This window comes from Varanus komodoensis, unplaced genomic scaffold (assembly GCF_004798865.1).
Source record: "Varanus komodoensis strain SLA01 unplaced genomic scaffold, ASM479886v1 scaffold7_1, whole genome shotgun sequence".
In the NCBI taxonomy this organism is placed as follows: domain Eukaryota; kingdom Metazoa; phylum Chordata; class Lepidosauria; order Squamata; family Varanidae; genus Varanus; species Varanus komodoensis.
In genome coordinates, this window is record NW_025336479.1 from 4,429,828 (window position 1) to 4,559,591 (window position 129,764).

At 45.5% G+C, this 129,764-nt stretch overlaps 1 long non-coding RNA gene across 3 annotated transcripts; it reads left to right on the forward strand.

Annotated features, from left to right (window-relative positions):
- The first annotated feature begins 59,794 nt into the window (after nucleotides 1–59,794).
- On the forward strand, nucleotides 59,795–121,350 carry LOC123035453. Of its 3 annotated transcripts, XR_006416951.1 has the most exons (5): nucleotides 59,795–59,982; nucleotides 82,796–83,125; nucleotides 85,219–85,304; nucleotides 103,204–103,361; nucleotides 119,718–121,350. It is a non-coding gene; the product is annotated as an uncharacterized LOC123035453 (long non-coding RNA). The 3 variants fall into 3 exon arrangements; XR_006416949.1 differs by having other exon boundaries at nucleotides 82,796–85,304; XR_006416950.1 differs by lacking the exon at nucleotides 119,718–121,350 and adding an exon at nucleotides 104,974–106,856 and having other exon boundaries at nucleotides 82,796–85,304.
- The last annotated feature ends 8,414 nt before the right edge of the window (nucleotides 121,351–129,764 follow it).

Here is a 129,764-nt window from a genome sequence, read left to right on the forward strand (position 1 = left end):
TTGGATTTATTTATTTCTTATTATGTTTTGATCCTGTTTTTTTTCCTACCAGCCAGGAACCCAAGGCAGTTGACATGAACCTCATCCTTTTTATGTTCTCCTGACAACAACCATGTGTGGTAGGCCAGGCAGAGAGTTCGTGGCTGGCCAAAAGCCATCCATGGGGCTTCATGGTCAAGTAGGGACTAAAACTCCAATCTCCCAAATCCCAGTCCAACACTCAAACCACTAGACCATGCTGCCTCTCTCATGTATACTTACTCATCTAAAAGGTATGCCATGGTAGGGATAGTTGATTTGGTATATCCTAAAGTTAATGCAAGACATAAGAATTTGCAGATAATTTGATTCAGTGCTAAGTACTTTTTCGTTCTCAGAGAATAAGCATAATCCAGCTTTAAGAAGTGGCGCAAAATGGAATCATTGCATGATTCAGTGGGATAGAGCAGGGCAAAACAAAGCTCCAGTACTGGCACTTAAAAATAACATGATGCTAGTCCTCATGAAAATGTGCCAAAATTGCCGCTGATTGTTCAGAAATCCGAGGTGCTTTGATGGAGATTCAAGCACCAAAGTTCTCATGAAAAAAGATACCCAATGTGGAAAAGCCTGCTTGCTTCCTTGCTTCCTTTCTTTCCTACAGGTGGTTTAGATAAAGCTTCGCAATAAGCAGGAACTGAAACAACTTTTTACAGCATAGGTCCAGTCCCTGTCCTACTGCTCTTACAAAGCCTTAACCTTACTCATTCCTCCTTTGTAGTACCTAAAGAAATACCAGAACAAGTTTAGAATCCTATGCAATTTTACCTGGAAGTAAGTCCTATGACATACAGTGGGATTTCTTTCCAAGAAAAACAGCCATGTTTCTAGAAAGAAACACCACAAAGGCTGCATGAATATTACACCACAAAGGGTGCAGAACTGCCCGATTATCACTTGCTTTTTTTCAGCTGGATCTTGGTTTGCTAATTAAGTGGCTGCATGCCTGGTTTTACAATGTTTGGCTTTCTTGACTGTAGGGTTGGTCTCTACTTAAGTGCCAAATATTACAGATCAGTGCCTGTAGCTTTGAAAGCTGAGCTTTATCAAACAAACATTAAAACATCAGAAGCAAACATTTCAGTGACTAAAAGCCTCACATAACACCAGAGAGAACGTAAGTCCCAAATGCACTTTGAGGGGAGGGGTGGGGTGTATGTGGGACAACAGAGGAGGGACAGGTCCGAGAGAAGAAATTATATGGAGATACAATTTGTCCACATTAAAAATGCAATATGAGCACAAGGGTCTCAAAAGACATAATTCACCAACACCAGGGTTTAAGAGAGGCAGCTTAAAGCAAGTGTAGCGTTTACTAGCAAATCCTCGCAGACAGACCTCTACTGCACTAAAGGGAAGGTGCCTTCCCTCTGCCATGTAACTTTCACCCAGTCTTGTAGGTAAACGGAGGGCCAGAATGACATTCGGCAAGGCAAATAAGAACCTTGCTCAAAATAACAGGCAGCTCGATTCATGCAAGCTGCCTGAATAGAAAGCAATCTAATGCTGCAATTTCAGAGAAACCATATAGAGTCACTCACATACATCATGATTAATGACTGGATACCACAGTGTGAAAACCATTTAGAAATGGCATTTTTGTCACTGACAGTGCTACATGCATAGTAAAGGTCATACATGATAAGAGTATTGTCCATATTTCTTTCGCAAACATGCTTAACCTTGTAGAGCACAATTCCCTACAAGATCAGTGATCCATCTCCAGAATCAGAGCGGCTCACGTAAGAATCTCAGGGAGCCAGTTTTACATAGGCGTGTGCCTTCCACTCAGAAAGCATCTCTGCTGTCAGGCAGCGGGGCCCAGCTTTGACCGTTAGGTTATAACTCCCTAAAGGGGAGCCCACACTTGTATACATGCAAGGAACTTGAGGGCTACTGTACTAGGCAAACAGAGAAATTGTTTGCATCTTTACTCTGAACTAAGCCCTACCTTGTTCAACGGAGCTTACTCCCAATAAGAGCTTACAGACTTACAGTATGGGTTTTGATTTTTGCTTAGTCTGTGAGCGTTCAAATGCAAGTAACTTGCAGGAGAATGCAATGCTTTGTATATAGCAATTTTGGAAGGGGTGATTTGTAGTGGGAAAGCAGGGTGTGTGGTATGGAGGGCAGTGCCAGATTGTTTCATGCTTTCCCAACCTACCACTTTGTTTACATTATATTCAAATTAGGATAATGAGTTGAGGAACTGGAATATGGCAAGTTCCTGGAAATTCTTATATGCACCAAATGCACAATATGAAGGGAACAATGACCAGCAACACACAATGCAATAATCATCCATGCATTTGGTGGCTTTCAGATTGATATAAGACAGAGTTGGGCCTTTTCTTAAATGATTCTTTGTGGATGTGTAATCAAATTCTCTGGTCATCACAGCCATACTATATGCCTTCTAGTATTAGAGGCTGGAGAACACAAATGAGAAGACACCATGGTACTCCTGGGCTTCCATAAGGCACGAGCTTGGTTCCAGTGAATGCTGGTTCAGCGCATGTTTTATACTGGAATAGGTGTGTGCGGGGGGAGGTGTCAGATTGCTTGGTGAAAAGACCTAGTTTGTCAGGCTTTTGTGAATGTGAAAGTGCAATAAACTTGTTTCATGGGAAGTGCACAGACTCCAAGGAATAGCCACTGAAAACAATCTTTTACCATGTCATCCTGCCCAAGTGCAGGGGAAGCCAAGCTGGAGATTCCCAGTTATTTCCTTGTGTTGCCCATGACCTGGAGTCATGCCAACAGGCACCCCCCTCTTTAATCCCGTGTTGAGCCTGGAGCAAGATGAGGAGGAGGAAGCAGAGGATGGGCTGGATGTTTCTCTGGAAATCTTGAGGTTACAAATGTGACTTTGGTTTGTCGTTTCCTGCTGGTCACACCCTGTTTGTGTTTGTTGGAATGAAAGGACTGTGCTGGCCTGGTTTGACTTTGTGTTCATCTTTCTTTGCTGATGGAAGGTCTTTCTTCTCATCCCAAATTTCAACCAGAACAGCCTTCAAAGACGCTCCAAATATTTTTTGCAACCACAAGTGGTGTACTAGGCTGTTTGTCTTGAAATCCTGGCTTTGCTGCCCAGTTTCTCAGCCAGATGTAGCCATGTTTGCAGCCCCAGGCTCTGTAAAGCAATCCCGAACTGGACTGCTCTTTGGAAAAGTCTTCTAGTAGGGCTGCTGAGAAGGGGGCAAAAGAGAGAATTTGCACAATATTTGGATATGTTAATACCTCCATATAGATGAAAATTTAGATAATTACTATCTAGTGGCCCTGCTCTTTCATCTTCCTCTCTTCTTATGCTTCTCTGTCTTTAAACAGGCTCAGAAGAGGACCAGCCTTGAAACAGAGGATACCTTCAAACAAAGCACTCTCCTCTGACAACCAGTTTTGCATTACCAGTCTTTTAGGTGTCAAAAAGATACAAAGAGTCAATTTCCCCTTTCATTTATTAATTTCCATGAAACAGGAAAATAACCTAAATTAGTGTTATGTCAAGTTAAAGACTGTTCCAGTACAAAATTTACCTGTGTGATAACCCTTCTGAAAAGAAGCAACTCTAAGACATGGTCAAAGCATAGGTTTAAAAGAAGCATTATTTGTATCAAACCAGCAGCAATTCGCTGAATTAGTCAATCCCTTATTATAGAGATTTGCAATAGAAATGAAACTGAAGCTTTTGCTGAATAAGGTATGGCCTAAGATCCATAAACACCACAGGCAGAAATCAAAGTGGCAATCCACTGATTAGGCATTTCTGGTGGTTCCCAGAGCTATTTCTCTACACAATAGCCCACTGTGGCTGACTTTAGTGGTTTGCCATTTTGCATGACACCTGTAGCCCTCCCACCCACCCCACTTGCCATGGCTTACCAAATAGTTTGATAAAGTAAGCAATCCTCAGGCAACCCGAAAACAAGCTATGGGTTCTTTACTGGTCCCCTGGTAAACTATGAGAGTGCCACCCTTTGTATCGTCAGAATGGCATCCAGAGTATGCCACAAGCCCTATGAGGAAATTACCCTATGGAGGCCTAGCATTCCATGCCGTCAGCCACACAGTGAGGGAAACACTGGTTTCCTGAGTCCTCACTCAACACGAACACAGGAAGCAATTGCCTCCCTGCACCTGCCAGAAAAGCTGCCATTAAAAAACAAAAGCCACAAATCCTACCAATGCGTTTATTCTGCCTGGTGCCATAAAGGAGTAATCTAACCCAGTATTCCACCTTCGGCAGTAGGTGGTAACAGCCAGCAAAAAGTACAGCAGTCCGTTTGAAGCTAGGGAACACTGAGGAGGAGCAAGTATTCTCTGACCATATCTTGCCAATCAATACCCAAGGACCGAATTATCTCAGAGAGGATAGGGATTTAGCTCTGGGACACATGAGAGGACACAGGTGCCCTGTGATTGAACTATAGCCTGGGGTCTCTTGTCCCCGTAACCCAAAAGGTAACCTTTCTGCTCCACCAGCATTCAGAGAGAAGCAGGCACAGCCAATGTCTGTGTGCGCATGGACACACATTTCATATCTATAGTTATGAGTCACCCACAGTCTCATCTCTCTGGGAGTTCAACCCTGGAACAGAGTGTCTGAATAGGCAGACAGACCTCAAGGAGTACAATGGGACTCGGCTCGTCTTCCGTTTTGCACGCCTAGTTGCAACGACAAGCTAAGTAAAATCGAGTGAAAGTAACACCCTAAGAGGTACAAATCGATCAGGATCTCACCGTGAAAGTGAGTGTGGATATTTCCAGGTGAGCATTCTCAGCTTGCCAGAGTAGCTTTTAGGTATTTGAGTGCATAAAATGGCAAAAGCTTCTTAACATGAATGCAAGTCAGAAAAGTACATCTCCAGAACACCTTGCAAAGTGTTCTGGGACAAATCCCACCTCTCCTCTCAGACTCTCTCCAAGACGGCTGTGATTCTGCTAATAAGAACAAATGCTTCTTGGCTGGGGAGGGGGCAGGGGAGATTTCTGCAGAAAGCAGAGTGCCATTCGAAAAGTGACACCGGTGGAGGAAGCATGGAGCACAATCCAGAGGCAGCTCCACCTGGCACCTCAGCAAAATAACATGCACACATCTGAGCTGCACACGCAGTTGCCACCATATAGGCAGACCATTAGCTGCTTGCACCTCAGATATACAGATGATACCACTCTAATGGCAGAAAGTGAAGAGGAACTAAAGAGCCTCTTGATGCGAGTGGAGGAGGAGAGAGCAAAAGTTGGCTTGAAGCTCAGCATTAAGAAAACTAAGATCATGGCATCCGGTCCTCTCACTTCCTGGCAAATAAATGGGAAAGAAATGGAGGTAGTGACAGATTTTATTTTCCTGGGCTCCAAGAACACCGCAGATGGGGACTGCAGCCAAGAAATTAAAGGCACTTGCTCCTTGGGAGGAAAGCTATGGCAAATCTAGACAGCATACTAAAAAGCAGAGACATCACCCTGCCAACAAAAGTGCGTATAGTCAAGGCTATGGTTTTCCCAGTTGCAATGTATGGCTGTGAAAGCTGGACCATAATGAAGGCTGAGTGCCAAAGGATTGAGGCCTTTGAATTGTGGTGCTGGAGGAGACTCCTGCGAGTCCCTTGGACCGCAAGGCAATCAAACCAGTCAGTCCTAGAGGAGATCAACCCTGACTGCTCTTTAGAAGGCCAGATACTGAAGATGAAACTCAAATACTTTGGCCACCTAATGAGAAGGAAGGACTCCCTGGAGAAGAGTCCAATGCTGGGAACAATAAATGGCAAAAGAAGAAGGGGACGGCAGAGGATGAGGTGGCTGGATGGAGTCACTGAAGCAGTTGGTGTGAGCTTGGGTGGACTCTGGGGGATGGTGGAGGACAGGAAGGTCTGGAGGAGTGTTGTCCATGAGGTCGTGATGGGTCGGACACGACTTCGCGACTAACAACAACAACCATGCAAGCAGAGTCTTCCTTCTTGAGAGCAGCAGCTTGTCTCTTGCGCCCCAAACAGTTCAGTTGGCTTCTCACATACCTTTGAATTGCAAATGTTGTAGATGTGCATGAGTTAGTTTGGTTTAATCCAGCCATGGCAATAAACCAAATGGAACTGTTTTTTCTACAGGCTGGAGTTACTTCAGTGCCCTAGTTTTATGAAAATATACCAACATTTGTCAATTGTTCATCCTAGCAGATGTTACAGATGGATTCATGCTCTCAAGAGCACTGGCACAAAAGGCCCATCGGCCATGCTGGCCTGAGTTATTTCACAGTATGATGCTCACCTGGGCTTCTTCGAGCGAGCGAGCCGGATCAGTCTTTTGACTCTGATAGGGAGAAGGTGCATCTGCACCTGAGGGCAGACTATTTCACACAGCTGGTTGCATACCAGAACTGAACAGGAATCCTTGGACAGAGCCTGCCTCTTTCACTTTGTATCAGTGTGAAACCTGGTCCCCCCCCCCCCCCGCCGCTGCTTTTAATCCAAGCAAACGGATACTCTGTCATGGGTCTAAGGGCAACAAGCAGATGAGTGTACCAAAAAAGTCCCTTGAACTATGACATTTCTCAAGAAGACCAGTGTCATGTTAAGCCTGGTTTCTAAAGCCCTTCAGACTCCCTCGTTCCCGCAGTTTTGCCCTCCCCGTGTCCACACATAGAACATTAGACGAGTGCAAAGCTATGCGACTATATACAGTGGCACACCTTTGTATCCACACATACATCACCTGAACTCATCCCTGGGTGTCAAAAGCACCAAGGTATTTGCAGCCCTGCAGCAACTGCAGCCTTTGTGTGCTCCCATGCGTTATCATTCCTAAGATGCACCCCATTATTACCCAAGAAGAACTAGCTGCTGAAAGTGGTGTCAGCCATCTTTTGTGGTTTGGGAACCTGGAATGCTGAATAAATCATTACGCTTGCTAATTACCAGGGAACATCAAACAAGACAAGCATTTTACTCCTCATCACTGAATTTTGTTATGCTAATTAGAGCTGTGTAAGATGTTGCTATTAAACCTGGAGAGAGTGAAACTCACCCCTCCCACCGCCACCAGCACATTTGCATCAATATCCACAAAGCTGTTTGAAAACCTCATGATTAGTACTTCAATGAGGTTCTGGTTATTGAGGAGCTGCTTGCTTCCCTCTCCCACAACCCTTTTAGTGGGTGGGTAGCGTTTTGTTATGTTCTTAAAATCCTGCTGTGAGCTAAACTATAAATAAATGCAACATGCTGGAGCATGCCACATTTCCCAACCAGAAAAAAATGCCATGGAAGAACGTAAAGATACAAAAGAGGACTTGGCAGTCACTCTCTGCGCTTTCTTGCTGCTCTACATGAGTTTTTGAAGCATGTGCGCACTAGTTTTTTTTCTCTTTATATGAAGCAGCCACTCCAATTGACCATGCTCCCCCGCACCCCATAATGCAGCACAAGGTGCTGCAGAATCTGGGGACCATTTTTAATTTGCCTCCTCCTTATATTCCACATAACTGAGCCCTCTTCACTTGATTTCCATTCTAACTTATGTTTTGCTTATGGCCAGTGGCTGCCTGCCCACAACTCTTAACTGGCCTCCTTTTGGCCTAGTATAGATTCAGTTTGGACCATATTAATGCATACATTAATTGGTTACAGGTGGCCACTTCGTGTTCCTAATTAAAAGATCTCTGTGATCTATATAATTTAATGTACCTTCTAACTGTATCCACTCTCTTATTACAGTACCCATTTTCTGAGCTTCTGTTAGGTTTTTTAAGATGGCTTTTATACAGAAATGTACACTATTGGTTATAAAACACCATCTGTCCACCTCCAGTTTTGCTTTTCTATTGTTCTAATTGTTAAGGATTTAATACACAGTTCTGAAAAGGTCAAAAGGGATTTTTCCCACTATTCCAAAAGGGGATGAATTTGACTGAGGAATGATTTTCCTTTTTGTTGTTGTTGTTGAAAGATGTCTACTTATTTATTCGCTATTTGGGCACCAAGGTTCCAAAATAAGAACTTGAATAAAACTTATGAAAAGCTGAGCCTTACAAACTAACGCTGGCTTGACAAAGCAACCCTGAACAAAAACTGGATTTGCCCAAGTTGCGGAGAAGTAACAGGATGATTGCACAGGGGGACAAAAGAGCTGCTTTCCAGGTGAGCCACGAAACTTAAGCTGACCCAGACCTGCACTGCGGTGAGTTCAACCCTTCCTGAAGGAGCGGGATTTCATAGCCTGAGAGTTCTGTGAGGCCTGGCAAACGGAGGCTGTGCTCAGGATGTATCCTCTGAGCCAGAAGACAAGGGCACGGAGCCACTGGCTTGTCCTTCCTTCAGGAAGTAGTCTGTTTCTCGACTCTTAATCCTCTGAGGGCTGAGATCAGCATGTTACGAGGAAAGGGGCCAGACAACTGGAATAAGCTCATCTCTGCTCTTAAGTGGGCGATGCATTTTGCACATGTTCTGTGCCTGGTGTGGAAGGTTCTGGCCTTGGTGCCCAGGCAAGTCCCGGGAGGGAAGACAAAAACAAACAGCCTCCCTGCAAGAGCCTCGTGATAAAGAGGAGTGGCCAGATGGAAAAGAAGGGTCAGCAACAGGTCTGCCAGATGGGGACCTGAGGAGCTAGCACAAGGAGCGTGTTTTATCTAACAGAGGGCTTTGAAATAGGGTGTGTGGCGTCAATCCTTGGCAAAGAGAAGTCGGTTGCTGCTCATGGGAACTGAATCAAAGCAGGACTGTTTTACAGCCCCCTTGCAGAACCTGAGTGCTAAACGTGCCGGAGCCTTTAGAGGAGGCCATGCACCTGGAAACACGGGGCACAGGCCTCGCCTGCCTCCTCTGGTTTTGCCCTCATGTATACAGAGGAATCTGAGTTTGGATGTGAAATGAGACTTCATCATTTTGCCCACTGAACAGCAATTTTGCTCTGCAATCTGTGGAGATTATTTGTTTGAGGCCCAATGCATAAGGTTTATGGGGAGCCAGGACCACAAGCCAGGAGAAGCTTGCTCACTCTCACATCCATGCCCTGCTCCTCCCTTTCTGATACAGAGAGGTGTGAATTAAGCTGTTCAGGCTGGTATGGGAAAAGACACTCCTTCAGGAAGGCACGATTTAAAACATGTAGTGCTGCATGTCAGACCAGCAGGACATAATTTGTAAAAGGAGGATGACCAGGAAGGAGATGCTTTCTTTGCTATGGCTGGATCAAGCGCAGTCCTGGGGCAAATCATGGGGGAAACCTGTGAAGCAAGGTCAGAAGCCAGGCAGTATCAGAAGCAGAGGATTACCAGCCAAGAAAAAAAAGGAAGCTCAACAGCAGGATCCAAGGCATAGCCAAGCAATCCCTGCCAAGCACAATCTGAGGAACAGGGTCTTCTGTTCCCTGAAGCCCATCAACAGCATGAGAGATCAATCCAGAGGAGAAGCAAGCTTAGGAAGCTTCAGCTGCAGAGTCGTAAGACCTGAAATGAAGGTGTTGATTCACCACCCAGCTGATCTCAACTTATATAGTCCATTCTTCTAGCTCACACTCAGGTAGAGCTGCATGCTGTTAGTCCTGGCTTTTGCATCTCCTTATTTCCAAGGAGACCCTTACTCTCAGGTAGAATTTTGTTCTCAGGGATGCTGGTCGCTGCAGGTCTTGAGGCATGTGCTTTGTCTCCAGGGAGAAGTTCATGCCTGCACCTTCTGGCACCAGTGGACTCTAGGGCTTGGAAGATGCTCCACAGGTGAGGTCCAGCCCTCAGACACCCCAACTGGGTTCCGTGTGTTCAGCACTGCTGAAAGTCCCCCATCTGTCCGAGATAGAGGCAGGGCATCCCACAGGGTCCCTTTGTCTGTGTAAAGTCAGGCTCTTCATCCGCAGAGTCATCTTAACCCAAGGGTGGGTCAGGCGTGACACCGTCCTTCTTCTCTAACTTCCCCATTGCACCCTTCCAGCAGGCCTGTTCCTCCCCAGCCAGGTTTACTCCTGCTCCCTGAGGTAGGTGGCTGGCTGGGAAATGGGCTAGAGCTCTTGGGGACAAGGCGTGTGCAGCAGTACAGAATGGGTGGTGCTGCACGGGCATTTTCTATGGATTCTGGGTAGCAGAGTGTGAGCTGGCCATTGCTTTGGCCTGCATTTCACGAGGGGGGGGGGGCTGCCACTGACAGCAAACTGTCACATAAATAATACATACTAGGCTATATAGAACTCCCAAGGTTATTCTATTGACTGGGCTGCGAGTTATCAGTTCCTAACAGCGCATTTGTCACTTGCTGCTGCAGATGGAAATCTCCGTTCCTACTGGGGCTTGTTTACACCATCAAGGATCGCAGGGTTCTTTTAAAGAAGTTGATATCCGCGAATCAACCGTCTCACAGGGCAAGGCGGCTGCTGCGGATTCCAAGGCAAAAGGCCCAGGAGAGCCTCTCATTCAGACGGGGCGGGAGCGGGGGGCGGGGGTCATGAAACCGAGGGAGCGCTCACAGCGCGATGCCCGCCGCAAGCAGCGCAAACCTTGCGGTGCTCGTGCACGCGCTGAAATACCGGAACGGCTGTTCCTCTTACAATCCCAAGGAAGGGAGGGGGGAGGGGGGAGGGCTGCCCGCGAGGAGGCTGCAGGAGAGGCAGATGCTGCGCACGATCGCGCCATCGTCTTGCCGATGCGGGGCACTAGCCCGGACCTCCGCCGTGACCGCGCGTCACGCTTCCTTCGGCCCCTGCCGGCCTCGGGGTCTCAAGGGCACGAGCCGATTCAGCGAAGTGCATTTTTTCGCACGAGCCAAGCCGGGACTCGAACCCGTGCTTTCTGGGGTGGCCGAGCCAGGCTGCAGCTCTCTGTCTTTTTACCACTGGAAGGCTCCCTGGTTTCTCTGCAGCCTTTGCTCTTCGAATACCTCCCTGCCTCATTTCCATTTTTATGTCACACAAATAAGCCGCTCTCCCCTCTGCCTCCCCAAAGGCAGCGGTCGGGTCCCGCTCTCTCTGCCTTGATATCAATCCGTATAAGTGGGAGAGACAATGGCAAGGGGACCACCTCCCCAGCCTCCGGGGTGTACGGAGTCACCCCAGCCCCCCTCGCCACAGATTAAATGCACACGCGGAAATCCACAGCAGCAAAGCTAAACCGAACTCTAAGGAGGATGAAGAAAATGAAGACACTATGAAATGCAGTAGATGTCAACGTCTACTTATTTTTTAATTTCATCTCTTACAAGCCTTTTGGAAGCTAACATGATTAAGTTCTTCACACAATTTATTAGCATCGTGTTGGAAATCCAGCACTATATTATGCTGTCTGAGTAATCCAATTAGCAAAATGTATTTATTTAACCAGAATATTAGCTACACACAATCCCAAATGAAGGCAAGCCCATGATCCCTGGGTTCCTCTTGCGACTCAGTGCATATTTCCTGGCTGTAGAGAGGTTTATTCACACAAAAGGAACATTAGCATACCCATTCTGAACCAATAAAGGTGATACCGAGATTGTTCTTAAACACACAGCTTCCCAAGTAAGGAAGGCTGTTGCTCCCAGACAAGATTCGTGCCCCCAATCTCTCTCTCTCTCTCTCTGTTGTGTGCATGTGTGTGTGCGTATATATGCTTTCCCCATTCCCTTTTTTTTCATACATCTGTTTTTATGGACTGTGTAAACCACCCAGAGAGCTTTGCCTGTGGGGTGGTATAGAAAAAAGCAAGCAAGCAATCCTGACAAGATTTTTATCTTTATATTGCAAGTTCAGTTTTTCTACCTATTTTGAAATCCCTACACCTAAACGTGTTATTTGAACAATCTTGCAGCTTTTCCAAAAGGCAGTTCACAAATTTTACTCCAATCCAACTCAAGATCTCAATGACCGGATGGGGTTCATTCATTCTTTATACAACTGCATGCTTTTCCATATACACTAATGTTTTTCTTCTTCTTGAGACCTATCTGGTAAGACCAACCTGGTAAAGGGTAGTTAGAAATCATAGCCATGGTCACATTCAGAATGAAGAACATGGTCTCAAAAGAAGACTTGCCTAGCTCTCATTCAAAAACATTTTTAAAGGTTCTAGCCCTCATGGTTCAAGAAGAAAATAAGTGTGCATTATATACACAGACTCAGTCAAAGAAGGTATGAAAGGCTTGAAGAGCATTGAGAGGTGGATCATCTTTGCACACTAGTGATTTTTCCACAGGCGCCACAGATTGCCAGAAGCAAAACTTTGCTGAAAATATCACTGACACAATACATATAGTTAGCTTTTTTATATAATGAGGCAGCTTGAGCAAAAGATCTTTCCATCCTGTCCCCCCGCCCCAGCTTTTTTCCCTAGACACAATCATATGGATTGTTAAATCCTGTCTTTAACACAATATTAACAGGAAGAGAGAAAGAGAACACCCTGGGAGGTATACACATGAATGTCATGATGAGTCAGACAGGCTAGCCAAACTAAGACATCTCTCCCCAATATCCCCCCTCCCAGACTAATAGCTGACAATGTATGCCTTCCACATTAATGATACATGTACAAGGCAAAAAGAGGCTGCTGGCCCGTTTCGCTGACATTCCGCTCGTCTATGTACCCACCAATATCCCCTAAGGCAACTCTGCTGGTAATAGGTTCTTCTAACTGTCTCCCACATCAAATTTGACACCAAGAGCGTTTTTTCTCCATTCCCACTGCTCAGCTTACAGCTCTGTCATTGTCATTGATTCGGACTATTTTTGTTTAAAAGAATTGGTGGGGAAGGGCGCTGCCTGCTTCTGCTTTGTTAGCAAAGAACTGCTACGAGTGGTGGTGGGGGGGTCTTTTCCTTTGCCCCCCTGCACCACGAGGGGCCAAGCCATGCAAGAGGGCAGCATGCGTGGCTGACCCCCTTCATCCTGAATGTTGGCCCTTGGCAGCAGCTGCCTCCCCTCTGGGGCCTAAAATGGCTCCTAAAGACAGGATGAAGCCCAAATTCCAGCAGGCTGTGAGGAAAGGGAGGAGAGAAGAGGCAGTGCTATTCCACCAGCCATACTAACAGTGGCTTTGTTTCTTCCTTGTCTCTACCCACCCCTTTTACTTTACTCGTGTCTTTTCAGATTGTGAACAAGTGGGCAGGTAGCATGTCATTTAACAAGCCGCTCCAGCAGGCTTTTTGATGGAGAAGCAGGATAAGCATACTTCAAATAAAAATAAATGTACCAAAAGAGGGAACATTTTACAAGAAGGCTCTTGTGCCTGTCAAAGCTGTCATTGGTCATTCCCTACGTAAAAGCTCGGGAGTGTGTTCTGCAGTTTGGACTGCTGAAGGCACGCTGGTCAGGAGAAGGGTACTAGGAAGTACTGCTCTGTTGGCCAGATAGGGGCAAGCAGCAGCCTCCCCTGGATGCAACCAACTTGGCTAATCCAGAAGCTTCACACTGCTGGTCAGTCCCAGAATCGGATGCCCCTTCTCTTCTGTGCCTGGAAATGGCTACGTATACCCACGGGCCATGGCACCTCACTAGATGAGGCCTCGCCTTGGCCACAGCTAAGGATGAACAGATTGTGTTAAGTCTGTTCTGTCATGTTGTCTTTTATCATCAGGGCTTTTTTGCATTGTTGTCCACTTGTTGATGAAATTTGACTTCTTGGTATTTCATTTGTTTGCAAATTCACATTTGCATTTAAAGTGCACATGTGCAGAAATCTGTACCTCCACCCCGACCACAAGTTTGTTTTTTAAAGAAGGTCCATGTATGGAAGCCACATGTCTTAGAAAAAGTTCATCCGCTTCAGAATTTGCAGGTTAAAGTTCAAGAAATCGGAGCTCATCTGATGCTTTATTTTCATTAGATTTATCTGACATCCCTAGGCTAAGCACACATGAAGTTTCTGGATGAAGGCTGTGCCACGGACATACTATTTAGCTTCTGCTAATGCACAAACTTCACTTCCCCTCTGCCCCCAGCAAGCATCTGCAGAGCAAAATGTATCAGGATCAAGAGACACCCCTGCCCAACCCTCTTCCAAAGTTTGGAAAATAAAGCATCTGTATTGCTGAGTGTTCAAGTTGTCTTTCTGGACAACTCTGGAAGGTCCCACCAAAGCCAGCCATGCCTTACTAAATTCCCAGTCACAGAGGCCCCGTGGTGCATGTCCATTGCCAGAGATACCTAACTTGCACTGAGCAGGAGGCTGAGCCTGATGGCCTTCTTGGCTCCTTCTAGCTCTACTATTCTCTGATTCATTGCTGCACCCCTAGCAATGTGCCGCAATGGTGGTGGGTAGAGCTGCTGATCTCGTATCCTGAGCTGCGTGTGAACTGGCTTTGCAGCAGAGGAGCCCACCTGAAAACACCAACATGCACAACTCAGCAATGGCTGCTGGGGCTGGAAGGCAGGCTAGATGTAACAGGGATGCCATTGTGCTGCATCCTGTGAACAGGTGAACTTGCTGCGAATAGGTTCATGGATGCAGGTATTTCTCGGGCTACTTGAAAATGCTCTGCAAGGGCCTTGGCTGCCAGCTATTAGCTACAGATGTATTGTAACTTGCTTAGAAGATCAAAATTCGCATTATTTTTCCCTAGGAAGCTATAAGAACATACTGTTTGCTTAAGTGCAGCAGTTTGCAAACTTTCTGGGCCAATGGCCATAGCTGGAATGTTGATAGTGTGTCATGGACACTTACAAAATGCTGCCATGGGGGCTTGCCCATTCACTAAAACAAAATTAAATAAAATTCCCAGAAGACCTTAGGTGAGAGAAGAACCTTAACTTGCCTAATAACCTAAATTATAAGGCAGTGGAGAGGTCAAAGCTCCAAAACATAAAACCACTCTTTGGAACACTAATAAAGATGGTAGCTTTGCTTAGCAGCAGATCAGATAAAATAGTATTTTTTAAAAAAAATCTTAAGAAATAAAATACAAATCAGAAGATGCAGGATGCCCAGTAATACCAAGAGAATCGTCTTTGGGCACAACCCTGGAAACCTCAACTTTTGAGGGAATGCTCCTTTAGCAACCAATATTGTTTGGCTGCTTGCCTGTTCCCATGCACTTAGTGTGCTGATTTGTAGGTAAATATCCCTAAAATCCTGCACATGCAGACTGGCTATGCCAGTGGATTGGGGCATCAGTGACAGGCCAGGGAAGAGAGACTTGGAAGGAGGGCAGCAGGACAGGGAGACAGGTATGGGAGTACTGCTGAATTCCTGGTCTCATCCTCAAACACTTTCTGGTCCCTGGACATTTAGCAGGCATCAACTCCAATCCCACCTATAATGTGCAGTAAGTACTGCTGCTCCGTGTGCACCTTCAATATGCACCCAGTGAATTCAGTGGAGTTGGGATGAACATGTCGTTTCTGATGCAGACCCAGAGGACACTGCCCTGGCTGCATAGGCAGTTGTCTGCCTCTCTGAGACTCTTTCTCTGCCTCCCTGTACAGTTTTTCTTTTTTCCCTCTTGCCACAAGGACTAGAAATCTGATCAGTTCTCACAAAGATAGGCCACCACCTTATATACCTCACCGTGAGATCATACCAATTCCTATTTCTTCGGAAGAAGAATACCAAAAGCAGAATACATATGGGGCACAAGTTTTCACAACCAGGGCCGTCTTAACGCATGGGCCTGATGGGCTCTTGCCCATGGGCCCCATACTCATCTGTGTATGTTAACCCTTGGAAAATGGGAAAACTTCCAAAATTAACAGTAGTTGTAGTTGTCGTACGGGCCCCAGTACACTGCTTTGCCCGGGGCCCATCATGCTGTTAAGACGGCCCTGTTCACATTCATACACAAATACATCTAAATCCTGTGGTTAATAATGTACAACCCCCCTCCCCACATTTGCCCAAATCTGGTAACTCACAGCTAACAACTACCCCTGCACCCTTTCCTCTGTTTGTTTCCTGTTTGCTATATACAACTCTGAAAAAGCAGAACTGCACACCGATTTTGTTTATCTGAGTAGTAGTTTCGCTTCCCTCCCAGGAGTCCGGGGAGGCCTACTCGTCAGCCCCCAATTCTTACAACAACCCTCCAGGATAGGAGCGGCTGCAAGAGAGGCCTTTTCCCGATGAGCCTCGCCCCTGAGCGGGACTCGGACTCCGGCGGAGCTCGACCTTCCGGAGCGGCGCCCAGAGCGGCGGGCCCGCACATCTTCGGCCTGGCCCTCCGGGCGGGCGCGCTTCCTGGGACAGCCTGCAGTGCCCCCTAGCCACCTGCCGCCGTGACTCGGCCTGGCGCCACCGCAACGAGCAGGAGTCCGCAGCCGAGGCAGCCACGGAGAGAGGGCGAGCTGCCACGGGCAGGGGTGCCTCGGTCCAGCCGCAGGAGCAGCCGCTTTCCCTCCCGCTCTGGTCCTGCTACCCTGGAAGGTGGGCGAGGGCTGCTCAGGAGCTCTCGGCCACTTCCTGCTTTGGCCCCAAATGTTGTCAAGGAAGTAGCGTTTAAATAGCGGTGCTTTTAACGAAATTGCGGCGCCAAAGCTCACGAGTGCCTGAAAGAGTTAAATCATCCCCCTTCCTCTAAAGTCTTAATGACTCTGATTAATTTCTTGCTCCCTTTCAAGGAGCCGCTGAATTAGCAATATGCTTGCACACCTCACTCTCGCTCGCTCGCCTCTTTCCTGCGCTCTCTTTTGATATTTGCAGGTCAGTGCTGGGCTCACATTATGTTTTCCACTCCGAGCTGCTTTTCCCAGCAGCCGCGCGAAGCTCCGAAGAGTCCAGCTTCCCTTCTTTGTGGAAGCAGGGAAAGGGCTCTCGACCGCATCTAGAAACAGAAAGCCATCTTGCTATTGTCTTCTACTCTGGCTCCTATTTGCAGCTCAGGGACTTTTTTATTTCCCTTTTTATTATGATTAGGCAAGGTCCCCCCCCCCCACCCGCCACCTTCTCCTTCTTTCCTCTCTAGAACTGCGAGAGAGTGCACAAGCAAGAGCTGATTTATGGTTATTAAAACCAGACAGTCTCTGGCAGCGGGCAAGAAAAGAACAATGCAAACCGCGCTTCCCTGCTGATGTTTATGGGGAGTGTGCTTCCTTTGGTACCAGTCATTGGTCCCTTTGGTCTCCCCTCCTCCCCACCACGATAGAAGCGAAGGAAGGGGGATGCTGCGTGCGTGCGTGCGTGCGAGAAAGAGTCTGTCTGTATGTGAACACTCATACCTAGAGGGAGTTCATTTTCCTCGCTGCTGGTACAATCTGCATATGCAGCACAGCGTGGCGGAAAGCAAAAGGGACCCAGTAAAAGCATAGCTGGGGAGCTTCAGTTTTCTCCCCCCCCCCCCCCCGCCCTCTTAGGGCTAATGGATGGCACAGGGACCGCATTCCAACTTGGACGAAGCAAGGGCTCGCTCTCCCTCTCTCCCCCCCACCCCTCTCTCAGTTCAGCGGTCCGCCCGTCACTCTGTTCTGTGTGCACTCACTGTCTTCCTCTCTGCCACTATGCCTGCCCCTTTGTATTCCTGGGCTCCCAGTATCACTCAAACAATGAATCTTGCCGTTCCTTTCAATCCCCTTCCATGTTGCTTACTTATCACCTTGGGCAATATAATGGGATAGAATGTTTCGGCAGCAGCTTTACCCCATCCATCAGCCAGGCACCGCAGCCCTGGATGAAAAGGTGACTGAAGGCATTACGGCGCTACAACGGCGCCCAGTGAAAGAGCTTCTTTCTGGGTCTCTGTGTAACGATGGGAATGTTTTTAAAAACACACCCACGAACACCATCTACAGACATCCTTGTGTGATTTTTCATTCCGCACTGTGTGCGTGCGTGCATGTATGTATAAAATCACACCTCAGCACACACAAGACTGATACGATGATTCTAGTAGCTTGTTACGATTCAGAGCCAAAGTGAATATCCACAGCAAACATTCATCGCCAAAATAATGAAAGAAAAGATTGAATGAGGACAACAAAAAGGCAGAAATGATATGCACAGATATGAACTGTAATGTGTGAATGCAGTTAGTGCTGTGCTGGGTCATGTGAACTGCAAGTTAAGGGCCAGCAGCAACTTTCAGGACTCCAGGTTTTCAAGGCTTGCAAATGTCTTGACTCCAGTTAGGTTGACTTTATTTCTACACATGATGTGTGTAGATGCAAATAGGCTGGGTTGTTGCAACCCAGAAACAAGTGGCTGACCTCACATGCCTAGCAGGGATTTTGTGTGGCAGAGAAAAGAAATGCATTTCCTGAAGAGGGAAATTTGGAATCAAGAAGCAGCTGGAGGAGGGGATGGTCTGCTCTAAATTGCTCTTCCAGATTTCTCAGTTAGCAAACTGATCTTTGGAACTCTGCAGGGTGGAAGGAGCTGCTTAGAGAGAATCTGTTTGGGACAAAGAAAGAATAGGTAGGGAAAGGGTTAATCACTTCCCTCCATTTCCTTTTCACACAAAACCTTAGTTGGAATTGCCATGCTTCATTCACTCGCTTTTTATGGGTCATCCACATAAGACAATCATCTAATCATTGCCATACTGTATTTTATCTTTGGTTCCTCCATCTGTTCTCATACTGAGAAAGCTTTGCTTTTTGAGAATGGCAGAGGAATCAGGCAATCACAATAGTGTAGTTGCCTTTAATGTACCTCCTGCCCCCCCTAAAAAGCTCAGTGGTTCTGACAGTGCAAGAGATTCCACTGAAATGCATTTATTTTATTTCTATCCTGCACCTTTAGCCAGACTGGCTCTCACAAATTCCACTTGCAGCTTTCAACAGACTACATATAGCATTAGGAGGTGCTCATCTCCTTTCCCAATCTGCATTTCTTTTTAAGATGATACTGGGCTCTGTTCCAGGGTTTTCTTGTAATGTTTCCTTCAGGATTTATCTTCACATGGACCAATGAAGCACCAAAGAAAGTGACTCTCTCATCTGGTCCTTCTTCAGTGTTGTCTTACCCCCATAACCTAGAATTGGTGTATTTAAAATATTTCTAACTGCCTTTCCAGTAAACATTTCCAAAGTACTCTGTAACAGTAGTGAACACATCTTCATGTTTGTTTAAGCCAAGGCGCAGAAAGCAGAAAATGCGAGACTCGGAAAAACCTTTGGTTATGGAGAAGAAGCAGAGCAGATCCATACCAGAGAACAATTAATAAGGATTACTTACTGAAGAGCTGCTCTTATTAACCACCCCATCATATTCATTAACTGACGTGGGTTAAAGTGTGGTAAGAGAGTGGATTTTTATTGCCCTTTCAATGAATATTTATAGTCAGGGCAAGGATTCTAAGCCAAATGTAGTGATCATATTATTAGTATTATTACTAATAGCATTTTATACTACCAATTAACAACAAATTCTCTGGGTGCTGCACAGAAAAAATAAAAGTGTAAAATATAAAAATATGGCATGGACATGAAATTAAAACGGCTTAAAACATTTGTTGCTTGGCTCCACTGACAGTGCTGTTATCTTGTGTTAAAAAGAACATCCCAGGACTAAGGTGTTTTAAGGCCAGCCGTCTCCCATATGACGCTGCCTGAATGTTGAGACCAGTGTCCTGCTTGGAGTTATCTTTCAGGGTAGAGCAGGTGAGCCCAAAAGTTAGAATTCCCTCCATGTTAAGATCCACTAGATTCCTACTTCACTGTTTTCCAATGGCTACAAAAGACCAATTTCTTTCAGCAAGCTTTTGACCTCTCCTAGGGCTGTTATTGGTAGCAACTGGTTAAGGATGCTGGGGGGGGGGGGTTGCCCTGCTTTACATATTTGACTTCACCACTTTTGCATTTGGCCTCACTGATTGCATTCAGCGTGGCCACAAATGGAATAGGACCCCTAAGAACTTCTGCACCAAATTTGGTTCTGGAGCTGAAAGAGGATCTGGATCCCTTTATTAAAGTTAGAGAAGGGCTGCTCTTTTTTGTATCACACCAGTTGATCCATAGTATTCATTAGTCACCTGAATATCCAGTTCCTTCTGTCATTATACACAGCTGGAAGACAGTCAGGTAGCCATTTGTATGGCTAAAAATGGAAATCAGCCAGCCAACACTAACGTGGGCTCCAAACATGGTAAGTACATGTATTTCACTCAGCGATATTCAAGAGGAATCCTATAAGGAAGAGCCTGCGATAGCATAAAGCGAAGTAAAAGCTGCTCTGCATTTGGACTAGAGAACATCTTTGAATAGATCACTGTCCACTGGTAGCCCTTCAACTAGAGATCTGTCCTTTTTAATGCAAGACACCTGGCCACCCTAAATAAAATGCAGTTCGCAGACTTACACTGCAAATTGACCTTTACCCCATTACAGAGCAAATAGACCTTTTGTCCATACAACTGTAAATATGACACTGGACCATTAGGATGCCAGCTAAATGTGCTCAGTGATAAACTGCATGGGCTTATAAAACTTGCCCCGAAGAAGAGTGTTTAAAACTCTCAAACCCTTTTCCTGCTTGGATCAGAACCACACAGGATAAGGATTGTTTCCCCAGCCCAGAATCTCTCCTCCCCAGCCTTCCTCAAAACACACTTTCTTCTGTTCACATATTAACAAGTTGAAAGGTTATGGCACATAGCTCTTGTAGTGGCATCCTCATTATCCAGTCGATTCCATCACTGGGCACATCTGGGAAGGGAAAAAGAGAGAGCAGAACACTTTCTCTTTCCCATCTACTTGTACCACAGTGCTCTTGGGGTTAGGCAGTAATCTGAGAAGTGAGCTAGGAGCTCTAGAGAATCTAGAGAATGAGGTAATCCTGGAGGATCAGGCTGTGGGACCAGCCAAAGCCAAAGAGCAACCCATAAGACAGGCAGCATTAGGGGGAAAGACAGAAGTTGGAACAGAAGAAGAACCTCAGACACGGGAACATACCAGACCCCATTGTATAGGTCATGGGTCCTCAAACTATGGCCCACTGGAAGGATCCAGCCCGCCATGGCCATCCATCCAGCCTGCGCCGCTGTTCGCTGCCCATGTGCGCGCTTGCTGTGCGGGTGGGGAGGTGGTGGCTCGCTCGCTCGCTCGGAGATGGTCTCTGAGCGAGCAAGCCGCTGCCTGCCTCCCGTATGCGCACGCTCGCCGCTGCCTCGCTGCATGGGCGGGGAGGTGGTGGCTCGCTCGCTCGCTCGAAGATGGTTTTGGACTTGCTGGGAGATCTGTGAGCGAACGAGCGAGCCACTGCTGCATGTGCCCGATGCCCCTTCGCGTGTGCCCGATGGCACCTCACCAGCCCATGACGGTCACCACAGCCTTTCAACTGGCCCCCTATTCAAAAAGTTTGAGGACCCCTGGTGGAGGTTTTAAAGATGAGTTGCTTGCCAGAAAAAAAGCTGGTGCCACAAACATGGTTGAATGCACAGGAATTCAAACTCAGACTTTGAAGAGCTAAGCACTAAATGTCCTATGGATTGTGGTACCATACCATAACAGGGACTTAAAGACAGGGATTGCTGGAGGGCATTTATTGATGTTTAAAGTAAATGTGCATAAGCTTACACAACTGAGTAAATGATAACGTCTACTCATGCATGAGGACCTCAGGTGTTTTTCCATTTCAGTTCCTTTTCACAAGCCCCAAGCAGTGGATTGCCATGGAAAATCCACGTTCAGTTCTATAAACTGTTCACTTCTCTTTAAAGCAGGGTAATATCAGTGCTACAACTTGCAGCACAAGCACATTCATTGGAATGGGACACCGAATCTCAAGATCTCAGCTTCCATTAGATAAAAAGAGCCCTTGAGGCAAGGCAGCAGAGACTGGAAACATATCTCCTTTGGGCAAGGGTGCCAACCAGTGTCAACCATAGCAATTTCCCATCCCTTGTGATTACTAGAACTGTGAACCGGGCAAATAAATGTTATTGTTTGCTTAATTTTTGTAAGGAAACAGAATTCAGGTTTTTCTGGCATAGACTTTTGATTTTTTCAAATGCACTTTACAGACAGAGCTGATGAAAAGTTCCAGGTATTTCCCCCACCCTCCAGCATGCACACAGGTACTTTTGCTTGGATACTGTAGCCTACCATCTGCTTCAATAGTCTTTATTGTGCTTGATTTGTGTTTATTGACAGTCGTGCAAATTTGTGCTTGTCCCAGAACTGCAGCGCCTTTGGCAACACTCGCTCACCACTGTGTTCATAGTGAAAGTGTTGTTATAGCCATTTGATATATAATTGTAGAGATGGGACCCATTTCTTGCAAAACGCAGCGTTCCCAGTTAGAAAGCTCAGACTCAGAATGTGAGCAAGATGGAGAAGGAACGGGGTTGGAGTATGGTCTATAAATGTCAAGGTCAATGAGTGAGATTTGTCACATGGCTGCTGAGAACCAAACAGCCTCAGGTTTGGGAGGAAATACTGTAGAACAGGGAGGGGCTGAGGAGGAGGAGGAGGAGGCTGAATTTATTCACCCAGCAAGCCTGAGTCAAGCCAAATGAGCAGCCCAGTTAAGTAATATATTGAGGCTGGAGTTCACCCTTTTGGGGAAGAAAGGGAGGTGGAGATCTTAATGTTGGAATCACCCCTTCACAGGGGCAAAAGCTACTTCCACAAACTAGAGGGAATGGTACTTTGATTGATCTTCCTTGAGAACAATGTTCTTATGAAGCAGCCTTGATCACAGCCACCTTCCCCTCCTCAAATAGGGACTGTATCTCAAAAACTTTCTGCTTAGATCTGCTTAAGAGGGAAAAGTGGAGAGACATGGTCATGACATCAACAGACAGTTGATATTACAGCAGCCAGACTGAAGATCACTGTGCCACAGTGTGAACCTGAACCCATACTGAGGAGTGGGGTAGAAGAGTAGGGAATGTTCTCTAGGTTAAAAAGCAAACTGGGGCAAAGCCTTTCCCTTTCCATAGTGGACTACAGAAATTGCCCACAGAAGTATTTGCCATCATGTGATAGTATAATGACTTCTGCTATCCTACAGTCTAATGCACCAACACCTTTTTTTTGGGTGGGGGGGGGTGTTTCTCCAACCCCACCTTTCTGTTGCACAGAGCCCTTGGGTCCTGATGGGTTGCTCCAGGCTTGCTAAGGTATGGATTGAGCTGTTGAAAGACTGGGCAGATGAGAATGCAGCCGTGGGAGGTACTGTGGGTCCTTGCATTATTTAGAGATGGAGAGATTGCTGTCACTTCAGATCACCGGAGACTGTGTTCCCGCACATGGAGTAGCATAAGTGGTATATTGTGATGGATAGGGCAGACCTCTCTCTCCTGCTCGATACAGCATTAGAGTGATAGGCACCTTCTCCTCATCTGTCTTGCCACCCCATACTTGTATGGAGGCTCGGCACATCTCTGCCTGGGGTGACAACCACGGGTCCCACTGCTGAGCCAGTTGCCTAAGCCCACATTGACATATCCAGTCGTAGTACACATGAGATGAAGCAAAAGCTTCCTCCAGAGCAGTGTTTGGAGCAGGGTGGAAGTAAATTTACTTGTTTAGGCAAACAGAACTGAGCCTGGCTTGGCTATCTCATTTCCTTCCTGTCAATCCCCATTTTGAAACCATCATACATTCCTTCCCCCCTCCCACTTCAGGCACTTCAGTAGAACTTTCCTTCTTGAAAATGTTTGAATATTTCAAATAATAACTTTGAATATTTCAAATAATAATAATTGTTTGAATATTTCAAATAATGGTTATATTGTTTACAATGCTTATCTTATTCAACTCATCCCAGGAAAATCCCATTTAGGAGTCTCTCCCAAACCACTTGCATCTCCTCATTCCATTGACTTTTTATAGCAGATCCTGAGTCAAACTTGTAGGACAAAGCTCAGCCTAATAATATCTTCCATACCTTTTCTGCCCTCATTTAAACGACTGATCTGTACATATTAGTCTCTGTGTGGATGGCAACCTTGTCTGTAGCACTTTCTCCCCTCTGCACCAAAGGCTACCAAACCTATTCCTCCAGTTGCATGTGAAATGACTAAACCTCAGTCACCCTGAGAGCTAGAAACTTGATTTTCTCAAAGGAATACTGATGCTTGTAGGAAACCAATTTTGCAGAATATAAATAGTTTTGGGCAGATTTTATCTGCCTGGTACAGCTTAGTTTAGTGGTCGAGGGAAGAATCAATAGCAAAATTATATGTGGATACAAGTTAAGATCAAAACCAGGTAAGACTGAAGCACTGAATTAAAGCATAGCATTTACAGTAGCTTTTACACTAAAACACCACAAGCAAACACTTCCAACTCCAAAACAAGCATAGCCCATTTGTCCGAAAGCTCCTCTGCCTGTTGGCTGAGCTACCAGCATGCCATTGACAGCTTTGCTGGTTTAGCAGTGACCGGGACCAAAGAGGCAGGGGCTGTCTCTGTGTGGTGGATGTGAAGGCAAAAGCAGGCCCGGAGGAGATCATGGAGAAAGTGAAGAAGAGGCAGAGCTCTCACGATGAGCCCAGTGGATGTTGAAAAAAAGTTGCTTTCCAGTTTGATTTTAAAAAATCCAAAATGCAGAAAGCTGCTTAAAAGACACAGGGCACCAATGAAGATCAAATGACCCATGCACACATTGTATTAATTCGATCTCTTTTCTGAGCTCAGCAGTCATGCGGAATTGGGGTCCAGCCCTGCAGCTGGGACAGGGCAGCGGCAGCAGTTTAACAACACCAAGGTGTTTAGGGTCACAAGCGGCAACCACTGCATCTCACAACTATCTGTTCTGCCTGTGATGGAAACCCGCAAGCAGTTCTCTGGGTTTGCACTTCTGGGACAATTAATTGATCCAGATATTCAGGAGCAGTAACAGCATTGGACAATGTGGATAATGGGTTGGAGGAGGCACTTTTATAGGGTGGCCATGCATCCCCTTTTACAGAGGTTTGTCCTCCGAAGGGCTGCCGGAGGACTGCCCTCTATTTTGCGTGCATCCCTATTTGACACATGCCTGACCAAGACAAAGAGCTAGCAAAAGGGTGACATTGACCAGGAAATGTCCCCGGACACTAAGGGAAGCACGCAGGTCGTCTGGTCATAGTGCTCCGTGCACTGGCAAATTGTACTGTATTTCTGTTTAAGTTATACATTTTACATTTGCATCTTTCCATATAAATTAGCACATGCAAATTATATGCTGATGCATGCCTGCCTTTTCTACTGACAATTTACAAGTGCCCAGCCTATCTGGGATGGGAGGCTTTCAGACACCTAAGAAGAGACCGTGCTGCCATTCAGTGCCTAGACCAGCCTCCGGTTGGGGAATTATGGGAATTATAGTCCAAACCCTCTGGAGGACACTAGGAGGGGGAAGGCTGATCTAGGCACTCAACTCAACATCATCTCTTATGTCCATATCAAACCCAAACACGCGAAGTTAATGCATTTTGAAATAAGGACGAGGGTTCTTACAACTCACATTTCCCTAAGTATCTTCGAAAATGATGATTCTTTGCTTTAAAAAACTCCCATTAGGCCAAGCCCTTTATCTCAATTCCAAAACAGGAAACCTTGCAGGCTAAATCATGATGGAAAATTATACAGTATGACAGGACAAAGAGGTTCCTGAGCCCCCGTGTCATCATAAAACACACAAGCGAGCCTGTCTCTTTGATGTCGCGCTCGATGAAATCCCTACCTGCTCTTGACTCCTTCAAAGACTGCCTTCTGGCAAGGACTTATCTGATAGTTTATTCGTTGCTGAAAGACAGAAGGAAAAATAAAATAAAATGTTGAATTAACACAGAAATTGACAGTTTACCCCAAAACAAACAACAGGATTTTTCTGCATTTGGATGACAGTAGCCCCTGAAGAAGGGCGCAAATCCAGCACAACATAAAGTATCTGTTGTATGGCATTCTGGCATCTTCCCCTTGCCCAGTCCTATTTTGGCCAAAATGTAGCCTGAGAGGTACCCTCAAATACCAGACAGTTTATTTGCAACACACAAGAGTTCAGGCAATTTTGCTGAATTAGATAAATAGTGCAGTGCCTTGTAGATTATTAAATAATCTGCTAAATCTTTCCCACCAACTCGGTTCCGCTAACACACTTATGCAAGACTAGGTTTGGTCAAAAGAGATAACTTGTCTTGGGAAAACCACTGCAATTAAGTGCCTAGCTAGCTAGGATTTGTAATTCATCTCTACAAACACTGCTTTCCATTTTTTTAGTAACAGCAACAACAATAGCCAGAGATGCAAAAGTATCTTTATTTTCTAAGATACTTGTAAAAGTGACCACACATCTGAATTTTGAAGCAAGTACCACTGCTTTCCTTGGAAGTTGCTTTTTGGGAAGTGTGTTTAGAATTATAGCATTTGGCCATGAATCAAATTCTCATGCATTTATAAAGTCTTGTTGGAAACATTTTGTGGAAAACTAGGAGATTGACAGGTATGCTGACAAACAGATCTAAACGATTAAACTGAACAGCAAGTATGAGAAATGGGCTTTTAGGGCGATACAGCCAGACCAAGGAGTATTCAGAGAGAGAAGAATTGAACTATAAAGCGGGGGGAAAACACATGACTATCCTGATCTGGTGAACATCTGAGGCTGTTGAACTCCAACTCCCATCAGCCCCAGCCAGCATAGCCAACAATATGGGAGCTGAATTCCAACAATATGGAAGGGTATTTGTTCCCCCTTCATCTCTGATATAGGGTATTAATAGATTGGTATGGAACATCAACAAAGGTTTAGAAACAAACCAAACAAGAATATCTTTGGAAGAGAATGTAATGGGCCAGGCACCTTATGACACATGTGAGACGAGTGTTTAGGATGTTTTGGTGAAGACTATCAGAAATAACCAAACAATATACAATAAAAATACCTTTACTGACAGTGTTGGGACTGTACACAGAGGGACATGTAGGCCTGTTACATGAATATCTAGTCACATACGTACATATGTATCTAATAACACAATATTGATAGCTGTAAGAGCTGTAATCGCTACACATTGGAAAGGTCAAGTGAAACCATCCAATGCAACTTGGTAGAGTAAAATGTGGAACCAAGTTATAATAGGCAAGTTAACAAATCTGTGCTCAGGGACAAGGAATAGCAAATGGGTTTTAAAATGATTTGGAATTGCCCTTGAGATACAGTGATAAGGACACATAGTCATGCATGGTAAAGTATTGTTGGCCTACTATATTGTAAAGGATACAGGTATAATTGCTGATTCATGCTTAAATATATATTGTTCACTTAAATGTAATGTTCTGTTGGATGGGCAGTAATCAACACTGGTCTTCGGCTACTGGAAATGACCACTAGCACAACAGGTAACTGGTACTTGATGCTGGAAACTAGCACAAATTAGCCATTCCATAATGCCTGAGCTGGGCTCAGTCTAGGACCCCACTGCTGGGCAAATTCATTGCCAAGTCAGCAGTCAGGCAAATACTCAATTTTATCAGTCCCGCAAAATGGCAGTTCAAAGCAGACATCATTCACAAGAATTGAAGCTGCAAGTGGGTCTTTGCTCACACAAAGGGGGTGGCCATGAGATCACCCCCTTCACAGCCAAACACTCAAGACAGTTTTTAAGTTTATGGACCTGTCTTCGCTGAGGTTCCTCTCAATTTTCATTCTTTTTCAAAAGCTGAGATGCTCAGGATGGTGAAAGTGTGATCCACACATGCTACAGAAGCGCGGAGGCTTGATGGCTAGCTGTCAAAACTCCAGATACTTTTAAAATAATTCTTTTGATAGGATTTCCCACGGTTTTTTCACAGGGCTATATACAGGCATATGCATCCCTTTAAAAATGGGGTGGCTCACACTTCTCCACCTTCTTCAGCATCTAGAATCGCATGTAATGGTGAAGAAGTGAGAGGACCCTCAGAGGAGCCAGGTTTCTCTCCCAGATTTTTTGAGAATGTGGCTGCAAAGCCAGTTGCCACCTCCTTTTTTAAAGCAAGGACAAATCCCAGCTTGGGTTGTCTTGACAGCTTGCCTTTTGAAAGGTGTCAAGACCAGCTGCTCTCAGCTACGAAATCTTCCTGACAGAAGGCTTCATGCAAGTGTGCAGCCCACAGGCACAAAGCCCACAAAGAGGCACGGAAAATCGGGCTCTTCGCAGCTTCTCTGGGGCAAGCCCATGAGCAGCGTCAGCTGCGTGTTGAAAGGAGAGGCCCCCCGTATGTCGCTCACACAAGACGGGCCATTTTGGCCCGGTGTAAGTGCTGAAGTCTGACTAAAAAGAAAATTAAAGAAGGCCCAAAAGTTTGTGCACATTCGGGGTACAAAAAAGACGAACCAGTGACAGCCCCTCCAACATGCCACTTGTTGGACCGCTTCTTGCAATTCCGCCCCCCCATGCCAAAAAAAAAAGAAGAAAAAAAAGTGAAAGGCGGCATGCACGTCGCGGCAGGTGAAGGGCTTGCAATTCCAGCAGGGGTAGGGCTGGGATGAAAAATCATTCCTGCCATGGCGTCCCCTGGCCTGCGTTTGCCTTCACAAGACAAAGACCCTGAGATGAGCACAAGAGAGCTGAGGGGGGAGGAACAACCCACAGGAAGCCAGTTTGTATGTTGGGCGCACTGTGGGTGGGTTGTGCACCAGCTAGTCTGCTGTAGCTTAGGATGGGTTGTTGTGCCCCGGAAACATACCCACTGGGTTCTTGCCCCACTCCTGCTCAAAAGCCAGATGTTAGCACTCTAGGGAGGTGCAGGGTTTGAGGGTCAAATGGCAGTGCTCAGGTTGCAGGCCATGTGGCAGGCAGGGCACAGAAATGAATGCCATTGAACTGGCTGTAACATCTCATCTTTTCTGTATAGGTGTTACTCCCAACGCAAGGCTGTAGGTTTTCTGCAGAAAGCCTTCTGAAGTTCAGTACTATTGTTCTGTCTAATCTCCACCCAAAGGAAGTCCATGTGCAGCACGATTTGGAGAATGGCAGTCACTTCTTTCCCTGGCACCTTCAAGGGGATCAGGAAAAGGACAGGCACCAGTCAACACAGTGCATGCATTAGGTGCCTCTCTCCATCTCTTCTACGGTCATGACATTCGAAGTCCCCCAACTCCCACTTGCTCTGTATCTGCCAAAGACTCGGTTCTTCCAGAGCAGTGGGGTGGCTGGGTCACACAGCCCTAGCTTTGCAGAAAATCCACAAGAGAGTGGCTTTCTTATATGTGGATGCTGCCTAATTGGAAGGGAAATAGCCCTTAGACTCTACTTGCTCGCCTACATGAAGTAATGCGTAAGAATCATTATCTGGCACAGACAAGCGGCCTAATCCCTAATCACCACCGCGTTGCCTGGTTCCTTCCAGAGTGAAAAGCACCCCACTGGCCTGCACAGGATGTTGCCCTCTGTGAGATACTGAAATTACACCTAGTTCCTTTATCAAGGGTAAGGGCTAGTTTGAATGTACAGCTTGGTTCTTTTTTAATGGAATCACCTACTTCTCTCACTCACTTTACCTTTAATTACATAATAAAATATCTTGCATTAGGAGGCTGTGATAACTGATTTGGTGGCTGCTTATGAATGGCCAAAGAAGGGGGCAGAAAAACAGTACAAGAGGAGGCGGAATCATAGAAAAGTAGAGTTGGAAGGGGCCATGAAGGCCATCGAGTCCAACCCCCCGGTTTTGCAGGATTCCGAGGAGGAGGAGGAGGAGGAGGAAAGGACAAAGAAGGGCATCAATTTGCATGGGCTAGTTTACATGCATTAGATACAACCTTAAAATGTGGTATTATCGACAATGCTTGTTCTTAAATAAATAAGTAAACAAAAGCTGTTTAATGATGGCTATTATTTAGCAGATGTAATTAGAAATACAGGACATCGTGTCTTATTAGGGAAGGCTGTGACCAGGTGGCCCCTTTGGCTGCCTGCATGGTCAGACTGCCGTTCAGGCACTCGCTTGGATGGGCAACAGTTCTTAGGGGTCTTTGCCTTACACTGGAAGGAGGCTGGGTGCGTGGAGGGCAGGGAGCCACCCCACCCGAGAGTCTGCGAGGAAGGGGTGAGTGGGAATCGCAGGGCTGTGTGTGGCGGACAGTGACTGGCGGGCTTGAGGAGCATTAGCTCCCTGCTCTGAAGAGGCCCTGCAGCCCCTGCGGTGCTTTGACTGCAGAGCCAGCTTGCCCTGGGAGTGTCTCCCTGCTCATCACCGCTGCTCTCAGCCTAGGCCCAAACTGGAGGCAACGCAGGGGCCTTTCCCGGCCGCTCTCGGCAGTCTCTGCTGTGAGAAAGGGCGCTGCTCCTGCGCAGCCCAGACCCACTGCAAACAGCGGCAGAAGAGAACCACTGTGCAGGCTGCACCGAGCAAAGGGGAAATCGCACACAGCTGGGCTGCCAACCAGAAGCCCTTCCAAGAAGCAGAGTAAAGTGAACGGCATCTCTTGAGGGATGCAGACTTCCACTGCTCCCTTCACTGCGGATGCAGGATATTTCCACTGTCTCCCTCCCCTTTACGCCTTATGGCCACTTTGCCCAGATGCGTTGGCTGCATCTCTCAGAACCCTCCAGCTAGGATGCTGGAAGCTGTAGCCCAGCACACCTGGAGGGCACCAGGTCGGGGAAGGCTGCCATAGGGTGTTAGGAATAGGAAAGGCTGACCGTATCTGGGTCACTTGGGCAATCAAACATGGTAAGAGAAAATGGCAAAAGATGTACACCATCTGCAGAGTATGATCTGAAGCAAGACCAGAGAATATATTTGTTTAATGTTTTAAAGTTCCTGTCAAATATTGTCAGGCTGATGCTGGGGGTGGTGAGGAGGCGTGTGCAGCCGTCATGGTCAGACACCTGCTGGGAACCCCGTCAACCCCTGGTGCTTCCCAGCCTTGCTGGTGCTCCTCTTTGCTGTGGCTCCTGGTTTACTGGCTCTTTCTCTGAAAGCCAGTCAGGAGAGAGACAGCACACACGGGAGAAGGAGCTTGTTCCTTATTTTGCTCTCTGGGCGGTGGTGTCAATGGGGCCTAGAAGGAGAAGCAGGGAAAGAGTGGTGGCAGACGCGGGGACGGAGAAGGGAGACGGGCCCACTGGACAAGGGACGGCACTTGGAACATCTTGTCCAAGAACCCCCTGCCACCTAGAAGCAGCCTGGAAATCGGTATATCTGAGAGCAACTCAGGGGGGAGCTGCAGGAGGAGACTGGTGAGGAGGAGGGTCATATTCTTGGCAAGCAATTAAACAAGTATGTAACAATATACACATGTCAGGTAGGTCTGAACTATCACCAACACCTGCAGAGTTCCAGTTTTCTAAGGAACTACTTTGGCACCACATGGCATAGCTACCACTGTGCCATAAAATCACGCACACCACTACCTATCCAAGTGGCTCTGGGACAACCGGCCCCAGAACTTGCATTGCTCAACCAGCCTACAATGCATGACAGAATCAAGCCTAATGCTTTCAAATATTAATGCGATCTTGCCATTGGACCAAGAAGTCAAGAACCACATCTCCTTTCTGCCACTCAGGTAAGTAGGAATACTCTGGCAAGGAAATAGTCTTTTTGCACCAGATGGCTCCCTAGGACTAGGTAAATCCAGCTCTCTTAGGCTTAAACACAAAGAGGCTTAAAAGTAATTAGCAGCTCCATTAAAAAAAAAAAATTACAAAGCAGTTGCTGTGATAAAAAGGAGTGTGAGAAAGGAGACTGATTAGGAGTTTTTCAGTGCTTTTAGGCCAAAGAGATGAATTATAGCTTACAAAAGAGGTGATTTTTATTCCACAGAGAGGTTAAAGGTATTTACAAGCTGCTGCTTTGATGCTGCTTTGTTTTAAAGGCGTTTGTGGAGCTATTTGTGAGATGACAGTTTCGGCAGCATCACTTTGAATTCAGCATTCTCCAGAATGAAAATTAGAAGAAGATTGGTTTTCTCACCAGAATAATCAACAAGAAGCCAGGTGGTTTATGGTTGCCTGGTGACCATGAAAAGAGCAGCTTTCCTCATTCAGGATCTATTTCTAGCTGGCATGTCACACTGCCATGTTAAAGCTAAATGGAGCAGGAAAGGTGACTTGAATGGGCTCAGCCCTACAAGAGGAGGTACTCAGGAAAGCTGAATATAGGTACCTCTAAGCACAAAGGGAGCTTCTGTGCAGATAATGGGATTGTGATCTCCCGTTAAGTGAAGTGTTTGCTTAAGAGGTGCTCAGCCTAGGGTGCAGTCACTCCACATGCTGCCAGGGGTTTGGTGCGAGCCATTTCACACGCACATTCCTGTAAACGCCATGCCAGTTGGGAGAAATTGCAGTGCAGTCAAATGCGTTTGGATATCTGTGGCTCCAGCTGGCAGATTCGACAGAGGACCTGCTTTTTCCAGGTCATGTGGATCCCATGGACTTGCCAAATGGGTTTTTCTTGCAGGGCACTAGCACTAATTATTTAATATGCATTAGTGCTACCTCACATTAACTAATGCACATTGCTGCACTTGTGCTAATATGCACTTGCAGTGATGTAGATTAGCATAATTAGAATGAATTTCTGGTCCCCCCCCTCCCCGGCGAGTCTGTCAGTGAGCAGACAACTGGACGAAAGATGCCTGATAGTCCAAGAAACACAGACAGAAGCAAGTTTCATGGAGTTTGGTGGATTCATTTCCTAGTATGTATCTTCCATAGGTTATCAACTGGATGGCTGGCTCACACTGCCAATTCTGCCTCTGCAGAATCGTTCTGAGAGTGCATGCGTCTGTCTGTCTCAGATGCTTGCTCAGGATTCTGTGAATGGAGCATCACAGGAACTGAGGGTATTGGTGCACTCAGTCAATTGTACAAAGCAGAGACATCGGAAGTGACTCCCTTCTCTCACATAGGATTCCCATATGCTAACAAACTGTGCACACCTGCTTCAAGCCGTCTATTCTCTCTGGGCTCAAAGAGCATTCCTAAGGTCACGTATGCCCCGGTGCAAGGCGACTGCATGGATGCCCCAGACTGGCAGGCACTTTCTCTTCTTGCCCTAGATGTTCCCCCAAACACAGTCCTGGATGGTGACAAGCAGATGCATCAGAGAATAAGTCTCCTGTGCCTTTAATAGATGTGTAGCAGAGGTACAGGCAACAGCAGAGATGGGGCAAATTTGTTGGGTTTGCATTTTAAGGCAAACCAACTTAATTTGTACTCCCTGAACAAATAAGTGAAGTGGAATGCCATTCGCCTTTGGGTTTTGCCCTGCATGTTGTGCTGTAGTTCTCAGATCAAAGATGACGTACAAAAATGCTTTTATTAGGGAAAAGAGTATACAAAAGGCATATATTAAGGGAAACTTGCAAAAATGCATATATCAGAGAAAACGGCATATGAAAACATGCATGAACTTGTGCAAGTACTTTAAAAAAGTGTGAACTCTTGCAGAAACAGAACAGAATGAACTTGTGCTTGGAAAAAAATGATTGTAGTGAAAGTGAAACATATTTGTCCACTATAGGTGGCAGCTTTTCAAGCAAAGCTGAGAAAAACAGCCTCTAATAAAACCTCCTGTGTCAACTACAGGTACCTTACTTGTCCTTGCATCTGACTATCTTACCCTACCCAAACCTGGCAGTTTCTCCAGTTCTTCATGCCTGCTGTGCTTGAAGACCTATTCTGAGGGCACAAAGCAGATGCTGGCGGTGCAATGGAAGTGCAATCATGACTGCAGGGTGAAGTGGTCATCTCATTTCTCGGTTGTGCAGGCTCAGCAATTTTCTTCCCCCGGTGCGTACTGCGCAAAGAGTTCTTCACCACTTCTGGTGCACTGAGAAGCCCCCTGGCTGTGTGTGCAATGAAGCAAGAAGGATTGGGCAAGTGCAAGGCATGCTGAAGGAAGGGAGACAGGGTCATTTTGCAGTTCTGTGAGCAAGCAGTGAGCAGGGTGTTGTCCAGGAAGACACAAGGAGCGGTTGTAACTCACTGGCACAGCTCCTGCTTTGCTGTAGGCCCCCAAGTCTGCCCAGACCTCTGTAGGCAGGGCTTGAAAGACTCCTGCCTGAAACCCAGGAGAGGCCAAGCTGCCAGTCAATGTCTGCTACACTGGGCTAGCTGGATCCAAGATCTGCTTGGCAGTCTCCTGTGCTCCCGTGAGCAAGTCCTGCCCTGCTCTGGTGGCTTCAGCTTCTGTGCATTCAGACGAAAAAGAATGCAGAAAGGCTGTGCAGTCCCCACTTCTGAAGCATCCAGCCCTGTCTTGTAAGAACACTGATCTTGCCCTGCCCTTCTCTCTGGTTAAAAAATAAACAAACCTGGAAATGCTTCCCTTTGCTCAACCCCTTTCTGTTTGTGCCTGCTGGCATGTATGCAGCCTGGCTTAGCTTCATGCCTGGATCACGTCTTCCAGTCCATTATCCCAGGAGTCTTCCAAGCTTACAGGACCAATGCCTTGTGCAATCAAGGACTTCTGCAGGTTGGAGCCACTCAACGGAGTTCCCCAGGGTGGGACACTGACCCCCAATTTCCCACAGCCAAGGGCTTGGCTGGCAGCGGGGGCCTGCCGCTGCCTCCTTCTCCACATTATTATTGTAGCAAACCACCTTGGAATTAATTTTTGATGAATGGCAGCATATCAATGTTTTAAATAAATAAAATAAGTTTGTTTCCCCTTGATGCCCTGAAGCAACTTCAGAGTCAAGTCGGGACTGGGATTCTTGCATCTCTCATCATAAGACCTTCAGGTGCGATTAAGAACAGCAACAACAACAAAACCCCAGCTCAATTTGCAATAGGTGTATTCCGCTCATGAGCCAGAGGTAATTTGCAGATGTTAACTGAGAGGAAAATGGTAAATTGCTTATGGATATTTCCCAAAGAAAGAAGGGAAGTTCATCAAACACAATTTTGCTATGAAATTTGTCTTTAGCTCTAGGGAGCTAGATAAGATTCTGAGTTATTAGATATTAGCCCGGAGCATTGTGATAACATTGGGTATTATTTATCATTAAAGCCAGCCTGGAAAAAAGAGCCATTTTCTTGTGGGGGGCAACAATGTGTATTCGAAAGGAGCAGGGTGGGAGGGGGAAACCACACAGAGCTGCAAACCCCCAAGCTTTCAATGCAGCTTCTTAATTCCTTCCTTGAGCTTAGCATGAACTTAAGAGACTTAATGCTTAAGAGCAACAGACTGTATGAAAACAGAACCCCTTGTGTTTGATAAAAGACCCAGGAATTTAAAGGCATTTGAAACAATGAATGCCCCAAAAAGCCGTAAATGAGGGTTGATTCCATGCACAGTTTAGAACACCCAAGTGCCTTTTGATTTCAAGTGGGCTTGTCTAGCTGGAACCTGCTGTGCAAATGCCACAGGCAAGACCCAGGTGCTTGATTTAAAGGCATAGGTTTTGCAAGTGGGGATGGGGGGTGGGGTGCAGCAGAATGTCTCTGCTATGGAAACTCCAGGTGATGTAACCTAAGGCTAGTTATACTAAAGGGGTCAATTCTCATAATGTTATAATTTGGGGTGCAATCCTATAGTTTCAGCATTTCCCAGCCAAAAGGGCTGCTTGGAGGGAATGCTGGAAATTGTAGGGCTTTTTTCTGGCTAGACAAGATATGGAGTTAAATGCATGAATGCATTTCCCACCTAAATGGCAGTGACATGCGGTACATGGAGAGAGTTTGAAAGTGAGAGTTACAAACATCAGAGTCTCAACCAACCCATACTTATGAACAAACTGCCATAAAGCCTATTAATTTTTTAAAAAAATAAAGCAGGAAATCATCATCACCCTGCAGAGAGGGGGCATAAAAGTGGAGAGAGGGAGGCCTCCAAAGCAAGCCTTCCTGCCCACCCATCTGGAGAGGGAAATCTCTCTGGCATTTCTTTGTTGCAAAGAGGAGAAGTTGGTGAGTTTGGGTGGTAGGGGTAGAATTTGGGCTGGGGGGGGTTTCCAGTTTTATGGGGGTCATGTGCCCCTAACCTCTGTGAATGTGGAGGTCAATTATACATGATCCAACTGACATACAAATTTGATTTAAATATGAATTTCCATTTTCTCATGAACAGAACTTGTTCGCAATCTGGGGACTGCCTGTACATTTCGTTGTAGGGGAATGACTACAAGCAGATGACTATACGCAGGCTGACCTGCTCAGTCAGGTGTTAACACCTGGACAACTTCAGCGTCCCTCTTTCCCTTCCTGTGGTTTTCTGCCTTTAAATCAGACCTGAACAACTCTTCAGAAAGAGAATACTTCCAAGGAGAGGAGTGTTCTCCAGCAGTCCTTCAAATAAAGCAACTTCCTCTGCAAAGCGGGACCTCTGGCCACCCTAGCACCAGTTGCAATGAATGCTGTAGTCGTGACAGATGTATGTACTCTCCATACCCACTGAACCATTAGAAATAAGACCTTCTAGACCAGTGATGGCGAACCTTTTAGAGACCGAGTGCCCAAATGGCAACCCAAAACCCACTTATTTATTCAAGTGCCAACACTACAATAAAACCTGAAAACTGCGGTTTTGGTGTAGAAAAAACAACTCACAGCCAGTCCAACCAAAAAAAAATCTATCTATCTATCTATCCATCCATCCATCCATCCATCCATCCATCCATCCATCCTTGGCAGTGGACTGACTGGCCATGTGAAAGCGAAAGCTCGGACGAGTTGCAGCTCATGAGTCACGGCTCCTGACGTCATCACCTGGTGCCACTACTCCTTTCTGAGCATGCACATGGCTCCTATGTGTGCTGTTATCCGATGCTGGGGCGATGCTGGGGTGACTTGGTTCACATGCCAACCGAGAGGGCTCTGTGTGCCCGCTGCGGCACACGTGCCATAGGTTCGCCACCACTGTTCTAGACCTTTCATCTAAAAGAAAGAAGAGGAGCAGGATTGCCTATGGCAGCATTCTCCAAATTTCTGCCCTCCATGCTGGGCAAGGATTACAGAATTTGTACTCCAATATATCCAGAGGGCACTAGATTTAGGAAGGCTGGCCTATCGAATGGCCAGGAAGGACTAAAAACCACCAGCAAGGGACAGTGCATGGTGATATGGGTACACCATGGGAACATTGGCAATTACTGCTAGCTGGGCGTGAAGCCACTGATTGCGCTACATACATAAGCTTGTTGTACACTAGAACTGAGGCAGAAGAGTTGCATTGGTTTGTGTTCGTGCAGATGTAGAGAGCAGTCCTACGGTCCCTGGGAAGGCATCCTGGAGTCCATGGTTTCCTCCCTCCAAGGCTGGAGACGGCACCCTGATCTCAGAAGAGGGAGCTGGAGATCCACGCCCCTCTCCGGGGCATAGGAATCTCTTATCTTCTCAGGTTCAGAGGCTTCTGAGCAGCAAGGGTGCCATCAATGGGATCGTGCTTTTACCTGTGTCCCTGAGCAGGGACTGCAGCTAACCATATAGGCCCTCTACCCTTATGTCTCTGCTCTTGAGCAGTGCTTTCACTGCTCCGTATTTTTCTTTAAGTCACTTTTAAATATTGTGACCATTAAGCTAAAGTCTAGAGGAATACAAGCAAGAGAAAACAGTCAGGAACTTAGACACTGAGAAATACAAAGGCTGAAATGTAGCAAAGTGATTTATCCCATCACATTTAGCAAGCAGTTCACAGCACAATGGTAAACCGCTGCTTGGTAATTGAGAAGGACACATCCTCTTCCTTACATTGAGTCTGCCTGTGAGCGATGATGATGGCAAGTTAATTAATTATCTCCGGCATCGGTTTACTTGAACATTTTCTTTTTCTCCAGCAGCCTTTTGAAAGGAGCCCAATAGAAGGCTTGATTAGGGGGATAATGAAGGAAATTTCCAATAGATTATATCATTTCTCATCTATTTGCAGCCATTGTTAACATGGATTGCTCTCTCAGTGCCTGGATTCACGTCAGGGAAATTTCATAAGCATGTAAATCTACCTTAAATGGGATATTTAGGGATAAATTCAAATAATTGCATGTTTATCATATTTCTGTCAATGTGATGGGGGAGGGGGAGAGGAGAGGATCTGCTGGCTCAGTTTCAATAAGAGGTTTTATTCTGTCTGCCCGGTTTCCTTTTGCGCCACATTGTATGTAAAGGAGCTATCTTGGAGAAAAAGTAAATATCACTTACAAAGAACAGACAGCCTAGAAATGTTGCAAGTACGGAAGGAAAGAACTTTCGATGCTCGCCGAACACTCCAGCAGGCTCCTCACGTGTTCCTCACTGGGAAGAGCATCCTGTATCAATCGCCTCCTCAAAGTGAGTCCATGGAGATCAATGAGTGCTTCTGCTGTTCGGAGCCTCCATGATGCAGTGCAACATTACCCCTTGTATTAGGGTCCAAGTGGGTCTGCAAAGGGGAGCTGCAAACTCAGGGCCACCTCTTTTCCTTTCTTAAAAAGATGGTTTCCCCCAAGCCGATTCCCAGTTAGAGCCACAGAGGGGAATGTACAGGCACAAGTCTTGCAGCAAGTATATGCACAGAAACACATCTTCACAAATAATATGCAGAACTCACACGTGTTTCTGCAAGCTGGGGATGCTTATTTAACTGTGTGAATCTGGCTTGTTGTATAAATATGCAGCTTACTAAGCCAAAATAGAGATCAGAAAAAATAAGCTGTTGGTTTTTAAACTTAAAAGTCCAGCATCAAAATGTTACCCCCAGGCAGCATCCATTGTTTTTTTCTGTCTTCACTTTCTGTTATTTTTCTCTATTATTTTTTTCCTCAGATTTTCAGTTTTTGGCTTTCTATATATACAGATACACAAGCAAAAGGCGGTGCTCCGGGATAGCAGAACTGTGAAAATACATGAGCTTTCCATTCCAGTTCATCCTGCCATTGGAAAATAATAACACACTTTCCTGCAGAAATGCTTGCAAACAATGGAAGAGGCCCTCGAGGACGATAAAATCATGTAAAGCACCCACAGACACCATGAGTTACCTCCAGCCCGCAATAAATGCCTTGTGTACAAAAGCGTTTCCTCTGCAAGTCCTCCTATGGTGTTCCCACATATATTCTTCCTTATCTGAGGCCCTCCTCTGGTTCTCCTATGATCCAGGTTGGTAGGGGGTGGGCAAACAGAAGCATGATCTGTGGGATGCCCCACTGCACCATGGGGTGGGCCTGTGTGTAACGCCTCTGCCATTTTATTGCTGTTTTCCAGCACCACCCTAGAACCTGAGCCTGTGGAAAGCCGACGTTGGTGGGATCCTTACCTGGGAAGGGAGCAACTACCAGCTGAAGCGTCACTGCACGCGACAGCTGTATTCTGCTTGCCTTTTCTAGCGCTGAGGCAGCAGTCCTTGGCATGTTTAGACAGGAAACAACACCCTGCATTCCCTCGCTAGCTATGCTGTGACCCGTAGGGTTCTTTCCCTACCCAAGTGTGCACAGGATCATACCAACAAGTTTGGGACGATGACACTAGAAATGTTTACTGACAGTGAAATGCCTGACTCAGTGGCAGGTCACATGGTCCTCACTCCAAACAGACGGTTCTCAGACCAGTTGTATCACAGTTTTTTAATGTGTTGCTGTGTCCCCCTGTCTGCCTGTCTGTCTGTCCGTCTGGGACCAGGAGGAGTGGTTATGGTGGGCTGGTGGGCTGTAGGGATCAGCGGAGGTGGCCTTTGGGCTTCTGTGAAACAGCAGCCACTCAGAAAAGATTGCTTGGCAGGTCTCCCACCTTCACCAGCCTGCCCCCCTTCTTTCTCTCTCCATCTGACTTGCAAATGCAACACTGCTTCCTCCCTTCTCTCCCCTGTCCTTTGAACCAATAAAGGCTGCAGTGTCCTTCAGATTGTCCTCTTTGTCCCCCTGCCTGGAGGAACAACTAACTGACATTAGAAGCAGATCAGTTCTCTTCAATGGCCTTACCCACAAGGAAATCACACTGACTTCATTGGCATTAGCTTATGGGAAGGTCAATCAGGAGACCGGGCCTTGCTTGCTTTCAGGTGGAGGGAAGCAAGGGATGTTATCTGATCCCAATGACTTACCCCTTGGGGCTGGTCAGGTATGTGCAGAACCCCTTTTTTCTTCTTGCCCTTCTCCTTGCCCTCTTCCATGAATTTTTGTGAGGGCAGATGGAGCAATCGATTGTTCCCTTTTAAAAATATCACTGCTCCTTTGCATAGCTAATAGAGCTAAACAAACAACAACAGTGAAGAAAAGAGTCATTTCCCTGTGCACCTCTCCTGTCCAACTACTACAACTTCTCCAAAATTGTATCTGTGAGCGATTAACACAAAACCGGGTGGGAGAGCTAATACCCTGGATGACAGAAGATTCAAGGTGATCTTGATAGGTTGGAGCACTGGGCTGAAAACAACAGAATAAATGCCAACTTCTGCACTTGGACAAGATAAAAGTCATCTTGGTGAGAAGGATCCTGGAACTGTAGATCACAAGCTGAATAAGAGTCAATTGTGATGCTGCTGTAAAAAGGCAAATGCTATTTTAGGTTGCATGAATAGAAGTGTCATTTCCAAATCCCATGAAGTGCTAGTTCCTATTTCCTCAGCAATGGTTAGGCCTCATCTGGATTACTCTATCCAGTTGTGGGCACTGATACAGACAAACTGGAAAGGGTTCGAAGGAGGGCAACAAGGATGATCCAGGGTCTGGAATCAAAGTTCTATGAAGAGAGATTGAAAAACCTGGGCATGTTTAGCCTGAGAAAAGAGGACATACCTGGCTGGCCTGCCCAAAGCTCCCGGCCCATCCTCCAGGTAGTCCAGCCTCTCGGGTGAGCACGGGAATTTCAATCTGGTGAGCATCTGTCATTGCTACCTGGTCAGCAGGCATATTAAAGGGGACTCCACCATGCGCTCTGGGTCAATTACTATTTAGCTGTGATCGAACTTATTCTCAGGAAAAAAAGAGAGTTTGGCACCATTCATTCTTGTCGAGCTTAACTGGGCAAAGGGCGTGAGGTCCAGACTCCTCCTTTCCTTCAATGTGAGAGCACTCTACAATGCTTGAAAGGCCGTTCATAAAGAGGAAGGCCGGGATCTCCTCTCACTCATCCCAGAGGATCTTGAATAATGGACTCAAGTTACAGGAAGTCATGTTCTGGCTGAACATCAGGAAGAGCTTCCTGACTGTTAGAGCAGTAGAGCAATTGCCTAGCGAGGTTGTGGGCTCTCCTTCATTCAGGATGCAACTGGACAGCCCTCTGGGAGGTATGGTTTAACTGGGAGACCTGCAATAAGCAGGGGGTTGGACCTGATGCTCCCCTGCCCAGCCCCTTCTACTCTTCTATGCTTCTATGATTAAATCACCTTCTCAACCCTGGGCTGTATTCCTGGGCATGCACCCCGACTATGATGAATACATTTGGCACAAATATCAGGACTGTGATCCTTTAGGAATGGAAGGGGGTGTAGCGTTCTCTGCCCTTGTGGCATGTAGAAGGGAAACACTTGGGCTATCAAAAGTATTCTGCTGTGCCCCAGGTTTCAATTTAATAGTAAAACTTATTAAAATAAGAGATGAGGGACAATGCAATTAGATAGCACCCAAAAATAGAATAGTTTAATCCTCAGTATCTTATACTAATCAGACTTCAAAAGAGTGTCCAGCCATGTGGGCAAGAGACACAGGTTACTCAAGCTGACCAAAAGGGCAACAAGACTCACCGAGAAAAAGCCCTGTTAGATCCCCAGAGCCTCTGGGAGAGGAGGCAGGCTGGATGAGGGTCTCTCAGACACCTGGGACATAGCAATTCAACACAAAGCCAGAGAGAGGTTGGCCACTGCTGCTTTTCAACAACCCAGGAAAAATGGAGCTGTGAACTGGGAGAGAGATTACCTCTCAGTTACTGGAAGACTGAAAACCATTAAGGGGATTCTTAGCTTGTGCATATGTGGGGAATCATATGCTAACAATATTCAAAAATAAGAAATGTTCACCTGATCTTCGAAGAGAGAGACCTCCTGGATTAAAGCTTTCTGCACTTGTCCTCTCCAGGAAAGCTCATCTGGCACTAATCCTGCTGTACTTTTGCATAAGACAAAGGCCTTTTCTTTTGTTTACCTGGGCATTTCAATAAGCTTTATGAATGTTTTTGGATCAATGGTCATCTCTCCCTTGCTGCCCTTATGCTGGGAACTGTTTCCCTGAACACTTGAGTGATACCACTTCTCTTACTTCCCCAAATCCCTCCTTAAAATGTACTTTTTCGTGATTTTGGCACAATCCCTAGATCCCATGATCTGCTGTAATCAGCCTGCTACTGAGCAAAAGCGCATGGCATTAAAACAATTGCCTTTGCCTTCCCAGGTTAGCCCTGCCTCCATGTCTTCTCCTGAGTCACCATTGTCAAATTTTAGATTGTAAACTCCTTGGGGCAAGGACCTGTCCTCTCTCTCTCTCTGTAAAGTGCCATGCACACTGGCACTATATAAATAATTTTATATATAAAATAATTATATATATTTTATATATATAATTATATAAATAATTTTATATATAAAATAATTATATATATTTTATATATAAAATTATATAAATAATTTTATATAGTGCATTTTAATTTTAAAATGGCATCTAGTTGGTGAATTTCATGCTTTCATCTTATTTATGGCTGCTGTTTTTACGCTTTAATCTTTGTGCTGTTGCTTTATGTTTTAAATTGTAATTTTATTGTCAGTTCTTTGCTACCCTAGACATTTCGTATTGGAAGTTTTGAAATCATACAAAGAATTAAATAATCATATAAATGAACACATACATAAATATTCATCTGTACAAATAAACTCTTTATGGTAAATCACATCTCTGTCACAGTTTGAGATGATAAAAAATTGTGCTATGGGTCGCTGAACATACAGTTTGGATGCAAGTAGGCTTAGCTGATATGAGAATAAAGATCTATATTCAACATACCTTGCTCAAAAAACGTGTTAGAATGTAACATGAGCCACAGAAGCAGTTCAGAATGTGGAATACCTGAATCCCACTTAGGGCCAGCCGGGTGTCGGAGGCCCTCAGGTGAGATGCCCTCCACGCCCCTCCCTCCCTACGGCCATTGCCACCTACTGCTATTGCTCATCGCTTGCTTGCTTGCTTGACAGGCGGAGAGCCGATCGGCAAGTGGGCCATGGCATCGCCTGCACCTCTTTCTCAGCACCGCCAGATGGGCCGGATCAAGAGCTCAGGATGAAAGCTGGTTGTTGTTGTGAAAAGGAGCAGCCGCTCCAAGGGGCTCTTGTCCATCAGTCCCTGCTGGTGTGTGTGGGCCTTGTCTGTGGTGCCTGATCGCAATTAGTGTTGATGCCAGCCCTGTTTGCGGTTTTCTGAGTGTAATGGGGGCTGCCATGGAATGATGACCTGGGACTCAAAAGGAAGAGGTGACTGGCTATGAAGGTAAGCGTCTGCCACTGAAGAAGAGTAGAGAGAGCCCTGTTCGGTTGTGATTTGGCAGCACCATTTCTTAGCAAAGGTCCCAGAAAGGCTGAGCGGAGAAGAGGCACTTGACTGGCCTGAATAACAGGGCTGGTACGGAGGAGGGCTGCATTTTCCTTGTTCTTCTGGAGTATTGGAACCAGTTGAAGCTTTGAGCCTGGCACCACTGCAGTAACAAGGAACTGGATCCATGAGCAGAGGAATCAGAGGATGACAGAGATACACCATCAGAAAAGGGGAAGTGGAAAGTCTCTGATGGGGTTAAATGTCCCAGCCTAAAGTGAAGCAATTTCTTCTGCTCTCCTGCCATTTTCTCTCAGAGGCTTATCATCTCCAGCTGGGACGATATAAAGCCCCATTTAATCGAGATCCATTTAACACTGAATCATGCTAACAAGATTACTTAGCCAGGGCTAATTCTGTATTTGCTGAAGAGCCGTATCCAGGGAGAGTAATCTGTATGCAGTGGTGGCAGGTCTACAGACAGCGTGGTCCGTGGAGCCAGGTCACAGAGCATCCGCCTGCTTCCCATCTCCCTTTCAGAGTCATTATGGATTATTGCAGAGGGACATCCATTATTACCCCACAGAACCGTTGAAAGAGGAATTATATGAGGGTTTCCCCACCTAGAGCCACCCTGCAATGGAAGTTCCCAGCAGCTCACAAACACAGCATTCCAATGCAGTATCAAAATAGCAGCTACTAAAACAAAAACACAATTAAAACACACCATTTTGATCTCTGAGTGGCAGGCTAATGGCTATGTCACATTTTACAATATGAATAAAATGGTCTTTCCAACTGACCCTGAAAAGACCATGTACCCAGTCAAGGTGGGGCTAGATGAGCATCTCTGGGGAGTCTCCCATGACTGGGCTGCCACCACCAAAAAGGCCACTTCCTTGGTGGCAGCTGTGTCATCTCATTTGGTAGAGGCCCTTAGAGCAAGGCATCTGAAGAAGGTTTGGTAAGTTCATATGGGAGAAAGTTGCCTTTCAGGCAACCTGATTCCAAGCATTTAGAGCATTAAAGATTAAGCATGCATTTAAAATTGGGCCTGGGAGCAAAAATGTTGTTTTACATTCCTCACATTCAGGCATGCAAAATAAAGTCTTCTTCAGTTATGTTACTTATTTTTGGAAGTCTGGTCGACTTTTATTTTAGCAGGGCTCTTATATCTTCTAAGAACAGTAGGTTAAGCTTTCCCCATTTTCTCTCCACCTGCTGTATTTCTGCCTGTGAATCAGCATTAAAAAGGACCAGGGGGGAGTGGGGGTGGGGGAGCAGGACTGTGTTTCTAAGTTAAATGGCCCGGTATTGCTTGTCTATTCACCTTCTATCCTGCGATCAAATAGGGTTGGGAAGGGAGGTTCTCTGAATTAATTGATACATACATAAATGATAAGCGCATGGGCAAGATTTTAAAAAGATAAATGGGAGTCTTTTATAAACATTGCACTTAGAACTCTATCAGCCAATATACAGATCCAGAAAGCAGCCTTCCAGGAACTATACCATGCCAGGATAAAAAATGCTTCTGTATAGTAGTCATTGTCATAGTAGTAACATGCCCACACACCCACACATGCCCTCCTTACCCAATATGGTTTGGTTCTCAGCTGTTGTCTGAGTACTCTAGCTTGGTCACATTGACAGTCCAGGCTTCCCTGCCAACTCCTTCTCCTTCTCCTCTTTCTCAGAATCACAACTAGTTAGCTGGGAGTGCTGCATTTTGAAAGAGCTGGTCCTCAGCTCCACATGTTGTCATTTTATGCTTCCGGTGCAAGTTCTGACTTGGCTTGATCTAGGACCCACATTTTTCCGTTGATCCAGAGCATTCATAAAACCAGCACCACACTTGCTGTCAGCTATCTTCACCCTTCAACTTTCACATCCATATATCATTAACTGGTAGACTTACCCTCCATGAATTTGCCCGGTCCTCATTTGAGTAACTGGTCATCACATCCCGTGTCAGTAAATTTCTTAAATTCATTATTGGTTCAATGAAGAAGTACATTCCTTTGTCTGTTCTGAATCTACTGCCAGACATTTTATTGGATGACCCTGTTCAAGAGTTTCTACTTTTTAATTACAATTTTAAATGCCAAAAGGTGCATGAAGTTAATGAAACAACAGGCATACTTACATAACAAATGGAAATGCAATATTGATTAATCCAAGGAAATAAAATTGCAGTCCATTTACACACATCGATAAACAGAGAAACAAATAATTTGTTAGTCTTCCAATTAAGCATAGTATTTCATAGACTGATAAGAGAAAGGACAGAAAAGGGCTTCATCACATTGCAAAGCAAAGTTGAAGCCTGGGCATTACAGATTTGGGAGGCGAGTGACTTTCCCAACTAGTGGAGCCCTTCTTGGGAAGAGTTTCCTCCCCAGAGGAAAGAGCTACTGGAACTGCAGGCTAACCCATACCTGCATAGGCTTAGCTATCTTTTTCTAAAGCCCAGCTTTAGAAAAAAATACAGCAAAAAGGAAAGTGCTTTGGACTTTGGACCAAAGCCCAGGAGACACAGAACTTAACACAAACTTGCAAATATTCTAAGAATATGTTTAGTAACGGCATACTCTGGCATTTGGTATAATGAGAAATGTCCTTTTTAAAGCAGTGCATTCAGATAGTCAAACATATAAAGAAAGTTGGGTGGGTGGGCAGGCGGGATGAGAAGGGATAACAAAGGGAAGAACTCAAATGAAATGAACATGTTGATTCTAGCAGCCGGGCACATGTTAGCTACTTGCACAGAACCTTGGGTTTCAGAGCAAAGATGTTCTGAGAGACAGCATCTTTGACCTCTTGGTTAGATGCTACTAAGAAGACTCGGACTAAAAACAAGGTCTCACCTATTTAAGGGATCTAAGGTGAGGAAAAGCAGCCTGGCTGCAGAGTTGGACTGTTGCACAAAGGATCGATAAGCCCCATTTCTGATGTAGGAAGAATCAGTCAGTTTTATTACTCTGAAAAAGTGACAAATTTCTACAGGGGGCATTCAGAGACAGAGATGGAAATACAGGTTTATTCAGGCTTCTCAAGAAGCTCCTAAATTATGGATATTCTATGGGGTGCAGCACAAACGGTTGCAACATTAGGTTTGCCATAACTATTGAATGGCAGCAGAACTCTTCAATATTTTGCTTTTTAAGACTCCTAAGGAATTAGCCAGTTACTGAACCCTTTGCTATTGCCTATTAAGTTACCTTGGAAGTCAGCCTGGCTCCATTAACCCTCTCCTGTCCAAAGCTTCCAAACTTACAACTCTAGAAGCTTTAGAAAGGAATTACAATAGTGGTCATTTAAATTTTGATGCTGGGGCTGCCTTCCTGTTATGTCATAGTTTCTCACCTGATTTGCACCTCATCAGAGAGCTCACCCTACAATCTTATGTTGGCAAGGCAAAAAGCAACATGGCTAACACTTCCCAGCCTCCACTGTGAAGGGAGAGGATGTCACTCTTTTGGCGCAGGATGATGGCTAATGTGAATACAGCATTAAATGGAAAATCTAGGTTTTCAAATAAATTGGAAAGGACATAAAATTAGTTTCTGTTGGAGCAGGGAGGAAGTGAATCGCTGTTCACTTTCCGTAGTGTACTCTCATAAACTGTGACGGGGCACACCAGCCAAACGCATGAGTAAGCTGCTCCCAAATACTTCTTGTAGACTTGAGTGACAGCAAAACCATATTTAGTAACAGACAGATTAAAATGAGAACTGCAGAAGCATGAAGCCTTGTTATCTGCAAGTCTTTCCACAGCTGAGCCTCAAGACACACACTGATTGGTAATTCAGATCATGAGGTTAGTCCCTGTGGAGCCTCCATATGTTCCTCCCCCTGGAGGAGCTATGAATGTCAATGCACCCCTTAGGGTGCAATGTGTGAACATTCTCCGGGGGATGAAATGAGAACTGACATTAATCTGCCACAGGTGGTCTTTGCAACTTTTAAGCATTGCCCAGTTGCAAAAGAAAACTGCCTCCCTCCTCCATCTCACCTTGAGATTATACATATTAAAGATTTACTGAGTGGAACTGGGAGGACTAATGGTAGGTGACCCACATGCACAAAACAACTGGGGAAAGTCACAGGACAGCGTTTCTGATGGGAGACTTTCCTTTGGCTGTGACCCCTTGTGAATATCTGCCTGCACAGCTCCCCTTGACATATGTCCAGGTCATGTGCCAAAGCCTGCTCAGCTGACTGCTGTGCTGTGAGGACACGTAGCAAGCAACTGCTGAGACAAAGGTGCATATTTGTGACTGTGGAAAAAAAGGGGACGTCCCCATCATGACCTACAGTGCCAGCGTGGGCCTACATGGGGGAAGAGCAGGAGTGGAGAAGGGAGAATTGCTACCCACGGGAGGCGTCTTCCCATGGCACCCCTGCCCGTCAAAACTGCCTCCTGCCTTCCTGCAGCCAAGTGGCACCCCAGTGCTGACAGCAGAGGAACAGGGCTGGAGCTGGTGGGGCTGGGGCTGGGGCTCTTCCGGATGGGCAGCACAGGGCTTTGCGCTCTTCCACGGGTGAAGGGTGGTGGCAGTGCCAGCTGCAGGTTGTGGGGGCTTTGGCAAGGCACCCGTGGAGGCCCCTGCTCCCAGGGAATCCACCTCCCCATCAGCATGGTCACCAGCTGCATTGACACCTCAGTCTCTGCCTCGCCCTCGCTGACACACCCTAGGGATGCCCCCATGGGGCTACTGAAATGCGCCATGCGTGAGGCTGCCTTGGAAGATGGTCCAGAAACTGCAGCTGGTGCAGAATACGGCTCTTCCGCGGTGCTGGTGGATATGAAGTGATTCAATCCCGTTCGATCTGAGAGCCATTGTGGTGTAGTGGTTAAGAGTGCAGGAATATGGCTCCGGCGATCCGGGTTCTAGTCCCTGCTTGGCCGTGGAGCCAAATGGGTGATTTTGGGCCAGTCACAGACTCCCAGCCCTCACCGGGTTGTTGTTGTGAGGATAAAGATTGAGAACAAGAGGCGGAGAATGACGTAAGCTGCTTTGAGTTCATTATAAGAGAAAGGCAGGATATAAATCGGATCAATGGATAAATAAGCAGACACTGGCTTGTTCCCAGGGTTCTCCTGCAGCTCTTGCCCACATTCCCTGGGCCAGAGCAAGAGGCAGGTGACCAGGCAAGCTGCAATGCTGACGAGGAGGGGCTGCTCTCGGGGGCTTGAGTTGTGGCCCCTTGCTGGGATGCTGGCTCTTGGAGGGTGCCCAGCATGCTTCCTCTGGGCACCCCTGGTGACTCTGAGTAAGTTTCACCACGTGCACCTTGCCCCTCTGCTCAGATATCCACTGAGCCTGCCACCCCGTGCAGACTCACTCACCGCAGAGTAAGCCCCACTGAACTCAATGAGCTTACCTCCGAGAAGACCCGCATCAGTTTGCGCAGGGGATGGAGTGGGGGAGAACTGGCCTGAGTGCCTTATGACTTGGGGCATGTCAAGGTCCAGCACGTCTCCCCTGCATGGGGATATCTTAATATCTTTGGTGGCAACGGGGATGGGTTCCCACACACCCCTCCACAAATTATTCTTGGGTAATTACTTGTGACTATTTATTCATTGGGATGATTTAGAGTCCATCCTGCCCTTCAGCAAAGCTTCCAAAAGGAGAAACAAGATAAAATACAAAAATTGAAATCAAATACAACAATGCTGCCCTCCCACACCCCCTAATTTGTCTTGGTTATCAGACTGGAAAAGATCCCCAATTGCCCTCCTCCCAACCACCCCGCTCCTGCCAAGGAGGGATGAAAAGCACGTCATTTATTTCCTTAAGTGAGAGCTTTTGGTGACATACAGGGACCCTTGCATACAAGACAATTACTGATAAAAAAATGTCTGTCTGTGGCTGCAGCATATCGGTAAGTGGATTTAAGCCCACGTAAAAGATGTAAAAGTGCCTGCAATGGGCCCCGTCCCATCTCCTGGGAAGCTCTCCATTGTGCATCTCCGTATGTGTGCTTTGACGCACACATAATGCCAAGAAGAACAAAATGGTATGTCAGCAAAGAAAGGTTTCCCCCCACCCCGCATTCCCCCTATAACAAGGCAGCTTGATTTTATTTATTGTTATTGACAATTTCAACAACTATTTCTCAATCATAAAAGCAAAAAGTAGAGGCTGAGCCAGTCAGGCCATCATTCATATTTTGCTTTTATTGGTGCTAGAAAGCCTGGGAGATATGAGAGCTCGTTTGCAGAGACACCCTAGTGGCAACATCGCATTATTCAAATGGCTGAAATAAGCCTTGTGCATGCAGTTCGTGCAAACTTCCTCCATCCTATCCCATCTGCAAACAATGAATCACCCCAATGGCTCCATTAGATATAATGCAGGTGCCCCTGTATACACATCTCACCTTGCTGTGCTGTTGCCAGAACAAAATCTCAAAAATAAAGAGCCACTCAGAAGCGCCGGGTTTGTTGAATGAGGACAGCGAAGAAGCGTGGTGTTCCGAGATCACCCTGGTGCTCAGCCCCCACCCCCCCATGTCCTAGGACCAACAGAATGAACCAGGAGTGGGTCGGCTTCAGGTCTGCTGGATCGACTTTTAAATGTTTTTCCTAGAAGGTCAGCGTTCAGCAGCCGGAGCCAGAGGCAAAGTCTCAGTGCATGAGGATGCATGCATCCTTAGACTCAGGAATGGCTCCGCGTTCTCGGGGGGCCCTTGGCATGATACCCGCCCTGGCCCCCACCCTCAGGGAGCTGGCCTCACCACCACTGTCACCAGCTGCTTTTTCTCATGGAGTCATAGAAAAGCACAGTTGGAAGGGGCCAGAAGGCCACTGGGTCCAACGCCCTGGTTTTGCAGGACACTGAGTTCCCCTCTTCTTTCTCATTGCTGCTCCCACTTTCTTGCTTGGTGGGCAGGGATACAATGAGTAGATAGGCAGTGGCAGCCACTGCTCCTCCTTCTCAGTCCCTCTCTGGAAGAGGCAGGGGAACAAGGAGGAACGAAAGTCCAGGGGCTTCCTGGCAGTGGGCCCTCCAGTGCTGTGGGGGCATCGGCAACTGAGGAACAATCTTATCACTGGATCAGCCCAGGGCCCCAGGGTTTTCATTACTTGCCGCTCCTCTCCCCAGTCACAAGGAGAGCACTGCCAAGCAGCACAGCAGCTGGGGCAGAGCATGGGCTCTTCCACGGGGAGGCAGGCCGCGCTGCATGCCCACGGGGACAGCCAGGTCCAGGAGGCGGTGCTGCGGCCATTCTGCCTCTGCAGCGGCACCCCGGGGCTCTCCTCCCCCACCCACAGAGCTCACAGCCCTTGGACATGACAGTCCAGACCTTTGCCCCGCCTTCCCCCACGCTTTCTTCATTGGACCAGGCACATTTAGGGAGGGGGTTTGTTGCGGCTACTGAAAGAGGACAGAAGACTTTAGTGCAGCCATTGGCCTAATGGAGCCAGGGCTCCCGGGGATGCAATGCTGACATCATACACAGACACCACACATGCCACACACACACTTTCCACATAGGCTGCCTCCTTACTCCCTCTGAGCTTAGTTACAATTTGGGGGGGGCGGTCCCAGAACAATACAGTGTTCTCTGGTTGTCATGTTAAGTACTGGGGAGGGGGATGCAGGCAATTCTCCTTACAAAAGACCTACTCCAACTATGAAAACTTCCAGCACTGGTTTGCTGAGGTGCACCCCACAGCTGCCTGCATTTGCGGCTTCTTCTTGGTGTGCATCCATCTCTGGGTGTGCCAGTCCCGCCTGCCTCAGTTTAGATCTTGCCATGTTGAATCAGCAAGTTCTGAAAGATAGTTCTGTTCACGTCCAGCTGAATGCAAGTGGAACTCGCTGCATACTTGCAAAGCGTGCCTTACCAGGGTTCCCGATCACACAGGGAATTTTCTGCCTGCTGGAGGTCCCTTCCAGACTATGCTGATTTCACATGGAAAGCTTTAAACTGAGGTGAGTGTGGCTGGCATACCCGGAGATGCAGTGAGTGGGACCAGTGCACACGCTCCCAACTCTCTGCACAGGGTAAGCCCTCACACATTTGTCTGACATTGTGGCATTTGCTTAAATGCTATGCTAGACAGTGGCGTTGAAGCTGGGCATGGAATGCACTCAAAACTCTGGCTCTGCAATACTAACAGTGTCTTGGCCCACATTTAGGGTGAGCTTACAGTGCAGGCACCTGAATGTCTAATAAACTGAGCAAGGATGATTGTTTCTACAACAGCAATGTGGGGAATCAGGTATCCAAGTGCGCAAGCCATCCTGCCCACCCCCAGCTGTGCTATGATATTAGAAAGCATATGCAATGAGGTTACACCTTCTGTTCACACTCTGTCAGTAATCCTGTGCAGGCAAGTTTTGCTGTTAACCTTCGTATTGGAAAAGCCTGTTAGATGGCTTGCTGGCTGCGCTTCACAGTTAAGTATTATCTGCAAAGATGCAGGCTGTTGATGTGTGGGTATCTAAAGCAGAAGCTTCAGAAACTCAAAAGAAATGCCTAGATTCTGCACGGCAGGCCAAGAAATGTAGGTGTGGGGGAGATGGGTTCTTCCAAACCTTGGGCTGTCAGATTATATGTAGTTAATTCCAGTTGAGAAAATCGAAATCACATTGGATGCTCTGCAGGGGTTGAGAAAATCATGAAGTTTTAACTTAATTATAAATTTAGTTATCTCCCCACCCTACCCCATTCAGACAAATGCAGATGAAATGAAGCTTTAAAATAGAAAGAATGAAGAAAGAAATCCTTATGAATGACAATATCCAGTATTCATTAGAGGTCTTGGAGAGAAATGGAGAAACCCAACTCATTACTGGGTTCTTCACCTTTACCCTTGACAATGGTTATTTACATAATAACCTGACCTGTAGGTTACCATTCATTAACAAACACATGTGAAAACATGGAGGCAGCTGGCTACCACTCATAAATATAGATTGTTAACCTTGGCTTAGAAGACTTAAACTCACTTATGAAAAAGAGAAGCCCTGTTTTGCATAGCTATTATGTCATAACCTCCATATGGAACACAATAAAGCAGCCCTAAAGGGAAGGGTTCAGATGTGTTCCCTCTCCCACTGGCAGTGCCACTTAAAAATGCTAAGTTCTGCAAGAGATGAAATGAGCTTCCAGGAACTGCAAAAGTCCTGCTGTTCACATTGGGGTATTACTATTTATCACACCAAAATTTGCTCTCGCAACAGAGCTCTACTAAAGTCTAGCAACGTTCCCTGGTTTTCTTTGGAACGTGGTCACGGCATACTTGTCTACACAGGTTCCCACTGGATGCTCTATCAAAGGGGCATTCTTTTCAAGAGACAGAAATTAGCTCACCAGGTTTTACCACATGAAGTTATGTGCTTATTGTACTCTTCCAGTGGTTTTTAAAACTGGTACAATCCTGACATTGGCTTTGGGTGTTGCTACAAAGTGAATTTTGAGGGCCGCGGCTCAGTGGCTGAGCACTTGCTTAGCATTGTAAGGGTCCCTGTTTCAGTCCTGCCTGGAACTCTGTTGGGCCACTGCCAGCCTGTGTCAGAAACACCAGGCTCAATGAACCACCGTTCTGACTAGTATGCAGCAGCCACCTGCATGCAGCCGAGCCACCTGTCCTCAGCCACTAACCTTACCGAACTCTGACTGATTGAACTCCAATCGCACAATCGTGAACTGTGCGATTTGGTCTGTGGGCATCCAGAAGACAATACAGGATCTGTAACACTGTGAAGAAGCCATGAGTTGCCAGAGCACAGGGAGGGCAAAGTAGGAACAGCAGAGTTAAGCGAATGAAGAAGAAAGAAAATGCTCCTTGTTCAGCTACTGCCCAGAGAGCAACAGGAGCTGAAAAAGATCAAAGCTGCATGAACACGTTCGCAATGAATGAAACATTGCTGAAGTGAGGCCCTTTTTGACACTCCCAAAATGAGTCCCCAACGTTGTCGGCGAGCATGAAAAATGCATGCTTTTAAGAGCACAGATGAGGAAAATGGGGTTGGTTGTGGTTCCCTGATGCACGTACACACAGTTTGAAGCAGTCCTAAGAGGCACTTTCAGTATAGCAGTTTGTGACTCCAATAGCGATATCGTTGTCTGCTGAGTGCTAATCTTAATGATGTTTACACACAACACACTAAAATTAACAGCTTTTGAAGCAAATGATAGCAACAAACCAAACCGTCACCGCAGGAAACCCATGTGATCCACTAGGAATTGCTCAGAAGTGGCCTTCTTACTTATTTGCTCAAAATTTCCACACCAATTACTAGTTTGCACTTTTGCAAAGCCAGAGGACGCTGGTGGTTTCAGGCAGAGACATCTTTCATTCCTTCTATCAAGCCAAGAATGTTTTAATTTAGTAAAAAGGGAAAGCATATAATATCTTTTTTTTAGCTTCAGGGATGCCACAGGCGACCACAAATATCCCTTGAGGTGAGTCATATTTGCTCATTTAAGAAGCAGTCTATTCTGTTGCTATAATTGGATTTAGCATCCCCCTTCATTTAGAGAGAAGAGAATAGCTTATTTGAAGAACTGAATATTTAGGAATGTGGCTTCTCACTCGGTGGCCCTAGCCCCAGATCAGGATTTAAGAGGAATGAACTCCAAATAGCCACTTATTGAACTGGAAGGCACAAAACACTATCTCCATGATGTATACACCCACCTATAGAGAGGCCGGCTCTATTAACTTTGGCTGGCAACACTACAAGACAAGATGCATCTGTGCGGAACAAAAGACTTTGTTGGAATCGGACGAATTCCAAATCCAAATCTGCTTGCACAATGAAGAAATTGCCCACAACAAACCTGTTCATCTTTAGATTGCCACAGGAGCCATTACTGCCATGATATGCAATATGATTATAGCGCCTACTGTCAGGTGTTGGTGTGCAAATCATGACATGCAGACTTTAAATATATAAAGCTATGGTTCTTAGACTTTCTGGCCCTATATTAGGGTAAGGTTTGGACTGAAAGACTAATCACACAACTTTGGAAGAAAGCCTCGTGGTTTTGACTTCATTCCAGTTCAAGGCACAATCCTGTGCACATTTAGACAGGCACGCTAGGAAATGCTGACTTTTTCCATCTCGACATGCACAGAATTGCACCCATAATCTGTTTGGGGTGATGAAATAGTATGTAAGGCTACTGTAGAGTCATATTCATACATACCAGAAACATAAAGTCTACAGATAATCATCACTATTAAACAAACTGGTATTTTAATCTAGCTAGTTTAATAATCAAGAGCTTTCAGTGCAACCTTAGGCATGTTTCCTCTGAAGAGAGGTTAATTGTGTTCACTGGCACTTACACCCAGGTAAGTGTGCATGGGATTGCAGCCATATTCAATTAGTAATTGATTATTAATGTGCCACATGTTGTCCAACCCAATGCTCAGCTGCACTGATGTCATGTACTTAAGAGCACAGCTTTCCTCTTTTGCTTACAGTATCAAGAGGAAGAGAGAAATTACTTCACCCAATTATTCAAGTTAATGTGAGCTATCTAAAGAAAATTCAGCCAAATGTGCAGCCTCATTCTAGGTATGGGTCTTCATGAATCCTAAAAAGACAATAGCACTTAGGCCCATAAAGTTTAGCAGGGGGGGGGGGGGGGGGTGGAGGTGGGACAGAGTACGCTTGCGGCTCTGGGTGAATTAAGCTATAGAAATCCAGAGAAGAAATTGTGAATGCCTGCTAAAAACAGGCATTTAAATTTGTTAAAAGATCTAAAAAATTGAACTTTTGAACTGGCTGAATATTATTTCTGCCCCACAATTACATTGCCAGCTAACAATGGATATTTGGGCATAGTATTTCAGAACTGCAGTTTGAAAATGGCATGTGGTGACATAGCCGGGAAAAGGTACTACTCAAGCCTTAACCTCTTTTTTCAGTGGTGGTCTTTAGTCTGCAAACTGCACTTTCTCGCATTTATAGCTAATGGCAGGCCAAAATTAAACAGTCATGGTACTTATAAATCCAACTCGGAAAATGCCATCATGTATTTTTAATCTAGCTACCTCATCACTGAATAATAAAATGAAAGGATTGCCGAGTTTGACTGGCATTTGTAAGTAGCATATGAAAGGGGCTAATAGAGGGAGAAAATTAGTTGCATTTATCATCTTAACTACATTCATATTACACTCACGATTCAATTGTTTAAAAATTAATCCTTAAGAACAGCTTTTTTAAGTTTAAGCATTCCAAACAATTGTAATTTATTCTCTGAACAAATGCTATTTGTAAAAGATTTTTTAAAAGAGAAAGAACCTTCCATGCATCTTACCAAATAAATGACCTATTCTTCAACTATTTGAAATAAATAGCATTTAATTCCTACATGTGTGCATCACAAAAGTTAAAAAAAAATCCTGTAACCTAAGAACAGAAGTCCCTAATGCATACTATTTACCTGAAAGCATATTTTGTGAGCATAATGTGCCGTAATATTTTGGAAAAAGCAAGGGCCTTTAGTAACATCCATCGACACGTTGTCAGGGAAGCAAGTCTAAAATCAACCCAGCCTGCTGCCACCTGTCCAGCCCCTCTGCTGCTCCCAGCAAATGTAGGAAACTCCCTTCCTTGGAGACGGTCCTTTGCCCCATCACCCTCAGGATGGTCCACAGCAGGTGAGGGTACGGCTTCCAGGTGGGGGCAGGGGCACCCTGCCTGCCAGATGCCACAGTGGCCAGGTCCCTGTTCTGGCTACTATCACACTACCAGAATTGGGTGGTGTGACTGTGGATGCAGGGGGAAAGTCCCATTTCAAAAGGAAAATATGGTGATTTGCCACTGAAGATTGGTGATGTGATACTGGCAGGAAAAAAAAGGGGGGGGGGTTCTTGCTTTAAAATAGCCCCCTCTTGCTGACACTGCTGCTATAGCACCACATTTTGGCTGCCAAAAGGAAAAACAGGCCTTTCTCCCTTTCTATGGCCACTGGGCCACCAAGGTTTGGTGGCAGGGCAGCTGGGGGAAGCAGCCAGGAGCACATGCAGCCTACAGGCACCATGGACTAGCAGTGGTTCTCCAGGGTTCCAGATGCCACAGCCAGAATCTGGAACCTCGGCATGCAAAGCATTCAAACCAGGTAATGGGGCTCCTCCCACGAATCAGGCTCTCTCTCTGGACATTCATTCATTTAGGTACCGTCTTTTATATACTCCTATATTGAATAAAATGTTCAAGCCTTAGAAATTTTTTATAAATAAAGTTTTGCTGATTTCTGTGCCATTTCTTTGGCGTCATGTTATATTGCATTCTTTCAAATATTTGTATTTTTAAAAAATATTTTAAATGGTCCTATGGCATTTTAATCATTCAACTCTTTGTAATTTGCCCAGAGAACTTCGGTTATTGAATGGATTCAAAACAAAACACATAAAGTGCATGTATACCCAGGCGCTGTATACTACAGCACCAGTATAACTTAGAAACCAGGACTGTATTCTGATCTCCCTCAGTTGTGAGACCTAAGCACTTTGGGGTGCTGCTGGGGCCTGGGTTCCACAGACCCAGCCTTGAGCAGGATTGGGCAAGTCAGATTTTCCAGGGAGTCAGGAACTGGAACAGGACTGCACCATGGAGAACTCCGAGTGGGGCTGAGGCTGGAAGCCAAACCAACTTTCTATATGTCGCTCCAATAAGGAGAAGAAGGTGACTGAGCCTTAAGGAGATATGGCTTCCTTTTCACTGTCTCCACACTGACAGAGGGTTTATCTCTTATAAACATTGTTAACCTGGTCAGCCATAGTCTGGTTAGCAGTGGTTCTCCAGGGACCATTCCAGAGTCTTCATGGCTGGGGTCCTCTGAGGTCAAATACAGCAATGAAACCCCCTCTGGATGCAGGGAGGAAAATTCCTGGAGTCTTCCTGGGGAACTGGGTCCAGAGAAGGTGGGACTCTCGTGGTGTAATTCAGTAACTTTGTTCATTCCCTGAACCATTAAATCAGAAGCTGGAAGATGAAAGGCTGGCATATCATGAGAGTGAGCATTCAGGGCCCTGGTCCATGAACGTGGCCAGGGGTCTGGGCAGCTGAGGGTCATGAGAGCAGGTGGAGGGGCAGTGACAGGCAGAGGGACACCGTTGTCTGGCTGAAGAAGGCTGGAGGCTTAATGTGTCCCTTGGACCACCTGCTAAGAAGCATGGCCCATCCTGTTTCTACATGTAAGCCTCAACATATGTGCACCTACTTAATGCTGCTTATCATACTATTGACGTCTATAGAAAAAGTGCAAATCCTTCTATTTTTAGGTGCTTTTGATATCAAAAGCCTGTTTTAGCCTGTTTATTGATTTATATATTATTTGAAAGCCTTGTAGCTTAACTTTCATGTCAAAGAGTTTTCAAGGCTGCTTTTCCAGCCTCTGATGAGCCTGTGGTGCTCATGACATTGTTCTTGTGATCTGCCTGCCTAATTTCTAAGTACAAATTCCATCAGGTTTGCTTCTTATCAACTTATTAAGATAAAGACACATTAATTTGTTACATCTTTGATGTGACACAACAAGACACTGTGTTCAAAGAGTACATTGATGCTAGAAGTGCAGGCCAAAGTATAATCTCCCTCTTTTTAATTTATTTTTTGTGCTCATAATGAACTTGCAGGGTGGTCCTCTTTTATTCAGGGTTTACAGTGGAAGGGGTGGGTTAGAAAGAAATAGCGTACCCAATGCCACTGCGATTTCATAGGCGAATGAGCGAGGAAGCCCAGCCCCAGAGCAGATCTCCAGCAGGCCATACTACCAGGAAGGGTCAGGACTGGTATGTCAGCCACTGGGAGCAGGTGCAGGGAAGGCTAGAGGAGAGTCAGATGTTCTCACCCAGCAAAGCTGCAGTCATGGTCCCCATGCCCCACTTTACCAGTTCCCTCAACTGCCTTCCTTTCCCGCTTCTTGGAGGGCAAAGTTAAAGCTCTGAGGGCCAAAGAGGAGGGGGATGGGTCAACGGACTGTTGACAGAAAGAGGTGAGATGAGAGCAAGAGTGGCAGCCTTGTTCAGGGCCTTGGTGGAGGAAGAGCCTTTGGCCTGCGTTGTATGGACAAGTCCTAGGCACAACCCCTCGCCTATCCAGGCAGGGCTGGGAAAGGCTCCTGTGTGATCCCCACAGCAGTCGAGACCCAACGTGAGGCGCCTCCAGCCCAGAGGCTGGATCCTGTCCGTGGCTGAATTCCATCTAGACCGCAGCCCTTCTGGGAATTCTTTCTCATTTGCCAGAGAACCAGGGAGCTGGCTCCAGACATGGCAAGGGTGAGGATTAGGGCTGAGCCCCTCTGGTAGGGATGGCAAAGTCAGAGGAGTTGAAGTCCCCTTCCCAGGTAGTGACAACACAGGTGCAGCTGGGAGAGGCCTGCTTCCTGGGTGCTCCCCCGGCTCATTTTGACTCTAATCCCATTCACCTCGCCCCATTCACCCACCTTTCTCCAGCCTCATCCATCAGCTTTTCTTTCCCATGGCCTCTTCACAGAAAATAGATTCCCACCTCTGGTGTAGAGAATAAAGGGTTTCTTATTAAAAGGTGCAAGCATCATTTCAGGGGGTTTCATGCCCTGATGTCTCCTCACACCCATTGAGCTAAATGCAGTCCATCAGCCTTGTCATGTGAGCGACTAACGGCATGCACCACCCTCTCTTTCTCTGCACACACACAGAGTTCTCCGATATCAGGCCTGCAGCAAAACCATGGCATTTATCAAACAGCTGCTGGTAGACCACCATATATGATTGCCAGTCTGATCTGGTCAGTCACAAGCTATGCAGCTGTGCAAACATATCACAGAGCTTTGTATTGGAGCAGGCAAGACCAAACTTCCATTGGTAAAGGTGGAAATCGGCTGCCTGGAGCCAAAGTGTGGAGGAAGAGGAGAAGGCATTCTCTGGATAATTGTGGCAGCTTCCTAAAATCTCTGCGGATGGGAAGCCCCTTTCGAGGACAATGATCGTTTGCATTATTGGCAGGCGGTGGAATTCCTGATTGGCCTCTCCCCACTGGTTCTGATGCTTTCCATTTATGCAGCTGAAGAGCCAGCCTGTTTCTCTAATTAATCCACCTGAACAACAGTAAAAGAGCACAATTAGCCCTGAGTCATCCTGGCACACGTCCCCCACCTGCTGCCAAGGCTTCATGTGACACATAGAGACGTCAGTTGCTCACTCAGTCAAGCTAAGCCTCACATGTTGGCTGGATGGGAGGAGCTGCTGACCCTCTCGGTAATTACTCAGTCGAACAGCTTAACTAACATGCAAATTCCTCTGCTGAGTGACAGGTAAACATTGTGAGGCCCCTGCCTTACGCTGGCAGAGGGGAGGAGAAAAGCAAGAGAGGGAGGGTACTGACATAGATGTAAGTGCGCGTGTCAGTTCCAGATCTAATGCGGCTTCGAAGTATGACATGATTCATTAGCTTTATTTCATGCTCGGGGTAACGGAGTTGTGGTTGCTGTGTTAATTAAGTGGGGAGGGAGCAGGGTGGAACTTGGCAGGCAGAAGTCAGCTGGCATGGCACACACATCCCAGAGGGCAGGGCTGCTCCAAATCACGGGCTTTCCCGTTCTCCCAGTATTCCACATCCACACCCTCCATTCAGAGCAAAGGAAGCAACGCAAATGCCACTCAACTATTTGGGCTCCGTGGTCCATTGGCAAACTCTGGGGGAGCTCACCAAAATAGCAAGGAACCTTGTGTCACCCTGTGCTGTTCTTAGCCTTTGAGGCGCCACAAGGCTTGCGGTTGTTTTCACTGCAGCAGAGCCTCTGGAAATCAGGTGAGAGAGATCTTTTGCCATGCCTTCCTTCAGTGTGGCAAACCTAGTTCTAGCAGACTGATGCAGAGCTCCAGGTGCTTTTCTCAGCACAAGGAAGCTACACCAAAGCCATTGTTGTCTGTTGCTTTTCTGTAGGCATGAGTGTTTTTACAGTAGCCATAACATGTGTGTGTGTGAACTTGAAATTTTATAGTTTTTGAGTCAATTAATAGCAGCATTTCTTTTTAGAGGTGTCTTGTATGCTCACGAGCTCAGGTATTAGGTCCTCTGGCACAGCTGTAGTATGCCAGTTCACGCACAGCTATAAGTTGTCCTGTACACATACACCTTTGCAGGTGAGGTGCTGCTCCTTCCCACACAGCCCAAGCATGAGCGTGTCCTACTGAGTGTGTCTGCACCATCAGTGGAAGCAAACATTTTTTCATGCAAGCTCGGCCTCCTTGTTCCAAACTCCCAAAGTTCTATCCCTGCCCAGAAACCAGAAACTACCCTCAGTGATAAATGAAGTGTAATTATCAATACCAAATTTGTACAATTAGATGGCACATCCCTTGAGAAAAGTCAACAGCTACCAGATTACCCACAGGTATTTGCTTTGCTTACTGTTTTATTTATTTCCTTTTAAATCAGGATAAACAGCATTATTTTCTTTCCTCATTTATCCTCTCAACAATCCCTGAGGCAGTGTAGGCTGAGAGAGATTGAATGGCTCGGAGTTACCCGGGGGGGTCCATGGCTGGGCCGTGATTAGGACCTGGATCTTGCCAGTATGAGTGAAACCTTCAGCTGCAGGCATGCAAGGATTTGTGTGTGCATGTGTGTGTGTGTGTGTGTGCTGGGGATGTATATGCATACATATCTAGCATCGTGAAACAAGTCTCTGGTTTTGTAAAGATCTTTGAATGATGGTGAAGACTGAGGAGACAGTCTCAAAGTGGGGCAGGCCTGGCTGTAGACTAATCCATCTATTGTTTCTCATCAGAAGACCTGATGCTCCTAGAGGCCAGATGGTGCTGGTGGACTGGGTGCAGGCAAAGAAGGCAGGGCAAAGGCAAAAGGTGCAGGGCCAAAATGTATATAAGGAGAGGAGAGGAGAGGAGAGGAGAGGAGAGGAGAGGAGAGGAGAGGAGAGGAGAGGAGAAAAATGGGAATCCATGAATCTGGGCTCAGTTCCCCAATGCAACAAAGTTGTGTCATTTTTTAGAATACGGAAGAAAGCTGCAGCAGCAACAAATCAACTAAATAAATAACAATGATTTTAAGCTTAATAAAGTCATCAAAGTAATTTTTGGGATAATAAAATTGTGCTATATTTCATATAAGCTCTTCCTGGGGTTGATACCATGATTAAAAACACTTTTTCATTAACATTTATTAGGGACTAAAATGTTAACTTTGATTGAATTTTCCACAGGGAACTAAAGTCATGAAGCTAATCTCCTCTCCTTTATTCTGGTTAAGAAGCAAAGAAAGAGCACAATGGACCATTCCACTTTAGTGACAAAAGCCAGAAGGAAAACGAATGAACAAGTACAGAACGTGTGCAGTTAGGACTAGTTTTAGCCTGATTCTACACAGACATATTCCACTAGGTTAAAACAACCTGTTTTTACTGGGCTTGCCTTCCCATCTTCTTTTTCCTGCTGGCCTTCTTAACAGACAGCTGTTTCTAGTTTATGCCCAAGATCCAAATAACGAATGGGCTATTATCAATCTTGCCCAGCCTGCTTCTGAAAATATATGCGACAGCATAAAAATTAATAGGGCTCCATAGGGAAGTAAGTCCAATTATGGCCAGGAGCAAACTGTAAAGGAAGAATAAAATGGGAATGCAAACACCTTTGAGGGCAATGATACCTCCAGGTGCATATAAAGGATATAATGTGTTCCCAGTGGACGACCTACTGCCACTAGGATTTTGGCAACTGTGTTTGTTCTACAGACTGAAGTTGTAACATTTGGACAGATATCTCCTGCAATTTCCGCACTCCAACAGGAGAGCCGCAGTAAAGATCAAGGTACTTTCCGTTGATGTAAACCTCAGTGGTCAAGCGAGGCAAAAGGAAACTTGGGCTACTATCCTAATTCAAGATCACCAGGTCTCTAGTTATCTCGCTCAATGTTCATTAAAAGGAAGAGGTTGTTGACTGGCAAAATAATTTATAAGCAGTCTGTTACATCTGTTCTTTCGGATTAATAGAAGTTAGTGGTCCAAGCATGATTATGGTATTAAGATGTGACATCACTGGAATATTTGCCTTGAAGCCAGAGCAAATATAAAATCCAGAGTGTACTTTGTCACTTATTATCGGAGATGGACCCATGGTTGTCATGGTAGCTGAGTAATTCTGAACTAGTTCTAAAAGTCTGCCTGAGGGCCACTTCATATGATCCTGAGATAACAACTTTGACCTCCAGTTTGTGTACTTGTTCAAGGATGCATCAGGCAGCAGTTGAAAAAGTCAGCGCTCTCCAAAAAGACCATTTGTCCTTCATTCTTGGATGTATGATCATATGAAAAGTATGAGGGTTCTGTTATCTCCAGTGAACGGAGTTTATAACTGCTATGCTTTTATTTAGAATGACTTCCTTCCTCATTGCCAGAGCAAGAAGCCTCCATTTTGCATTCTCAGCAGTGCACCCACTAAGTGACCGTCCCTCTGTGCTGGCAGGCTGCAAGTGCCCCTTGTCTGTCACATAATGGCAGCCATCACTGATTCATAAAGCTCTTCTTTCTGTCTCCCCTGTCATTCATTTATTTACATTGTCTTTCCCCTGGATCAATCTGGACCTGCATAGGGCGAACACGCAAAGTAAAGTGTTCCATCCCGGCCCCAGTCCTTCATCCATTTGTCATCCTCAACCCATAGATTTGCCTGTCTCTTCTACACATGGAGAATAACCACATAAGCAAGAGCACTAGAAAATCAGTGCTTGAATAGGGTTGCCCACACCACAGCTGCTCATGCTCTTTCTTGTGCCCTCCCTGCATTCTGCCAACTAGTTCCAAAGTCAGCTCTGTTTTTTAAAATGTTTTGCTTTGCATTTTATGCCTTGCTTAGAGTTTGTTTAGTTTGCTGTTAACTACAATGTACATTAAGTTGGAATTTTAACATAACTCTGTTGTAACCTGTTCTGATGCCATTTCCACACCAGTGTTTTCATCTTTCATGGAACTTTCACTTGCTGCGACTCAAATTGTCCACTGAAGAGTTTGATTTTTTAATTGTGTTGCTCCATTCAGCTGAAATGCGCCATCTTGCACTGAGTAGAGCTTCTCGCACTGTTCACCTGCATGCTGGCAGCCAGAACTGGTCCTGACCTTCAGCAGAGTGGGACAAGCAACTTGGCTGGCAGATTCTGGGGGGCAAAAATGGCAGCCCCTCAAGCCACTACTCCTAACCCTCCCGGGGCATTGCTGTTTCTTGGACGTTCAACCCGCATGTGCCCTACAGCTTGTCGTGAAGCCCCTAAACCACCCTGTTGCCGTTTGTTGTGGTGAAGGACCCCATCCCACTGCCAGAACTAAAGTAGCATTTCTCGGCAAGGACATTTGGCTTCTGTATGTGGAACGGTGTGTGGCGTGGGGCATCTTGTCCTTTCTCTCTGAGAGCAAGGAGTCCTGGGCCAGCCCATTGGAAATCCTCTGGGAGCCTAGGCTGTCACACTGGGTTTTGGCAAGGGCAGCACCCCAGCTGAATGTGAACTTGACATGCACACTGCCAACCTTCTGCAGTGGTGTAAAAGAGGCCAGTGTTCCCTTCCATTTGTATGTAATCACACAGCCATTATCCACTCTGCCCCCTCCTAGCAGAATATTGATTTCATCCTCCAACAATGTTCAAGTGTACGGTGCACACTAACGTTCCCCTGCCTGGAAAAATAACCCTGAATGTGCTCAATCGTATTTTAGAGATCAATGAAGCATAAATGCACATTTCCAATTGTGCAGGCTTGTTTGTTTACCTTGCACAGTTCAAGCCCTTTAACCATCCGTTTACCTGACAATTACCCAGGGTTAACAACAGAGTTTTTACTTGGGGACTAGTGAAAACAAATTCACAGCAAAGTGTGGGCTGAATGAGATTAGAAATAATAATCGCCTAAACCCATTCTCCAGCCTCCATCCCGTTCCCATTATCTCCTCTTTTTTTAAACCTGTCTTCTGACAAATTCCCCCAACCTCAAGCTCTCTCCAACTCCCCCTTCCTATGTACCTTACATCCCCCCTACTCTTCTGATTGTTTCCCCTCCAAACATAAACATGATTCATTTAACCAATGGATCCACTGCTGCAAAAACAGAATTCCCAGCCAGAACCTGATGCGCAAAAGCTGCTACGTCCATTTTAGAGCAGGGTGCCCAATGTAGCTCCAAAAAGCACCTGCAAAGCCTGCCTCCTTAAAAAAAAGTTTAAATAAAAAACTGAAAAAGATTGGGGTGCCTCCTTCCCCTTCCCTTCCCTGAACCTGCTGCTGATCAGCTGTTCAGCAAACAGGGAGAGAAAGGCAGGCAAAGGGGTAGACAGGAGAGGAGGAGCAAGGCTAGCATGCAAGAGAAGGGAGAAACAGGGAGGTGGGGGAAGAGAAGCAGCTAGGCTAGCAGCTGGGGCGGCGAGAACGAGAGCAAAGGGAAATGGTCTGTATAGGCAGAAGAGTGGGTGGGCCCAGATCAGCTCTCTCCAATTCCTCCTTCCCCCAGCCTCTTGCCTTGCTCTTTCTCTCTCCTGCACATGACAGGAGCCCGCAGCAGCTGCTATGGGGCTAGCCATGTCCTCCATGCCAGCCATGTTGTGGTGGTGCCCACAGCAGTTTCTCAAATTCCCAAATGAGCCCATGGGTCCAAAAAGTCCAGGACTCTTGGTCTAGAGCTTAGGCACTGTTTGCTTTAGCTGTGGGAGAAACAAATAACTTTCCACTTTCCTGGAATATCCATCATGCATTCTTTTCTTTTTTGGGGGGGCAGATACATCTTTAAGCTATAGCCCTCTTGGGTTTTCCCTTTTTCCATCTTTTTCCTCATTGCAGAAAATCCATCAAACAAACTCCCCTTCCTGCTGCACACAGACACCCACCAAGCTGGGAATGCTGCTGCAAATGCCTTCCAGTGGTAGTGTTGGGAATCTGCTGCCTGGGGACAGCCACAGCCTATGGAAGCAGTTGAACAGGCATACAGAGAAAACAGGCAACCAGCAACATAACTGAACACAGCAAAGCAGACTATAACTTCGTTACAAGTAGCACGTAACACGTCTGACAAAGTCACTTTTGCATGAGCACAATTGTGCCTAAAAAGACAGCATTGTTGAGACTGGAGATAACAGCATCAGTTTCCTGCGGTACGATACTACTGCTGTTGTTATTTATTGACTGGATTTCTAACCCACCCCATTAGCCACGGGGCTCCCCATGGCTCCCAAAGTAGGAACGGGGCATCTCTAAGGAGCAACAGGTGGTGTCCAGGTGGTCTGGGTGCTTAAGCAAGGCTGTGGGGCATTTCTGTTCCATCACCATTGCTCTGAAGGGTGTCGTCAGCTGCGTTTTGCAGACCTAGCTGAATGCTTGTCCTAGTCACTTAAGTTCTTAAAATGTGGCTTTAAATCTTAGTGAAATTGTATAAAGCTTTGACTTTTCTTTATTGTCATTTACTGTATTCCACGAACTGTAGCATGCTTCCCAGAGAGCTTCATCTTTGGGGAGGTATACAAATTTGTCCGGCTGATTGATTAATTAAGCCTTGATCTGCATGCTCAGAGGTCTGCATCAAGGCCAGTGACGAAGGGAGGTGTTGCTGGAAGCCTGCTGAGGCTCATGCCCTCTCAGGGGGCTCACTGCCAGCTCCTCTGCCCTCTCCAAGCAGGAAAGCAGCAGCCAGCTGGAGAAGGTCCCGTTGCACCTGTCGTTTGCCTTGTGCCCTCTGTCCGGCACCTGTGCAGACGGAGCCGCAACAGACAGGCAAGTGAATGCGGAGCTGAAACAGGAGCGAGGAGGAGGGGGACCTGCACAGGCAGGGGGGCCACTGAGGACAACTTGTGCACCCCCCAACCTGGAGCCAACACCAGCCTGGACAAAAATGGCACGTGGTGTGGTTTCCTTGGCTCGAGTAGACTTGTTGTTCAGGAATCCCTGGTCTACTGCAAGGGGAGGGAGCACGGAGGGGTCTTGCTAAAGGCCTGCATGCTACCGTTGTGGCTTCCTTTTTCCAGGTGGATTTGTTTCTTTTAAGAGGCCATCATGAACACCTGTCAAAGGCAAAAACCGTAAAGGGTGGGTCTGAAATGGGGCAAAAGCTGGAAAAGGAGAAGATGGTGCCTTGCTTTGCTCACCCTATTCACTGCCCAAATGCTTATTTTAATTTTAAGGTTATTAAAAATAAATAAAGTCTAGCATCAGTTCTTTGCACCCAAGCCTGCTTACAGTCCCCCCCCCCCCCCAAAAAAGCACCTCTATTATTCTCAGGCCATTTGGTAGTGGTTTCCATGGAGATCAAAAGCAAAATAGCATGCAAATCAACACAAGCCCCAGCGTTCAATAACAACCTTAAAAGGGCAGCTGGATAAGACGACAGAAATCACTTGAAATGCTTCAACCTGCTCTGCTAGCTGTGATTAGATCTAAAAGGGAAAGAAAAATACCCTGATGGATTATAGAGCAGACGAAAGGAGTCTACCAGCAATGGGCTGCAGCCTGCATGATTATTTTATATACATGCACACATTTTACACTGTATCTTTTCCTATATTCACATAGGAAAAATATGTCTATATCTACCATGATAATAATTCTCCATGAATGCAGAACATTTGACATTTCTCCCCCCTGCCATTTAAAGCAACTAGAATTTTGGTAATTGTTTTGAAAATTCTTCTATTGTATGTCCTATTTTCAAATCATCAAGTATGGCTGTTATTACTCTCCTTTCTTTGTGGAGTAATGAAGCATGAGTGTCCCCTTTTTTTCTTTTCAAAGCAACAGTTTAAAAAGTTACACATGTCTATTTGTCTTCAATTAAGCAGCACATTTATACAGACCAACCAAAATGTCACGAAACAGCAAGCAAGCTTTTGAGTTTTCCAGATATCTTCACCAGGATGAAGCAAACCAAAAGCAGAGGCAGGGAAAGAGGCCAGAGAAGCACAAAACTCAGCTTAAACATAGCCCTGTGAATCACATTTAGACCCCGCCTAGGAACTGCAGCCTGACTGCAAAATTAGTGTCTGTTAGGTGCCACAGGCATCTCTGCCACCTGGCATTCTGTGATGATGAAGCCGTGGCTGAACCCTATGTTTGAAAACAGGATGTCTGACTGTTACCCAGATCTGTCTCTAGATTGCTACTCTTTGGGTGGAGGGCTCCATTAACGTACACACATCTGATACAGTCAAGCCTAAACAGGAAAATCATAGGATAGAATAATCAACCTAGAATTGTCATTGGAACAAAGGACTTTTAAAAAACACAGAGAGGGACATGGAGAGAGGGAGAATTCAATGCACTAGCCACAAAGCTTGGATATTCAACTCACAAAAACTCTAAATTGGAAGTAAATTGATCACTCAAAACATTCCTGTGGTTCTGAGCCAAGGTGTTTAATTATGCAAAGTGGAATGGCTCTATTTTTGGGCTTTGGCATTACTTGATTGTTGACAGAGGATAATAGATGCCCGTGAATAGTTTGTTCTCTAATGCTGCAGATATGTGTGAATCATACCCATGTCTAGGGAAACGGAAACAATGCTGTATGAGAGAAAGGAAAGCAGTAGTGACGAGTCCTAACAAACTGCACAGGTACTGCCAATATGCTTTCTTCTGCCCAACCAGTACATTTATCCGTGAACCAATTATTACTAAAATCCTGTTAAGTCCTCAGTACTCCTTTGTTTAAAGTAAATTTATTTACAAAGGCTGCCTACTGCTCAGAAGTGGAACCACACATCTATATGGATGTTTAACATTTAATTCATGTTATTCCCTCCCTTTAGCAGTTTTGTCAAAGAGTCTTTCAGCCTGAAGTACATAGATGTGATAACCAATGTGTATATTGTGGGGGCATGGACTTCCTTCAATCTGTTCCATCTGTGTTTTGCAGATTGTGAAGCATCTTTCATTCAATCATTTGCTGACTGACAGAATCAAATTTTTTAAACCAGAATTTCATTCTTCTTGCACAAATGTACAAATGTGCTGTCATTCATATGAATTAGCAAAAATCTCCCATCCAAGTGAAATAGCGATCCATCCACATGACTGTGGAAACTACATGAGCCAGAAAAAGCCAGTCTAGTGCAGAACATCCAAGTTGAATTCATAAAAATTTGAACTCATCTGAATCTGTTGGAGATGTTTCCAACATCCTTTGTGATCGGTCACAACTTGAATGATCAGAACTAAATATTTGGTTAAAAAAATAACAGCCTAAGAGTATTTGTAGAATACAGTCTAAGTCTGGTGAATTTAGGAAAGCTGGTATTTAATTATATTAGTCTACTGTCTTAATAGTGGCCCATTTCAGAGATAAAACAGGTCACTACTTTAAAAAATATGAAATAGATTGGAGGAAAGTTTCTCTTTCCCCTAGATAAGAGATTAGCAGAGCTACATGTAGGATGCCATATTGTACAGATAGATTTGTGCTAAAAGATCAAATAATTTGACATGTCTTACTTTAATACTCAGAGTCTGAATTCAGTGTTTGGATGTGGATGGTAACCAACCCTGATTTTCTTTTCCTTACTCTGTAGCAAGCTAGTTCACCTGCTTGAAATATCTAGATAGATAGCTTTATCCTTGTGCTGCCTAGCCCTATAGGAAAGTCTTGGAGATAATACAATCCCTGCCCCTCTTTGTGGCAAATCTAGATTATGCAGGCTATTGAGTTAGGAACATGTGTGCATATCAGATCCTGTCTCATGCAGGATATTTAATGACCTCAATCCACAGAAAATAAATTCAATCGTCTTTCTGCATATATTCAGTTCAGGCCATAGTATACGAAATACAAAGCAGCTGCTTTCCATATTTCTTTTTATCATTTTCATGGACATAGGTTCAGTAACAGTGTGAACAAATGTGCAAGCGACATCCATTCTACTAAAAGGATGAATCGAATGTCAGGTAAGATGGATGGAAATAAGAGGATGTGACTAGCAGGGAAAAGTTGGAAAGCGTGGAGGAGGTCACATTGTTGTCTTGGTGATTTAAATAACTCCAAAATGTTCCAAACAGAAAAAGATAATTGTCCTATCCTTACTTTATGAATTACAGAAATAGGAACAGGGTTGTGAAGCTGTTTCTTGGCTTGGCCTGGTCACCTAACAACTCTTTCGACTGATGGAGCATTTTCCCTATGATTGATGGCTCATGCAACCCATTAACCCCACTGACTAGAAACAGGGTTTCTAATTCGCTGGGTTTACAACTTCCATGATATCAGTGGTGTCTTCTCCAGTTTAGCTGTAAACCACACAAAAACAAGCCAGAACTGCCTAGGTAGGTACCAAGTCTCTGATCACTCTGTCTGTGGCCCAAGTTTACACAACAGGGGTACCCAAAGTTTAAATAATCCTGGGTATTTTACCTCAGTGGGAGTGGGTGGGTGCTCTTGGTGCCTGTGTCTTTAAAATCATAGGAGCAGCCATATGCTCACTCTCACTTCCCAAAATTAACAACATGTGGGTTGTTTGCAATATGTGAACTAGATCCATATTAGAACTCAGTTTCCAAATAATTCTGATTCCAGAACTCTTCTGCTATGTAAGTTTTAAAAACGCAGTGGATTAGTTCCCAGAATTCTTTTTTAAACAATGCACGAGCCATTTCTACTGGTACCCAGTGGAGGCTGGTTACTCCAGTGTCAACAGGGCTGTGTATCCACTCCAGGTTTTACTTTTAAGGAGCTATCTTTGATGCCAAACCTCTTTTGAGGGGAGGCTTCAGCACCATAGATAGCTCCTTAAAAGTAAAATCTGGAGCACAGCTGTTACCATTGGAGAAAACAGCCTCCACTGTTGGCATCTCCTTTTTTAAGTGAAGAAAAGGCTCTCCCTGAGAGTTGGAGGGAAATGAATTAATAGCAAGTTGTTAATTCTTCCAGGATAAACAGGAAAGCATTTATTCCATTTAGTGAGCTAAAAGGGATGAATGCCACTCAAGGGCCCTCTACCCAAGAGAAAGGACAACATATGGAATATGCATGATTAATCTTAACAAGGTGTGATCCTTGCATTAACCCTCTGGCATAATCCTTGCATTATCCCTACAAAATCCTTAGCCTTTTGTTAGAGGGAACCTTTGTTATTGCTGCATTAATCTAATCTTCCCCTCTTCTGTACAAGTTCTTCACAACTTATAGACTGGTTTTAAATGTTGCGGTTACCTTGTGGTAAAGTGGTGTTAAATTATTTCATTTAATTTCATTTTTTTCTTCAGAGATATTGCTTTTCTTCACAGGAAGCTTCACTTGTCCTTTCAGAATCAGTTTGAACATCCCACAAAAGCAATTCTGGCATAGCCTTTAAGTATTGTTGTTCTTGTGCATTTGGTATATCACCCCGTGGTTTGATAATAAAGGGAGTTGTATAAATATTTTAAATAGATATGAATAAGTACGTACATTCATCAAGGAGCTATAGGCAATAATGGTTCCCTGGCAAGTATATCTGTAGGGTGGATGTACATGTGGCCATCTGGATCGGGGATCAACCTGCATGTAGTAAATTAGCGTAACCAGTGGAAAGTGAAGAGTTGGTTTTTGACATAAGCCTTTGGTTATTGCTGTCAGCTTCATTCCTCTGCTGGGGGGGGGGACTAATTAGTTAGCTCCCCTCATATAATATATTAACTAATAGTAGTTAATATTAGTATTAACTTGTCTGATTTGGTTTTAATTTTAATGACTGATGATTTCAGGAGGTCCCATTTTTGGAAGTGAAAATGGGAATAGTCTATCTATCCATCCATCCGTCCATCCATCTATCTATCTGGTATTCTTTCAAGGAAATGGCACTCAAGTAGCTTATAATCATAGGACTAAGTAAAATAAAAGTTTGATTAGAACAGCTTTTATTTTACCAAAACAGATCAACTTCCCATATATACCTACCTGGACATTAAGATCATCTTTTGAAGTCCCTCTTAGGGAATCCCCTCCAAGGGAAGTAAAGAGGGTGGTGGCCAGAAGGGGTCTTTTTGGTTGTGGCACTGCATTTATTTATTTATTTAAAGTTTTTGTATGCCGTCCCCTTGCTATATAGCCTAGGGACGGCTCACATTTTTGGACTCAGCTCCCCAAAGAGGTATGCCTCATGCCTACCTTTTTCTCTTTCAGGTGTCAGGTGAAAACCTTTTTATTTTCCAGGTATTTTAATAGTTAAACTTTAGTTTTAATATTTTGTTGTATATAATTACTGTGCCTGTTTTAAAAACTTGATTACAGTGGGAGTGGCTTGTTGGATTGTATTACTACGCTGATATTTGCAATGTGATATGGCATTGGTGGTCTCTGTTGTTATTGGTAGTTTTCGTGATTTTATTGGTTTTGTTGTATTATCTTTGGTTTGTGTCTTTGATCTTCTTAACCACCCAGATAGTCTTTGGGCTATTGGGTGGTTGAAAAATGTAACAAACAAACAAACAAACAAACAAACAAACAAAGGTCTACTTGAATCAAAATGTATTTGCCTGATGCTGGAAGAATAGCAAGGAAGGATTCTCCGTTGCTTGATTTGGACCCAGATCTTAAGGTCCAAGTAGGTACATATGGGAAGTTGGTTGCAACATTTTGTGGTGCTTTGGAAATTTTTGCAAAAAATTGTTGTTTTAGCATTTTTTCTACAAATCTGTTTTACACAGAGACCAGTATGACCCAGCAAGTGTTCTGTTATAATCCCTGGACAGGGAACCTCAAATGTTCTAGTAGGTTTAGAAATTTAATGTGGTTGAATGGCAAAGCCATCTACATTACAAACTTGCAGGCAGGAGTTAAGCTGTGCAGTTGAAGTATAGAAAAATTTATGTGCATATTTTCTAAGATATAAAAATCAGACTAACAGTACCTCTCTGCACAATTCTTTATAAAATATTATATTCATTCATGTCCAGGACCATCATAGGTTCCCATGAGTTGATCTGCATCTTTGTGACATGATGATAGTCTTGAGAGTTTCTCCATCAGTGAATCCTATCATGTCCCTCTGCCTTGAATTCATCCAGATTGTGCAAGAATTCTTTGTAGTAGATCAAATTCTTTGTCGTCCCTTGGTCTCACGGAATGAGAGACACAAAGCACAACTTGCACACTGCTGGTGTCTTTTGAATATAAGTTGATGCAAAGAAAAGATATTGTCTCACATGTTCTGGGTTTGAAATGTTCTTTGACACACTTCTTTGTTGTATTTCTGTGTCCTTAGTTTTGTGTTCTGAGGGTCTCCTCTACAGAGCTTTTATTTTTTATATATAACAATTGGAATAAAGTGGGTACAGAAGAGCTTCTGCCCCTTTTAAGTTGTCATTTTCATTTCTTCTAAGCTGAACAATAGATCAAGTATATTCTTTGCCATGTTTTAGCTACCAGCGCAAAGGATATGAAAACTCTTCTTGTTTTCTGACATCAATCCTGTTAAGAACTCATATTGTGCCTCTGCATTTATTATGCTTGTCCTGACAAGTTTATGCTATTGCCAACATATTTATTTACACATTTATGCCATGACAACACATGTATTTTTAATAACTTGAAGATGGGCTTGACTCTGATGGCTTTCTTCACTTCAGCCACTAGCTAACACCACCCAAACTCACTTCTTTTGATTTTAGTTTTGATCTAGTACATACCCCACACACATTATTCCCTCTCTCTCTCTCTCTCTCTCTCTCTCTCTCTCTCTCTCTCTCTCTCTCTCTCTCTCTCTCATTGATAAAAAACCTATATAGATAGCCTTTGGCTGCTAGTGGCTATGGGGATCAGGGCAATGATGGATGCTGGCTGAGACATGCTGGGATTTGTAGGATTTTTTTTTCCTATCTGAGCAAACACAAGATTGGACTCTATATTTCTCCTTACTTTTGCTGGCTGCCAGCAAGGAGCCTGGGCATTTTGCCCAAGGTTGGAGACAAATCTACGTAACCATGGATTAGACTCTGAACCATTTGATTCTTCAGCACTTTGCACCATCTTAAGACTGCCCATAGCAGATTGCTCAACTTCAGGATCAAGTCATTCTTCCCCTCTCTTCCCCCTGTTTTTGGGGACAAGCTTTCCCACAATTTTGTGCATATTTGGTTGGTTTTAATAAAAGTATTGCTGGATCATTAATTTTTAGAATGTTTCTAATTTTTTAATTTTATTGATTGATCTTATGGACTGCTTCAATATTCCTACTGGGCTCTCTAAGCAGATTGCAATCAGAACATTATAAAACAAATGATAACACAATTAAAACAATGTGCATATATCAATATTATCAATATAAATATAACAGCTGAGAATATTAAAGCATGGTGAATTAAAATAATAAAGTTTTCTATTAAAATTGTTAAATAAAAAAGATTAAAATGACTGGAGAATAAAACCTGGCACCAAAAAGATTGTAATGAAGGCACCAGGTGAACTGCTCTAGGGAGGCTAGTCACAAGCAGGATGCAATTGCCCCAAAAGCCCCCTTCTGTTCGCCATCCTCCTCATTTCCGTAAAGAACAACACAGCTTGCTTTGTTTTATGTGTTGTCTAAAATTTCTTTTTAATGTTGCTGCTCTTTCCATGGTGCTTTTCTTTTCTGCTAATGATAATTATGTTTAAAAGGAGAAACCTGTGCTCATTTTCATCATTCTAACATAGGATGTTTCCTTTAACAGTTCCATGAGCATTTCAAAAGTCTGAATTTTGTGGTGTGATTGCCCAGAAATGGAGTCAGATACATTTGCTACTTTCTGAGAACTTTGCAGCAATGGAATATTTTATTTTCATCTTCTAGATATGCTTACATACGTATTATTGCTAATCTGGGTCAAAATTAACTGTTGCTATCAATACTGAAAGCTTCCCCATTGGAGATGTTCAGTTGTGCTCCTCAGTGTTTATTGCAACACTTAGCTCTTCTATTTTTGATAACGTTATAGAAGTAGCAGAGAATTTTGATAAGATAACAAGTCCCATGCAAGTCTCATTATTTTATATTGTATATTTGTATCTTATTTTAATGGATATATTTTAAAATGTTATTTATGATGTTTTAATTCATTGTTGTAAGCCGCCCCGAGGCTTCGGCGAATGGGGAGGCATAAAAATGTTTTAATAAATAAATAAATAAATAAATAAATTATGTCGTCTCACCATAGGCCATATTCATTGTTACCAAATTTTGCTAGACATTATTACAGCAGAAAAAACACTTTACCTAATGGCCCTGTATGTCACAATAATTTCTGATTTTCTCATAACAGTATTGTTATGGCTGCTGGTGAACCATCCCAGGACCATTCCAGAAAGATTCCTGGTTAATAGCCCAGAAATGGTTGATGTTTCCTGAATGGAAGCTAATAGATGGCACATTGTTGACAACCTCTCTATGTGTTTGAATGAGAAATCCACCAGAGCTCGGAGACTGATGTAGGGGAGCAGGTCTACTTCCATGCAGAAGTGCCTACTCTTTGCTCTGTGACATATGTCTCCATTGCTTTCTAAACCAAAGGAAGCCAAACCAAGTCCCTGGCACTCCTTAATGTTGTGCAGCAAAGTAGAGCACACATAACAATACTGTTGGCAGCTACGAGGATACGCAGAAAAAATTAAAACCAGAGGGCTTCAGGAACTGTTTCACAGTTACAGAGGCATGCAATTCTATCTGCATTTACTTGGAAGTAAGCTAATTTGAATTTGAGTATCATTGCATCTCATCTTGCATTAAAGTCACAGGTTTAGGCCTCTTAAAAGGGCTGGCCCATGAGCAGAGGGTTGTCTGCCATTACTCTTTGGCAAAGACCTGTTCTAAAGACTCTTCACGTCTTTGGAAACAGTTTTAATGAAGCAACGTCAGTGCCTTCCTTATAACCTGAAGTCTCTGCTTGATCCTGCCTAAGCTGGGAAGCTGAGCAAGGTGGGGTCTTGTGGAAACCTGGATGGGTACCAGAGAGCTTCAGCTACAGGTGGTATAGAAATGTCATGGACAACAACAACGATTGGACATTTAGCTCAGCTTCTGCTACCAGCTAGAATAGAGTCTCAAAATTCAGTTCTCCTTTAGGTTCAACTTGAGAGTTATTGCCTAACTCCACTGAAATCTTGACAGATATTAGCTTTTTGAATATGTTCCAGGATCTAGGATTTAATGTGACTGGATATTTTTGAGAAGCACTGGGTCATAAGTATTGTTTCACTCCCTTCACCTGTGGGAGAATCCTAATTTAAAATAGGTCATAAATTTCTTGGTGGGAGGGAAAGGACAAATGTAGCTTCCCACAACAATACCAATTTGAATCAACTTGTCTTAACTTTTAAAACTCTGGTCAAATTAAAAGTTGAATTCCATCTGTGCTTGTTGGCTGTTTTTTCAGTAACAATCTCAGCTTTTGTTATCTCAGCTTTTTGGTCTTGAATATTTATTTATTAACTTTATATACCACTCAAATGGCAGATGCCCTCCCTTGAGGTTTACAATCATAGCTACACAAGAATACATAGAACCCAGCACTGATATTAATAATCAAAGCAAATGAATTAGAAATCAAAATATATTTAATAAAATACACCCTTGCCTCACCCTTCCCTATTCTGTTTCTCCATCTCCTTGCTTAACAGCAGCTTCTTATTCATGATACAGGTTGAGCACCAGGATGATCAAGAGCTGAGGCACACTACTTTCTTTCAGGACCATCCATAGCATCTCATGATCCACACAAAGCCTTGCCGTAGTCTATACAACATAGGCTGATCCAGTATCCAATGTATATTTGTGATATGGTCCTGAATGCCTCTTCCTTTTCTGAATCCAGCTTGAACATCAGGGATCTCTTGCTCCATCGAGGGTAGTATTCTTTGTTGCAAACCCTGGAGCATTTCTTTGCTTGCATGGGAAATCAGTGTGAGAGTCCTATAGCTTTTGCACTGTTTTGTATCTCTTTTTTGTGGGGCCTGAAATGCATACTGAATGTTTCCATGCTCTGGGCCATTGTTTTGTTTGCCATATTTGCTGGCATATTCTCATTAGGATTTGGACTGATTCAATCTGTGCAGCTTGGAATAGTTCTATTGGCATCCAGTCTACTCCAGGTACTGTGTTCCTTCCAAGCGCTTTCAGAGAAGCTTTCACTTTGCTATCTAAAATTTCAGGTTCTTCCTCATAGGATGCCTTTTTGAAGGAGTCTGTCTTGTTATCTCTTCTACATAGTTCTTCCACATATTCTTTCTACCTTCTCTTTATCTTCTCCTGGTCTGACAGAATGTGCCCCTGCTTGTCTTTCAGCATTCCAAATCTAGGCTTAAAATTTCTATTGCTTTGTTGGATCTTCTGGAAGAGGTCCCTTGATTTTCCTCTTTTGTGGTTTTCTTACATTGCTTTGCATTGGTCATTGTAAAACTTCCTTTTGTCCTTACATGATAGTTGCTGAAAACTTGCATTCAGGATTCTGTCTTTACTTCTGCCAGCTTTTGCTTCTCACTTGTACTTAGAAGTTGTGTTTCCTCTGCCATCCATTGAAGCATTTCCTTTCTTTTTGTTACAGGAATTGTCTTTTGGCATTGTTCCCTAATACCGTCTCTGCTTTCAGTCTACGGTTCTTGTGGCTCATTTTCGAATGACTTCAGTACTGTAAATCAGTTCTTTGTGCAGACTTTACATTCCTCAGGGATGTTGCCAAAGTTGCATTTTGGGTCTGGGCTTCTGTTAGTGATCTTTCACAGCTTTATTCTGGTTGTTGATATTAATAGTTCATGGCCACTGCCACAATAGGCTCCTGGTCTTATTTTGGCAGTAAGAATGCAGCTTCTGTATCTCGTACCTCTAATTAAATAGTCTATTAAATGTTTGATTTCTATATTGGCCAGCTGGTGATGTCCATGTGTACAGTTGTCTAATTGGTTGCCTGAAGTATGTATTGTCAATTAACAAATGGCTGACTTCACAGAATTATATGAGTCATTCTCTTGCTTTGTTTTTGACCCAGGCCTGTAACATTGGATTCTGTTTTGTTTCATCATCGTTGTCATCTTCTTCTACTTCTGCTACTACTACTTCATCTGCTTCAGCTTTGGCTTCAGCTTCTCCTTCTCCTTCTTTTTCTCCTTGCTTTTTAATCATTTCTAATGATCAGCATGTCTTCTTTTGGTGAGATATCAATTCCCTCTTGAACACCTGCATAAAAGTTTTCAATTTATTTTTGTTTGCATCTGTTGTCAGAGTGTAGACCTGAGTCATGGTTATGTTTCCAGATTTTCCAAGAATTCTGGCTGATATGATTTAGTCAGCCTTTGCATTATAGCCCCTTATTGCCTGTGCTATATCTTGCCCCAGTATTATCACTCCATTTCTTCTGAGTGGGTCATTTCCAGAGTAAAAGACTGTGTTTGTCTGACTGAAAATGTCCCTTTCCGGTCTCTACTATAGTTTGCTCTCACCAAGTACCATGATGTTCCATTTCTTGCTTTACAGTTTCCAGTTCGCCTTGATTCATACTTCTCACGCTCCATGTTCAAACTGAATGCTTCGTGCAGCACTGGGCTTTCCTTTTGATTCTGTCGCTCACTAGACTCCCTTTTTGCTTGGATCTAGCTGCGTCCTTTGTTCTTCTCCAGTAGCTGGTGGAGGCCCTTCTAATCTTCTGACAGCTTCTCTTGTTTCATTTGGCTTTACCATAGGGTTTTCAAGGTAAGAAAAAGTCTGCACAGTACTACCCAGAGTTAGCTTGAGAATCACTGCTATGGGCTGTGAAAGATCTTCTGCCAATGTCACCTTCAGTTACTGCTGCAGCCCAGCAGCTGCCCTTCAGGAGTTTCTCCGCCCCCATCACCATTAGAGAGAGCTATTCTCTTCTGCTGATGTGACTGTTACTCCAGACAGGGGTGGATGCATCGCAGTCTGGTGCCTCAGCTTGACCCTTCTGCCTTGGGTGACTTTGCTAGGAGACCAATCTAGTGAGAGAAAGTCTTGCTGCCTGGAGCATTGCTCTTAACTTCTCTGACACTCTCAGACCCCCTTACCAGGAAGGGGCTCTTTTTAGGTAGGTTGTAGCTAAAGTTGGTAAAAGCATCTCATGCCACTTGAACCTCAAGTGACAAAACTGAATTTATGAGCACCCCCAGACTATGAACTTGCTCTTCTGGGGAGAGTACAACCTCATTTAGAGCTGACTGAATGCCACTTAACTGGACAGATAGACCACTTTCTAACAGAATCTCTATCTTCCCTGGATTGAATTTCAGTATATTGGTCTCCATCCAGCCTGTTACCAAGGCCAAGCACCTATTCAGGATAGCTGCTGCCTCCCCCGTGTTTGATGAAAAGAAGATGCAAAGCCATCTGTCTCTCCCAGTGTTTCCACACTGATGTTAAAACATGGGATGCAAAACAGAGGATCACCACCACAGAGTTCCCTGGATCCAGAAAGGCATATCTGGATTCAGCCCCTCCACTCCATGAAATGTATACAGATCAGCAGTCTGTATACTGTAAGCATAAATCCTGTACATATGTTGAGATGCATGCCATCCAAAACAGTATGGATACAATTGAATTTATCCTCAAAGGGCCATGCAAATTGGTCTTTTCCATTCAAAACCAGGGAAGTTGTTTTAGTTCTAAACTGGTTTCTGATATCAATACTGGACTAGATGAGGGCAAACAAATTCTGGTGAAGGCACTCCTGGGTGGTCAAAAGACAGACTGGGGAGGCAGGATTCAGTCTGGGCTGAGTGAGCTTACATTTTCCTTGCAGACTCAGGCTTTATGACCCATAAAGCCTTATATTGCTTGGGTCCATACTGCCCGAATGAACGCTTCTTCTTCCATGCAAGCCAGGCCAGGCCTTAATGTCTTATGAAGAAGCTCTTGTTTGAAGACGAGCAGTGCAACGGAGGGCCTTCTTGGTGGCTGCTCCCACAAACTGTCAAGGGAGCCCGGGGAGGCGAAGTTTGCTCCCTCTCTGCTGTTCCATCATTGGCAGGCAAGGCTCGTTTTCCTGCAGCTGGGCTTTGGTGTGTACATGGTTCTCTTGGGTTGGATGTTGTTTCAATTTTGGGATCATTCTGTATTGAATTGTATTTTAATGCATTTGTTTTATTATTGTTTCTAATAAAGTTTATGATCATAAGCTACCCTGAGTGCCATTTTTCTCTTGATATGAAACAAGGCAAACACATAAATGGAAGAGCAAATGTTACCATTTGAAAAAACATAAAATCACATACAAAAACTTTTCAACACCGTAATCAAATGAAAAATGTGGTGTAAAGTGGAGAAAGCTATACTTAGGCACCCATAGCTTAAAATGCGTAGTGGTCCAGATTGTCAAATGCATTTTGATCAAACGATCTCCTTTAGTGGCAAATAGAAATGGTGTATAAATTGGCTCTTCCAGGGTGGAGTATTCCTGTCTTGGTTTGATCCACCTGGTCCTCAGGGTCCTGGAAAATGACACTTTCCGACAGTGACAAGCCAGCTGGGCAAGGCAGCACGTGTCCTAACAAAGGATTTCTTCCTCCTCCTCATCCTCGGGGATCACCATCCCCTGATAATGAGGAACAAGGGCATGCAAGCAAAGAGGGGGAGTGGCAAACCATTGCCCAGTCTTGCTCCCTGGCAGTGGCAACTGGGCCCAGGTGGGGAAAGGGCAGAATGGCTGGAGGAGGAGACTGTGGCTGCTGGTGGGTTTGGGCCTGGAGGTTCCTGAACCTGCCAACCACCCACACAATTAGAAAGCTGCTTGAAGGGAGAGAAAGATCCTGCTTCCTGTAAAGGTTTTCACTGTTGTTGAAACTGTGACATTGAATGAGTATGGATTTGTAGGCCTCAGATTTCAAAGGACACCTTACCTCATAGGTATGGAGACAAGTAGAAAATTCTCTGCCAAAGCTGGATGGATTTGGTCCACTGATTCCTTTGGGTATTTTATTGTATTAAGCAGGCAGTTTGCTTATAGGGACATCAAGCAAATGCATCTTTGTAAGGCAAAAACATGGTTTTCCAAGTGCTAACCATGTATCTGAATATTCGAAGGCCTTGATTTCTCAGCCAGTCTATACATTTTCGATATACCCATGAGATTACGGCTTCATTCATCACAGGCTGTACCTATTGAGGAAGAATTCCTCAATTCCTCCTCCTCAATCTGATTTTTCAACAAGGACCTATTTTCCCCCTACAGTGTTAGCTGCTGCACGAACCTTCCACTTGTCACCGCGGCTGCATTATTGAAGGAGTTAATTGGGTAACATCTCACTCACCTACCCGGAGTTCGAACCCCTTGCTGAAGCTCAGCTGTAGCTCACACACCCTCCTAATTACATTTATTCACAGAAATCAAAAGGAGAGGGACGCAGTTGAGTAAAGGTCACATTAATAATACAGGCTGAAAGAAAGCCTGTGGATATATATTTTTCATTAAAGCCACATTTGACTGAAGGGGCAATTCTTTTAGGATTGGCAGTATTTCTCCAGGAGGCTGGAGAGGTGGCAGAGGGGAAGTGGTGTGAGGGGTGCGGGGAGAGAAGCACCCTCGTCATTGTTTGTTGTCTGCTCCAACGCTGAAGAAATAACAAGGGAAGTTAATCATGTTTCTCACAGCGAGAACTGCCAGAGATCACAGACTTCAAACCAGGGGTCTTTGCGCTTGCCGCAAGACTGAGAGGGTGTACAGACTCTTGGAGTTCTGTTTACATTCAGGGCCTCCTGAGAGAAAGATAGATGACTTGAAGACATGGGTCTCATGTCTTGCCAGGCCTGATGGAAAGCAGAGATCTTTGGTTAATCTGCAGCCAGAACTACAGATCCATATTTGTTTCATTTATGTGCTGATTTCTGACACATGATATTCCCTGTGGGCACCTAGGCGTGCAAGCACACATGGGCACGCACGCACGCACACACACCGGACTTGTGTGCACCACACAGGCACTGCTCACTCAGACTGGGTTAGTTTATTCAGCATCAACATTCCTCCTGCAAGCTTTTTCATACAGGCAGTGAAGCCCAGCATCTTGTAGCTGCCTCCTCTCTGTGAATCCAGTGGTCAAAAAATTATCTCCCATCAGGCTGCAGGTCTGTGCTGGTTTACCTGGGGATGAGTATTGCTGGATTCAGACGACTGCACTATAGGGCACATGGCAAGGAAAATGGAAATACAAGAAGTGAAGTGATTCCTGCCTTCAGTGTTCTCAATACTGTGCTGCTGGATTTGTTCTAATTTTTGTCTGAGTATTGAGTGGAACTGGGGCACGCTGCAAAGAAATGTAGTCTGGTCCCACTGATACACTCCTGGGCCAGTCACTCCAGTGAACAGCTGTTTCTGAATCTCAAAAAGTCATTTGATTTTGGTGGCACTGTACACAAAGTCCACAGGACAACAGGTCGCCTTTGAAATAAACTGCAACCCTGATGTCATAGTTCAAACCTAGAGGTTATTTAGGGATAAAATTTGAAGCAGAAACCAGGATGAACCTAAATGCCTTTTACCTACCCTTTCAGATAAGCCATTTCATATAATTCAAGTTGCACCAGCAAAATTCTGTTTTCTTTTACAAAAGGCAAACACCAATCATAGATACAGACAGCCCTGATACAAATGCAGCACGGATATGCCCAGAGTTAACTCAATGTACACACTATTGGTCCACAAGGTTTCATTATGCCTATCAATGGATAACCATGATAACCATGCCGTCTAGGAAGGCCTTGGCAGTTATAGGTGGCCTATAAATGTGTGTGTGTGTGTGTGTGTGTGTGTGTGTGTGTATGTATGTATGTATGAATGAATGAATGAATGAATGAATGAATGAATGAATGAATAAATAAATAAATAAATAAATAAATGGTATTGATGATTTATGGCACATTCCTATGGTCCATAAGCGGTGTCTAGATGGCCATAGAATTTTATTTTGGGGGACCTTTTGGTCCAAAAATCACTGTGATCTTGTAGCTGGAGATCCACGCTTGGAACCCACTCCCTGTCTTGCAGCTTGTGCAGAAAGCAAAGCTCTGGGTGTTTCTTGGAGGTCATAAGGGCGACCCTGGGGATGGGGCTTAGGAATCATTCAGCAGGGAGGGCAGGAGACTAGCACCATCAAGTTATGACATGTCCTGGTGGTGTCTCAATCTCCCTCCCTCCTGGGAAGGGCTAATGTTGTCCCTACCTTCAAGAAAGGGAAATAAGAAGAACCTGGGAACTACAGACCAGTCAGTCTGACACTGATCCCTGGGACAATTCGGGAGCAGATTGTAAAGCAGTCAGTTTGCAAACACCTTGAAAGCAATGTAGTGATTACTAGAAGCCAACATGGATTTGTCAAGAAATCCTACCAGACTAATTGGATTTTGTTTTTTGATTGGGCAATCTCCCTGATGGACTGTGGGAATGCTGTGGACATAATATATCTTGACTTTAGCACAGTTTTCTGACAGTCTGTGAAGTATAGACGGAACAGATTTAATGAAATCTATACATCTCTGCCTGTAGCACATGATGTGGATTCCATCTCTCAAGCATGCGTCTTCTCCCAGGAGCCTGATTCTGTGCCTACCTTTCATTCTGCAGCCAGGGTTAGGTAGACTATCGCAAGCTGTCCATAATCTAGCTTGCTGTCTTACTTTCTCTGTCCACCTTCACAGAAGAGGACCCACGGACCCCTGCAAATGTGGCCTCCTTGCTCAAGACATTGCTCAGAAGGTTTCCACGCTTGCTGCTGCTACTCGCACACCATCCCCTGGACCTGGAATTCACCTCCGGGAACAGCCTTCTTGTGGCAGTGGTGGTAATCAAAGGGCTTCTCTATGAGCACTGCAAGCCATGTCCATGTGAGAGAGGTGTCACGCATGGACTTGCTGGAATGACTGCACCAAACTGGCTGGAGCTGGAAAATCTGTGGGCCCATCAGCCTTCATGATACCACACCAATTGGTCCCCATGTAATCCACACTTGCCCTCCCTTTTGGAAGCAGGTGGGTGGGGAGGAAAGGGGGCTCTGCTTCTGTTCTGCCCTGCCTCCAGCTCCATGCTTTGGGGGTCCCCACATTCCTCCATGGCTGGCACGAGACAAATGCTTTGCCATTGCACCTGCAGGGGTCCACATGATCAGCAGGAAAAAACCTGTGGCCAAATTTTGTGGAAATTAGCTTGTCTGTTCAGTAAGGCTCCTCCGTTGTTCAAGATGCAAATACCGTAAATAGCATCACTTTAACCCTCTGGAGTACTGCTGGAAGACACATCTCCACAGTTGCAACTGACCTTCTGTTGCATGAATGAAAGCCAATCCTAGCATTCTTGTGGGTGGTGGTGGTGGGAACAATAACTCTCAGCCACACTCCAGTTCCTCTAGCATTCAACACAGCATCACATCAGGCAGCATTCAGGCAAGTCACTCAGAATCTGTTTCTTTAAAATCACAGAAATAAGCTGCATGAAACAGCAGTCTTTTGAAAACTTGTCTGAGGAATGCATTGCAAGCCACCCCGAGACGTTCTGTAGGGGACAGGATAGAAACGCTTTTAATAAATAAATAAATAAAATGGAGGCTTGCTGTTAGCTGGGGGATGCTCAAGAGCCTCTGAGGAGCCTGTTGGCGTTCCCCGTGTGTCTTTGCAGCGGGTGATGGATCGTCCACTCTACCCAGTGGCAGAGAGGCTGTGGAGTACCCTGCGCAGGCAACACCCCCAGCGCCTCTGCCTGCTCCTGCCATCCTGGGTTGGGGGTGTATGGAGTACTCCGCCTCTAACCTTGCTGTCTTGACAGGAGAGGCTGGTGCGGCCCCGGCCTTCTGGCAAGCTGGCCAGCACCGAAGGAGCGCAGAGGTGACTGGCCACAGCAGATGACACGGTGGGCTGCCGCCAGCTACTTAACCTGCAAACTGATGCACAAAGTCATTTCTGCTGCACAGCTGCCTGAACAATACATTTGTCAATTAAGTTAATACAATTAAATCCCTTGTATCCAACGGAAAGGGCAGCGCAAATCCAGGTGAAGGGAAGGAGGGAATCTTAACAGTCCTCTGATGCATCGCCCCTCGGAAGAACAAAGGCAGGGGAAGAGCATTATGAAAACAGTGAAATCCACTGTTAATTAATGTGGAGGTACCAGGAGGCTTATTTATAGCTCTCTCCATGGCACCAGGGAGGATAAATTATAAGTCAGTCAGCCAGTGCGGAACTTGGGACTGCACTCGGAAAACATCCCCTGCCTCTCTGCTGTTTAAAGCATGCATGCACCTTACAGTGGAACGGGCAAGGTCTTCATTTATGCTCCTTTTAACACTCAGCATCAGGCTAGTCCAAAGCACCTCCTCCCTCCCCAGTAAGGTTCCTTGTATTTATTATTTCCAAATCATTGCTAGGCAGGTAATTATTAAACTGAAATAAGCAGGATGTTTTTCATCAATAACATCAAATAGCAGTTCAGGAAGAACATATTACTGAGCCAGTGTATGCAGACTTCTGAGCCTCACAGAACTCTTTACTAGACAGATGAAGAGTTCTACCTGCAAAGCAGCTCAGTATTATTCCCAAATCTTATGCATTCTTCTTTCAATGGAAGCTGGAGCTTTTCGACAATTTTAACAGATTTCAGGGTTTCATATTCCCACCGAGAATTTCTTGCCCACATTTATTATTTTGAAAACTACGTACACAATTCTAATCTAAATTGCCTCCCCCACACCATAAGAAAATCCCATGACTGATTAACACAGGCATCAATCCTCCCTGTAAATAACAGGCTTTGCAATATGTCATAGATTAGTAAACAATCAAATCCTAATCACCCAATTAAAATGAAAACATCTAGAAACGTGTCATCTCATGACCTCATAATTTACTCTGTCTTCTGCTGACATCACGATCTGTGCCATTCCCTGTTCAATGAAGTTACTGAATGAGGCGCTCATCAGTAACAGCATGGAAGTTGGAGGAATGGGAGCAGTGCGGATTATCCCATGGCAGTCGGGGTCTATGGGAATTACCTTTGCTGGGTTTCAATGGCCCTTTAACAATAATGTGACTTGCAGAAGTTAAGCAATTAAACTTTTTCTGTTGCTGTACAGAAACCTAAGAGGAGTCCTGCTGGATCAGACTTAGAAGCTTCTCTTCCTCAGAATTCAATTCCTCCAGTGGGAAGCTCACAAGTAAGGTATGAGTACAACCGCACCCCTGGGTCCATGTCAAGGCGGAAAATTTTGCATCCATGTTGTCTGTATATTAAGCCACAGTTTAAGACAGAAAAGCAAGCGTAAGGTAGTGAGGTGCCCTCTTTTAGAAAGGACCATCCCCTATTTCAGGGGTCTCAAACTCAACTTACCTGGGGGCAGTCTGGGTGAGGCTGGGCCGCATCAAGTATCCCACCACTGCAGTGGGGGTGGGCCGCTCATCCCACGTGGCTCCCGGAGGCCGGCCCAGGCGCCGCCGGCGCTTTGAAGGCCACAGGGCCCCTCCCCCGTGCCCGGCCCGGCCATTGGTCTGCGGGCCGCGAGTTTGAGACCCCTGCCCTATTTGAAGGCATCCTCTTTGTGAAGGGCTGCCCTTTCCAATTCCAATGCAAAGGTAGAGAAGCATGTGAGCTGTCAGCGGTGGGCACACGGATCGCCCGGCTGCAGCCTTCCACACTACCCTGAGAGATGCTTTATTTAGGATGCATGATGTGAATATGTCCTGGATGCCACCACTGCATGCTCCAACTCAGCCGGTTTCTGTTGCCCCAACAGCCCTTTAAAGTGGGGTCGCAAGGATATGAATGCATTGCCTCTGCAGGGACAATGATCTGCCTGTTTGTGTATAGAAGTCTTTGGGGCAAAATGTCTGTTTGACATGAACACACTTTGGCGTGAAGCCAGCCTGATAGGTCCAGCAATTCACAAATGGGGGAACACAGAGATATTAGAAGCCACAGCTCAAAAGTTTAGGGAACGTTGATGACTTTTTCCCAGACACAAACTGTTGCCCTGTCCTTCCTTTTTCCTTAACTAGTTAATGCAAAAACACCTCATTAAAAGCATAACTGCCACTGGTCAGGCCAGCAGACTGAGGGGGTAGGAAAATTAAACAAGAGGAGACGTTCAGTAAATAACCAAGGCAAAATACTTCATGCACAGAAAAGCTGGGGGGAGATTCTAGGGGGAAAAATGCAAAGCCACTAGGAAGATGAGGTGAAGTGCATCAGACGGAGGGGAGGAAGAATGTAAAGTACAAGGATTGCCGATGACAAAAGGAGGTCTGGGATTTTTCTGCTGATTTGTCTCATGTGCAGGGACCTCTGTCAGCTTCAGCAGCTGCAATTAGCACCTGTGAGGCTCTATCCAGAGGAGGTCACTAAAAATGGCAGGCCCTGCACCTTCCAAAAGTGAGGTGGGGCAGGAAAGAGTCACGCCAGTCCCTACATTGCCTGCCACAAGCATTCTGGAGAGTTTGATCCTTCATATGATTGAATGATCTTGTGGAGTGACGGCCTGCAGTTAGCCTTGTGGAATACCAATTACTGCCACCTCAGAAAATCTGCGAAGTACATCAGCTTGGGACCTGCCACTGTGCTCAATTTCACAAGGACTGAAACCAGTAGCAAAGGGGTGTGTGTGTGTGTGGGGGGGCATTATTGTGAAATCTTCTGTCTCAGAGGGAAAGAAATATGAATGAATTCTTTGAGCAAGCTCTTGAATGGAAACAGTAGTTTTCATCCTGTCTTCAGCAGGTTAGGGCTTCTAGAATGAGCCATTTCTGAAAGAGACGCCTAAAATATTCATCCATTTTTAAGATATCATTATTGTTCAGACTATTTAGTGAGATAACTATGAAAATGTTCTTTGTACAAGAGTAATTGGCTAATAAGAGCTAACCCAGCTGCTTGCCTACCAAGCCACTAACCTTGATCTGCATATTGATTAGACATTGTTAGCTGTAAAGCTTCAAAACAAATTGTTTTGATTGGCCATGCCCCAAATTTAGGCTGGGGCCCCATATCCTGTCTGTCTGCTTCTGTAGACCATTTGACCCCTCTGAAAGTGTCGGGAGGAGACACTAGCAAACATTTTGGAGAGCAGGCAAAATCAAAGAACCCTTGGTTAGGCACAAAGAAGTTGGAGGGTTGGGAATGGCCCTGCCTTGTTTGTGAGTAGGTAACCCCCCAAATGGCCTTCATCAAGCTGGTGGTCTCCAGTGGCATTTATCCAAATTTAATAACTAACTAACTAAATGATAAACGCCTCTGGAGGGCAGCAGATTGGGAAAGGCTACCTCAGTATGTTGCTTCCCTGTTCCCTGTGCTCTGTCTCATGCAATCTGAATGAGAGCGTGTTTTCCGGGAATTTCAGTTTTTACTCCTAAACTCACAATTCTAGTGTTCCTATTGCTGAAAATGTGCTTGTACAATCAGGCAAGAGCTCATAACCTTGAGATACCCTTAGGTCTTCCCACTTCTCATCCTTCTTGTACCTCCAGCACATCACTCCTTTCTATATTCCATACCAGGGGTCCTCAGACTTTTTGAACAGGGGGCCAGTTGAAAGGCTGCGGTGACCATCGCAGGCCAGTGAGGTGGGGGCGCCTGGGGGTGTGGGCTGGTGAGGTGTCGTCGGGCGCGTGCGAGGCCGAATTGGGCATGCGTGGCGGTGGCTTGCTTGCTCAGAGATCTCCCAGCAAGTCCAAAACCATCTCCGAGCGAGCGAGCGAGCCACCACCACCTCACCTGTACGGTGAGGCAGCAGCGAGCACATGTGTATGGGAGGCAGGCGGCGCCTCGCTCGCTCGCTCGCTCGCTCGGAGACCGTCTCTGAGCCACCACCGCCCCATCCACGCAGCAAGCGCGCCGTGGCGCAGGCCGGATGGATGGCCATGGTGGGCCGGATCCATCCCGCGGGCCGCAGTTTGAGGACCCATGTTCCAGACTATGAGGGGAGGCTCCCACCCAAATCCTGCCTGGAGTAATCAGTGGATTTAGAGGCCCACATGAGTCCACCATTCCATTCCTCAAGTGTCATCCTGTTCCTTTGTTTGTTTGTTTTTTAAACCCAGATCTTTGTGTGGCTACAAACTGTGGCATTCTGCCAAGTCTGCAGATGCCTGCCTTCTCTGCTGTTTTGATGATGAAGGCAACAGAGGGAGCGCACTGTAATATGGACAATTTTGTTACAAGACGAGGCTTGCTGGAGAAGCACAGCTTCCTGCTCACCACTCATCATTTCACAGGGTTCCCCCTGGCCATGAATACGCGCATGCACGAACACACACACACACGCACACACTCCTTCATCAGCCCTTTCATCCCTAGTTTGGTGCTCAGTTGTTTTTCCTCCCTTCTTCCTTCTCTTTGTCTTCATGCAGTAACCCACGCAACTCATCATCATGCCCGCACTAGCAGACTCCTCAACACCGGAGGCAGGGCCATGGCGAGTGCAGTGGGCACCGTGTGCGAGAGGGATTGTGATGGATGGGTGGATGGATTCGGGGTTAGCTAATGCACGGTGCTTGCCCTGCTTCACTGTCCCCTGTGCGGAACCTTGGTGTTCTAGGGCCGCAGTGGAAGAGAAGGCAATATCAGGGAAAAGGCACACACCCAATCTTCTGATGGCTCCTTAGGCTGAAACCTTAGGCTGGAAGTTGAAATCTATGCCAGGTTTTGGCTGAATCTAAGCAGGCACAGACCACAGCTCCAGGGGGTGAGTTAAGCTATGCGAGAGAGGAAATAAGGCACTGAGTCATGCAAGAGAAGAGATGCAGGGAGACCTGGCCAAAGGCTCAGAAGTTGGGGACCTAAATTGTCAGCAAGAGAAATGAGGAAAACGAAGAACCATTTTTCACAGTCCCCAGGAAGAAAAGGTGCTGGTAGCGAGAAGTAGCAGCCCATATGACTAATTCCAGCTCAGCTTCAAATTAGGCAAGTAAAATACATGCATGTATATATAACTAAGGTACAGGATTGTGTTGGTTTGCCTGGGATTGAAATTCCTTTTGGCACCGAGACTACCCAGGCCTGTCTCATGCAACAAATGTAACAAGCAGGACATCGACACAGCTCCGCAGTGCTCACAGCTCTGTTAATCAGCTTTTGCTGCTTGTACATGTGAAGTGGTTCCTTTTATTGAATTAATAACATCAATTAGGCCATGCATATTAGCATATCACGATGCCTCATGGGTGAAAGACAACAAATGCAACAGTGGTTTTTAAGTTAGGGTTATTATGTTTAACTAGAGAGCCGCATTTATAAGCTCAGCATATTGAAATCAGATTAAGATGAAGTCTGGCAGAATGTTTTTTTCCCAACTGTAGATATTATTAGAAGTGAGTCATCGTTGCCCTGGGCATTAGATCTGCTGAAATTTTAGAGTGAAGTGCAAACGACCTTCCAAAATTCTTGAAGCAGTATAATTTTGCCAAATATTCTTGGGAAATTTCTAACTGTCATATGACAGCAACAGAAATAGTTATAAAAATTGGAAGCTGCCATCTTCCAGATATTTAGGGGTATCTGAGCCTCTTTATACAGCATTATTGTATTTTATGAATTCTTATAAACTTCTGAGAGAGCTTTGGCTACTGAGCACTATATAAATACAATAAACCACAATCTTCATTGGCGTCACCACCACCACCACCATTCTTTTTGTTCTGGTGCTAACACAAACCATTTCTTTGGAATCGTTACTGGAAGCTGTAATGCTACTATTTTAAAAACATCAGGCTGATGATAAAACCAGAAGCTAACCCCCAAATTGGGTTATCTTCTTCATCCACCTTAAAGTGCACCAAAACTTTATGTGCCCTAAAATACATGAATGGAGTGGATGTTTGAAGAGGGAGGGTGCTGCTGCTTTGGCGGGATATGCAGATCTGTACCCATCTGACCAGGCTCAAAATAGTGTTTGCTTCTTACTCTACCCGCTTCCCACTAGGCCTCCCTCCCTGCCTGCCAGCCCTATTTCAATGCACAAGTAAAATGACCTTTGGCAAATGGAGGAAGGCTCATGGTGACACGCTCCTGCTGGGTCAGGGCCAGTATTGAGATAGCTAGTCTGCATTAAGTACCAGAATGCTGCTTTTGAGCATGAGACCATTTCAGGGGTGGGCATCAATGCGCCAGTGACATGCTAAGCAATGGCATGCTAAACTACCAAGGCTTTGAAGCCATGGTGGCTTAGCGTGTTGACCAAACCGTTTTGTCATGGTGGCCTAGATTTGGCTTATAAGCTACCTGACAAGCCATGGCTTGTTCTACGTTTGTTTGCCCCACAGTGGCTTGCCACGTCTTCCAGACTGAGATGACTCGACCCAGTGGGGGCAAGCACTGCAACATATGAGCCGCCTGATAGGAATGGTAATATCCTTGCAGCTCTTGCCAAGTGGCTACAGGCAAGTGCCAATGACAGCCACCCACACAGTGCCTAAGTGGCACTGAGGGGTGGCTGCCATCAGTTTCCCTGCCACTGTGCATTGCCATTGGTGTCAGTCGCATACCCTCAAACTCCACTCTCAGGGGGGCTCTCTTTTATACTCATTTCCAAGTTTCAAGAACACTGTAATGCGTAGATGACTCTTTTTATTCATCATGAACGCAGGTGGGTTAGGTTTTTGTTTGATTTACTTCTTGAAATGAATCTTAAACCATCAGCCTGTTCTGACACTCTCATTCTCAATCAGTTTTATCTTGGTGGTATTTTGACCAAGGCTGGTCCAATGCATGTCATCATCTCGCATTTCATCATACAAGGACTTTTCATCACACATACATCAAGATCTCGGCAAGCAGCTCACCAGTTCGGACTGCAACATTTGACAGCCAATGGGAGTCCTTTTTCTTCTGGAGTCAACGTAATTGGGTTCATTGCAATACACTGTTCAGGGGATGAGGCTTGGGGGAATGCTGGGCAACCTGGTACATGCTCTTCCCTGCCACCCGCTGCAGAAGTGATGCTCCTGTTCTGGTTCCCTGAAGCATGCTGAATTTCAGGTAGGCATTGCTGCAATTCCTCCAGGAAAGGGTGAGGCTTGGGGGCCACATCCCTCCCTCCTGGGGTTCCTCAGGAGCTCATGCTCATCTCCCCTGCCTTCACCCTCTTCCCTTCAACCACCATTGCTTCGTGTTTCCCATTGCTTCTGTGAAGGCTTCCTCCCATTCCCAAAAGTTTAGGTGCCTTTCTTAAACACAAGGCAGAAGAACTTTAAACTACAACCTGCTGGCATTTCCCCCTTATTTGGGCTCTACCCCCTTTTCTTTGCCCTGCCCCTTTGCCTTTGATCCCACCCTCCACAGGGATCAAGGTGAATTTGGTGAATTCAGCCCTTGGGCTGGAAGTAGTTTCACTGTCTTGGGAATAAAATCACAGCTGGCAAAGGCCTAGAAGGACCTTGTTTCCTCCTTGGGATTATAGCCCTGTGCCAAAACGGGCAACAGAAAGTTTGCTTGTGGGGAATGTGGGGAACACCAGGCCTTGGGTTGCTGAAGGGACATGTTGCAGCAATGCAAATACTACTACTACTACTACTACTACTACTACTACTACTACTAATAATAATAATAATAATAATAATAATAATAATACATTTACAACCATTTCCCCTACCCTATCTAATGTATACACAGAAGAGCAAGGGCCTGCCAGTGGGTGACCTGGGAGACTTTTTGTAGTTCCTGATGCAGCTCACCCACAGTTTCCCCAGCTTGAGATGTCTCCTGAAAAACTGACCCAGGCTGGACACCATGCGAGCAGCCACCGTGGGAATGGCTATTACTTCCTTCCCTCTCCCATGGTTATTACGAGATGAAGCTGGTCTTAAAGCTGGAACCTTTTTGCTCTAGGAAAATTATGTATGACACTTTACATACGGATTAGATAATTAATGTATGCCCTGATTTCCTTCACTGTAACATAAAAAGGGTGCGATAACGGCACTATAATTCCAGATAATTAAAGAGCGATCGACTCAGAGTAGCTTCTCCTGCTCGGGATGTGTGTCCCTCTGTCATTAACACCACCAAAGCCCTCTATATTCTTCACACCTCATTGCAGGCTGCACTCTGGGCAGCTGGCTCCCCAGAGACAGAAGTGCGACTGAGCACCGTCTGACTCAAGCAGATGCTGCTCGCTACCACACTCTGTGGTGTCGTTTGGACCAATTTGTAACATATTTGGGCCACATGGAAGCATCGTTTATGAATCCACATCCATCTGTTCTCTGTAAACTACCTGACAATGCCTAGTTCAGCCACCCAAGAATTATGCAGAAGCGGTGTTCACGAGCTGTGGCGGAGCTGTTGGGCATAAAGCTGCCTGCAAAGTGCAAAGCGTGAATCGGGGATCCCGAATCTCAGGCGTTCAGCGCAGGAAGGATTTATGCGCAGTTCAGAACAATGCTTGCATGCCTGGGCTGAGTTCTGGCATCCAGACAGGGTCTGATGCTGAGGTCTGGCAAGCCAGGAAATTAATTATGGCTGGGCATGGCACTGACCTGAGCAGCTCTGTGCTGCAGGTAATACAGTCCTGCAGCATGGAATAGACACCGAGGGACAGGCAAAGGTGGCCAGGAGGAATGGCAAGGTCGAGGAAAACATGGAGCTCTTGCTCGTAGGTCCACACATATGTGCCCCACTCAAGTCCTTCCTCAGTATTTGGTCACACGTGTCTCACCTGTACTCCCTTGTTGGGGATGGGGAGACAGAAAGAAGGAGGCGACTCTGGTAGTCTCTTTCCCTCTCTTTCAGTTCCCATAGCCATCCACCCTTTCCCTTGAACTTTCCTCACTTGAAAGAAATCTTACTGTCTTTCTAGCTATTTAAAATGATCTCAAGACCATTTTTGGGGTGGAAATGTCCTCACACCTGTTTGAACACAGGGTAGCACCCTTGATGGCTACTGAGTGGGCCGGCCTCTTTACGGCCTCATTGTGTGCATTATTGAGAACTGAAGTAGCAATTCGTGTTGCATTCAGGCTGGTGAAAAAGGGCAGGTGCCATTTTACTGCTGAAACGGGACCCCAGTGGTGCTGCCTGAGCCAGTCACTTGCTGCCACTGACATTCGGCACATCCTTGCTGAACCAGCCAGACAGCCCATCCCTCCTTCATCTATTGCCCCATCACAATCCCACCTGTTTCAGTCGGGTCCACAGCAGGGCCAGCCCTGTAAGGGGGAAGGGCAGATGTGCCTGCAACCAAGAAGTCCAGAACTTGCTGGAGCATCCGCTGTGCCCTTCTGCGTGCTTATAGCTAGGGTGGAACAGATTTTGCATTTGGACATCCACTTATGGGCAGAATCAGGTTTTCATTAACCAAAACTTCATTGTCCCTGTGTTAATTTGCATGAGTGCTAATGTGTGTGCTTGCCCAAATGCACTAATTTGTTTTTGTTTATGCAAATCCCCCACATAAAGGAAAAACTAGTCTATAAGTCCACAGCATCTATGGGGAAAGCCAGTCCACTGCAGAATCTGCAGGTTAGATTCATAGAAACCCAAACTCATTTGTGACTTTCTCAGACATGGCCACATATGAGTCATCATGCAGCTGCAGACATTTCCAGGATCACACCTACTAACACAGACCTGAGAAGCAACAGTTGCTTTGTGGATGTCCAGTAAAACCAAGTAAAACATACTTTCATTAGAGTTGAGCTTCTGAGGGTTTTCCTTGCTGTGTCTTGTACCATCCCCTTCAACATCTGGGGATAGAGAAGATTTTCGAATAGAATATGGACTGACATAATAAAGGGGTAGATACATCAGTTAATTTCACTTTCTCCTACATTAGAGTCTTTACATGTTCAAGTTCTATCCCTCCAAGCTTTGAAGATGTTTGCTAATACCAGAACAAACCCCTGACCCATCTGTACTAGCCAAATGCAGTGGTGCAGCTATTCCCAGATACAGGGAAGGCCATGTTGTATATGCCTGTTTTGTAACAGTGGAAGATGGGGAGCCTGTCTGAAAAAACAGAGGGCAATCTGAAGCATGAACATAGTTTAGTGCAGAAAGATTCAAACCCAGAGATGAACATTCAACGGCCTTTCCTGGATGCACAAACCTGTCCGTCTACATTTCCCCCACATTCATATTTTAAACATCTTTCTCTGGATCCCAAATATTATGAAAGTTGCAATTTCAGTATATTTTTTATCAGAAGCTAAGTGAAACAAAATCCTCTCCCATCCTTAAGGTAACAAGACCGACGGATGCTTCAAATGCTTCAGTCCTCAGTAAGGAAGGATGGGTTTTGTTAAATCTGTTCCATCTGTGCTTTGCGGATTGCCAGGCCTATTTTGTTGCATCACTGACACCATCAGCATTTTTGTAAGGAGAATTTCATTTATTTGCAAATACACCATTGTGCGGATGTACCGCTAATCTGAATTAGGAGGTGTGCATTAGTGCAAGCTCATATATGCACATCTGCAAATGAAATAAATTGCTCAAAGTAAAAACAACCAAATGACACCTCTCACCCCCAATAGTCTGCAAGTATGCAGAATCTGTGCAATGCAGAAAAAGCTGGTCCACTGAGGAATCAGCAGGTTGGATTCATAGATATGTGAAAGCGTTTGAACCTGTTGTGGATTTCTCTGATATTCTTTGTCCTCGGGCTAGCAAAGCAGTTTTAGTTGGATAGAAGATAGACTGAGAAATGATCTTCCGGTATACTTCTAGGAGATGTGTAGCAGATTGATAAAAATTCCTGACATCTAACTGTTGTAACAACAGTCTCTCTCTCTCTCTCTCTCTCTCTCTCTCTCTCTCTCTCTCTCTCTCTCTCTCTCTCTCTCACACACACACACACACACACACACACACACACACACACACTGACCTGCATGTCCTAGATAATCCTGCTGAAATGAAGAAACCTGGGGATGGGCATAACTAGGAGTCACTTCTGTATGTGCGGAAGGACTGTGCCAAAACAAATCCCTGTGCGTGGAGCACATGTTTTGTGCGAGCGCTGGTTGATCGCTCTTAGGGCTCTATTAAAGAACAACGGAGCCAGCGCTGCAAGGAGCCTGGAAAAGGCCTGCCCACCGCTGCTACGGGATGCAGCAAGACACATCAGCCGGTGTCCCTGTCAGGTTTCTACCTCTGAGCAGCCAGCTGTGCTCTGACTCTTACCAGCCACCAGGGACCGGCGTGGGCTGATCGTGCGGGCGTGTTGCACAGGGACAGCAACACAACAGAGCTGCCTGCGCTGGGCTGCTGCCACGTGGCTCATGTGGCAAGAATCACATACTGAGCACGGACATCAGCCGGTGTTAAATGGGCACTTCCTGAATGTGGATACACATGCAATTTAGAGTGCCATGCCTTGCGTATCCCGGCAGAAAAGGTGTCCTTCAACTCCCAGCATTCCTCAGCCATCATGGAACTTACAGGACGTTTTCTGGGAGTTAGAAGCCACTTTTCAGTCTAAACATGCGCTGATTTGCAGCCCAAGTTATGGGAAGTGGAGAGCAGATACTTTCTTTGCTACTCCTCCTCCTGCAGCAAAAAAGAGAAGAGCCGTAAGACGGCAAGCGAGGTGACCAGAACAGGTCCCCCGCCCCCCGCCCGCCCGGCCGACGCTTCCCCTGAAGTTGCGACTTTGATAAACACCAAACTGTCTTTTTCCAGCACTGCTCAATTTCGAGCTACAGTCCAAGGGGGAGAGAGAGCGAGAGGGAGAGGCAGGGCGTGTGTGTGTGTGTTGGGGGGGGGGAGAACTATGCGCTTATTCTATTTATTCCTTCTCGCTGCAAATTCTCTAAGGTAAAGGTGGCACAGACGAAGGTTTCCAATTTCAGCTTCTCCCTCTGTCTCCCCTCAGCACACCAGCTCTTTGTTTAGGAAACCAATTTTCATAGCTTCCCCCTGAATTTTTAAATGATTGGCTGCCCATTTCTCTTTCAACCCCATCTCAAAAGTGTTGTTTAATATTCCAATATTTAATGTTCTCGAATAAAGAAAAAAGAATAAGATATTCTGTGCATCGCTTGATAATACCAGCTTCTCCTTCTAATGCTTTAAAGGTCTCAATCATCTGATTTGACCATGATTCTCTGCCTCTCCTTTCCTCCCTCTTCTCTCCCCCCCCCCACCAACTCCATTTCAAGGAGAAAAATCTTTCCCAGGGCTAAATCCTGACAAATGCCTGCCTTCAACCACCCGCTTTCTCTCACACCCCCTTTGAAATATGTATGCGCATGTTATGCAGTGTGGATGCATATCAATGCCAGCTATCTACCTTTGCATATTAAATCATTACCACATCTTTGCTGGCAGTAAAATATGCAGAGCGTATGCTAAAGAAAGCCTCCCCCCTGCCTAGCCGGAGCAACATAACATCCCCCCTCTTCCCTCTCACCCCCCCCCCCGCCTCGGCGATGAAGCCCAGGTATATCCTGCCACCGTCCTTTGTTCTCCTTCAGCAGGCGCGGTGCTCTCACTCTCCCCTTGTCATTGGAAAGGACACGTTCTTGCGACTTGCCTAGGAAGTCTCGCTTTTGCGCCCCTCGCCCTGCCCGCCGGGGCCTCCACCCGCGCCGCTCTCGAGCTGTGCCGCGGGATTCCCTGACACGGACCTGGACTGTGTCCGTCCGCATGCCAGGGCTCTGCAATGGAGAGAGCCGCCCGCCCGCAGCCCCTCTTCCGTGCCCCTCTGCTGCCATGTCTGGCCTGCTCGGACATTTCAAGTCGCAGAGGAGGCCAGCGCAGAGCCGAGTAGCACGCACACGCTGACTCGGAGCAGAAATCGTTCGTTCTGTTTACTGGAGAGCTGGGCTGAGAGTAGAACAGGATCTGCTGGTAGATCGCGGGGTGATTCAGAGTAAATTGGCACGATTTCCCACTCTGAAATGTTTAACACAAGCGTCAACGGGACGGCTTCCTCTGCCCTGAATTCTGCTGCCGAACTCAAGAAACCGTTGGCGAAACCAAGGCTGCATCTATACCTAAACTCCTTTCATTAAGATCCCGTTGTGGTGCGGCCAGATCCGCACCCCACATTCCTTACTCCTAGTGTGCGTGGCGAGACTTGTTGCAGACAGTTCCCATGCTGCCTTCCCGTATCACAAACAGGCTTCCTGGCGTGATCAGCGGGTGCTGCCCGTTCCACGAGATTGGCAGGTGTTTCGGAGGATGTCAGGAGGTGCTGGGAAGGAGAGGGGTGCAGGGAAATGGTCCTTCAAGCTTCCCTTTGTTCGCTGTTTGTTTTTCGCTTACTTAGCTCTGTGCAGGTGTAAAGGAAGAGAAAATGGGGAAGATTACAGCTCCTCCTGCCCTCCATGCAAAACCACGGAGAAGGGGAAAGAGTGCCCTGTTTACTCTTGTCCTTCCAACCAGTGAGACCCTAACCCTTTCCCTCCACCTAAAAGCAAGCAAGTGCAGCTCGGTCCAGTGCGGACTTTCCTGTGAGATAGCTCCTCTGAAATCAATAGGATTTAGTTGTGAATAAGGTCATTGCCGATAAAGTGATGTACTTCTGGGTAGGCATGCATTTCAGGAAGTTGTTTCTTAAGCAAGAGGACAGAAAAGACCATCCAGAACAAAAGAAAAGTCTCCATAAATTTAATTGTTTTCCAGAGGTGAGGGGAATTTGCAAGTCAGAGAGAGAAGCCCTCTCTGTGGAGGGGGAGAGGGGTGAGGACGGCAGAAAAACATTTGCAGGATCTGTTTTGCAGAGTCTGAGCCTGGATAGGGCATACTTATCCAAAAGGGTGAGTGTTTTGCACATTTCTCTCCTAAGCAGCTGCTCTCCTAACCTGCAATTTTAATAAAGCGGCAAAGGGAATATGAAGAGACATTCTTATATGAAGTCTGGATCCGTTTGAGTCTAACAGACATTCAACAGGCGCATTTGTGCTGATGTGCTGTCACTTTTCACTGACCTGGATAGTTGTTATATTTCAAGAGACATGAGAAAAACAAACTTTCCCACTTACACTCAAGAAAAAGCAGCATATTTCAGATAAGAAAAGCAGTAACTGCTTACTGTTCAATTGTTCACATGTTCAGCTTGAGACACAAATAAGTGCACATATGCATACAATATTGTGAGAAGTAAACAGAACTAAGAGACACCTGAGAATTAAGGTAGTGAGATGGTGTGGAAGAAAATTAGTTTAAAGTTTATGAAGATGCAAAGTGTAACCAAGGCCGAGGATCTCTCAATGTACTCTATAGATTAAGTTTCTGGAAAAGAACTTTTTTGGCTATTATTTTGAAATCCCCTAAGACACAATAAAAGTTGCCATGTGATAACTGTTTGTGACACCAAGTCCCTTCTTTCCTGTTTGTGTTCCAGGAAGAAATAGGATATAACTAATGTATCTGCCACATATCATGAAGTGCCTGAGCCTTCCTAATCTTGGAAGCTAAGCAGGATCAAGCCTGGCTGGAAACTGGATGGGAGACTTGTGTCCTGCATTGAGCAGGAGGTTGGACCTGATGGCCTGCTAGGCCCCTTCCAACTGTATGATTCTATGATTGATTTCATAAAAAGCTGTGTTTGCAACAGAATGGGGAATTGCTTCTTGCTAATGACACTGGCATTCTGTGAAGCTGATAAACTGGTCACAGACCACTCCCTACAATACTGCAGCATTAACAACAATCTGTTTGGATTTTTCTCTTAATTGTTATGGAGTTTCTTTAAATGTAAAGTTTTTCTTCCATAGTTTTGTTGGTAGAGGTGGGATCGCCATATGCTGCAGCAAGCCTTGGCTTGGTTGCTGTCCAGGTGCCAAACAAAAGAGGAGGAAGTCCCACTTAAAATCCCCAAAAGTAGTCTTTGCTGAGGGATTGCTTTGGGGCTGAGGGACTGCCAGCAGCTGGCAAGATCAGAATGCTGAGAAGGCAATCCAGCAGACCAGGGTAAGTAAGTGCTTGCATATAAAGGGATCCTATTGAGGGTGGGTCCATTAATAGAACAACACTGACGGTGGGTCCTGGGTATCCTCATCAGGGAAAGGCCCACACTGCTGGTGGGTCCACCAGGAGGAAGCAGGACACCTGCATGCAAGAGAGGCACTGTGTTTGGGGGTGGGCCCGTTAATAAGAAAGAAAAAGAAAGAAAGAAAGAAAGAAAGAAAGAAAGAAAGAAAGAAAGAAAGAAAGAAAGAAAGAAAGAAAGAGAACAGATGAACATGTTTTCATTGCTTCTTTTCTAATTCCTTCCTAAATGGGAGCCAACCCAACCCAAAGCACACATGAAGAGAAGCATGAGGATGATCAAGCACACATAATTAAGATCAACAATAGCTTTGCACTGCTAGTAGTGAGGATACAGAGTGAGCCGCTCCACCCTGAGGAACCAGAGGCAGGGGACGCTGCGCCGCACCAGGCCGCTCTTTGTGCACCTGGCCCACTGCAGTCTTGCAGCAGCCGTCTGGGAGCTCAGGCAGGGGCCTTCCCTATCACTGCTGCTAGAGACCCCTCGGACTCCATGTGCTACATGCAAAAGATCCTCGCCCTTTCAAAGGGCTGCACAAGGCACAGGGTTCTTTGTATTTTCCGCCAACACTTTCCCCATAAGTTTCCGACACACACACACAGCGAGGCTAAGTAACTAAATATCGAAACAGCGATACATTTTCATTTTAAACAAAAAGCAAACAAAAGTGTGGGTAGGATGGAGCCTTGGGGCACCCCAACAGTTGGTGGCAATGGGAGAAAACAGAACCCTTCCCTCCAGGTTTGACTGGAATTACTGTAACACCTTCTCTGGTCCCTACCTGGAAAGACAGTCCAGAAGGATAATGTGGCTGATGGTACCAAAGCTGCTGAGAGGTCCAGGAGAACCAACAGGATGACTCTCCCCATCCATTTCCCTAGTAAGTAATCCTCCAAGGTGACCAAGGCAGTTTCTGAGCCAAAGCCCAGGTTAAAGACAGATTGGAATGGATCTGAATAATTGTTATCCTCTGAGACTGCTGGAGTTGATAAGTCACAACCTGCTCTAGGGCCTAGAAGCTTATACGGGTGTCTGGGTAAAGGAACAGCACCTTTGGGCCATCAGCTAGTACAGGACGCCTGATGGGGTAAAGACTGGGAACGCTATGGGGTGCAGTGAGGGTTCCTATCTCACTGCTTCCTTGTCAGCATGGTAGAAGAGCTAAGTTGGGCGAGCAGAAGGCTATTCGACACTAGACAGGCAGGTTAGGAAAGGCAAAAAAATGCAGGCACTGAGCAGTCAGAGATGCAAGCAAGCAAGGCCAACTAAGAAAGCAGGTGCAGACCGTCAGGTAGCTTCTGATGGTCTGCTTCTGACTGCTCTTTGCTTGACTCAATTTGAAGAACCAGGGCAAGCTCTGACACTCTATAGGACCAGGTAAAACCCTGTTGTCCTTTGGGTCACATTGGCTGATGAGTTCCAATTGCTCTTTCCACTAACCTATATTGGTGTTGTTAAAGTGCAATGGTGGGTTGGATTGTATGCAAAATTATTTTCAGTTTGTGTTTGATGAGAATTTACCCAGTTTGTACCTTGCAGACCAAACATGGACTCAGACTGAATCAGTGGTCAAGTTCTGTACATTTCTGTGCATGCAGTGTGGCTTGCAGAGGAAAAAATGTGTTTAACTACCTATAACTACATATAAACATGCATATAACTGAAAAATCTGCATGAAGATATGCTTCATGGACACAAATATTCTTTGTTCAATGGGAGACAAATGTGTACTTTTCATTCATTTTGTTTAATGTAGCCACAGACTAGCAAGGAAGGAAGGAAGGAGGGAAGGGAGGAAGGAAGGAAAATAAATAAATACACACACACACGCACAGTTAAAACTAAAATGGTTTAGAGAGGATCTTCACTCGGGAAGATGACAACAGTTTTTTTCCCAATTTGCATTGCAGCCATTAAAAATCTTGGCAACCTTTCCAGTAATGTAAGAAGATACATCCCTGAAACAAATTGATACCAAAGTGGAAGGATTATTACCATAAAGGTCTATTATTAATGGTATAATTAATTTCTCTCTGCATTCCCTATAAAAGCTGCAACATGTCCCACTGATTCCCTGCTGATTCTACTGTTCCGTCACCACAAAAACACACTCATAGTGTACTTTTCAAAGGTCTGCACAACTAATGCATACATCTGGGAACATGCATGTGCAAATGTGCACAGATATTCATGCCCTACCCCCAAATGTTTGAAACTTGATATAGCCCAGAATTAGACTGAAGTTTGAGATGGAAGGAAGAGAATTTTGGCAAGCTTGAGTTCTGCTGATCTGTACCTTACCAGCAGCAGCCCAACACTCTTCTGGCAACTTGCTGCGGTGGCATAATCGGTAAAGGCTTCATTTCAGCCTCTGGGTTTGGGGTGCGCTTCGTGACGATGATGCACTGTGACACTTTAAAGCAACCATGTGGACACAACATAGGGTAAGAGCCTTTGTAGACCGGCCCTTGAGAGCAGGGCTATGAAACGCAAATGTCATTATCCATGATTGCATCATTAGCCGTTCAGAAAACAGATGAAGAACCTGCCCCCCTCCCCAGATGTTGGTGGACTGAACTCCCATCCTCACTGGCCACTGGCTGTGCTAGCTGGTGACTGAGATGGGAATTTCGGTCAAACAACACCTGGTGGGCCTGTGCAATGCCTTCTGATTGAGAGAGCAAGCAGCCCACCATGTGAGATATTCATATAGGGTTAGGGTTAGGGTCCCGGTCCCATATTCATGGGGTTCCAACCTGCTCTTGGAACCCTGGCTAAAGTTAAAATTGGCCAGTAGGTGAGGCATGGAGCAGAGAAACAGTGGGTGAAAAAAGAGTTAAATGACCCTTCCTCCACTCCTTGCCTAAATTCCCCCTCCCAAAGCAGCTTGTCAAAATACTCATTTACGGGTTACTTATAATTAGCCCCTTAGACTGCGGCACGATTGGCAGAGGATGCAGTGCTCCTTCTTGCTCAGGCCCGTCACGAAATTCCTCTGAAGTGTCTGGACTGACCTGTTGCAGGCTGAGGGGACCATTTGTCTGACCCAGTGAAGTGTGAGTAAAAGCGGATTTTGATTGGGCTGGTGAGCTAATGACCACTTAGCTTTGGGGGCTTTCAAATCTCCCTAGAATTTCTGCCTGCAGTTTTCTGATTCTCTTGGCCTTTCTTCCTGGCAACCTCTTGCTTGCCTAATTTTGTAAAAGCGGGCAGAAAGGGAGAAGAGCTGTCAGCATCAAAAAGAACTCTGATTGGAGCAGGAGAGCAGGCAGAAGGGCTCCTGCCTCTCTGTAAGTTGTCAAAGGCAGTGAGATTAGCAAGGAGCATTTCCCCTCCTAACTCCCGGGTGGCTATTTTCTGCGGCTGCCCATCGATCCGTTCACCTTCCGCCACTCTCGAGTGAAGCCCCTGGGTGCTCTACCATGCAGAGAGAAGCTGCTCTTTCGCTCGGTGCAATTACAGTGTCCGAGGGCTGCACGGGATGCCGGTGCTGCTCATTTGACCGCGTTTCTCACCTTTTACTCAGAAGTTCATCGGTTCGATCTCTCACCCTGTCTTTGGCTCTCTCCCCGTGTTTCCCTGACGCTAAGGGGCAAAGAGGCATGGTGGTGTCTGGTGATGGGGGGCATCCTGCTCAGCCATCTTAAAAGTGGGTGGGTGGAGTCCAAGCTTCTTAATGGTTTCCATGGTTTGGGGGGCTCAGCAATTATTAACCTTTTACACGTGCTAATTGGCTTACCTCTTGCTGGGGTGCCTTTGCCACCGGCTGCAGCGGTTCCATGCATTACCACTGTTCATAATGTGACATCTGCCATCTGCATTTAATTTCCTTCTGACCTCATAATTTACGGTCCCCACCTCTGACCCCACAATATACACTGTATAAAACATAAAGCTCCCTATATTACTCCACGCTTCAGACAAAGTGGTCTGCAGTTCACAAAAGTTGAAGCTGGAATCAATATCCTCAGGGTTAAAACAGGCTTCCCCAACCTCGTGAACTCCAGATGTGTTGGACTACAACTCCCATCATCCTCTAGCTAGCACCTGATTGGAAATGCTTTTTGCTGCTCTAGGCTAACACAACTGCCCTCCGGGAATTTATTTATTTTATTTTATGTTTATGTATCTGTCTAGGTAACGTGAAGGAAGAAAAGGGCAGGATCTGCACATGCCATATGTGCAAAGACTCTTCCCGCTGGATGGTCCAGACCAGACAAGTTTGTTCCCTTCCTTGCCCAGGGGTCTTCTCTTCCCTGAGAGCATTTCTCTTGAAACCCATGCTTTATTTACTGGTAAGGTAAAGGTAAAGGTTTCCCCTTGATGTGAAGTCCAGTCATGCCTGACTCTTGGGGGTGGTGCTCATCTCCGTTTCCTAGCCGAGGGAGCCAGCGTTTGTCCGCAGACAGTCTCCGTGCTCATGGGGCCGGCATGGCTAAACACCGAAGTGCACGGAGCACTGTTACCTGCCCACCGAAGTGGTACCTTTTTATCTACTTGCACTTGCATGCTTTCGAACTGCAAGGCTGGCAGGAGCTGGGACAGAGCAACGGGAACTCACCCCGTTGTGCTGATTTGAACCGGCGACCTTTCGATCAACCAGCCCAGCAGCACAGCGGTTTAAACCACTGCGCCACTGCATCCCTATTACTGGTAGGAAACAGCATACTTGTGGGGGGGGGGGATTAATCAGCATCTATTTAACATTTATACTGGCTGGTTCTAGAAATTAGAAAGGAAATTAATAAAAACTCCATCTCCCATCAGCATTCCCTGTTGGGATTCCTCCCCTTTTCTGCCATATGGGTTGCAAAGGCATACAGAGGTTCCAAGGTTTGCGTGGATGCAAGATTTGGCTTGGGGAAGCCTGTTGACAGTCTGGACTCTGGAGTTAGCCTTTTAAAACTTGAGTGGGGGCTCTCTGATACACTGACAATATCTGGGCAGATTAAGGATCACATCCAACATTTCCTTTAGAAGTGTTAGATTTTGCTTCCCTCATTTGTATGCATATTGAGTATTACCTTAATAAATGACTTGTTTGCCATTTGAATCTCTCCTGGCTACAGTATGAAGAGCCAGTCACACAAGAGGTCAGTTCAGTGAATAGCAAAATCAAGGAAGCAAAGTTGCAAGCGATTAGGAGCTAAGGCAGGGCGTTGTTCCAGCAACCAGCCGGCTTGACTGAGAGCTAATAAACCAGAGCTTCACAGCCTCACTCAAGTGCAGGATGTCAGAAGGCTCTGCTCAAAGTCTGCTCATGAGCACAGCCTTGCTCAAAGGAGGCCTCTCTACTCTTGAGGCAGCTTCTTCCAGAAGCGGGCAGCCCTTTGCCCATCCACCATCCTGGCCTGCCTCCCAAGGCACAGGCATTCTCTGGGGCGAGGGGTGGGGCTGTGTCCCTCCCTGCTTCAGAAGCAGAGCTCTCTGCTGCTTGAGGAGGCATCTCTAAAGGCATCACCCCCGAGAGCCCAGGACCATCTCAGGAGGTGCCAGTGGCCTATTTCCTGGAGACCTTTGGCTCTGAAGGTTCAAGCTCTTCCTCTGAAGAGAAAAGCCATGGCACCTACCTCCTTCTGGAATTAGAATTGCAGCCCAGATTGTGAGAGGAGTAACTGAGGCTCCTTGGATCAATGTTTAGCTCAGAAAAGGGGTGAGTAAGGAGAGGTATGAGAATCAGTAAAAGAAGACATTTACCACACACAAGCCTACAATTTAAAAGATGCAGCAAGTAAGGAAAGAACAGGGAAGGAAGAGGGGCAGAAAATCCCTCAGCAGGGCTGCTGGGAAGGCCCTGGTCCTCCGTCTCATCTCCCTCATTGCAATTCATGTGCCCGTGTGCACGGATTGCCATGACAGCATCCACCCCTCAAGTCCTCTGCCTGACTGGGAACCTTGTCTCCTCAGGAGTCCCAAATTCATGCAGAAGAGGCTCCTCCCTGAGTACCATTATGTGTTTATGGAGGTCTTTCCAGACAGTACTTTGGTGAAGAGGCAAAGGCTGGTGTCGCCCTCGACTACGACCAACCCTATCATGAGCAGAGTGAGGCAGTCGCCAAGTCAGCAGATGCCTGGTGAGGGCAGTACTGTGAGGTCGGTTTTCATACCTGGAATAGAAGGGCGCCACTTTGCCCTCTACCTCAAATGCATTCACTGGTTCACTGCACATGCATTAAAATCTCGGGAAAGGGCTCATCCAGTGCATCGCCATGGGCATTTGCTGCCTTACCCTGGTCTGGTCTGCTACCTGGCAGCACTTGCCACAAGAAGCAGTCACTGGGAGCCGCTCTCCACAGATGGGCCTGCTTGTCCCACAGTGCCCAGCCGGGGCCAAAGGCCCGCTGAGCTCCCTTGGCTTTAGAAATGACTGCATGGAGGGGGACTGTGCTGTGCATTCCAGCTTTCGGAGTCCTTCAGGATGAATCATGGCTATTTTAAGCAGAGTGGCAGACAGCAAAAACGATTTATGCAGTAATAGAGGCGGGGAATTGCTCAGACTCTGAGGTCTCTGAACAATAATCCATAATTCAGAAATTAATACATGGTAGCAAAGACAATGGGATTTGAAATAAGCATTAGTGGCCAAGGCAAAGAGAAACTCGGCAGGCTTGTCATCTGTGGATGCTCTGGTTATACACACACCCAATTATAACTTTAGCCGTTACAAGGGAAGCTGACTTAAACCATTAAATCTTTATTACTTCCCCCCACCCTCTGGGGTGTGTGTGTGTGTGTGTGTGTGTGTGTGTGTGTGTGTAGGAGGGGAAAGTGGGAGTAAGGCTTCCTTAAAGATAGAGAGTTTAAATTGAGCTTTAAAATTGTGACTGAGCAAGATTTAATGCTGACAATTAGCCTGGACAAACAGTTAATCGTCCTGCAGGCATAATTTATATATTCTCTGTGCAACAGGGAGAGATTGTCAGCACATCGCCCTGCAAATTAGTGCAATAAAAGAATCTCATAACCTCTAACAGCTTAGCTGCCTGGCAAAGGGAAAGCTTTCCACCACTTTCTCTCTTGCTTCCTTGACCACAATGAAATCAGGCCTGGCTGCTGGAGCTCAGGTGTAATGCTTGATTTCCCTGGCTACGTCCTTTCCATTTAACTTCTGCAGTGCCTTCTATTTGCTCTTCCCGGGATGGAGCTGTTTTGTCACTAGCAGGGAGCTCAGCACAGCAGGGACTGATCACACCTCAGGCAGGAGGAACACTGATATTGGAGTGCTCCTGCTGGATCGGCCCAAGAAGCCGCTGCACTTCCTCCATCACCCTGGATGTCCTTGTGGCACTTCTGCTGCGAGAGGGTGCAGAAGGTGCCTGATCTAGACAGGGCTGGAGAAAACATAGGAAGCTGCCCGACCCTGATCCTGATCCCTTACGCAGCACTGTCAACAGTGCCCACCGCCCTGGCTCCAGGGCTTGAGGCAGGCCTCTGAGTCCTACCTGGAGAACAGAGATCAAGCCAGGAACCATCTGCACGTGAAGCGTGGGCTCTGCCACCATGCCCCATCACTTAGGGGCTGGGGCTGTATCTGCATATCAGATTAGCAGTGCAGCCACAGACTTACCCAACTATTTTCCTGGATGGAAGGGAGGGGGAAACCTGTTGTAACAACTCCACGGTTAGCAGTAGGAGAACAGAATATCCATGCATACACACGCAGCTGTGCCACTCTGGTTTGGCTCTCTCTCCCCTCTCATGTGTGTAGAACCATAGCACAGTAGAAAGGGCCATGAAGGCCATTGTGTCCAGTCCGCTGCTGTTGCAGGACACCAATTTACACCATCCCACTCAAATGACTGTCCAGTTCTTTTTGAATGTCTCTAGTGTGGGAGAGCCCACCACTTCTCTAGACAACTGGTTCTGCTGTCATATTGCTCTGACTGTTCCTGATATCTAGCCTGAATCTGGGTTGTCACAACTTGAGTTGATTATTCCGCATCCTACACTCTGGTATGAGTGAGAAGAGATCTTGACCTTCCAGCTTGTGACAGCCTTTGAGGCACTTATAGAGGGATATCCTGTCCCCCACCAGTCTTCTTAAGGCTGAACATGCCCAGTTCTCTCAGTCTCTCCTCATGGGGCACAAACCTTCTGGACTAATCCTCATTTGCCATGATATCTGGATAATCTTTAGAGCACCATTATTGCACCAACTTCACCTTGTGGTTTAGAAATGTGGTATGGAGGCAAGACATGGGACACAGTCTGTTAATTTATACTAGTCATGTTGCATGACTAATATACAGTATTTCATGATCAGATAGTTCTTTCTTTCTTTATTATTATTTTATAGGGATATTTCTAACCAGTTCAATACAAAACCTCTCTGGATGGCTTACAGAGTAATAAATATTCAATAAATACAATAGCAAGATAAAATGCGAGTCAGGATAAATAAAACTGAATTAATTTTTTTACAACTTTAAAATATTGGGTGAATAAAAAGGTTTTAACCTGGTGCTGAAAAGCATATAATGTCAGCACTAGACGAACCTCTCTGGGGAATGCATTCCATAGCCAGGGTGCCACTACAGAGAAAGCCCTCCTCCAAGTATTCTGTCTCCTAACCTCCTTCAAGGAGGGTTCCCGGAGCAGGGCCTCTGCTGCAGATCTTAAGGGGCCGGACGGCATATGGGGAAAAAGACGTTACTTCAGATATCCTGGTCTCAAGCCGTTTAGGGCTTCATAGGTCAATACCAGCACCTTGAATTGGGCCTGGAGTTCAATGGGAAACCAGTGTTGCTGATAGAGGACCAGCATTATATGAGAATAGTGACCAGCCCCTGACAGCAATCTAGTAGCTCTGTTTTGAACCAGTTGAAGTATCTGGGCTGTCTTCAAGGGCAGTCCCATGTAGAGCGTGTTACAATAGTCTAACTGGGAGGTTATCAGAGCATGTGTCACTGTTGCTAGGCAGTGCTCATCCAGATAAGCTTGATTCATGCAGCTGGTGGATCAGGCAAAGCTGAAGGAAATCGCTCCTCGCCACTGCCACCACCGGAGCCTCCAGGGACAGCTCTGGATCGAGGAGCACTCCCCAACTGCAGACCCTGTCCTTCAGAGGGAGAGCAACCCTGTCCGGACTACCTACCAAATGACCTCCATCTTATCTGGATTGAGTTTCAGTTCATTGGCCCTCATCCAGCCCATTCCCTCGGCTAGGCATACGAGCTCCATGGACTCATAACGTTTGCCTTGATCACAAAGACATTATTAGGATGCCACCGTTCTTCTCCAGGGTGGATGTCTCTCTCCACGCTGGAAAACAATTCAACAACGTCCCTTCCCCCTGGCCCCCATTGCTGATCTACTTCCTTTCTCTCTCATCAGCACCTAGCATGTTCAACCTGGTAGGGTGGCCCTGTGTCACACTTTATGGAGGACAGTCCTCCATTTTAAAGAGTCTTCTATTTGGAGGCCTGTCTAATCCATATCCGGTTTAGAGATAAATAACCATACAGTGGGTGTGGGGAGTAGAAGGGCCTTGGCGTTGTCCTTCCACAGCTTCTGGGCAGCAGACCAGGAAAGGAAGAGTTTGCTATTTGGCAAGGCGAGATATATCTTTATTAAGCTGCAGTAGTGTTTCTGATTGTTTTGCAAATCTCAGCCATCTTTTTCTGCAGGCACCATAGTCAGGTAGGAGGCTGGGCACCTGGCAGGTTCCTGCAAGGGATGCCCCCGTGTGACTCCAGCAGTGGTTGTACAACCTTAGTGGATGCAGCAGCTCCTTTGTCTTTACCAGAACAGCATCTCCACAGTGGAGTCTAAAGCACCGGTCAAGTTCAACCACATTTGGGCCTGTACATAATTTGGCATATGTTTACCTAACTTTTACCTTAGTGAGACCCGTGAATTTGTGCCTAAATTGGTGGTGATACTGCAGTGTTTTAAATTAGTCAGGTGATGTGAGAGGGACAGACTGCACAATATGTGTATCTGCATACAAGCCTGTATGTGAGTGTGATGATTATTATTAATTTTAGAGTCAATTTTGCACACCAGGCCACTGAAGATGACCTTAGGTTGAAATGTGCTAGGTGTTAGTTATGCTGGGAATCATCTCAGAACATTTGTACTCTCTTATATTGCTTATGATTGAATGCCTGCAGCTTGTATAGATAAAATCAGACAATCAGACCTTTTGAAAATTATTTATTCTCAGCAGTTAGTTTATCCCAATGTGTTCATTGCTCTCAGAATTAAATCAAGCTGTTTTCCAAATGTGCATGTGTGGGAAATAGTTTGGTCTCAAAGGCCCCAATATAAGCCTGACCTGGAGGGAAGTGAACCCATTGCAGAGGTTATGGCAAACCATGGTAGTGGTCCCCAACATAGCACCCACATATACCGTCTAATCTGATTTTTTTTAAGTCTCCCATCTTTTTGAATACAGAGATTTGTATATATCAATGAATATATATGAAAATGCAAGTTTCTAGCAATTATATGTAGACTTGCCTGTTCTATCAGTCCCTTCCCTTGCTATTTTTTGCCTTCTCCCATTCCTATCTTTCCTCTTTCTCTCCCTTTGTTTTGCTCTTCTTTTTCTCCCACTTGGTCCTTTAGCTTGGTGTTTCTTTCAACTCCAGTCCTGGCCACTGCCCTTGCTGTTTTACTCCCATACCTCTTTAGCTCACTGTTTCTCCTAGCTTCCAATCCAGCCTCTCATCTCCTCATCCCTCTGTGACTTTGGCTCGATATCCCCTGCCCCACAGCCTCTGCTCTCACTATTTCCTTTCCCCCACTTTTGCCTAGCCAGGTTCCCATGGAAGCCATTATGTGACTAGCCACATTCTCCATGGGCGCCATTTTGCAATGGGACCCACAGCAGTTTCTCAAATGGTCCCATAGGGCCAAAGTGGTAGGGACCCCTGAACAGTGGTTTGTGAAACATAGAAAGTGAAGCAGTGAGTGTGTGATACAACAGGGATATTTTGGGGGTTTTATCCAGTCAGCCATATTCAGTGTTAATTTCTGTTAAGTTCTGTAGATTTCAGTGGTTCTTCTAACTAGGCAGAACTAACAGAGCATATCCCTCTGTTACAAAAATCTAGTTTGACTTTACAATTAAATATAGTTTCCATGCTTTACACAGCAGACAGGGGAGGTTACTAAAATCCTAAAAGTGTCAGCTCCAGTTGATGTGTGCACACAGCTACAAAACTGAAAAATGCCAATATCATTTTATAGTTTCATCTAATCTCTCTTTGAAAAGTACTGAATTGTTTGCCACAGCTATTCCCTGGTAGCAGGGAGTTCCATAGTTCAGCTTTGCTCAGGATAAATGCAGGCATTGGCAACTGTCGTTCCCCTTGACCACTTGTCTTTCGAGAGGAACCAAAAGCAAGAGACAGCCTCTTTGGGTCCATGTCCAATCTCAGCATTGACCCAGCTGAGACAGCCAACTGGCACAGTTCCAGATCTGTGCCCCTCCACAGTTGCTCAGCTGTGGCCAAAATAAAATAAATGGAATGGAATAAAAATGAAAAGTGGTTTCTCAGCCACTGACAGCCCTGCCAATGTGCTGTTTGAGCACTCTGAAAGGTCTGGCAATGGCAGTCAAAACGAGAGAGTGAAAGCTGTTGTCAAGCAGGCCTTTGTGATCTCAAAAAATAAAAAGTTGAAGTGGCAAAATTGCCACGCTGAGCCACAACTGGATTGGGGTCACAGTGGGGAGGTGAAGACAAGTTGGTCTTGTTGTGGGGAAAAGGAAGATGGGGAAGGGACAAACAGCACACACTGTGCCTGGTGAGGACAACCCACCAGGGTGGCTTGTCATGGGGTACAAATGTGCCCACTATACACACAACAAATGCTGTTATGATATGCAGCACACATTTTGTAGAAGAAGATCTGGATGGATCCAGGACTGTGTTGCACTGATTTGGAAAATATCTGAATCTGAGTCACTGGATCTGAATTTGGACCCTTTTGAAGCTTTGTTGCAATCTGGAAATTTAGAGGGACAGAGACGCAGAGGATGGTTTTCCGAAAATGGACACAGTTTTCTCCACAATCTGCATTTAAGGAAAATGCCAGAATGCAAAGGTGAGGAAGGCATGGGAGGGAATTTAGTTTTGTGATGGGCAATTCTAGCTTCTAATCACAGTGAATGGCTTTATCAGGGCTCCGCAAGTCCTAGTACTTAGCAGGAGGGATGCTGAAGTAATATATCACAGGAGTGACCCCATGTTCACTCTCATTTTCTACTTCTCTCTCCCAGGAGCAGGACTTTAAGAGGTTTGGCAGAGCCTGAGTGACGTGGGACGGTATAGCAGTGGATGCTGGCTCCAGCCCCTCTGCCGCTTTGTGTTCTACCTCTACCCATATTGCGCTTTTTGTGCCTTAAGAAAACCCTTTAAATTGTCATTAGCTCATCATAAGCTCCTTGCTCATGAACCAGTCCTTCAGACATGGATTGTTTCTTATTTAGGGTCACTTCAGTATTGAATGCCAGCTTCATACATATTGTCCATATCTACACAGGAGGTAAGGAGAAGTGATCACTCCACCCTCCCAAAAGTGCAGGCTCCCTTTCCACTGTGCCATCTTGAAATTTTGCAGATTTCTTAGACAAGTTACCTCTGTGAGGTATGTCATTTTCAAGGAATTGTCAAAGCAGCAGCAGCAGCAGCAGCAACACCACAACCAGGGGATGAATGCATTTTTTAAAAACCATGAACTGTAAATGCTGCTCTTGCACAAGCCCTCTCTGCTTACGCATCTGAACCTTGGCCAGTTTCATCCCATGGAAAGGACAACAGTCATCCACTGCTGCCAAAAAATGAAAAAGTTGGCAGTTTCCTTTAAAATAAATCAAAATGTTAAAGGTACTTAGCATACCAGCCTCTGGAGGTCTTTATCTGAAATTTAGTATGTAATAGTCATGCAGAAGGAGCTGCTAAACTTGCAAATTTCATCTGATTCTGTCAAACAGAAAAAAACCTTATGGCCATTTGTTCATTTTCAGTGAGTCAATGGGAGTCATTAATCTTCAGTTCTCCAAAGAAAATTTGGGATTCTCCTCTCTCACAGAGACACACATGAAATCTGGTTGCCTCTGAATTAGTCTGAGGCACACTGGGCTGTTATCTCAATCACCAAATTGTGGTCCAAATGAAATTTTGTGGTCAGTGCAACACCCCTGACTTCCAACAGGATACTTCCTGCAGCATTCCTTGACTAGACTTCAGGGGCTTCACAGACAGAAGAGTGCATAGATTCAGGCCACTCAGACATGTCTTCACATTTGCAAGCAGCCATTTTTTATTTGGGACCCCTACTCAGCAGCCTGACATCACACAAACAGGTCTATAGGGATGAGAAACAAGGAAGCACACAACAGCCCAAATCCATTATTTTCAAACTCAGGAAGAGACAGACACACACACGATGGGTCTCCAAAAAACAGATAATTTTCCTCCCACAGTCTGGATATTGTGAGCCTCCCCAAGGCTTCGGCGAATGGGGCTGCATAGAAGTCTCCTAAATAAATAATATAATACAATATAATATAATATAATATAAGGAAAATAGCAGCCTAACAAAGAGCTTTTTGTTAGTCTATTTTTAGAAGCTCTTTCCATTTTTCTTATTTGAGAGAAAAATAGTAGTAGTGGTAGTAGGAGTAGTAATAGCACGAATTGGCATCTGTTCTGTTGGCATCTGTTCTGTTCTGTTATTAGAATTGTGTGTTCGTTGTGCCATTCTCGTGCAACAGAAGAATTCTATACCTTCTCCACCAACCTCTGGCCAGTGTAGATTTTTGATGTGACTGAGACAGATAGCCCTTGTCCCACCGCAGCACACAAGTTGTGCTACAGAAAAAGCCCTGGCAACCACTTGTTTTGATACACAGTGCTGAAGAAAGGACTGCTTTTGTGCAAATGAACATGCACGTCCCATTTGCAGCCATTCAGGTCCTATCTTATCCAATGTGACTCTCAGAGCTGAATAAGTGGCCCATCATGTCCTAAATATAATTGCCATGCACCGAGATGTGTTAAAAAGCAAACTGAAATGAGGCCTCCAGTTACCTAAAGATTTATGGCACATAACATGCTATTCTTTCCACCACACCATATTTGCATAAAATGCTTATTTTAGTGGAGTTTCATCAGACCTGAAAATGCAATATGATTCCAATAACATTTCTCCAGAGATAGACAGTGGGACTGGAAAAAAAACCAACAACAGGAGGAAAAAAGTGTTCGTTCAGCTGTGTGTCTTTATTAACAAACATGCCAGAATGCATTTCTAATATTGCACAATTTAAATAGAGCCAGTGTGTGGGGAAAAGAATAGCTCATGCAGGGCGCTCTTGCCGTCATCCAATCCATCTTTCTATTTTCTAGTGTCAATCCATTGTTTTAAAGATATAATAAAGCTCTTGGCTAAAATGCCGGCACAACTGTAAATTCAATCTCAGCATTTAGGATTCCTATTTAGCGCCCTTAGTAAGAATTTGCAAGGCTCGGATTTTAAAAGGACTTTTTACTGCAGCAAACTCTTGACGTACACATCAGAATGAGGAACACCTTATAGAATGGCAGTGTGGCAGAACCCCTGTTGCCTAGGCTTGCAGGCAGTCCAAATCCAATGCCTATCCTAATCCAGTGTGCATCAACACCCATCACTCCCTGTTAGTGCAAAAACAGTAGGATCCCAGGGTGAGGAGCTGGAATGTTTTGGCTGTGCTGCAGTTCACTGGCAGCTGGCACCTTTTGGAGGTGGTGGGACCAATTTCTTTCCTTTGCTTGGGCATTGCGTGCATGGCTACAACAGCTGCAGTGCTTTTTGTGTGTTTGCACACTTGGATAAGCCAGGAGTTCTCTAACTTTCTACATTAAGGGCCATTAGAAAGAGCTGACTGAAAAGCCCCGCACCCCCAGTCACATGATGATATTGTGGGGCCAGTGCCAATCCCAAAATGATGACAGGTAATGGAGACAGAGCTTGGCATAATCACGTGGCAATGACTGAAAGATTGTACATTGATATCTAATCTGAAAATAGCTAAATTCTTTGCCAGATTTTCTTGCAGCAGGGAGTTCTGTCATTCAGGATTTCTCAAGTTAAAACATACATTGGCGCTGGAGGTATTCTTGCCCTATATCCTCAGTTCAGGAAGAATGTTCCAGTCCAGGTGCTCTACGTCTGGGTGTCCTTATGTACACCTCACTTGGCACCCAGTGGGCTACCTGCCTCTCCTGAATTTAATTTCATTTCATAAGATTATTTTTAATTGGGAGGTCATCATGCTGTGAAATAATGTGCTGCCTTTAATTTTGGCTCAAAAGAGTGTTTTGGTTTTAGTTTAATTTAAGAGCTCAGACCCACCATCGTTCTTTTACTTAGAATCTTCAACTCACCAGCTTTCTATTAGCTTTGCTAGTTAATCTTCTGGGAAATGAGTGTTTTGTGACTGGGAATGTCTCCGATGGCAGCCATTTTATGAATGAGCAAGCCCCTCCATGGCAGCCATTTTGTGACAGTGCTCATGAGAGTCAAAATTCCAGATGTGCCCACTCACTCCAAAGGCTTTGGCATCACTCTTCCAGCTGGGAAAACAGCTTGTTTTGAACTGTGTCTTTCCTCTCTGCTGATGCCTCTCAGAGTCCTCCCGCCCATTTCCTGTCACTTCTTCTCCCCTTCTCCTTTCACACTTCGCATGTACCCTAACCCCAACATCCCTTCCTCCTCCTGCTTTTACATTCACTTCTCTCATCCCATTCATCTTCCCTCCCCTTTTTTTTTAAAAAAAGTATTATTATTAAAAATAGCAGCCATCCTCTCCTCCCCATTGTCACACTGCCCTGGGCACAGGACTGTTCAGCAAAGAGGCACTGGGCAGTCCACAACTCTGCGACTGGCCCATTCGGAAAACACGGGGGTAAACGCTGCATCCCAGAGAAAGCCTGGAACGCCACTCCCCCCTCTGCCCCGAATGGATCATTAGATCCCAGCAAAGATGAAGGGGGGGATGACCCTTTACATAAAAGATGTACAGTGCCTTTATGGACTGGTACATAGCCAGATATCACTTTGCTTTATTTTCCCGAGTAAATGATATTAAACTACTTTTTATCATCATGAATAAAATACCAGTGAAGTACTAAACTTATTATACAAATAGATGATAATAGATAATAAATTTCTTTACTGCCCAATAGCCAAAGCTGTCTTGGAGGTTTATAACAGTTCTTAAGAAACAGTACAACAAGATTGCTAATAACTTTTAAAATTATTAGAGAATTATTAATTTATAAAGCTTACATTAGACATAATTATACATAGGTATTATGTACTGATTGTATAAATGCCATTATTCTCTCCACTGAATACCAAATTCCATAATTCCTAGAGATGAAGTCTCTTCTATGGCAGTGTGGTATATACAGTGACATTCCTCTTGCACACAAAGCCTTTCAGTTTCACAATAAGCCATCGATTGGGGACGGGTGAGGAAATAATACAAGTGCAGCCCTCCCAGGACCCCACTGCATGGAGCTGATGACTTGACCAAAACTGTGTCTGGAGATTTCCTTCTCCTGCCCCCAATATTTGAACAATATCAAACTGCCAAACTCTCTGGAACTATGTTTAATGATCTGGAGATTTATGCTGATTCCTGGAGACTCCAGGGCAGTCCCAGAGGGATGCAGTCCCAAATGGACTACACATTAATTTTTGAGGAACTTTCCTTTCGTTAGTGATTTATTTGTTTGTTTAAAGCTTTTATAGACTATCCCATTACTAGTGTCTCGGGATGGTTTACAACAAACCGGGACGGTTTTCTTTGCACTATCCAAAGCAATTAATATTAAACACTCCCGAACTCTACACAGCTATTGCCTAGATGCCTGGGTGACCTTGGGGTGTTTATTAGCTAATTCTGGATGGCACAATAACCCATGGTGGGCTAGTATGTTTTTCAGACCCAGCACTACACTCTTAGAATGGTCCATAAGCCATCCCAGCTACCCATGGCTTGTTGTAGGGCTTAATTAAGCCAGCATGGCTTAACATGTCATCCAGATGTGTTGGACAACATTCCAAGCTGCGGTCAAGCTGTTCTGGGTGTTGCCCCATTGGCCAAGGGACTCTAGCTGACATCAGCTGGCAAAGAGCAGCAGTCGTCTGCTTCCCCTGGGCTCTGCAGCCTGTTGCCCGCCCCAGGCTCCATTCTGGGCCCGGAGCAGCTGTGCACGGCAGAAGCAACCACCACTCTGTCATGCCTCCTCACCTGCTTCCTTTTCCCTGTCCTGAGGACCCGGAGCAGGGGAGCCTTGGGCTGTGGACGCACATTGCAGAGCCCTCTCGCCTGCTGCAACAGCCTCTGAGAGGCCTGAATGAAGAGCCAGCTGGAACCCAGGGTCTCAAATACATGAGAGAAGCAATGGGATGGACAACCAAAACAACCCATGTGATGAATGGATCAGTGACCTGGGCATAGAGACATTTAACTGATTAACTGAATGCAATTATTCTTTCAATGCCCCCTTCTTCTTTCTGTTAGGGGGGAATTCCCATTTGGCCCCATAGAGGAGACTCCACTGATATGAAGCATTCAGAATGAAGCCATCATAGCTGGTTTGCACAGGAACATCCTGTTTCTATCCCTACCTTTATGAAAAGTGACTTCACAAATTATATGCCAAAGGAATACCTAGAACTGCTCAAGATTTAGGATGCCTGAAATGATCTATTAGTGAAAAGAGAAGTTTGCAGTTAAAATCAGTTCAGAATTCAAAGGTTGCAAACATTTGATTTACTTATGCATTGAGTTAAAATAAACCTTGAACTGCAATGATGGGGAAGTGCCTGAATAATAGAATTATGCCTGGCTTTCTTTTTTGTTTGGTGGTGGTGGCAAAGGGGAGAGATATTTGAACCTTTGCAAGTTGTGATGTAAAACAGTAACATTTTAAGCCTTGCTTGGAAACAATTAATTCAAGTACACTTAGATAACAGCCTGATGGGTTTGTTTTTCATTTTTGTAAATAAATAACAACTGTGTGTGTGGGGGGGGGGGCAGTCTCTTACATGGAGAAAAGGGCACCAGGAGGCAGGGAAGAAGGAATAGTGCTTTCCTAGTTGCCATTTTCCTACCACATCTTCTCCTGCTAAAATGTGTTTACCCGCCATGCGGTAGCAGGCAGAAATGTTACAATCCCTCTTCAAAGCTGCTTTCTTTGCCTGGTCCATCCTAACATCCATGGCCATTAGAGATGACTGCGGAGGGGAATGGTGGTACAGCCTGCATCGGTGCTGGAACTAAGTAATGCAACACACAAGAGATTCTAGCTGGAAGCTGACAGTACAAGATGCATATTGTGTATTTTGCTGGGATCCAGGTGATAGGAGAGCAGGATGGGGAACAGGAAGGAAAAGCTCCCCATGACTGAGACCTAAAGGGAAACCAGGCAGACCTATAAAACATAGAAACAGAGCAAATCAGAAGGGGCCTCCTGGGCCACCTAGTCTAACCCCCGGGTCCAGCCAGCTTCGCTCATGACATGCCCACTATGTGCATGTCCAGCCCATCCTTGAACACCCTCACTGATGGGGCTTCAACCACCTCCCATGGAAGACCATTCCATACCCTGGTGGTCCTAACTGAAGCAGAGATGGACATAAGAGTACACAGGCAAGATCAGTGCTGCCAGTGAAGTCCAAGGTAAAGTCCAAGCATGACCTGAAAGGGTTGATAACTTTTGCCAGGGAAGGATAAAATTATGAGCTCCTTGGATAAGAGGGATCTTTCTGGAGAGTAGACTTCACAGTCTGTAATCTTGAACAGTTCTCTAGAAGAAGTAGGAGAGCACAGATCCAAATATTGCTGATTCTGGCTCCAGCAGCTCTTGGCAGAGGATGCTGGATATAATTTAGGCTGCAAGATTTGGAGTGATGCTTTCTACTAGACACGCTAAAAGAACATCACCACAACACCTGAAGTCATTTGTGTGGAGATGTGGCCATTGATATGCCTTCTCACCTGACATTTGGGAGGGACAGGTATATGGTGTGATCTAAGATGGCAGATCCACACATGCAAACAGCAAGTTCCTAGCTAGACAGTGGTCATAACATGGATCACCAGCATGGAACACCGGCATGGGCATTGCAAAGTTGATAGGAATGTATCTTCCAAATTGTCTGGAACTGTGTTTGGAGAATGTAATTATATTCATCACAAAAAATCTGGAGGATCTGAAACTCTGAGCAAAAAACCATTTTTGATTGGATAAATATGACTGCTGCTTTGTGTGATGAAGACCAAGGTGGAAGCAGCTCTCTTCTGGCTATGACTGTCGCCTCACCTGTTTCTGTGCCAAGTGAAGTCCTTTCAAGGAACAATTGGTAATTGGATGCAGCAACACCAGGAAATGACAACTGGGCATGCAAAATACTTGTTCTGTCTTCACACCTAGCTTCTACATACAGGAAATTCCTTCTATTAGAAAGCTTAATGTGTTCATTATGTAACAAAAATACATTTATTGAGAGGTGTCTATAAGAATAACTTTGTACACTTTGTAGCAGTTTAGGTGAAATGGGCCAGGTGAAAATCAAATTAGGCAATGATAAGAAACAGTCAGAGAAAACATGGAAAAAGGCGAAGCCTACAATGTGTAGTCTGCCCCATTAGCAACCAATCTGATGTGTGTTTACTCAGCAGTCATCTCTACAATGTTCAATGTGAGTCGTTCCTTGGTAAGTGTGCACTAGCATACAGGCACAACTGACAACCTTGCGATTAGAAACTTCTCAGGTGAGGAAAAATAAAATTACTCTTGGTTCACAAGAGAGCTAGCTTACAATTCATAGTGACTGTGTGTTTTATACCATCTTGCTAGCCTTTGTGAAAAGGTGGATTAGACATATAAATAAATAAGCTTATTTCTAATATATTCAGTTGCATTTCCATTTAGAATTATTCACACTGCAGTCCTATATGTGTCTAGTCTGTCAGTGGATACAGAATAGCTGCTTCCTCTGTTATTCTTTTAGGCTGGCATGACCCAAAAAGCAAACAAACAAGGCAACATGTGGCCAACATAGGAAACTCCAAAAATGGCATACTATGCATACTGACATATAGTTTAACCTATGTTGTATTTTTTAAACATTCTTGCAAAGCTGGAATCTCTGATGAAGGACAGATGATGAATCTCTCTGATAAGTAAAATAAAATTTGGAACTAAACACACTTCAGTGAGCAAGGAGGCTTCTTGTTCTGCTGAAGCCATGATTTAGACTGCAGGGAGGAGAGAACAACTCCCTTTAAGGTGCGTTAGTCTTCTACTTTTGATGAGACAGGGAAAAACAGTTGGTCATAAAAATAAGGACTTGGGACAAGAGGAAGAAATATGCAAAGATTAATGACAAATGGGTGGTAAGGTGATCTCATGGCAGGAGGACGAGAAGGAGAGGGGAAAATCACATTTTACACCTGCTAACATTCCAAGAGCCCCTTTAAGGCATGAGTGCTAATGAGCCAACAAATTATTGTGATAGAAAGAAAACCATCCCCCTGCTTCTCCAGACTCGGAGAGCCAATCTGGGGCTGCCCAAGTGGAAAATTATGTGGGTTTCTTCCGTTCCTTCTTATTTTCCTTCTTTTTTTTTTCTTTTCATTTTTAAAGGACCCTGTTCCCGTGAGGTCTGCAACACAGCTCTAGCAAGCCACACAAATACAGCAGCCAAGGGCAGCTGCGATGAAGAAGTAGACCGTGTGTGAGCAGTGGGGTATTCTGGCAGGCATCCCACCCAAGTCGCCGCCCCCTCCAAGGACAAGGCCGCACCATGCTAAGGAGCTTGTCCAGAACGCAAAGCATATCTCTCAAAAGCAACCTGGCAGTCGGTGACGGGGGTGGGGGGTGGGGAGAAAAGGGAGAGCAGGGTGCTCATGCCTTAGCAACCATTAGGCAATTCACTAAAGCAACCTCTTTGCAAAGCAAAGGGAAGTTTGTAGCAATAGCCTTCGAATACTCAGCTCCATCACAGCCTGGCTGAAAATCCAAACAAAACAAAAAGCACCAGGGAGCATGTAAATAAATACAGCTGGGATGTGAATGCATGTATCTGATGTGTCATAGCTGATATCGGAAGGCAGAGTGGGTGGGTTACCAGGACAAGAGTATAACAGGGGGACTGTCATGTCATTAATGTTTACAGAAAAGGGAGGCAGATTCTGCTTTGTCCACCAGTACAACCTAATGTCCAAGAGAAGCTAAAATCTTTGTCCTTTGCATTGTTTGGCGCCTCATATCATAATGAAATCTGGAACAGGTTTGCAAAATTCTCTGGGATACTCATGAACACCACCTCCTGCTTGCCCACTCCTTTCCCCACTCCAAGTGTTTACACATGTGAGATGGACAGTGGGGCAAAAGGTAAGAATCCCTGTAGAAAACAGTACAAACCCATCATGTTTGTACATTCTGCTGGGGCCCATGGATCCATAGGGAGCCCAGCAGTGAGCTGAGCCTCTGACATCACTGCCATAAACATGGCTGCTTGTAGCAATAGGTACCACTTGGTCAAAAGTCAGGTGTGGACATTCTGCCAACTCCATGGGAAGCTTAGACATGACTGCAGGCAGCAGCGGTGGAGGCTTGTCTGCATCTCGCCCTTTTTCTACTCTCTCTCTCTCTGATTAAGAAAAGCCTTCCTTTTCAGCTCAGATAGGATAAAAGTTTCACTCTAGCCACTGAATTGTGTGGTTTCTCTCTTATTCCAAAGAAACGAACAACAGAATATGGAGAACTGTAACATCATGGATCACTGCCTTGCCATGGTGAAGGGGCTTGTGTAGCCCAAAGAAGCTATGAGCTAAGCTGTGCAGGAGCACCCAACATCTTGCCATTTTAGTCTCACACTATTCTTCGCTCTTCAAGAATAAGGACCTTGAGAGTAAAACCAGGGAGTAGAATGCTAGAACAGCAAAAGATTCTGCTTCTCAAGAAACTGAAAGGAAAATGACTGACTGAGGTGAACTGGAGGAAACCCTATGCATGTCTGAAAAATCCACCATGGACTCAATCAGGCCTGGATTTCTTGGAGTCTGTGCTACAAATGATGCAACAGACACACAGCTGGTCACAATGAATTGTGCCCGGCGCTTTCTACAACTGCCCATATCAAGTTGGCTGTATCTCAGAATATTTGCAAATATGTGGCAGTTATTGTTAGAGGAAAAGCAACAATATTTTCACTGCTTTTTGACCTCAGGGCCCCCAAACAGTGGATAATTTCCTGAAAGACAGCAACAAATTACAGTGGTACCTCTGCTCACGAACACCTTGGTTCATGAACAAATCGGGTCATGAACAAACATTTCTGAAAAATTTTTACTTGGGTTGCGAACTCCTCATTGGGTGGCGACCAAGATCACCGCCATCTTCCCCGCTCCCCGAGTGGGAGATGGCCATGATCGCAGTTCTGTTTGTACAGGGAAGGTGTGCGTGATCAGAGGCGCACTGCTGCAGGAAAGACGGGAGCAGCAAAGCAGAGCCGCAGGGGAGATGGCCGAGATTCCGCCCGTCTTTCCTGCAGGAGCGCGCCTCTGATCAGGCACGCCTTCCCTGCACAAACAGAACTGCGATCGCAGCCCTCTCCCCACCCCCAGCACACCATTTGCGCCCATCTCTCCCTCCCCCAGTGCGCTCGAGATCACGCCTGACTCTCCCCCCCACCCCCCAGCGTGCAGGGATGACAGGCATGATTTCGGTCGTGCTGGGAGGGCGGGGAGATGGCCGGGCTTGTGCTTGGGGTGGGGGCGGGAAGATGGCCATGATCTTTGTTGCTGTCACTTTGCTTCACATTTTTCTGATTTAAAAAATGGTTACAGAACAGATTAACCTTATTTACATTGAACCTTATGGGGAAATTTAACTTGGCTCACGACCAATTTGGGTCACAACCAGAGTCCTGGAATGGATTAAGTTTGTGAGCCACGGTACCACTAAGACGCAGGTAAAGAAACAATAACAAACAAAGAAGCCTTTAAAGTATTAATTCAGCAAAATAACGAAGTAGGTGATAAGAGCTCCATGTGACTGCCTGGGGGAGTTCCAGAGAGAGGTTCTCAGCCCTCAGGGTTTGGTGTCCAGCTGCCTGGGCCCTCCTTCCCAGTGCACCCTCCACCCAGCATGGAAAGACCTGTGCTGGCTGCCTCTCCAACAGCAGAAATGTGCCTTGGAGCACAGAAAATAGGGTCTGCTGGTTGACCTCTGCCAATCCCAGCTGGCACCCCCAATCCTTCCCTTGCCCTCCCTGCTGGTTTATCCAGACAGCAGAAATGGTCACCCAGATCAAATGCATGCAGCGAGGTGCGGCAGAGATGGCCACAACCATGCCTTGCTCTGGCCACTGGAGGCACACAAGCCCCTGGGTTCAGAGTGGCAGGTTTGTGCCCTTAATGGATTGGATCAGAATCTGCATGCTTCTCTTCTGTGGGGAGAAAGGTGGAGTTAAAGGTCTCTTGCCCAGAATCCCCTTTAAATCTTGCATTCAGACCCATGCAGTCTTCTCACAGAAATAGCAAGATGATGGACCTTTTGCAACACAGCACAATAAGAGTGTGGTTGGGTGGATGCTTTTTCAGTTGCACCCAGTGGAACTAAACTGCTGCATAGGTGCAAAGAGATTCCTGTACTATAAGTTGCAAAAGGCAGCATTAAACCAGAAGTGCTTAACATACCTGTTGGTACAAAACATCTCTCCCCTGAAAGGAGAGAAATTCCTGTCTTGTAATGCTGTATTTCCAAAATGAGATTTTCTGGAGTGTTCATTTAGATCGGGCAGCAGGTCCACATTTAAACACATTTTTAAAAGACTGGGGTATGAGGAAGCTACCTATTTCAGCTAACCACCCCCACGGGGTCTCCCCTTCTCCATGGTTCAAGCAAAACAAGTAAAGGATGTTAGGGAATAACTGGTCTGTGCTCTGTGGGCTTGAAAATGCCCCATAATAAGGTGGGGAGTAGTCATTCCCTAATCCACAATAGCAATTGAGAACTAAACCAGAGAATGACATTTATTCTTATTTAATTAATTAATTGATACACAATAACCACAAAAGAGCCTCTAGCCAATGGCATTTATCTGGGTCGGCCAGCACTGCTTGCTTATATCCACCCCCTGTAAGACAGGTGGCAAAATAATGCTGCTTCTGTAATGAAAAACGGGGAAAGAGAATCGTCAGTGTGCACAATGGGGAAGAGAAGAGCTGTGGATCACAAAGGGAAGCCTCCCTCTCCTTCCCCGCTCTTTTCCTCGTCACCCCTGATTTGCAATTACCAAATTAACACATTCTAATGAGTGAAGTACTCTAGCAACATACTATGATTAATGCACATGTCCAATTAGCTGCGGCTTCTTTCCCTCTAATTTTAGCCCACTTAAATATTGCGAGGCAATCTGTAATGTCTCTGAGGTGGGGCTCCCACTCATCCGATGCTCCCTCCTCCACCGTTTAATGGAATGCTTGATGCGAGAGGTACCTCTGCCCTTGCCACTCTGCAGGAAGATTTGCCTCTCGCACCTCAGATGCTGTGCAAAGAGCAATTCTCTATTCGGGTGAACGGCGAGGTCTAGAATGGAGGGCATCTACCGACAGGTGAACTCCCCCCATCATAATTTGTCACTGGCCCAGCCTCCTCAAATATTCCTGGGGAACTTGGAGAGGTAATTCCAAGCGGTAACTCCACTGGCAGCTGAGGAAGTGGGATGCAGTCCACCAAAGCTTCTGTCAGAATAAATGTGGCACAAGGTCCCTGATCCAAGGGGTTGGTCATCCTGGCCCATTTGCATTAGTGGCTCCTGGCACTGTCCATGCAGGCTGCACAAAATGCTCTTCCACCCACCCCCTCACGTTTTTCAGCTCACGTGCATCTTGCGGTGATCACGCACCATCTCAGATTGCACACATGAAGCAGCTCCTCAGTTACAGTTTTTGAGCTTGTCTAGGGGTGAGAGATAATTTATTTCAATGTTCAATGTCGTTTGTTGAGAATCAGATATATAGGCACTTTGCTTGTGTGGTTTTCATGCATGACTAGGGCTCTCTCTCTCCCCCCACCCCCACCCCCCAGGCAACAAGTTATTGCTCTACAAATGTCAAACAACGGTGCAACAGTTACACTGAGAGTTAAAGGATCAACAGGAAACAACTTCTGCACCCACAAAGCAGCTCGCTTTGCATACTTTGCTTGCTGAAAGCAAACTGTGCATCCACGTGGCCCATCTCATTTGCCATTCCAAACTGATTTTCAACTCCGGCATCAGTCAAGCTGGCCAAATTCATACCATGAACCAGGTAATTACAAACTCCGGCACCATCACTGGTCTAAACTAGCCAATTTCATTTGATTCACTCTAGTACATAACTTATGCAATCCACAGCTAACATCTAACAATATGTCATGTTTCAGTCCATGATCTCCTTCTGGTAACTTGAGCACAAAGCTCTTTTTCTTCCTTTTGACCCCTCCCCCCGCCTCTAATTTACGCTTAAAAGTAGCATCTTTAAAAGGCTTCTAATAAAGCTACTTTCTTCCATAGCCTCTACTATGACAAACGTCAATACATGTTATGAGCCCCTGAGGTTGAATTTGAAAGAAGCATTAAAGATTAAAGAATGCACAGGTCAATTACTAAGACAAGTAAATGACTTAAAGAGTAATTACACATAATTTTGTCTTGTTTATTTTATATTATGATCCAGTGTCCCCTGAGGTATGTTATAGATTGGGTAGAAAGATCATTCATCAAATGTATTGTAAAGAAATTTATCCTAGCTTACAAACAAAAACAAAAACCTCAGACCCTACACTCTCCAAGTGGGGAAAGTTTAGAAAAAAGATGGTGTAAGCACCAGGGATATGAACTGGATTGGGACAAATCCTGAATTCTGAGCTGAACCATATGATTTGAACATCTTTGGGGTTTGTACAAAGCAAAACTGAGCTTTTCCAAATTGCTCTGAAACTAATCTGAGTTCTCACATTCTCTCCCTGACATCAGAATGATCAAAGGAAAAGTCGTATCTGACAGCTTCCATCTGTCCCTCCTCAGATTGCTGCTACAGTCTGGAAGGAAAGGCCTGGCCCATTGATATGGCAGGCACAAGGGAAGAGACACACCTTAGTGAGCACTGATCACAAGATTTGGGTTAGACCTCTGTTCAGCAAATCCGAATACAGGCAGAAGCCACCAGTTTCGACCTGGGAGCGAATCATAATTGTACCTGGGAAAGCTAAGGTTTTATGCCTCCTTGGAAAGATGGAAAATTCTGTGAGCAATTTGGACAGACACAGACAGCATGTCTCCAAAATTTGATACAGCTTCCCCTGAGGCTTCAATATTAAAAATGAAAGAAAACACACACTCACACATGGTGGAGGGGGCTGTTTTGAGCCACTTCTGTGTTTTCACCATATTTCTGGCTGTCTGTGGTGGCAGAGGTGGTGGCTGCACTCAGGGCTTCCCGAGAGTGCCACACGGAAGAACCAGCACTAGCTAGGAGATGCCTGTCCCCCTCCTTCCTTCTGGAACCACTCCGCAAACAAATATGTGGAGCTTCACTCAGACCGCACAACCCAGGTCAAGCCCCCACTTCCCTTCTGGCCACTGGTACAGAAGGTACTTCAGAAGGTTCTTGCTAATGGTGGTGCTGAGCTGCAGTTTATAACAGGGGACATGCAAAAGGCCGAGGAGCACTGTTGGGGTGGTGGCAGACTTTCTCTTACATTGCCCGTTAATGTAAAGCCTGGAAGGATGTGGGGCGAGGGAGAGTCCAGATGTCCTTGGCCAATGTGCTCCACAACGCACACTCCACTACTGTGAAGGTCACCTCTTTAACCACCACGTGCTCTGCCCCTGAAGAAGGGGCCCCTGGGGCCCCTGACAAGACCCTCTCTCAGAGGACAGACTGATTCACATGGGAGGCGGGTGTTCTTAAGTCCCTTGTTGCATAAAGCTTGGAAAGCCAAAGGACGGTGTCCAGTGCTGGCAGGATGTGCAAGCTAAACACACTGTGCCAGCAGAAACTACCACGCATGCAACGGGAAGCTGGCACTCACTAGGGCGACTCAAGAAACTAGCCAGAACAGCTGCCTTTGCAGTGAGACAAGTCAGCAGGACTTCCGTCTGGGTGGTTTGCCATCCAGCCCATTGCAGAGGCAGAAGTTTTCACTAGGAGCTGGTTCTACTAGCCAGCATTAGCTTTCTGTTATCCTAGAAGCCTCTAGAGCTGCAGCAGTGTGGGATACCAGCCTGAACCAGAACCTTGAGTTGCCTGTGAACAAACTAGAAGCCAGTTCTAATAGAGTCAAGACAGGTTCCCATTGGTTCACTTCATCTGGTACTCCGGCCACTGCCATTTTCATAATTAATAGAAGTTTCCAAGTAGTTTTCAAGAGCAGCCTTATGTCCAACCCATCATCATAAGCAAGACTTGGCATCACCAGGACATGGGTAACAGTGGCATCTGTACAAATACTGTTGTCAGTGAGAGACTGAAGATTTCACTGGTTGTGGAGACAATTCCACTAATGGCAATACAGCTGGTGGACTGTGCTGAAATGTTTACTGGCAGCAATGCATGTCACTAAGGTCTTTTGAGCAAGGCCTCTTGCTATCTTAGCATTCTCCTTTCCTGGCAACAGAGTGGTGCTTGACTTCTAAAATGAGTGAATCTGACGCTCAAGTGTTCTGGGAAACTGTAATCCCATACTTTGTGGTGGTTGATTGCAGAAATGAAAAGGTGAGGGTAGGTTTAGGGTATTTGTGGGTGGGTAACTGAACTGCATACTCAAGCTGTGGGATATTTGGGTGTTGGCTTCTGGTATAAATATATTCAAATCCTGTAAGACTGTCCCATGTCCGCCATAATCCATTGTGTGCACTTGGCCACGTGGCAAGTGAGAAGTTCTATCCACCTGCCCACCCTCCAATTTACACTATGTGGATGCTGACAAATATCAGCTAATTTGTTACATAAACGAAGGGGGAAAACAACTTGTGTGTATGAGTGTGAGTGGGGGAGGGAGTTGGGGAGGCTGAGGTGGAGTACAGCTTTCAGGACAAAACCAGTAAGAAAGGAGAAATGCTTGCAAAGTTCTTTTCAGCAGCTTTCACTGTGTTTGTGTTCTCCACTTTGCTTTAGCATCCTATTTGCATAACCTCTTATGAAGTATACATTTGATGTTCAGGGCAGACTCAGCAACTCTGCCATGGCAGTTCTGCTTCTAATGTTATTTTATAATATGCCCGCTTATAACAAGGCTAATAAAAATAATGTTTAAAAAATACATTAGGCAGGATTTGGAAGCCTCTCAGCAGCCGGTTGGAGAAGCCAGCACGGTAATGGACATGTCATAATCTTCCTGTGTCAGTTAATATATGTCCAGGGTTACACGGATGTTTCACTGCACACCACGCATTCCACAGAAGCCCATTTCTTTTAAGTGATTTTGATAAGCTGATTGATGCAGTCCCTGTTTTTCTCATATGTGTGTGTTTGCGAGAGCCCATCTGCCTGATGCCATGGGCTTCTATCTAATAAAGGGCCCATAATGTACTTATTTTCTTCAACCACGACTTTCCTCCACTTTCTCCAGCAATTTACTACTTTATAGAAATTGAATCTGCTGCTGAAATTCACTGTATTATTAATGGAGAGGCAGTGCTGCACCATACCATAATTAAACTGCATACTATATATATATATACTCTCACTTTCACACACACACACACACAAATAGCATCAAGGGTTTGACAAAAAGCTGCTGGAGCGAGAAATCCATCACCACATTGAACTAAAGGTGTTTTCCTGCAGTACCCCTGATGTATCTCTGTTCTGTGCATTTAATTGGGAACCATTTTGACCCTAAAATCAGGACTGGGTCAATGGCTGTGCCTTCCAAACTTGGGTGTCTTTTGTTTCTGAATGTACATGAAACTGCATTCTGATTTGTTTTCCTTCAAGGAGGATACATCTACACTGGGGAACCCAAACAACCCAATGTTGTTTGGATTCTAACATGTTGTAAGCCACCCAGATAGGCTGTGGCTAGTGGGGTGGCATATAAATTGAACAAACAAATAAATGAACCCAACTGATCATGCAAACATGATTGCTAATATATAATTTTACATTCCTGGTTTAACTTCAGCATTTAAAGCCTAATGCAGTGTTAGTAAGGCTTTCAAAAGCAGATCAACAGGCTATAAAAGCACATGGGTGTCCTTTTCTTAAAAGCAGAAGGTTTGTTGTTGTTAGTTGCAAAGTCGTGTCTGACCCATCGTGACCCCATGGACAACATTCCTTCAGGCCTTCTTGTCCTCCACCATCTCCCAGAGTCCACCCAAGCTCACACCAACTGCTTCAGAGACTCCATCTAGCCACCTCATCCTCTGCCATCCCCTTCTTCTTTTGCCATCTATTGTTCTCAGCATTAGACTCTTCTCCAGGGACTCCTTCCTTCTCATTAGGTGGCCAAAGTATTTGAGTTTCATCTTCAATATGTGGCCTTCTAAAGCGCAGTCAGGGTTGATCTCCTTTAGGACTGACCAATTTGATCGCCTTGCGGTCCAAGGGACTCGCGGTAGTCTCTCCAGCACCACAATTCAAAGGTCTCAATCCTTTGGTGCTCAGCCTTCCTTATGGTCCAGCTTTCACAGCCATACATTGCAACTGGGAAAACCATAGCCTTGACTATATGCACTTTTGTTGGCAGGGTGATGTCTCTGCTTTTTAGTATGCTGTCCAGATTTGCCATAGCTTTCCTCCCCAGGAGGAAGCGTCTTTTAATTTCTTGGCTGCAGACCCCACCTGCAGTGATCTTGGAGCCCAGGAAAATAAAATCTGTCACTACCTCCATTTCTTCCCCATCTATTTGCCAGGAAGTGAGAGGACCGGATGCCATTATCTTAGTTTTCTTCATGTTGAGTTTCAAGCCAACTTTTGCGCTCTCCTCCTTCACCCGCATCAAGAGGCTCTTTAGTTCCTCTTCACTTTCTGCCATGAGAGTGGTATCATCTGCATATCTGAGGTGGTTGATATTTCTCCCAGCAATCTTAATTCCAACTGGTGATTCATCTAGCCCCGCCTTTCTCATGATGTGCTCTGCATATAAGTTAAATAGGCAAGGCGACAGTATACAGCATTGCCGAACTCCTTTCTCAATTTTGAACCAATCAGTGGTTCTGTGTCCAGTTCTCATTGTTGCTTCTTGACCCGCATATATGTTTCTCAAGAGACAAATAAGATGGTCTGGTACTCCCATCTCTTTAAGAACTTGCCACAATTTGTTGTGATCCACACAATCAAAGGCTTTAGCATAGTCAATGAAGCAGAAGTAGATGTTTTTCTGGAACTCCCTAGCTTTCTCCATGATATTTTTTCAGAATTTCTATGCCGCCCCATTCGCCGAAGCCTCAGGGCAGCTCACAAATAAATCAATTAAAATACTATAAATTAACAATATAAAACAAATTAACAATATAATTTGCCAGCGTATGCTGGCAATTTGATCTCTAGTTCCTCTCCCTCTTCGAAATCTTGCCTGTACTTCTGGTAGTTCTCGGTCCACATACTGCTGGAGCCTAGCTTGTAGGATTTTGAGCATAACTTTGCTAGCATGTGAAATGAGTGCAATGGTGCGGTAGTTTGAACATTCTTTGGT